The following is a 121,231-nucleotide window of genomic DNA, read 5'->3' as shown; positions in this document are numbered from 1 at the left end:
AGATCAAATTGGAGCAGTTCCTTTTTCTTGGTATATTATCAGGCTATCAAGGGGGGGGAAAAAGCCATTTTAAAAGGTGAAAAATAAATGAAAGGACAGAGCAAGCATCACAACCAGACATAGAAGGGATGTTAGAATTAAAAACAAGATGAGGTGTCACTTCAAACCTATCAGGATGGCTACTATTAAACAAAATGAAATAAAACAGAAAATAAGTGTTGGTAAGGATGCGGAGAAATTGGAAACCTTATGCATTGTTGGTGGGATTATAAAATGGTGTCACCACTATGAAAAATAGTGTGATGATTCCTCAAAAAACTAAAAATAGAATTACCATATGACCCAGTAATCCCCCTTCTAGGTATATATAAGAAAAAAAGAGAGAAAGAGAGAAAGAGAGAGAGAGAGAAAGAGAGAAGAAAGAAAGAAAGAAAGAAAGAAAGAAAGAAAGAAAGAAAGAAAGAAAGAAAGAAAGAAAGAAAGAGAGAGAGAGAGAGAAAAGGAAGGAAGGAAGGAAGGAAGGAAGAAAGAAAGAAAGAAAGAAAGAAAGAAAGAAAGAAAGAAAGAAAGAAAGAAAGAAAGAAAGAAAGAAGGAAAGAGAGAGAGAGAAAGAAAAGAGAAAGCAAGCAAGCAGGGTCTCTGCTACGGTTTGAATGTGCCCCCTCCAAATTTATGTTAAAACTATCTGCATTGCAGTGATATTAAGAGGTGAGGTCTTTGGGGAATGTTTGAGTTATGAGGGCTCCAGTCTCATAAATGGATTCGTGCCTTTTATAAGGGATGGAGGGAACTAGCTTTAGACCCTTTTGCTCTTCTGCCTTTTGCCATGTGAAGACACAACATTCATGCTTTTTGCATTTTTTCACTCCCTCCACCATGTGAGGATGCAGCAAGAATGCTTGCCAGACAGCAAGTGCCAGCACCTTGATCATGGACTTTCTAGCCTCCAGAACTGTAATAAATAAATTTCTATTCTTTATAAATTACCCAGTCTTGGTATTTTGTTATACCAGCACAAATGGACTAAACCAGTCTCAAGGAGATATTTTTACACCCATGTTCATAGCAGTACTAGTTACAGGAGCCAGAAAGTAGAAGCATGTCAAGTGTCCACTAGCAGGTGAGAGTCTAAGATGTGGTATATTCATACAGTGGAATATTATTCAGCCTTAAAAAGGAAGGAAATTCTGACACATGTTGCAACATGGATGAACCTTGAGAACGTTATGCCAAGTGAAATAAGCCAGTTATAAAAAAGACAGATAATGGGCTGGGTGCCGTGGCTCACGCCTGTAATCCCAGCACTTTGGGAGGCCGAGCTAGGCAGATCACCTGAGGTCAGGAGTTCGAGACCAGCCTGACTAACATGGTGAAACCCTGTCTCTACTAAAAATATGAAAATTAGCTGGGGGTAATGGTGGCACCTGTAATCCCAGCTACTTGGGAGGCTGAGGCAGGAGAATCCCTTGAACCCGGGAGGCAGAGTTTGCAATGAGCCTAGATTGCACCGCTGCACTCCAGCCTGGGCAACAGAGCGAGACTCCGTCTTGGAGAAAAAAAAAAAAAAAGACAATGTATGATTCCACTTACATGAAGTACCTAGAGAAGTCAAAGTCATAGAGAAAAAAAGTAAAATGGTGATTTCCAGGAGCTGAGAGGAGCAAGAAATGAGGGGTTATTGTTTAAAGGGTACACTGACTCAGTTTTGTAAGATGAAAAAAATTCTGAAGATCTGTATTATAACAATGCCAGTAACTTAACATTAGTGAACTCTACACTTAGGAATGGTTATGCTGGCACATTTTATGTTATATGTTTTTTTAACCATAGTAAAAAAATACACAAGAAAAGTTGTGTCCTTGGGGGAGCTCTAGTGTTCAGTGATGACAAATAAAAGAAGAGAAACATATTCTCTGAGAAGACTGAGAATGTAAGGACAGTGTTTTCAATGAAATATCTTCTCTTTCGCCATCCACAGAATTGGAAGATGATCAATCATATTGGAAGAGTGCAGTAAGACAATGAAGATGGGGGAGTGAGTGAAAGCCTCTGAGGATTAAAGACTGTGTGGCACCATCACTCCATTTATCTTCTACCTCATCTGTTATTTACCGCCTGTGTGCACCATAATTAGCCCACTGAAATTCAGAGTTACAAACAAAATGTTTCTTGCCAAATTTAAACAGTTAAAAAGTGCTTATTGATGCCTAAGAAAAATGTAAGCTATTAACAAGATTAGGCGTGATTTCTGAGTTAAGACAGATGTGTTCTAACCATAGAAGGAACTCACCGTTTGGCTGTGACTTTTCTATTTGTTTGGACTTCTCACTCATCAGAGTGCAGATGTACCAGTTAAGCTTCTTCTGTTTTAAGTCTCAGTTCTTCTTTTTTTCTGTTCCTATAGATTTTACATATAAATATATTTATAATGCATTTGCAGTGTAGTAACATAAACAGGTGTCTATTTTTGCTAGGAAATGAAAATTTTCCCTTGAACTGTGACTGTTTTTGTAATGCCAGAGAGCAACAACACAAATGTATATTGAAGGAAGAATGGATATGTGGTATATTTATTGTGCTTATTCTATGCTTCTTATTTGTACTGGAGTGTAGCTCTGGAAAACCTCCTATATTTGTTTTCTAGGGCTTACGTAATGAAATGCCACAGACTGGGTGGCTTAAATAAAAAATAATTTTTTTCAGAGTTCTAGAGTCTAGAAATCTGAGATCAGGGTGTTGGTGGAGTTAATTTCTTCTCTTTTTTCTTTCTTTCTTTTTTTTTTTTTTGACAGGGTCTTGCTCTGTTGCCCGTGCTGGAGTGCAGTTGCACAATCACAGCAACCTCTGCCTCATAGGTTCAAGTAACTCTGTCTCAGCCTCCCCAGTAGCTGGGACTATACAGGCATGCACCACCACGCCCGGCTAATTTTTCATTTTTAGTAGAGACGAGGTTTCACCGTATTGGCCAGGCTGGTCTCAAACTCCCAACCTCATATCTGCCCGCCTCAGCCTCCCAAAGTGCTGGGATTACAGGCGTGAGCCACGAGTTGATTTCTTTTAAGGCCTCTCTCTTTGGCTTATAGATGGTCATCTTCTCTGTCTTCACCTGGTCTTACCTCTGTAAGGATCTGTGTCTTAATCTCTTCGTATGAGAAGTCCAGTCATACTGGACTAGGGCTCACCTTTAATTTATTTACCTCTTTAAAGACTCCATCTTCTAAGGGCTAAGAGGTCAACATATGAATTCTGGGGCGAAGAGTAGGAACACAATTCAGCCCACAACACCTCCTAACAAATTTTCCACATTTAATCTAGGCGAATGGTTATATTTGTCCTCAAAAGATAATTTTGTGTGTGTGTGATTGGGCATTATAACTGAATTCACTGTTATTAATGTAAGAAAATCATACAGCAAAATATATGATTTTAAGTACCAACTGAACCTACTTGATCAAGACTTCAAATACAAACTCTTTCCAATAATAAATGTGCTTTCTATAACCTGTTCAATAATACATTATACCAGTATTCAGAACATTGTTAAAATCATGATGAAAAAAGATATTGTATGAAAGTTTTTGATGTTCAAGGTTCAGAAATTTCCACTGCAAACAAAATGAGGTCAGTTGCACAGGAAATATTTACCACAAAAGTCTCCACAGAAAGATATTTTTATAAGCTATCATCAATCAGCATGTCAGCTATCAGTGGAGCTATAAGCATGAGCCTGAAGTCCATTCACTAAGATGGGGATACATATTGTTAAAGCTCACTTTTGAAATCTAAGAATTGTGTTTATTTTTAGAATAGCACAGTTCTCTCATCATTTTTGTGTTATCAAATACAAATACAAAGTTATGGATGGGGGATAAAGTAGCTGCTGGAAGTCAAATTCTCAAAGTATAAAGTAACATGATCCCCTTATCATGAGATTCATGTGAGACTCCAATTCAGTCTTTCAGTTACTGCTCAGAAAGCATCTACTATGTTACACTCCACATTATTTGTTGGGAGGATTATACCAAAATGTTAAATATAAAATACAAATGCATAACAGAAACCTAGCAACAACAAATGTAAAATACAAGCTGTATCTTCAGAAAAAAAGGAAGTGGTAAATTTCGGCTGATTTTGCAAAGATGGTTGTGGTGCTCCAGATGGTGGTAAAGATAAGAGAGTTTCTCTGAAGCAAATAACATCCTAAAACAAGTGGTCAAGGATCTTGGAATTACACAAAGGTATGATTACCAGGAGGCTGGAACCATTCCAGACTATCTTAGAGCGCACATATCCATATCTTCCATTAAATTATTGAGGTTAGGAATCAGATTTATTCCACTATACATTCAGCATATCCTAAAACCATGGATGGTGCATGTACTGTATATTCAATGATGTTTTGATGTTTGCTAACTAGTCACAATTGAATTTGCAAACTTAAATATTTAACCACTTTGATAATCAGTATACTCTTCAATATTGATCTAAAAACTCCCTTTATCAGTAAGGACAGACTAAATTATGCTGCAAGTCTGGTTCCTTAGAGCTAAGAGTCATGTGAAATTTAAACATTTTGTTCACACTGCAGGTATCATGAAAGTATGTCATCGATATAAAGTGTTAAAACTTTTTCACATGTCTTAAAACCACTTCAGATATTCTCAGACAATGAAAAAGAGATGTGTTCTGAGTTGAGATGTTTATCTCATGGACAAGTAAGCAACAGATGCTTCTTAATGGTTAAATCTGGTCATGACTAATAACCCTCAAATTCCAAAATTTTTCCCCATGCTTCACATATATTGATAGTTAACTAGGCCAGGGCCTGGCACGGTTGGTCATGCCTATAATTCCAGCCCTTTGGGAGGCCGAGGTGGGCAGAATCACTTGAGGCCAGGAGTTGGCCAGGAGCCTGGCTAACATGGTGAAAACTTGTCTCTACTAAAATACAAAAATTAGCTGGGCATGGAGTGCATGTCTGTAATCCCAGCTACTCGGGAGGCTGAAGCAGGAGAATCACTTGAACCTGGGAGGCGGAAGTTGCAGTGAGACAAGCGAGCACCACTGCACAGCTTGGGTGACAGAGTGAGACTCCATTCAAGAAATAGAGAGAGAGAGAGAGAGAGAGAGAGAGAAGGAAGGAAGGAAGGAAGGAAGGAAGGAAGGAAGGAAGGAAGGAAGGAAGGAAGGAAGGAAGGAAGGAAGGAAGGAAAGAAAGAAAAGAAAGAAAGAAAGAAAGAAAGAAAGAGAAAGAAAGAAAGAGAGAAAGAAAGAAAGAGAGAAAGAAAGTTAACTAGGCCAGGTGCAGTGGCTAATGCTTATAATCCCAGCACTTTGAGAGGCCAAGGCAGGAGGATTGCTTGAGCCCAGGAGTTCAAAACTATTCTGGGCAACATAGCAAGACCCCATCTCTGTAAAGAAATAAAAAAAATTAGCCAGGTGCGGTGAAGTGTACCTGTAGCACATATCTGAATTAGGAGGATTGTTTGAGCCTGGGAGGTTGAGGCTTCAGTGAGCTGAGATTATACACTCAAGTCTGGATGACAGAGTGAGACCCTACCTATTTTTTTTTAAGAAAGTTAACTGAAGGCTCTACTTTGTATCTACCTGACTACAGGACCCAGAGCACACAAAAGATACCACTGGGAATCTTGTCTGCTCTGGTAGGGGGAAGAGAACTTGACAAATTACACTTTGGTTCTTAAAACTTCCAAAAGTAAAACATACTGACATTCAATTGACTGCAACTACTCATGGGGCCATACCTAAATTTAAGAAGGTAGAGAAGTGTAATCTTATCATGCTCTTGAAAAAAGGAAAATCGAAATGTATTTTTGAACACTTATGCTACTAACACTCTTGCAAAGCATTCCAGAATCCAGAGGAACATGCTACATTACTATTTCAGAATGTATGCTCAATGAATAGCATTTTTAACCACATAAATAATACAATCTGTGTGGTATTTAGGAAACAAATAAGATGAAGTGGATCTCTTTTCACATTGTCTTTGGTTTTAAAGGTCTGATCATTTTTAAGATTCTTAACATCTTGTCAACTAATTTCCAGAAATTTTGTGTCAACTTAATCTCATAACAATTATGAATAACAGTGCCAATTATTTTCTTCTCTAATTATTTTATTGTGGTTAAGAGCACAACATGAGGCTATCTTGTTAATATACTTTTAAGTACAATACAGTATTTTTGACTATAGGTACAATGTTGTATAGCAGATCTCTAGAGCTTATTCATCTTACTTGACTGTAGCTTTATGTACCTTCACTAGTAACTCATTTTCCTTCTCTACATTCCCTGGCAACCACCCTTACATGCTTTAATTCTATGAATTGGACTATTTTAGATACCTCATATAGGTGAAATAATGCAGCATTTGTCTTTCTGTGTCTGGCTTATTTCATTTCGCATAATATCCTACAGGTTCATCCAAGTCGTTCCATATTGCAGAATTTCCTGTTTGAAATAGTTGTCACAATTCATATCTATTCATACTGTGTATCTCTTAACTGTTAAATAATTACTTTAGTAGTATTATCTTTTAACTTTTGGGGTTGTTTTGAGACAGGATCTTGCTATGTTGCCCAGACTATTCCCTAACTTCTTGGCTCAAGTGATTCTCATGCCTCAGCCTCCAAGTAGCTGGGACTATAGGTGTGTGCAACTGTGCCTGGCTATTTTGCTTTTCCCTTTTATACCAGAGCTAAAAAGGATTTGCCCATCATCATGACAGTAATGCAGCATTCTGTGTTTGTCTATATATCTACCTTTACCAATTAGTTTCTTGCTTGCCTCTGCTATTGTGTTGCTCTTGAGTGTAATTTTGTTTCAACTTGAATAACTCACATTAGCATTTCTTATAAGGCAGGTATTGTAGTGATCATTTTTATGTCACCTGTATTTTTGAAGGACAGTTTTGTTGGGTATAGTGTTCTTCATTGGCAGTTTTTTTCTTTTAGCACTTTTGATTTATTATCCCACTTTTTTCTGCCCTCAAGGTTTGTGCTGAAAAATTTACTAATAGTCATATGAAGGTTCCCTTGCATTGACAAATCACTTTTCTCTTGCTGCTTTCAAAATTCTCTTTTTGTCTTTGATTTTTGACAATTTCACTATCATGTTTCTTGGTATGAATTTTGCAGGGGAGTCTTATTTGGTTTGTTGTTTGTTTGTTTATTTGTTTTTAGGCTTCTTGGATCTGGGTGTCCCCTTCCTTGCCCAGATTTGAGAAATTTTCAGCCAACATTTCTCTGAATAAGCTTTCTGGTCTTTTCTTTCCCTCTTCTTCTAAGACTCTGATAATGCTTATATTAGTTTGTCTTACATAACCCATAATTCCCTTAAGCTTTCTTCACCCCTTTTCACTCTGTTTTTTCTTTTTGCACTTCTGACTAAATTATTTTCAGTGGCCATTCTTAAAGTTCACTGGTCTTTTCTTTTTCTGGATCTAGTCTGCTCTTGAACTCCTCTACTAAATTTTTCAGTTCGGTTTTTGTGTTCTGCCATGATTTCTCTTTGGTAGTTTTTAAAATATTTTCTAAATCTTTCCTGAAATTCTTATTTCACTAATGTATTGTTCTCTTTACCTTGGTGAGCATCTTTGACTTTTAGTCTTGTCAGGTAAATCATATAACTGTTTCATTAGGGTTGGTCTCTGAAAATGTATCTCTTTTGAAACATCTTTGCCTGCATTTTTTCGTGATTCTCTGTATTGATGTCTGTGCATTAGACAAAGTAGGCATCTCTCCTAATCTTCACAGACTGGCTTTGTATAGGAAAGGACTCCCACAAATTAGCCCAGCCACATATTTTGGGGTCTTTACCAACTCTTCCCTCCCCAAAAATAAGGCATCTGGGGTTTTTGCCAACTTACTCTTTGCTGAGCTAGGGTTGGGGAAGAGCTATGGTGTCTACCAGGCCAAGCTACCACCTTCATTTTTTCCCAGGTGACTAATATACGCGGGACTCAGTAGAGTTCTAGGACTAGTGAGTCAGATGCTCATTTTTTGGGCAGCCCTGGAGAAACCGAGGTACTGGGTACGTCAATTAACTCTTTCTATTCCCGAAGGGAAGCTGATGGGAATTTTTCATCTACTTGCTGTGTGCTGAGCAGAGGGAAGGATCGATGGCATCTATCAGCCTAAGCCACCACCTTTGTTCTCCTGAAGGTGACTAGACTGTGCTGGAAACTTCAGAGTTCCAAGTATGGCAAGACAGAAGCCAGTCCTCTGGGGAACCCCCTCAGAAAAGTTGGAGTACTGGATGCACAAATCAGTCCCTTCTCTTCCCTAGGTGAAGCTGAGGGCTAGAGAGTTTCTTCCTATAATTATGTGGCACTGAGAAGAGTTTTAGGTCAGAGGTTATTTTGAATTTTGCTACTAACTTTGATGAGTGTGGTTTTGCATTCTCTCAAAGTGTAGTCACCTTTCAATTTGTTTCTGATTTCTCAAAAAGGAAATTTTTCCATGAATTGTTTCTTAATTACTTATTGGAAGAAGGAGGGTCCGGGACTTCTTACTCCACCATGTTGCCATTGTACCCCTCCATCACAGTGCTTTCCTTATCTGTCTTTTTTTTACTCCCAAATACTATATTTTTATTTATCTAATATTTGCTAAATATATGAAAATACCATTTACTTATTTTTTGCATTTTATCCTATGAAATTATGTAGTCATTTTTTGTTTCAGGTCAAATTCATACAGACTTTTGGTTTAAGTGTACTAAACCAGTTCAGAGCAAAAGAGTGATCATAGTGTTTGAGTTAGACCTACACAGGTGTGCTGGAATTTGTTCTGGGCTTAGAAAATGATACTCCAAAGATTGGCACTCTGGCATGCTGAGTACTTTGAAATGGAAAACATTGGAAGGGCCTCAGAAGCAAAGTTTCTCTTTGACCTTCTACTGTCCTCCTGTCTCTGACTCCCCTTTCTCCCCTAGGCATGCCATAGAAATGAGAATTCCTCTTTCTAAAAGCTAATTATAGAAACTAGAAATATTACTCTAAGTTTACTCTATTTTTCCATGTAATCTGTCCATAAAGAAATTATCTGCCCTCATTATCTAATAGTAGATTATTAGAGCCTCATTCTAGAATGGGTCTTGCCCTCTACTCAGGAGGAAGGAATGCTGCACACGGAAGCCAAGACTGGAATAAACAGGTCTTGTGGGGTTTCCCCCTCAGTCTGTGCCTTTAGATGACACTCTTTGGTCCAATCACGTTCTCCATAAAATCGAAGTACAAAAGTGGAGAGTTTTCCTCGAGTCTTTGGGTCTTCATTTCTGAAATTTCCCACATCATAGAAAACTTTGATTAAGTAAATGTGTTATGCTTTTCTCTTGTTAACCCGTCTTTTGTTATAAGAGTGTATCTATAACCCACATGATGGGTGACACAATGTACCACACCTTTCTGCCCCGACGAATTGTACCTGTCACTTAGTAGTTGCATCATATTTGGTCCTCCGCCTGTCAGTTTCCATGGACTCTAGAATCAGACTGCATGGATTCAGGTATGAGCTTTTCCACTTACATATTCTGTTATTTTGGACAAGATATTTAAACTCTCAAAATTTTTTTATTAATCAGAATAATCTGGAGATAACAGTGCTCTGTGGAGACTGACTGAGACAATATATGTTTCAGGGTTAACAGAGCTTCTGATTCCGCCACCGCACTCCAGCCTGGGTAGCAGAACGAGACCTTGTCTCTCCTGCCACCCCCTCTCCCCAAAAGAGAAAGAAAGAGCTTGGGCCCATTGTAGGGTAGTCCCTGGAAGGCTCAATATGTGTTGACTACACTGTCTACCTTGGACAGTGACTATAAAATGAAAACAATTTATATGTACAAAGTATAGTTGGCAAACTTCAGTCATTCAAAAAGTGTTATTTAAGTAATTTGTGAAGTAGGGTGGAAATTCATTATTCCAAAGGTAAGATTTTTGACCTGGAAGGGGTTCTTATTTTCAGTTTTGAACCGGAAGCACTGAAGCTCATCACAGGGCATAAGGTCTGGTCTGAGCTGTGGACAGTTTGATTTCTGTCTGTATGATGTAGAAGCAGGTAGTATAATAGACATATTATTCTGGCCACTAAAACTCCTACCTTCTCCTGAAACCTGCTCCCTGGAGACACCATCTATTGAATGCTTCCCTGAACCCCTAATTTCTTCCACCTACTTTTGAAGAGAATTTTCCTTTATCCACCTCCCAGCTGCACCAGAGGCAGGAAGCAAGTACCCAGAACAGCTAAGCATCTCTCCTCTCCTCTCACCTTCCTAAAACATCTTTCCAAATGGAGCCTTGCTCTGTCACCCAGGTTGGAGTGCAATGGCACAATCATGGCTCATTGCAACCTCTGCCTCCCAGGTTCAAGCAATTCTCCTACCTCAACCTCCCAAGTAGCTGGGATTACAGGCACCTGCCTCCACGCCTGGCTAATTTTTTTATTTTAGTAGAGATGGGGTTTCTACTGTGTTGGCCAGGGTGGCCTTGAATTCCTGACTTGAGGTGATCCACCTGCCTCAGCCCCCCACAGTGCTGGGATTATAGAAGTGAGCCACCGTGCCCAGCCTGAGTAGAGATTCTTAAATCTGTCCCAGGCCAGTGGTCTCAGACCCTTTTCAGGCCTGATTGTTGCATAGTCAAAGCTCCAGGGCATGGGGGTTGGGGAGGGTGATGAGACCCGAAAACATAAACCCCCTACTCCTGGGGGTGGGTTACCTCTTTGTGCTGTGCTGTACCCGCTTCCTTATCCTTTGCAAACATCTGCTTATCCCCTTACTCTCTCCTGTGCTGAGAGCTGACTCTCCTAAGGACTGTAGGAACTGTCGCTTTGACCACTCTAGCAGTGAACGTTTCTGTCTGTATGCCAGGACTGCAAGCTTTCTGGACCGTCCTGTAACTGCCCAGTGGGTTCTTCTTGCCAGCTGCCCAGATAGAGCTGATTTATCAAGACGGGAAAATAGCCATAAAGAAAGAGTTGTACACATGTAAACCTGGATAAACAGGAGAACATAGTTTTATTACTACTCAAATCAGCCTTCTCCTAAATTTGGAGGCTGGAGTTTTTCAAACACAGTTTTGAGAGGAGCAGGTGGCTAGGAAAAAGGTGTGGCTCATTGGTTGGAGATGCAATCCTAAGGTGTGGAAAATGGTTCTTGCGAGCACTGAGTTAGCTTCTGGGTGGGGCCACAGGACCACCTGGCGGGTATGGGTGGAGTCATCAGTCATCAGAAATGCAGAAACTCCAAAAGACATTTCAAAAGGCCAATCATAGGTTCTACCACAGTGATGTTATCTACAGGAGTAACTGGGGAAGTTGCCAATCTTGTGACCTCTGGAATAATGGACGGTAATCATTTATGTCTACACCTTGGCAGAATTCAGTTTCCTCTCATTCTCTTAGCCTGGTGGACTTTCATTAGCTTTACAAAGGCAGTTTAGTTTTGGGGGAAGGGCTACTATCATTTAAACTATAAACTAAATTTCTCCCCAAATTAGCTTGGCCCATACCCAGAAATGACCAAGGGCAGTTGGAGGTTAAAGGAAAGACGGAGTTGGTTAGGTCAGATCTCTTTCAGTGTCATAATTTTCTTAAAACCATTTTTACAAAATCACAGCTGACACAGTGTAAGAGATATGACTTAGCCAACTCTATTTTGCTTCTAACCTCCAAGCTGTCTTTGTTCATTCCCGGGTATAGGCTGAACCAACTTTAGGAGAAACTTAGTTCATAGTTTAAAACAAAGATGATAGCAGCCCTTTCCCAAAAGAAACCTCCTTCTTTCCTGGGGACTAGACTGCCTTTGTAGAACTAACAAATTAGCCACAAGGTTAGAAATTAGGGTTTAAGAGTCATGCAGCTGGGGGGCTACAAAAATCTCATCCTGCCCAACTAGCTCCTGGGGATAAAATCATTATTGTAAAACCTAAGACAAGTGCTTGAGATATTTTGCAGACCCTGCACTTGAAGGATCACCTGGAACCACCCAGATAGAAAAAATGGCTCATTTGATCTTGTGGCCTGCACTCAGGAAGTGACTCAGCACAAGAAGACAACTTCAACTCCTTGTGATTTTATCTCTGACCCAAATAATCAGCACTCCGGCTTACTGGTGAAGTGACATCACTGTCTTGGGTAAATACCCAAGATTTGTTGTCTCATGGCCATGAAAAACAGACACACCAGAGTGAGGCTAAAAGAAGTTTAATAGGCAAAAGAAAGAGTAGAGTTCTCTCTGCTGCAGAGAGAGGGGGTGCCGAAGAAATGGATTGCCACTTCAGTAGTGAAATGAGGAAGGTTTTATAGATGAGCTTGGGGGGGTAGTGTCTGATTTACATAGAGCAGGAAAGATTTGTCCGACCAGGTGTACCATTTACATAGTAAGAGAAAAACTGGTTAGGACTACGTGTGCATAGTGCGTGAAGAAGCTGGCCACCGCCTCCCTAATCTTTTATTTATTAACTTATTATTTTTTATTATTATTACACTTTAAGTTTTAGGGTACGTGTGCACAACGTGCAGGTTTGTTACAAATGTATATATCAGGCCTCTGAGCTGAAGCTAGGCCATCTCATCCCCTTTGACTTGCACATATACTTCCACATGGCCTGAAGTAACTGAAGAATCACAAAAGAAGTGAAAATGCCCTGCCCCTGCCTTAACTGATGACGTTCCACCACAAAAGAAGGGAAAATGGCCAGTCCTTGCCTTAAGTGATGACATTACCTTGTGAAATTCCCTTTTCTGGTTCATCCTGACTCAAAAAGCTCCCTCACTGAGCACCTTGAGACCCCCACTCCTGGCTGCCAGAGAACAACCCCCCTTTGACTGGAATTTTCCTTTACCTACCCAAATCCTATAAAACGGCCCCACCCTTATCTCCCTTCGTTGATTCTCTTTTCGGACTCGGCCCGCTGGCACCCAGGTGATTAAAAAGCTTTATTGCTCACACAAAGCCTGTTTGGTAGTCTCTTCACACGGACACACATGACAGTATACATGTGTCATGTAGGTGTGCTGCACCTGTTAACTCGTCATTTACATTTGGTATATCTCCTCATGCTATCCATTCCCCATACCCCTACCTCACCACAGGCCCCAGTGTGTGATGTTCCCCACCCTGTGTCCAAGTGTTCTCATTGTTCAATTCCCACCTATGAATGAGAACATGCAGAGTTTGGTTTTCCATCCTTGCGATAGTTTGCTCAAAATGATGGTTTCCAGCTTTATCCATGTCCCTACAAAGGACATGAACTCATCCTTTTTGTGGCTGTGTAGTATTCCATGGTGTATATGTGCCACATTTTCTTAATCCAGTCTATCATTAATGGACATTTGGGTTGGTTCCAAGTCTTTGCTATTGTGAATAGTGCCGCAATAAACATACGTGTCTCTATAGCAGCATGATTTATCATCCTTTGGATATATGCCCAGTAATGGGATGGCTGGGTCAAATGGTATTTCTAGTTCTAGATCCTTGAGGAATCACCACACTGTCTTCCACAATAGTTGAACTAGTTTACAGTCCCACTAACAGTGTAAAAGCATTCCTATTTCTCCACATCGTCTCCAGCACCTGTTGTTTCCTGACTTTTTAATGATCGCCATTCTAACTGGTGTGACGTGGTATCTCATTGTGGTTTTGATTTGCATTTCTCTGACACCCAGCAATGATGAGCATTTTTTCATGTGTCTGTTGGCTGCATGAATGTCTTCTTTTGCGAAGTGTCTGTTCATATCCTTTGCCCACTTTTGGATGGGGTTGTTTGATTTTTTCTTATAAATTTGTTTAAGTTCTTTGTAGATTCTGGATATTAGCCCCTTGTCAGACGGGTAGATTGTAAACATTTTCTCCCATTCTGTAGGTTGTCTGTTCACTCTGGTGGTAGTTCCTTTCGCCATGCAGAAGCTCTTTAGTTTAATTAGATCCCATTTGTCAATTTTGGCTTTTGTTGCCATTGCTTTTGGTGTTTTAGTCATGAAGTCCTTGCCCATGCCTATGTCCTGAATGGTATTGCCTAGGTTTTCTTCTAGGGTTTTTATGGTTTTAGGTCTAACACTTAAGTCTTTAATCCATCTTGAATTAATTTCTGCATAAGGTGTAAGGAAGGGATCCACTTTCAGCTTTCTACATATGGCTAGCCAGTTTTCCCAGCACCATTTATTAAATAGGGAATCCTTTCCCCATTTCTTGTTTCCATCAGGTTTGTCAAAGATCAGATGGTTGTAGATGTGTGGTATTATTTCTGAGGGCTCTGTACTGTTCCATTGGTCTATATCTCTGTTTTGGTACCAGTACCATGCTGTTTTGGTTACTGTAGCCTTGTAGTATAGTTTGAAGTCAGGTAGCATGATGCCTCCAGCTTTGTTCTTTTGGCTTAGGATTGTCTTGGCAATGAGGGTTCTTTTTTGGTTCCACATGAACTTTAAAGCAGTTATTTCCAATTCTGTGAAGAAAGTCATTGGTAGCTTGATGGGGATGGCATTGAATCTATAAATTACCTTGGGCAGTATGGCCATTTTCATGACATTGATTCTTCGAATCCATGAGCTTGGAATGTTCTTCCATTTGTTTGTGTCCTCTTTTATTTCATTGAGCAGTGTATTCTCATTCTCCTTGAAGAGGTCCTTTACATTCCTTGTAAGTTGGACTCCTAGGTATTTTATTCTCTTTGAAGCAATTGTGAATGGGAGTTCACTCATGATTTGGCTCTCTGTTTGTCTGTTATTGGTGTAGAGGAATGCTTGTGATTTTTGCACATTGATTTTGTATCCTGAGACTTTGCTGAAGTTGCTTATCAGCCTAAGAAGATTCTCAGCTGAGACGATGGGGTTTTCTAAATATACAATCATGTCATCTGCAAACCAATACAATTTGACTTCCTCTTTTCCTAATTGAATACCCTTTATTTCTTTCTCCTGCCTGATTGCCCTGGCCAGAACTTCCAACACTATGTTGAATAACAGTGGTGAGAGAAGGCATCCCTGTCTTGTGCCAGTTTTCAAAGGAAATGGCTTCCAGTTTTTGCCCATTCAGTATGATATTGGTTGTGGGTTTGTCATAAACAGCTCTTATTATTTTGAGATATGTACCATCAATACCTAGTTCATTGAGAGTTTTTAGCATGAAGAGCTGTTGAATTTTGTCAAAGGCCTTTTCTGCATCCATGGAGATAATCATGTGTTTTTTTGTCATTGGTTCTGTTTATGTGATGGATTGTGTTTATTGATTTGCATATGTTGAACCAGCGTTGCATCCCAGGGATGAAGCCTACTTGATCATAGTGGCTAAGCTTTTTGATGTGCTGCTGGATTCGGTTTGCCAGTATTTTATTGAGGATTTTTGCATCGATGTTCATCAAGGATATTGGTCTAAAATTCTCTTTTTTTGTTGTGTCTCTGCCAGGCTTTGGTATCAGGATGATGCTGGCCTTCTAAAATGAGTTAGGGAGGATTCCCTCTTTTTCTATTGATTGAAATAGTTTCAGAAGGAATGGTACCAGCTCCTATTTGGAACTCTGGTAGAATGTGGCTGTGAATCCGTCTGGTCCTGGACTTTTTTTCATTGGTAGACTATTAATTATTGCCTCAATTTCAGAGCCTGTTATTGGTCTATTCAGGGATTCAACTTCTTCCTGCTTTAGTCTTGGGAGGGTGTATATGTCCAGGAATTTATCCATTTCTTCTAGATTTTCTAGTTTATTTGCATAGAGGTGTTTATAGTATTCTCTTATGGTAATTTGTATTTCTGTTGGATCAGTGGTGATATTCCTTTTATCATTTTTTATTGCATCTATTTGATTCTTCTCTCTTTTCTTCTTTATTAGTCTTGCTAGCGGTCTATCAATTTTGCTGATCTTTTCAAAAAAAGAGCTCCTAGATTCATTGATTTTTTTAAGACATTTTGTGTCTCTGTCTCCTTCAACTGTGCTCTCATCTTAGTTATTTCTTGCCTTCTGCTAGCTTTTGAATGTGTTTGCTCTTGCTTCTCTGGTTCTTTCCATTGTGATGTTAGGGTGTCAATTTTAGATCTTTCCTGCTTTCTCTTGTGGGCATTTAGTGCATACATTTCCCTCTACACACTGCTTTGAATGTGTCCCAGAGATTCTGGTATGTTGTGTCTTTGTTCTCATTGGATTCAAAGAACATCTTTATTTCTGCCTTCATTTCATGATGTATCCAGTAGTCATTCAGGAGCAGGTTGTTCAGTTTCCATGTAGTTGAGTGGTTTTGAGTGAGTTTCTTAATCCTGAGTTCTAGTTTGATTGCACTGTGGTCTGAGAGGTAGTTTGTTATAATTTCTGATCTTTCACATTTGCTGAGGAATGCTTTACTTCCACCTACGTGGTCAATCTTGGAATAAGTGTGATGTGGTCTTGAGAAGAATGTATATTCTGTTGATTTGGGGTGGAGAGTTCTGTAGATGTCTATTAGGTCTCCTTGGTGCAGAGCTGAGTTCAATTCCTGGATGTCCTTGTTAACTTTCTGTCTCATTGATCTGTCTAATGTTGACAGCAGGGTGTTAAAGTCTCCCATTATTATTGTATGGGAGTCTAAGTCTCTTTTTAGGTCTCTAAGGGCTTGCTTTATGAATCTGGGTGCTCTTGTATTGGGTGCATATATATTTAGGATAGTTAACTCTTCTTGTTGAATTGATCCCTTTACCATTATATAATGGCCTTCTTTGTCTCTATTGATTTTTGCTGGTTTAAAGTCTGTTTTATCAGAGACTAGGAGTGCAAGCTCTGCTTTTTTTTGTTTTCCATTTGCTAGGTATATCTTCCTCCATCTCTTAATTTTGAGTCTATGTGTGTCTGCATGTGAGATGGGTCTCCTGAATACAGCACACTGATGGGCTTTGACACTTTGTTCAATTTGCCAGTCTGTGTCTTTTAATTGGAGGACTTAGCCCATTTACATTTAAGGTTAATATTGTTATGTGTGAATTTGTTCCTGTCATTATAATGTTAGCTGGTTATTTTGCTCATCAGCTGATGCAGTTTCTTCCTAGCATCAATGGTCTTTACAATTTGGCATGTTTTTGCAGTGACTGGTACCAGTTATTCCTTCCCATGTTTAGTGTTTCTTTCAGGAGCTCTTGTAAGGCAGGTCTGGTGGTGACAAAATGTCTCAGCATTTGTTTGTCTGTAGAGGATTTTATGTCTCCTTCACTTATGAAGCTTAATTTGGCTGGATATGAAATTCTGGGTTGATATGAAATTCTTTTCTTTAAAAATGTTGAATATTGGCCCCCACTCTCTTCTGGCTTGTAGAGTTTCTGCAGAGAGATTAGCTGTTAGTCTGATGGGCTTCCCTTTGTGGGTAACCCGACCTTTCTTTCTTGCTGCCCTTAACATTTTTTTCTTCATTTCAGCTTTGGTGAATCTGACAATTATGTGTCTTGGAGTTGCTCTTCTCAAGGAATATCTTTGTGGCATTCTCTGTATTGCCTGAATTTGAATGTTGGCCTGCCTTGCTAGGTTGGGGAAGTTCTCCTGGATAATATCCTGAAGAGTGTTTTCAAACTTGGTTCCATTCTCCCTGTCACTTTCAGGTACACCAATCAGACATAGATTTGGTCTTTTCACATAGTCCCACATTTCTTGGAGGCTTTGTTTATTTATTTGTACTCTTTTTTCTCTAAACTTCTCTTCTCACTTCATTTCATTCATTTGATCTTCAATCACTGATACTTTTTCTTCCACTTGATCAAATCAGCTACTGAAGCTTGTGCATGTGTCACGTAGTTCTCATGCCACAGTTTTCAGCTCCATCAGGTCATTTAAGGTCTTCTCCATGCTCTGTACTCTAGTTTGCCATTCATCTCATATTTTTTCAAGGTTTTTAGCTTCTTTTTTGATGGGTTTTTAAATCCTCCTTTAGCTCGGAGAAGTTTGTTATTACTGATTGCCTGAAGCCGTCTTCTCTCAACTTATCAAAGTCATTCTCCATCCAGCTTTGTTCCATTGCTGGCGAGGAGCTGCGTTCCTTTGGAGGAGAAGAGGCACTCTCATTTTTAGAATTTTCAGCTTTTCTGCTCTGGTTTCTCCCCATCTTTGTGGTTTTATCTATCTTTGGTCTTTGATGATAGTGACATACAGATGGGGTTTTGGTGTAGATGTCCTTTCAGTTTGTTAGTTTTCCTTCTAACATTCAGGACTCACAGCTGCAGGTCTGTTGGAGTTTGCTGGAGGTCCACTCCAGACCCTGTTTGCCTGGGTATCACCAGTGGAGGTTGCAGAACAGCAAATATTGCAGAACGGAAAATGTTGCTGCCTGATCCTTCCTCTGGAGGTTTCATCTCAGAGGGGCACCTGCCTGTATGAGGTGTCAGTTGGCCCCTTCTGGGAGGTGTCTCCCAGTTAGGCTACTTGGGGGTCAGGGACCCACGAGAGGAGGCAGTCGGTCTGTTCTCAGATCTCAAACTCCATGCTAGGAGAACCATTACTCTATCCAAAACTGTCAAACAGGGATGTTTTAGTCTACAGAAGTTTCTGCTGAATTTTCTTTAGCTATGCCGTGCCTCTAGAGGTGGAATCTACAGAGCCAGACAGGCCTCCTTGAGTTGCAGTGGGCTGCACCCAGTTCAAGATTCCCGGCAGCTTTGTTTACCTACTCAGGCCTCAGCAATGGAGGACTCCCCTCCCCCAGCACCCTCACTACCACCTTGCAGTTTGATCTCAGGCTGCTGCGCTAGCAGTGAGTGAGGCTCCGTGGGTGTGGGAACCTCTGAGCCAAGTGCGGGATATAATCTCCTGGTGTGCCATTTGCTAAGACTATTGGAAAAGTGCCATATTAAGGTGGGAGTGTCCCAATTTTCCAGGTACCATCTGTCACGGCTTCCCTTGGCTAGGAAAGGGAATTCTCTGATCCCTTATGCTTCCTTGGAGAGGCGATGCCCCACCCTGCTCCATGGGCTGCACCCACTGTCTGACAAGCCCCAGTGAGACGAACCCAGACCTCAGTTGGAAATGCAGATATCACCCTCTTCTGTGTCGCTCACACTGGGAGCTGTAGACTGGAGCTGTTCCTATTCAGCCATCTTGGAACCCAGTCCACCTAAGGTCTTGCTCTGAGGTTCTGTGCCTAAAAATCTTTGAAAGAGGTGAACGACCTCTTCAAGGAGAACTACAAAACACTGCTCAATGAAATAAAAGAGGACAAAAACAAATGGAAGAACATTCCATGCTCATGAATAGGAAAAATCAATATTGTGAAAATGGCCATACTGCCCAAGGTAATTTATAGATTCAATGCCATCCCCATCAAGCTACCAATGACTTTCTTCACAGAATTGGAAATAACTACCTTAAAGTTCATATTGAACTAAAAAAGAGCCCGCATTGCCAAGACAATCCTAAGCAAAAAGAACAAAGCAGGAGGCATCACACTACTTGACTTCAAACTATAATACAAGGCTACAGTAACCAAAACAGCATGGTACTGGTACCAAAACAGAGATATAGACCAATAGAACAGAACAGAGCCCTCAAAAATAATACCACACATCTACAACCATCTGATCTTTGACAAACCTGATGGAAACAAGAAATGGGGAAAGGATTCCCTATTTAATAAATGGTGCTGGGAAAACTGGCTAGCCATATGTAGAAAGCTGAAAGTGGATCCCTTCCTTACACCTTATGCAGAAATTAATTCAAGATGGATTAAAGACTTAAATGTTAGACCTAAAACCATAAAAGCCCTAGAAGAAAACCTAGGCAATACCATTCAGGACATAGGCATGGGCAAGGACTTCATGACTAAAACACCAAAAGCAATGGCAACAAAAGCCAAAATTGACAAATGGGATCTAATTAAACTAAAGAGCTTCTGCATGGCGAAAGGAACTACCACCAGAGTGAACAGACAACCTACAGAATGGGAGAAAATGTTTACAATCTACCCGTCTGACAAGGGGCTAATATCCAGAATCTACAAAGAACTTAAACAAATTTATAAGAAAAAATCAAACAACCCCATCCAAAAGTGGGCAAAGGATATGAACAGACACTTCGCAAAAGAAGACATTTATGCAGCCAACAGACACATGAAAAAATGCTCATCATCGCTGGGTGTCAGAGAAATGCAAATCAAAACCACAATGAGATACCATGTCACACCAGTTAGAATGGCGATCATTAAAAAGTCAGGAAACAACAGGTGCTGGAGACGATGTGGAGAAATAGGAATGCTTTTACACTGTTAGTGGGACTGTAAACTAGTTCAACTATTGTGGAAGACAGTGTGGTGATTCCTCAAGGATCTAGAACTAGAAATACCATTTGACCCAGCCATCCCATTACTGGGCATATATCCAAAGGATGATAAATCATGCTGCTATAGAGACACGTATGTTTATTGTGGTACTATTCACAATAGCAAAGACTTGGAACCAACCCAAATGTCCATTAATGATAGACTGGATTAAGAAAATGTGGCACATATACACATGGAATACTATGCAGCCATAAAAAAGGATGAGTTCATGTCCTTTGTAGGGACATGGATGAAGCTTGAAACCATCATTCTGAGCAAACTATCGCAATGACAGAAAACCAAACTCTGCATGTTCTCATTCATAGGTGGGAAGTGAACAATGAGAACACTTGGACACAGGGTGAAGAACACCACACAGTGGGGTCTGTCGTGGGGTGTGGGGAGGGGGGAGGGATAGCATTAAGAGATATACCTAATGTAAATGATGAGTAAACGGGTGCAGCACAGCAACATGGCACATGTATACATATGTAACAAACCTGTATGTTGTGCACAACGTACTTATTATACTTAAAATATAATAAAAAAAGAAAAAGGAAAAAAAAGTATACACATTCTATAATCACCTCGAAAGAAAAAGAAAATCTTTGAAAGAGATAAAAAAAAATTCCATATGCTCCACTTCCTACAATTCAGATGGTTTCCAAATACTTTTACTTATGTGAAAATGCTATCATATCCAACAGTGCCTTTAGCGCTAAGCTAACAGTAGGCTATTGATCTTTAGCACGTTGCTTTTTCTGTTGTGTTATTCATTGGGCTTTCTCACATTTATGTTCCCATTTCTCACATTTCACCACTTTCTTTGAAGCACAGATATTTCAGGAAGATTTTAGAGTCTTTGAATAGCATTATGGACTTTTTTACATTAATTTTTACTTTTACAAAATTGTGCTAAATATTATTTCTGTTAATTACTGAGTTTTGTGGGGGCCCCTTAAATTGGAACCCCAGGCTATGCCTCATCTGCTTCACTCTGGTACTGGCCCTGAGAGAGCAACAGAAAAAGAATGGTTATAAAAACAAGAACAAACGAGCCTCCCAGAATTTTGTCAAACAACAGGCCAGTTAATTAAGGAAAGTAGATATTACATAGCTAGGCATAATGAACATGCAGTGAGTGGATTGTCTCAGTAATTTGCGGAGAAAACCACCACCAAGAAGTGTAGGTGGGTGGGGACAAAAGAGAGACAACAAAGTACTGCAGGCAGAACGCTTCCTTTTGCTGATTTTACCTCACAGAATTGAGAGTTTTTTCTTATATGCAAGTTTAATGCCACCTTCCTCTGTCTGCAATGGACCAACAAATGATGTATGCTGAGTTAACCTTACCCAAGGACTCAGGCCCAGAAAGTTCTTCACCTTCATCTCTTCCTCGGGGTAAGTAGCTTTAATTTTCCTTTCGGCATTTGTATATCTTCCAGAATTAGATCTTCCTGTTATATTTATGGCTTTAAATCATTGCTTTAAAGATGAGCAGTGGTTTTATATTAATGTTTAATGGGTGTTGCATGGCTTGCCTGTAGATAATCACAACTTTGGACAAAAATTTTAAACCTCATACATTTCTTTTTCTCAATCCAGTTAGCATGAAAAGCAAACATCACCTGTCTTACTGAGCCTTGGTTAAAAGACTCTGAAGAAACAACACTTTAGGCTACATTGGGCACACTGCCTATGGGTTACCCCTGCTCCACAAGGAAGGAAAGAAAGAATAAATGAAAGAAAGAAAGAAAGAAAGAAAGAAAGAAAGAAAGAAAGAAAGAAAGAAAGAAAGAAAGAAAGAAAGAAAGAAAGAAAGAAAGAAAGAAAGGAAGGAAGGAAGGAAGAGAGAGAAAGAGGAGAGAGAAAGGAAGAGAGAGAGAAAGAGACAGAAAGAGGAGGAGGAAGGAAGGAAGGAAGGAAAGAAGGAAAAATATTTTACATGTGTGAACTAAGGAATATTTAAGACACACATTGCAAACTTGCTGTAATAACAACGTACGTTAGTCCAAATTCCTCTACAAAATATCAATACTATGATTAGGTCCCAGTGCATTTTCATCCATAATATTCCTTTCAGAATACAACGTGTAGGCCAGTTGCAGTGGCTCATGCCTGTAATCCCAGCACTTTGGTAGGCTGAGGTGGGTGGTTTGCTTGAGTCCAGGAGTTCAAGACCAGCCTGGGTAATGTGGCAAAACTTCATCTCTACAAACAATACAAAAAAAGAGCCAAGTGTGTGGCACACGCCTGTGGTCCTAGCTACTCAGGAGGCTGAGGTGAGAGGATTGATTGAGCCCAAGAGATCAAGGCTGCAGTGAGCTGTAATTGTGTCACTGTACTCCAGCCTGGGTGACACAGCGAGATTCTCTCTCTCTCTCTCTCCATATATATATAAAATACATATATCTTATATATATATTATATATAAATATATATATAAAGTATAGGCTTAATGAGTGACATACTTCACTCTCTCAAGAGAGGGGAAAACTTTCTGGAAAATAAAAATTCGAGATCAAAGATTTGAATATCATTACTATCTGATAGTTTCTAGTTTGAAAAGTATCACAGCTTAGAAAGAGACAAGCCACAAAATACTCAAGCATATCAGTAATGAACCTACTTACCATTTGTTGAAACTGGCACTTTCCTGTGTCTCTGAAGAGTTAGGATTCTGAGTGAAAGACGCGGGGAACACCAATGTGAGGTAATACGTGATGGATAGCATGGCCTGTGGATGGATGGGAAGAAACTAGAAACTGAGGCAGAAAATCAGTATGAAATTATTATGACACATAATTATTTTCTGATATCTAACTGGATTTACTGTCATCGATAATATTACAATTGTTTACCATTCTGATATTCATTCCATATCATGCCGAGTATTTGACTTGTGCTGTTTCAAGACTGTTTAAGTTTTAAACTATTGAATTCTCAAAGTTTTAAGTCAAGAAGAAAATCTTAGAGCTGTCAATTAAGTTTCACTATAATTTTCATATAACAGTAGAGAAAATTAGAGGATTCTAATAACTATAGGGAGGATTTGGTTGAGCAAGATTTTTTTTTAAAGAGTAAGTCTTTCTTTTCCTCTGTTCATATTCAGCAAAAGTTGGAAAATGGGCATTGTCAGAAAATGAATATAGAGATAGTGAGACTCTTCCCAAATGTTGCTATGATCCCAAAGGATGCGGAAATTTTTTTCTACTTGGATTGTAATAATTATCCTATAAAATGTCATTCTGAGAGTAAACCTGAAAGAAAAAACAAGAGTAGAATAAAGCCAGAGCAAAGTATGTGACTATAGAACACTAGTCTGATATTAAATAATTATAAAACCACTATTGGACTCTGGCTAAACTGTTGAGGCTGTGGTCACTCTGTAGCGTGGTGCTTGTATCTAAGGCAGTCAACAAAACCAGAAAGAGAGATGTGAGTGATAACTTATCTTGCTTATGGTCAAATGGCAAGGGTTTGGTCTGTTAACCAGCCTGGGCGACAGAGTGAAGACTCCGCCTCAAAAAAAAAAAAAAAAAAAGAAAAGTGGATAAGGTGTTTGCAAAAATGCCTCTAGAGTTTATTCATTCATTCAAAAATAAACTCATACTCTGTGCCAGGCATGCTGTGAATACAGCAGTGAACAAAATAGACAAAATTATTTTCCTTCATAGAGTTTATAGTAAAATGGAAGCATATTTGTGGAAGACAGTATGGCTATTCCTCAAGGATCTAGAGCTAGAAATATCATTTGATCCAGTGATCCCATTACTGGGTATATCTCCAAAGGATTATAAATCATGCTACTATAAAGACACATGCACAAGTATCTTTACTGTGGCAGCATTCGCAATAGCAAAGACTTGGAACCAACCCAAATGTCCATCATTGAGAGACTGGATTAAGAAAATGTGGCACATACACACCATGTAATACTATGCAGCCATAAAAAAGGATGAGTTCATGTCCTTTGCAGGGACATGGATGAAGCTGGAAACGATCATTCTGAGCAAACTATCACAAGGACAGAAAACCAAACACCACATGTTCTCACTCATAGGTGGGAATTGAACAATGAGAACACTTGGACACAGGAAGGGGAACATCACACACTGGGGCCTGTTGTGGAGTGGGGGGAGGGGGAAGGGATAACATTAGGAGAAATACCTAATGTAAATGATGAGTTAACGGGTGCAACAAACCAACATGGCACATGTATACATATGTAACAAACCTGCAGGTTGTGCACATGTACCCTAGAACTTAAAGTATAATAAAAAATAAAAATTAAAAAAAAAATGAAGGCACACAATCAATAAAATAAACAACTAAGTCAGTATAAAAGATGAGATGGTGTTAGTGTTATTGAGAAAAATTTGAAAATAGGATTTAGCTTTCGGGGAGGGTAGCATATCAAACAGAATAATCAAGGAAGGCCTCCCTGAGAAGATGACATTGAGTCAAAACCTGACAGAAGCGAGGGACAAAGACATAAGACCCTGAGAGAGGAGTCTTCTATGAAGGTGACCAACAAGTGCAAAAACCTCAAAATGAAAACATGCCTGTGATAATTGTAGGAGGTGTCTGCGTGCAGAGTGCGCATATGGAGGCCAGACGGTGTGAGGGCAAAATGTAAAACCACTACTGGACTCTGGCTAAACTGTTGAGGCTGTGGTCACTCTGTAGCATGGTGATTGTATCTAAGGCAGTCAACGAAACCAGAGAGAGAGATGTGAGTGATAACATCCAATAGAAGTGAGGGCCAGCTTAAGTAGGGACATATGAGCCATTCTACAGACTCAGATTTGCCTGATGAAAAGCCAGTGGAATGTTCAGAACAATGAAATCAGATGATTTCACATACTTTTTAAACTCAAATGGAGAACAGTCATAGGTAGGTATTTCCAGATAACTAACGTCTGCCTGACTTCTGTAGTGATTTATTGTAACTTCGTTAATTCTAATGTCATGTGGTGCCACAGAAACACAGTACAGGAGTACATTCCTCCCAGACACAGTACGCTCCACTCAACTCCTTACATTTTAGCATGAACGAATAAGTTTTTAAAAGTCACCAAGTTGCCTTTTACCTATAGTTAAGAAAAAAACCTTTTAGAAAAAAGAACTGCTGTTCATTGAACAGTTACCATGTGCCAGACACTGTGCCCAGCATTTAGAAGAATTGTTTCATATAATCCTCTCCAAAATATTATGACATAGATATTATTCCACAGTTCACAGATGAGGAAATGTGTGGGTTATGAAGGTTGAACGTATTTTCCAAAATAGCATGTTCACACTCAGATTTGCTAGATTGGAAAGACTGTTCTTAATCAATGTTAGTTAGACTTTAGTAATGAAAAATTACTAAATTAATGTTAGTAATAGAATTAGGCCGGGCACGGTGGCTCACGTCTGTAATCCCAGCACTTTCGAGACTAGCCTGACCAACATGGAGAAACCCCGTCTTTAATAATAAAAAAAAAAAAATACAAAATTAGCCGGGCCTGGTGGTGCATGCTTGTAATCCCAACTACTCGGGAGATTGAGGCAGGAGAATAGCTTGAACCCGGGAGGCGGAGGTTGCGGTGAGCCGAGATCGCGCCATTGCACTCCAGCCTGGGCAACAAGAGTGAAACTCCGTCTCAAAAATAAATAAATAAATAAATAAATAAATAAATAAATATATAAAAATTAATTAATTTAGCAATTAAAATAGTGGCTTTACAGAGCTTTCTCCACTTGACAAACAAACTTAGAGTTTCAAGGAAGAGAAGAGCGGGAGAAAGAGACAGAAAGATGAAATAATGTATGTCTATAAAACTGGAAGGAAAGCCATCCCAGTGCTGTCTTGGGCTCATTGACTGCATGTAGCCATTCTTGTATCACATAGCTCTCGTTAGAAGTTCTAGGCCAATATTACCAAGCTTGGTTTCCTCACATTCAGATGTATCCCTGGGGCCTTGGAGTCTCCTCTAGGTATCTACTCCTCCTTGCCCCCCTCCACTGATACAGCATGTCCTAAATAGTTCCAGATGATAATCCATATGTTACAACCCTGACTCCAATGTATTATGTTTCCTCCCATAATCTTCGATCACCTCTAATGCTACTAAATTCTATCTCCTCAGGGTCGTTTTAGAGAGAGCTAATTCACTTATATCAGTGTGAGCATCCAATGTGAGAGACTATCAGGTCTGCAAACGGACTGCATGACTTAATCCTCAAGGATAATGGACCATTAAAAGTAGAAATGGCTTCATGGCCATTCTGAAACATATAATGAGAATAAAGGATAATATTATAGTCTATCTGATGCTAAATTTTTTAACATGTAACTCATAGCAAGGAATCACTTACATGGAGTAATATTAGAAAAAATAAAAAAGAATAGATAATACAAACAAATCCATAGCTTCAGATAAATTAGAAAACCTTTACTTATAAAAGCTTCTGGCTCTAATAATAGAATTTATAAAGTAATTTATAATTATAATAGATCTAATATGTTAAAAACCAAATGAGAGCGGAGGGAGTCTTACAATTAAATCAGAGATATGGGAGCTATGTAGGCACAACTTCTAGCAGTGTAACTGAGGCGTATACTACCAGAATAATTCCTTATCAGAGTTGATTTAATTTTGTAAGCTATGTCCCCATGTTTCTCCAGAATATTTTTATAAGTAAGTCTCTCTTTATTATTTTTTCTATTAATTCATGTTTTCAAAGATATAGAGCAAAATATATTGAAAACGTTGTGATGAATTTATAACATTTCATCAATATAATCATAACTTCTGAAGAACATGGGAGACTCATTATATAGTAATTGAAATGATTACAGAGAAAAGCAGTTATCTGACACTGGGTTTAGACTATGCGATGTTGTAGACATAAGCGCATGTTATGTTATACTAGTGATAATATTGAAAATGGTATGCAGTCACAAAACCTTCTCCTTTGATGGCCATACATTTGACCCAACTTGGAGATGTTTGTTCTAGGCAACAGCAAAGCACAGGATTCCATGTCCAAAAACAGAATTTCTGTATATCACCGGCACCTAACATGGTGGTTGGCACAAAATAGAGCCTCAAAAAATATCTTGACTAAATGAAGGTCTTCCTTCTTGGACGAAATACTTTGACTTACTACCTACATTAAGATATGCACTTCATTTTTGTATAGCACTTGGTAATTTTCAAAACATCTTTCTACCTATCTCATTTGATTCTTATACCAATCCTTTGTATACACACATGCATAAGTGTTCGTATTTTATCAATAAGCAAACTCTGTTGGATCTGAGAACCCATCTTGCAGGACTCTTCTTTTAGAATGATGGATACAGGTTGTTCCCTGCCCCCATCCCCTAAGCTGAATCTAATTGTCCCTATGTTATCCCAAGTACATTTTTGTGCCAGATGTACTCCACTGAGTTAACTGAAGGTTTTTGGGTTTTTTTGTTTGTTTGTTTTTGTTTTTTTCTTTTTAACTTCTCAGATGTCTGTCACGGTTCACCTTGGCATCAATTTGCCCTGAAACTTAGCTGTGCTGGGATTATTCTCCTTGTCTTGGTTGTTACTGGGTTGAGTCTTTCAGGTAAGTGAGGCAACATCATTTGTTGCGTAATACTTACTCTACTTCCATCATGTATCTTAGAGCATCTCAACATAATTCGGCCACCCCAATCTTAGTGAAAGATCAATGAATAAAAAGTCATGAAACAATGCTTCTAACAGTCAGTCCATATCCACTTTGGATACCAGCCTTTCGTATTTGTGTTCCTAACTGCCCTGAGAGTCATCACGGGGTATTATATAGGTGGCCCAAGAACTTTTGAAAAAGATCACAATTGGGCCACAAAGATGATGACAAAGAAAAGAAAAATTTCCAGTTATTTATGGTTTATTATGTACCTACTAAAATTCCAGATTGCAGCAGATAATCTCTCCCTTGGAACAGGCACAATTAGACTCATTTTGAAGATGATAAAGTTCGGGTGAGACTGTAGGCAATTTAAGAGCTTAAGTAATGCTGTTAGATTGACTTATCTAGTAGACACAGGCAACCTAATGCCTGTGTGAGTCCACCTGTTTTGTTTTTTTCTTATTTGTTTCTGTATGCTTCCTGTAGGTGAGACCTTTTTTTTTTTTTTTACCACATTGCTAATACTTTTATCTTCTGTCCATATTCAAGCTTGTTGAGATTATTTAGTTTCCTGAAGTAACAAATGTAATATATCCACTCCACCGCACATTTCAGCATTTAATACTCTTAATTGTTTTTCGTTATGTACTAGTGGCATCCTTACTACAGAAACCATCAATAGGAAAATGCAGTGTGGACATTCAACAGAACAGGACTAAAACAACAGGTAATTGTGTGGATTGAATTTCCTAAGAATAACAATTAATATTTGTAGATTTCATGTGTTACCTTTGGTACAATTCATAACAATCCATATGTTAAGATATTCTTATCATTCTGCTTTTCTGAATTAGAAAACTGAGGCATAAAAGGATTCAACAACTTGCTGAGGGTCACATAAGCACCAAGTGAGGAGGCTGGGAATTATACGTACGTGGTCTGACTTCTGACCTAAAGTTTTAACCAGCAAAGCATGCTGCCTCATGAGAAGCCTCTGCTAGGATACTCCATTGTTGATACGAAAATATGTGAAATATTTGATTATCTTAGTGAGCTATTAAGTTTGGCCTGAAGATAATTGATAGAATTTAAACATAGAATGAATTCTTTACTATTTATTATATTTCCTCACCATGCAGCCACATTAGTCTTTCTCCAGCGTGTGTTAATAAAAAAAGGTGACTGTTGTTGAGTGACTGTAGTGGAGTATGATCTGTGTGCACATTCTCACAGAACGGAAGTTTTAAGAGAACCTGAAAGTCCCTCTGGAAAATTCTATCCAATAGATCACATTAAGTAGGTAAATACCTCATTCAACAATTAGAAATTTTCTTATACTTTTTTCTCCATGGTATTTCTCATTAATTTAGTGAAAATAATTACTTGCTATGCATTTTGTGCATCATTTAAAATCAGCACTTTTTACATGAGTTTTATATTGTTGCCTGTGTAGTGTGGAATAGGCACTGGTGATGAATTTAAGGAAACTGAGAAATAGAAATATTTCATCTGATTGGCTGAACTTAAACAAGTTATTCTGTCTCTCACTGTCTTAAAATGTAAGATGTGGCTGTTTAAATTATTCTGATGGTATTTTCCTATTTTGATATTTTATGATTCCATTTATGCTCAAGCTAACTGGTCACTAATTCCCAATTCTTGGTACCAGAATGAACAGTAGGTCTTGAAAAACCTCAACTTTATAACAAATTCATTTTTCTCACAGTGATAATAAAAAACTTTGAACATTTAGAATGATATGTGTGCGTGATTGGTTGTGGTGTGTCAGGGATAGGTTAGAAATATAACATTTATTTCTTATTTCCGTTTTTCACTTTAGAAAGACCAGATCTCTTAAACTGCCCAATATATTGGCAGCAAGTCCAAGAGAAATGCTTGCTATTTTCTCACACTGTCAGCCCTTGGAATAACAGTCTAGCTGATTGTTCCACCAAAGAATCCAGTTTGCTGCTTATTCAAGATAAGGATGAATTGGTAAATCATTAAATAAAATACCTTAATAAAACTTAACACTTTCTTTAAAGCATACCAATACGTCTGTGCATTAGCCCGGGGTTTTATGTAATGGAAGTGATGACTTTGACTTCACAATTTGAATGACTAAGTGGATATGTAAAAAAATAATTAAATATAAGGTGATGAATACAATAATAGAAATAAAAACACAGAAATATCACAAAGAAGGAATAATTAATGCTGACAAGGAGTTCGGAAAGACTTCAGAGATGAGGTGATGCTTGAACTAGGTTTTAGGGGATCAAACCAAGAATAGATAAGCAGATTTAATATCCTTCTGTTTCATTTATAGACACGCACACAGAACTTGATACATGACAAAGCAATTTCATTTTGGATTGGATTAAATTTTTCGTTATCAGAGAAGAACTGGAAGTGGATAAATGGCTCTTTTCTAAGTTCTAATGAGTGAGTATTAGATGAGCTAATTTTAATATTCAATTTATATCAGGTTTACACTGCAAAATGGTAACACTGAAGATTGAGTTTTGTAGTTTTAATTTGGTTTAAAAACTCTCCAGAGGTTCAGAATATGCTAAGAAGATGGATGATTTCAAAGTTGGTTGGAAAGTTCTATATATGAAAATATATCAGCTCTTTATAAGAAAATATATATTTATCTGCAATGGAGTTTTAGGGGACAGGAAATAGACTAACTTATTTGGAAGGGGCACATTAAATTAAAAATAGTGATTATCTGGAGACCACTGGCACACAGAATGTCTTACATTGTATTTTTCAAACTGTGGGAAAATATACATTAGCAGGTAATGAGACCAATTTAGTGGGTCACAGCTGGCATTAAAAGAAAAGAAAAAATAGTAAATATCAGAGTGTGGAACCCAGACACCCACGCTGTGACAAAAATTGCAGTATATTCGAACCACTGGTGTGAAAGGCAGAGGTACATTAGAGGATGTGATGAAAACAGGTATAAGCCACAAAAGAGCTATTTGCTGTTTTCTCTTCAGTGTTACGTGCTTTTATCTTGTGTAAGATGGTCAAAATTACCATCAACGTACTATGAGGGTTGATGCAACACAGGCAAATTTCATATTTTAGCAGAATTCGTGGATAATTTTGCAGAAAAGGGTAAGGTATTTTCTTCCCTCACAAGCAAAAATGTGTAGGCCTTCAACCACATTTCTGTAAAGAACTTTTAATGAGTTTTTCAAAACAGATAATATAAAGAGTTATATTTAATAAGTCTGTAAATGATTTAGTCAAATTGGCAGAATTTACATTTAAAATGTATTTTCCGTCACCCGAAAAACAAGAGGTTAAAATTTAAAACATAAGAGAATGTTTAAGTTTGTCTAAAGTATACTAATAATTTATTAAGTATGGAAAGTATTAAACACTGAAAGAAATGTTGGCTCAATCGGCAAGGTTTTAACATTATATGAGTCACATTCTAAAAAATTTCATAAAGTGTAAGATTTTAAGAAAAAATTTCATAAAGTGTAAGATTTAAGATGATTTAAAAATAAATGTTCTGGACTAGAATAAATTTATGAAAAGCCAAACATACACATTATATTTAAAAACAACTCTCTTGATTTTTATATTGCTTTCTGGGGGTTATTTTCTATATTTTATTTACAAATAAATGAAAGTATGTTTGCTATTAATTTATTCTTATCTTTTCAAACACGGTATTGGTGAATTAGCATTTATTAAATATAGTTTGTATGTGTTTCTTAACGGGGTCATAATGCAAAATGTTTATTTTATTGTGGTTCCCAGTAAAAAATAAAATTTGAAAACATTGAAATGTGAACATAAATATGTATAAAGTGGATGGAGTAAATTCAGTTGAACCTCTCATTTTATTCTGAGGAGAAAGATGATGCTTTAAGATAGGAGTGATCAGGTAAACCTGAAAGGTATCATGTTATAGCACCAATTAGACTCTGTTTTTATCTGCAAGGCAAGGAAAGAAAGGAAAGAATCATAGTATTTTTTACAGGATTGTTTTAGGGGCTACAGGAGACAATGTACAAGAGCTAGCCAGATGTCTCATCAAGGAAGGCCTGGAAAACCACTGAGGGCCTTTTGGAAAAGGAATTGTTGACTTGGCCAGATTGGCATTTAAAAAATTACCCTGATAATTTAAGAAAGAATTAAAAGGGTGGAAGAGATAAAATATAGGGAGCTTTTGCAATAGCCCAGTTGAAAGAAGTTCTTGGTTTGACTAGAAGGTTGGGCAGTAGGAAGAAATCAGACAAACAGCCCCAAGAGGCTACATGAAAAAAATGGAACAAAGGACTAAAGAAAAGCTGTAATGGAGCCCTGCACGCTGCCACCACCTCATCTGTTTGAGACAAATAGGAGAGTCTTGAACTCACATCATCTTTGCAACTCAACCCTAATACAGCCTGTCCCATTGTTTGAATTATATCGCCACCTCCTACCTGCAGTGAGCCATGGGACTCATGCTTGTTTGAAACTAATATTATATTGCTGCAGACACCCATTCACCTCTGTTTAGAATGAGAATGAAAGGAACCTCTGACTGCATAACCATGAACTGAGCCACTTTTTTTCACTGCTTTCAAATTCTATAGACTCTGAACATCCATCATGCCTCCAGATATTTATCATATTTACTGAGCATATATTTTTGAAGTATTGTCACATTTTCATATTTCATCTCCATACCTCCCCTAAATATTAGGTGGCTATAGCCTAAATATTTCAGAAAACTGTGGCTCAGTAAAGAATTTCAACGTGACCTGTTAGTAGAACAATAAAAAGATTGAATCCCCAGTTTCCAAAGTTTGTTTCTTTTTTAAATGTAATTGTGAAGTTTCTTGTTAGAGGGATTGTTCTCCAATGAAGATGAACTTGAAAGTTCCAGAGGTTTACATTAGCTCTATCTTAAAAGTTCATACCATTATATTTGTGACTGTGTACCTTCTTTGTTTAACAGTTTATCTTTCTACTGCTTCCTCAGAGTCCTAGGAAATAATGGCTAAGTGAGAATAGCTATGAGAAAATCCTAAGCACTAAGACAGACTTTTCTTTTCCTCTCCAGCTTAAAAATTACAGGTGATGCTAAAGAAAACAGCTGTGTTTACATCTCACAGACATCTGTGTATTCTGAGTACTGTAGTACAGAAATGAAATGGATCTGCCAAAAAGAACTAACACTTGTGAGAAATAAAGTGTCTCCTGACTCTTGGCTATGAATCCCATCTCAATTTATTTGCTTCCCATTACTGATCTCTGTACTTTTAACTGCACATACTATTGGTACTACCTAATGTACATTCAGTGGCACAAAGTGAACAAATTCTGAGAATTGTTCAACTGGTATGAATCTTACGGAAGTTCATGTTTATCATATTCATTCTACAAAATGAGGAAACAGAGACATAGAGAAAACATGTATCATTTTAAAGAAACAGTGATAGTCTATGGTGATGGAGTGAAGGATGTCCCTGAATATGCCAAATTGGTATATTGATTGTTTTGTGTTTAAAACAGTGGAGAAATTGCAGATTCAGAAAGGGAGAGCTGACCTGTCACTTCCCACATGTGGCAAGCCATAAAGATTCCTCTGGGAGGGCTACCCTAGTCACACAAGGGCAAGAAAATAGCTCTTACCGACAGAGACCTGGAATTGGATGCTGCAATGAACCTGAATAAAGATATTTAATAAACACTTATCTTTCGCCTATTTGACAGCCCCCCACAACTAATATATCTCCTAGTGACTCCTCTAGAAAATGGATTGCCCCCAGCCAGCTTTCCTTCGTCTTGTCATTTCTTTTCACATTTATCATTCTTGGTCTAAAAAGCGTAAAAGCATCTTGCTTAGGCCACTTCTTTGGATTTCACTCTCTTGTGAGTTCGTCATGTACATGCAAAATGAATAAAATGTGTATACTTTTATTTTGTTCATCTGCCTGGTGCCAATTTAGTTTCTAGATCCAATAGAAGAGCCCACTATGGGCTAAAAAGGGGCTTTGGAGGTGATCTCTGGCTCCCCTTCAATGGGAAGAACCCCCAGACCAGCTGAAGAGAATTAGATTCTAATCCTGATGTGTATGTGTGGCCTTCATTGATCCCTTCCATGTCATGGCTCATCTCCAGGAAAGTTTTAGTAAATAATTGCTAAATCCCTGTGCATCTATCATAGTCTATCATGTTTTAAACCACTACACAATTGAATTGTGGCAGAACATTGATTAAATTCCATTCTTTTAACTCTGACACCAGAAACCCATAATTAAAGGAGTTTGGGAAGGGACTTTAACTCTTCCTGCCATTCCATAGTTCTTCCCATTTTAATTTTATTATTACATCATTTTCTTCCATAACTTCTTCTACCCACGGCTCACACACACAAGCTATAGAAAATATGTAATTAAATCTTTAGTTATTCTGACGGAAAATAAGTTATACCTTTTAACTTTGAAGTTAAAGCTGAAAAACAGAAGTATTTACTATCATAGATCTCTTGAATGTCCACCTTTCTTAAAAATATGCCCAACTATCCATGGAAATCAAATAAATGAAAATGGTAAATGTATCTGATAAGACTCATCATAATAAAATTCTGCAAAATAGACATCTGCTTACCCTAATAATTCATCACCAAATTGAATTCTATAAATTCAAGTGCATATGACATGGCTAAAATAATGGCTCAATTCCTGTATCCCATGCATAAGGATTTATAATACTTGTTAACAATAACTTTTGAAGAGACCAAAAATCAAAGCAAAATTCATTTTGTGCCATTTACTTAGAAAATAGATTACTTAGGAAAACATTTTAGGAAAATGTGTCGTTACAAAATCATACACAATGAAAGTAAGGTTTGGAAGTATTCGATACTTTCGGGGAACGACACATAATGACACCAGTAGAGCAGAAATCCGATGAAAATTGTCCCATGATGGAAAATCCACATTCCCACCTTTTTGGAATGATGTTGATAGCAATCTTCTAAAGTGATTCAGGATAAGGCTATATCCACCCAGTTAGTCCAGAATTCACTCCAAACATTGACCTTTTCCTCCTTCTATAGTTGTTAGGTCTGAAATCAAGCAGCCTTAAAGCACACATCTGTAAGAAAATTTTGCAGAAAAATTAACCCCGAGAAGTTAGGTTATCTGTCACTGTAATGTGCTATTGCAAAATTAGATAATTAAATAAATTTACTATGTATTGGATATTATAATTCTGAGGTTATTCCTGAATCTCAAACTATGAAGTCAAAATTCCATGGGGAAAGCATGTCTAACCGTATTTTAGGCAGGTTAAAAAATATTAGGTTTAAGGGGAAAATTTTGTTTAGAGTATTTGAGTCAATGTTTATGACATAAACTGCAACTCCAAGGCATGGTGAAAATATGGTACTTAGTAAGGCATTCAAGATCTACTGTCTACCTATTATCAAAAAGATAAGAGATAGCAAGTGTTGGTGAGGGTGTGGAGAAAAGAAAAATCTTATATGCTATTGGAGGAGATAAAAATTGGTATGGCCATTATGGAAAAAAATAAGGAGTTTTCTCAAAAACTACAAATAGAATGTCATGCAATCCAGCAGTGCCACTTCTGGGTACATATCCAAGGGAAATTAAATCAACATCTCATAGAGATAACTGCACCCCATGTTTATTACAGCACTATTCACAATAGCCAAGATTCGGTATCATTCTAGGTGTCCATCAGTAGATGAATGAACAAAGAAAAGGTGGTATGCATTATATGCCTATATATACACACACACACATATACAGTGTATGTATATAACATAATGAAATAATTTGCAGCTACAAAAAAAAGAAGAAAATTCTGCCACTTACAGCAACATGAATAAATTTAGAGGGCATTATGCTAAGTGAAATGAGCCAGATGCACAAATACTATATGATTTCACTACATGTGGAATCTTAAAAAGTCCAACTCATAGAAGCAGAGCATAGACGAGGGGCTACCAGGGGCTGGACGGTTGGGGAAATGGGGGGATGTTAATCAAAAGGTATGAAATTTCATTCATAAGATGAATAAATTCTGGAGATCTAATGTACAATGTGTTGAGTATAGTTAATACACACTGTGTACTTGAAATTTGATAAAAGAGCAGATTTGAAGAACATATCACACTCACACATGCACATACACACACACAAATGATATGGTTGGTGATGGATGTGTTGACAGTGCTGATTGTCACATAATGTATATGTATATTAAATCATCACATCGTACACCTTAAATATATACCATTTTTGTCAATTAAGTATTTTAAAATTAAAAAGAAAAAAGATCTGCCATCTACGTTTCTGATGTTGCCTTCCACCATGTGCCTCTGTGAAGCCCTTGCTCCAGGCATACGGACAATTGTCCAAACAAAACTGAACTCCTTCGCTCCTTGCCTAGAAAAATCCTAGCAGTTGTCGAAGGCTTGAATCAAACTTTAATTCCTTTGATGAAATTTACCCCAAATATTTTTGCTCCTCATAATTTGTGATCTATTTCTTCTCACTTTTCCAAAATACGATTTAATTCTTTGCTGTGTTATAATTACTTGTTTTTATGTTTGTAAAGCTAGTTCCACATTTCTCATGGCTGGAGTTGGACAATCACCAAGGCAGAATAATTAAAGGGAAAAAAAAGATCATCTCTGACTTCATTTTAATATAGTGGCTAAGAAGTTACTTTTGGCAGAGTAACCTGTTTACGTTATGGTAGAAGGATCTCGAGGCAGGGCCAATGAGATTCCTTCTGTGTATTTTCTATGCTACATGCTTGAATTTGAAGTCTGTTTATCTCTGCTTTACCTCCCTGCCCCACTCATTCCACAGACTTCTTCAATACACACGGCATGGGTTAAAAAGTAGGCAGAGTAGAAAAACATTTCTGGTAGGAGAATTAAAAATTTAAATATTGTTAATGCATCCATCTAGTTTTTTTGTTGGTTTGTTTAACTAGTCTTTCCAATCCACTTATGTTTAGGCAGACACCAATCAATCCTTCCCTTCATAATGCAGAAATGGATAAGGAAAAGTAACTTTTGCCTTCCCTATCAAGCAGCTTGGAAAAGGGAAAATTCAAGAAATACAAATAAAAAAAAAATTCTAAAAGTAATTTTGGATTTTAAACACCTATAGAGTCATGAAGCAACTAACTTACCTTGGTCTGTGGAGATAGACTTTAATCTACTCCTTGGCGGCAATTCAAGTTTACTTCTGCAACTGTTTATGATGAGCTTCATCTGCTGCCTTAGAGGCTTATTTGTTCATTTTGTTTTGTTTTTGTTTTTGCATTTGATGATGCTCTTGTTTCCTTCCAACTGAGAAAAACAGAACAATTAAAAAACAGTTATTTACCAATCAGAACAAGTTTGTCAACTTTTCCCCTTCATAACATCTTACTTCCTTCACGGTAAATAAAACAGAATAATGTATTTATTTATTTTCTTATCTTGTTATTGTGGCTACTAGTACTACTATTATTAGGCCCTCTTCATGGGAATGTGAGCCTCAGGAGGGCAAGGACCTTCTTAGTATTGTGAACCAACAAATGGTTCTGTTACATAGTAGATGCTCGAAAATATTTCTTATGAACAAATAAATTATTATACAATCAATTTTCTGTATCACCTGGGCTCAGCAAGGTGGTTTTTCCAAAAGTACTATTTTTCAAATAATAAAGCAAGCACACAGAATAATTTTTCAACATTTACAAGGTAACCCGCTAATAGGGCTGGAACCCACGTCTGATTTCCCAGGTCTGGGAAGCCAATTGCACACTGTATCTTAACACAATCTACCAGGGCCCTTTCAAAATAAACACAGGGACACTGTAAAACTAGAGGGTACTTTTGATTTGTCCTTTGCACTAGAAAAGTTTTCAGTGTTCTACTTTAGGAAGCAAGTAACTGCTACACAAGTAAACACTTTCAGGCAAAAATAGTCGAACAGGCATAATCACTAGACATAATTCCAGTTTTGACTGAAATTGAACCCCAGATAGCTTGTTTTGCTCACAGGTTTATGTTCAGATATTTTTATTCCTCAGTAGTGATTTTCAGGCTCAAAACCCAAACAGTAATGTCCAATTATTATACTTTATTTCAATTTTTTTTGTGTGTGTTAAAATGAGGAGTACAGGATGACTTAAATCGTTGGTTAACTTACAGGTTAAGTGGTTTTGCCTAAATGGCAGTGGAGGAGTAGATTCCTGTATAGAATGCAACACCTCAATAACAATTATTTTTGGCTGCTTCTTCACTGTTGTATCCCAAGGACACAGAAAAATGCCTACCACATGGTAGGCACTCAGTGGCTATTGGATAAATGATGGTGTTAAAAAAGTATAAATTTTCCAAGTCAATTTAAACTCTCTAGGAAATTGTAGCCAGTTAATAGAACCATTTTTTCAGGAGACATTATAAGGAGTGAGAATGCCTTTGTCCACGTTGTTCTTCTGATTAAACATCCTTATTTTCCACTTTACCTGTTGAAAACTATGAATATTTTTAAGACTCAAATTATGTTTGTCTTCTATGAGGTTGCCCTGCAGTAAATACTATTTTCTATGAAATCTCACTGCAATTTCAATCTATGTCATACATTTAGTATTACGTATATTTTCTTTTTCTTTTTTGAAATGGAGTCTCTCTGTGTCACCAAGGATGGAGTGTAGTGGTGCCATCTTGGCTCACTGCAATCTGTACCTCCTGGTTTCAAGCAGTTCTCCTACCTCAGCCTCCCAAGTTGCTGGGATTACAGGCGTGCATCACCACGCCTGGGTAACTTTTTTGTATTTCTAGTAAAGATGGGATTTCACCATGTTGGCCAGGCTGGTCTCGAACTTCTGACCTCAGGTGATCCACCTGCCTCTACCTCTCAAAGTGTTGGGATTACAGGCATGAGCCACCAAGTCTGGCCTGTGTTACATATATTTTCAATTTTCTGTCTCAATTTCGTTATTATGCTAAGAAAAATGTAGGTCTTTGGGGCTTTTTTTTTTTTTCTTCACATTTAGTTGAAAATTTTCACACTACTTAGCACTTGCTTAGCACATAACTGAGTTGCTTCTGGTTTCTCTATATTCTTTCCTAAATTAGGATTTACTGCAGTTATCAGCTAAACACAGACAAAAACAACCCAAAGGAATACTTTCTAAGAAAAAAAAAATTAACCAATCAAATCAGAGCAAACGAATTACTTGAAATCATTGCAAATATAATTAACAGAATTCTAGAATGCTAAAATAGGGTTCTAATAGAATAAATACATAAAATTACAATTGCAGTTTGCTGCCTATGTCAGTTAGGATTTTCTATGTGACAAATTACTCCAAAGTTTAGTGGCTTAAAACAAAAGGCTTTAGTTTTGCTCTGGAGATTACAGGTTAGTTGAAACTTTCTACTGATCTGGTCTTTGCTCGTCTGATTTATTCTGGGCTCACTCATGCATCTAAGGGCAGCTGACTGGCCAGCTGAGGGCTGGCTGGTATAGGATAACGTCAGTTACATCTGGAACAGTTAGTTCACTGTCCACTTCGTTGCTAGATTCATGTGTTTCTAATTCTCCACCAGGTTAGCCCAGGCTGTTCACATGGTGGCTGGGCAGAGTTCAAAGAGGTAGAGGGGCCTTCGCTTGCAACTAAACACTATCACCCCCCACATCCTATTAGACAAATCAAGTCAAAAGGCCAGCTCAGATTCGAGGGGTGGGAGAAATAGACTTCTGGTCCTGATGAGAAGAGGTGTGAAGTCACATTACTCAGGGCGCAGGTGCAAGGGAGGTGTAGAGAAGCAGAACTCATGCTAATTTTTTACTCAAATGACATATAACCTTTAAAATTATTTCTTATTATACCAGACTTCACAAAGTATCAGTGGAGAAGTTTCTGATATTAATTGGGGTGTTGGTACTAGATAGCCTTGAAGGTGTTTTCCAACATTAGGATTCAACAATTCTATGATTTCACCCACAAAAACTAGAAGGGATGAAGGAGGGAAATTTCAATCAATAAAATACATGGCTGAAATTCTGTGAATCAGGAGATTTTCCAGAAAAATGTTGTTTGAAGTTGGATTAGAGTGAATCCTTCCTGCTGCTTTTGTTATGAGGTAAGTTGTTGAATCATGTAATGTGACAATGGCTGTGCAAACAGCAACTAAAATTTTGGATAGGATGTAAACAGCTAATTGCAACACAGACAACTCCCAGCACAATTGTTTTAGTCCTTGGAATAGATCACAAAGCCAGGGACCCAGAACTAAACCCAGACCATTAAAACATCCCAATATATTGCTGGGTCTGTTTCAAAGAGCTGGATGGCTTTTTCTTTTAGCTTAGTCATGGCTATTTACTTGACTGTATTTAAGAGGTGCAGAAAGAACCATTTTGCTATAGCGTAAGCACTTGCTTTGGGATTCCTTAAAAGGGAATCAAGGACTATACCAAACTTGGCTGATGGATTTTAAATGGTTTGTTGAGTCTTCAGAGCAGAAGTGATGTTCACATAAGAAACCGTATCTTAGAAGAGCACAGCCCCATTGGTAATATAAGTAGCCTTCATTTGAACAGAAGTGAATCAATCATTGGTACCTTAAGTTGCTCAGATTTTCTAAGCAGAGCGAAATAATTTCTGCAAAGCAGGCTGGAGTGTTTCTGAAAGAACAGAAGACTACTATAGTAATGATAGCCTTGAAATTAGTACCTGCGTCTGATGAGCTATGTCTAGCTAATGAGGATATAATGACCTCAATGGAAGCATTTCATTGAGTAGGGTTAAGAGCCAGTTTTTACAAGATTAAAGGTTGGAGTTAATAATGTAAGGGTAATTTAAGTACAGACAAGACCTCTGAAAGATAATTGACCTTCTGAAATATTTAAGTAATGTTTGTCAATTTTTTTAAATATTATTTTCCAAAGCGCCTTTTTAGCTATTTTGTTTCTAATTGCCATACCCAAGAAATTTTAGTACCATACAGATGCATACCTGTTCACATACCATGTGTAGAACCATGATTATACATAAAAAGGATAAGATGTTTTTAATTCATAAGAACAGATTTTTGCCTCCATGGGGGTGATACCACTCCTGTTGAGAATGCATGTTTTAAAGAGACAGCTGTTAAATCCATAACAGCAGGGTTGGATGGAGGATGACAGAGCCAACAATCAGTTAATTCAAAGTGATAGAAATGGTCTGAAGAAAATGCACAAGAGAATTTTGTTTCTCTTTGAGCAACCGAAGACCACAGGTGCCCAAAGTAAAAAGATGGAGAGGAAGCATGTTGAGAAATTGGTCTCTGGTCAATATGGTATGCTACAGTACAACAGTAGGCAAGGTTAAAGAAGAGTGAACAAAAAGGAATAGGATGAAGAAGAATCACAAAACTGATTTTGTTTGTTCAAAAAAATCAAAAAAATTGATGGCAGTTTTCTACTCCCTAGAGCTTTCTGATTTTAGAAGACAGTTAAGAATCCTCAACTGAAAGTCTCCTAATTCAACAGACTCTCAGCAATTAAAAGAAGATGATATATAGTGGTCAAAAGAAAATGATGTCTGTCTTTTTAAGAAACATGAATCCAAGGATCAACTTCTTGGAATTTTGCTGCTGTGCTGGTTGTTACCATACCTGGTAAGGTCCTTTCCGTAGAAGGGTAAGGGTGGATTTTTTTATGAGGTTCCTTTAAGAAGACTACATTTCCATGTTCCAGGTCATGAGTAGTTATGTTAGAAATGATTTTTGTTCCTGTTTAATGATAAGACTGGTGATATCTAGTCGTATCTATTTACCATAGGGAAGTATCCTAAATTCCTGGGGTGGCCTGGTATTAAGCCCTAAGAAAGAATCTATGTATGTCATCAAGGCTTATGGCAATATCTTAGGCTTTGGAAGTTCTAAAGTCTCTGAGCGCGTTGCCAAGTTTTGGTTTTGAATTACCTTTGTTATCTCTACTCTATAAAGATTGCAATCTATAAAGATTGCAGATAGGAACAAGGAAGTTTTTGAGTAGAAAGTAAAGCCTCCCCAAGGTATTTAATAACATTCTCAGTGAAAGGTAGTCCTCAAAATAAGCAATGGCAGAGCATACTACAACGTGCCAACATTGTGTAAATGTTGATCTTTGTTTTTTTTCACCTGGGAGGCTCAGATGAGGACAATGAACTCAGTTATATGAACCATTGTAAATTCCAAGAGAGTCTCATGTTCCAAGATTGAATTTGAATCTGTAATTGGATAGCCTGCTTGATAATTTCGAGTTTTTGTTTTTAAATGCAAACCATTATAAAACAAAATTAAATCAAGATTACTCAAAGAAATCTACATTAAGCCTATGTAAAGCCTAGAAAATATTTTCCTACAGATTAAATCATTGAGAGGTTGTTTTTTTTTTTTTTCTTTAGCAGAGGAAGGAGTTCTGGAGTCGGCATATTACAGTGATGGATACTGATAGGTGAAGACGAGAGACATAGTATGGGAACTTTAACTGCAAGTTCATTGATTTATTTCATAAGGTATAAGAAGAGTGCCCCAACCGGGCACAGTGGCTCACACCTGTAATCCCAGCACTTTGGGAGGCCGAGGCGGGTGGATCATCTGAAGTCAGGAGTTCGAGACCAGCTTGGCCAACATGGCGAAACTCCATCTCTACTAAAAATACAAAAAAAAAAAAAAAAAAAAAAAAAAAAATTAGCCAGGCTTGGTGGCAGGAGCCTGTAATCCCAGCTACTGGGGAGGCTGAGGGAGGAGAATCACTTGAACCCAGGAGGTGGAGGTTGCAGTGAGCCGAGATTGCATCATTGCACTCCAGCGTGGGTGACAGGAATGACTCCGTCTCAAAAAAAAAAAAAAAAAAAAGAATGCCACTAATTGACAAGAGTTTATAAATCTAGGCTCTAGAAAGCAAAATATTTTGTAAACAGTTATGCCAGTCTCTGCTTAAATATGAGTATGCTTCTTTAATTTGAAAAGTAAACAATCATTGAAACATGTTTACAAAGGAACAGATATGTTACTTGGGGGCCTTTCCAAGAAACCTGAAAAATTGATTATACATAAAAAGACTTCACAACCATTCGATTCTTTCTAATTTGGGGCGTAAATTTCAAAAAGGCAAAATTGAGTATGGTCAAAAGAAACAAGATATAAACACAATATCACCAGCAGGGGCAAAGATTAGCAGGAACTTTTAACATTCCCAAAGACAAGTTGTTTGTTAAAATACATCAAGAGCAAAGTTATCTGAAGAGATTGCTAGAAAAAAAAATGAGTATCTGTTATCTGAACACAACAAATTTGCTCATTTTACAGAAAAAAAGGACAAATCTAATTTTACTAATGTGTACTATTTATGTGAAAATTTCCAGTAAAGAATTTAACATGTTTCTATGCATGCATTTTCACATAGAAAGATATATATGCAAATAGATGGTAAATTTACCTAAAGCCTTAAGAAGACAATAATTAACTGGTAAGTATGTTAAACAGAGCAATGTCCATATGATATTGAATTTGCTATCCTAATAAAGTATTAAGATGTCCTTAATTAACAGATACTAATTAGTATCCTGCATATGTATTCATGTTTCTCTGTAAATAATGAACCAAAAATGTTCAATCATTTATATTAATTCCCAGGTTCAACCATGCTGATAATTCCTTATATAAATTTTCCTGTTAGATTGCTGGTATGATTTCCATCTTCTAAATGGATCCTGACCAATACAAATACCAAATTAGTTTCATTACTCATTCAGCATGCCTGCATTTGGCAGTGCCAATATATATTCTCAGGATTTGAATGGAAAAAATATACTATATTACTGAGTTTACTCAATATTCAAACATAATCAAAACCTACAAACCCCAAACCTATTTGAACAATTCAAATGAAATATACATGTCTTCAGGCTAAACTTTGCACTCCCACTTCAAATCAAGTGTAAACTGAATTTTAACACAATACACAAGCTGGACATCTTCAACATTGCTTTGTTTAATTCTCCAGGGATTATCTAGATAATTATCATCAATATCTACAAAATATAATAATACTTAACCTAACCCCCTACAAACAAATAATCTTCTGAATAGAGTCTAAAAATTTACCTACATAGATATGGTTTCTTACCTTTAAATTCTTGATAACATAGCAACAGTTTTCGTGGTGGGCACTGATGTGGGCAGACCTGCAATATCACAAAATAAATAGCCCTCATTCTTTACTCTCTCAGGACAGAGCTGTGGTTGTGATATCTTGGAAGACTCAGAAATCACAGAATGCAAGGTTATTTTTACGTCCTTTCTCACATTAGTATTAAGTGATTTGTGCCGAAGAGCAAGTTTTCATGAACTGATTAGTTCATCTATTTATTATCATCATGTTAATACCAAATATTTACAATCGAGAAGATGCATATTGGGCACTCAGTGGGTTTCAAGGCATGGCCACAGTTAGGTACAAAAATGCATAACATAGTTCTTGCCCACTCATTATCTGTAATCTATTTCAATACAAATAGCTTATGAGAAAAAAATGTTGAAATACAGTTTTCTTTTCATACCCCAAAGAACCCCTTTCTATTTGCAACCTGAGTTCAACCATGTGCATAGACTATTTCTTTCCTTTGTTTTTGTTTTTTTTTTTAACTTTTATTTTAGGTTTGGGGTTCATGTGCAGGTTTGTTATATAAGTAAACTCGTGTCACAGGGTTTTATTGCAGAGATTATTTCATCACCCAGATTCTAAGTCTGGTACTCAATAGTTGTTTTTCCTGTTCCTCTTCTTCCTCCCAACCTCTACCCTTAAAGAGGCTCCAGTGTCTATTGTTCCCTTTGTGTCCATGAGTTCTCATCATTTAGCTCCCACTTACAGGTGAGAACATGCAGTATTTGGTTTTCTGCTTCTGCCTTAGTTCGCTAAGGATAATGGCCTCCTGTTCCATCCATATTCTTACAAAGACACGAGCTCATTCTTCCTTATGGCTGCATAGTATTCCAGGGTGTATATGTACCACATTTTATTTACCCCATCTGTCATTAATGGAAATTTAGGTTAATTTCATGTCTGTGCTGTTGTAAATAGTGCTGCAATGAACGTTCGTGTGTATGTGTCTTTATAGTAGAAGGATTTATATTCCTCTGGGAATATACCCAGTAATGAGATTGCTGGCTCGAATGGTAGCTCTGTTTTTAGTTCTTAGAGGAAACGTCATACTGCTTTCCACAATGGTTGAACTATCTTACATTCCTGCCAACAGTGTATAAGTGTTCCCTTTTCTCTGCAATCTCACCAGCATCTGTTATTTTTTGACTTTTTAATAATAGACTCTTATTTTCATTAAATTCTAAGAAGCCAGAACTGGTAATGAATCCAGAGACTAATTTAACTATTGGCAACTAACTCAACTGAGGAAAACAGGCTTGAGAAGTAAAGTAATATATGAGAATCACAGTGGTATTGAAAATATCAGAATTAGAATAAAATATCTGAATATTAGGGTAAACTACATTACATATACAACCTAAGAAACCAATATTCTTAGTGGTTAAGAAGTACAGTCCCAGCCGGGTGCGGTGGCTCACGCCTGTAATCTCAGCACTTTGGGAGGCTGACACCGGCAGATCACCAGGTCAGGAGATCGAGACCATCCTGGCTGACACGATGAAACCCTGTCTGTACTAAAAATACAAAAAAATTAGCCCGGCTTGGTGGTGGACGCCTGTAGTCCCAGCTACTCGGGAGGCTGAGGGAGGAGAATGGCGTGAACCCGGAAGGCAGAGCTTGCAGTGAGCCGAGATCGCGCCACTGCACTCCAGCCTGGGCAATGAGCGAGACTCCGTCTCAAAAAAAAAAAAAAAAAAGAGGAAGTACAATCCCTGAAGCCAGCCTGATGAGTTCTTATCCTGAATCTGCCACTTATTAGCTACCTAACCTTGAACAACTTAACTAATCCCTCTACGCCTCAGTGTCCTCATTTGTAAAATAGGTATAGTAGCAATATCAATTACCACTTAGGACTGATAGTGAGCTTCAACTGAGGTTCACATGTAAAGCACTTAGAAGTGTCTGGAACATGGTACGTGTTCAGTAAGTAATGACTTTAATTATTATAGAACTTTGCTTTAGAAAACGTCTTGAAAGACGTCTTTCCCAACCTTTTATCACAGTCAGCGATTTAAAAAAAAAAATCCCCCACAGGTAAATTATCAGCCTCTATATAAGCACATACAATAATGAGGCATTTTGATTACAGAACTGCTCTGCGATAAATGAGAGTTTTAACATACAAATTGAAAGTACTCACTTTTCAATGTATATCTTCAACCAAAAATTTAGAGCAACCTTTCTCAACCGTTATATGAGAAAATTACTTAATTGTTTAACTCTACAGAGAATGTTTCGAGAGACCATTTGATGCATACCTGGTACCATTCAGGATACATAGGAGAGAATGGTACTATTTATGCATCAGTAAATGTAATGTTAATTCGTTACATTCAGTGGCTGTATTGGAGATTTAGAAATATTTCTGTTACAGAACTCTGGATGATAAGGGCTAATTTAGAGTTCCTAGCTTGTTTTTCTTTTCCTTAATTTTCCTAGAACTTTTAGAAGTGGTCAGCCTGGTATCGTTCTATAGCAGTGGAAATTTGTGATCCCTAAATGCTTACTGTCAATGGGCACTTTGTCAATGGTGAACAGGAGATTATTTGATTATCTTTTTCACCAGTGTGTGATAGGGACTGCTGAATTTTCATGCCTTAATATTTATATAATTTTCACTGGAGTCCCCTTCAGTTAGGCAGACACCCATCCCTAAGGTCTCCCTCCCGTCTTTCTCAAAGATATTCTGCCTCATTACCAAAGCACACGAGCTCCTGGAAAGAGAAATATCTAAATATTCTATACATTATTGAATATTACCTCACTAATAACATCTGAGGTGAGAGGCAAAGATTATGACTATCAGGAATAACCAGAATTTGGGGCCAAATTGTCTTCATTGCAGGCCTAACAGAGACTGGATTCATCTTCTGGTTATTTATTCATTTTCCAAATACGTAGGTATAATGAGGCGGAATATCTTTGAGAAAGATAGGAGGGAGACATTAGGGCTGGATGTCTGCCTAACTGAAGTGGACTCCAATGAAAATTACATAAATATTAAGGCATGAAAATTCAGCAGTCCCTATCACACACTGGTGAAAAAGATATGACATGTCTAGCAGTGATCAGAATTCTCACTGTGGCTCCCCGATGTGTGGAATAAACACATTGGAGTGGATGTGACAAGGTTCTGCCTATCTTATCCTCAATGAACTAGAAGTTGCCATTGTACTCACACTTCCCTTAAAATAAACTCTTCCACGGCCTCCCCATTTCACTCGCTTCTGATTCCCAGGCTCAGAACAGTGCGTCTCATTGGTCAAGCCTGTCATTTACCTGCCCTCTGGATTCAAGGTAATCTGGGAATGGAGTCTTTTAACTTCTTTATTGGAAGTGAAACACATATATTGGGAAATTACCAAAGTAAATGACAAGTCTACAAATGGCCTGAGGTAAAGACGTACACTATTTCATAAGCCTTAACAAATGTATGGCAAGATGATCGGGGATTTAGAACAAGACATTTTCAGGGACGGATTCCAAGGAAGTTGAAGAATGAATTATATGAAAGGGCTTGTTTCTGTCTCTTCTAGAGATATGTCTGGGAACCAAGGTATAGATTGGTAGTGGCTTTTGCAAAATACTTGTTTTCCATCCTCAGGCATAGGAGCTTTTTTCGTTTAGACGCTTTAGGATCCAGGAAAGAAGTATATTTTCATTAACATGCTTAAGAATAGTTCCACTGAATTGGAAACTGAGACTGTTATCTGGCCATTTGGAAATTCCCACGTCCAGGCCTCTGGGATAACACAGCCAAACTCTTAAGAAAGAATACATTTATGGATATACTTTGGGGACAGGAGGATGAAGGCAACTAAATGGATCTCATGGAGCCTCGCCACGTCCCACAATGCAGTCTTTACATTTAACAGGAGGATGTTACCCTCCTACCCCGTTCAAGTAGGACCATCAATGGATCAGATTCCTCAATTTGTGAAATTAAGACCACACAATTGGTAAAGAATCTTAATGATCTATGGGCTTCACTTCAAGCAAAAATAAATAAATAAATATAAATAAATAAATAAATAAATAAATAAATAAATAGGAATAAAAAGATCCTAGTAACTTTTTAATAAATTCCTTTACTCCTTAAGTTAGGAGGAGAGACCTGACTGATACCTTTCATCTCTAAATGTAGATAGCTTTGATAATTTATTTCAAGCAGGATCAGACTTTTTTTTTCACTTGTATCAGTTGGTCTTGTACAGATTTATAGATTTTTATATTTAAAGAACAATATATTCTATGTAAACAACATGGATTTAGATATAGAAATTCTGCTTGGCTCTTCTAAGATTATTTCTTTGAGCTTCTCACATACCTAATCTCCAGATAAGAAGGATCTAATAAAAATGAATGTCACAAATATGAGGGCCCTTCATCGCATAACTTTCGTAACACTCAATAATTCATCCAATCAATTCTGATTAGGTTTGAAGTTCTGATTTCACTCTGATAAGAATGGATTTGCAATTTACAATTCCAGCAGAAAGAACAACCTGGAGCTAATTATCTCTAAGAATGACAGCATTACATACCAAGCCTGTGAGTCTTCAAGGCATAACTAGTTCACAAAACATCTTTAATTTGTTTAACATACAAGTACTTTATTGATGCACCAGCACTCTTCACTATCAAAATATTGAAGCAAAAGGTAGCCCTATCTTCATATAAAATACAATTCATTATGGATCTTGAGAATAAAAATCTATCCTAAAACAATTGTTAAATGAACTTATGACAGCTTGTGTGTGTTTATTTGTGTAAACTCAATATAACATTTTGGCAAAATGTGTATTGAACTATCCATCCTAAACATAATCAAATAGGGCTATTTTCTTCTTGAGATTACTTCTGCAACGTGTTAGCAAAACTATAGCAGAGATGGCCAGCTTTATTAGTACACCAAAAAATAGACCTAGCAGAATAAACTTTTGGCCTGAATTCCTCATAGTATGTATTTAAATATTTAAACTAGAACTTGTCACTTCTAGATGTAATTCTTCCAAGGGTTCATATTTTTTTGACTTGGGCTGGGAAGAGATAGAATTAAATAAGCAAGGAAAATTTTAGTAAGTTTTGTGAACGCGTAATTCAATTTGATTGGAACAACAATTATTAAGCTAACACTTTACTTAGACATCTATACTCTGATTAGAGAATGTGAATTGCAGCAATAATGCAAGAAAATTATATGACTATAATAACAAGGGGCACAATGGCTTAAAATTTTAAGCTAATACAGGCTGTGATCATGTCATATACATTTTTGTGCCTGGAGCATTTGGATCAGTCCTTGGAACACATCTGACACTCTACAAGTATTTTTAAATTTCATTTAATCTGAAAAGAACGAAGAAGGAATGAGTTCTGGTGTTATATTGCACAGTAGGGTGACAATAGTTTACAGTAAGATTTAGTAAATTACAAGATAGCTAGATGAGAGGTTTTTGAATGTCTTCACCATTAAAAAAAAAAAAAGATTAATGAATGAAGTACTGGTAACATTGCTCCAATATGATCATTACACTATATATATAGATATGTGTGTGTGTGTGTGTGTGTGTGTGTGTGTATGTGTATTGAAACATCAAATTGCACCCCCCCCTTGGTTTTTATTTTTGGGGTAAAGTCTCACTCTGTCACCCAGGCTGGAGTGCGGTGGTATGATCTCAGTTCACTGCAACCTTCACCTCCCACGTTGAAGCAATTCTTCTGCCTCAGCCTCCCAAGTAGCTGGGATTACAGGCACACACCACATACCCAACTAATTTTTGTATTTTTAATAGAGATGGGATTTCACAATATTGCCCAGGCTGATCTTGAAATCCTGGGCTCAAGTGATCTGCCCACCTTGGCCTCCCAATGTGCTAGGATTACAAGCGTGAACCACTGCGCCTGGCCAGATTGTATCCTTTAAGTATGTACAATTACAATGCTTTTAAAAAAAGAAAAAAGAATAAAGGCAGTACAAGTTCTTATAACCAAAACACAGTGTATAATCCCCTAAGATTTAAAGACATTAGGGTTCTTAGGCTCTCACAGGCTTTACCAAAAGCTACTTGTTTGTTTCCTAAGAGAAAATATTGGCCTAAAATAACAGGATTTATGTTTTAAATCCAAATGCCTTGTGAAAGTATGTAAAGCTTAGGGGGAAATTACATTTGGACTTTTTGTTTAAGTCACTCATGATCACATGTCAAACATCTTTAAGAGAAACTTGCAGAGAATCAGCTGACTCTAAAAGTATTAATATATAATATAAATATAATATAAAATAATTATATAAGCACTATGTAGCTTTAAGGTAAAAATAGCATTGTAGCTATTGATTTCATAATTGATGAGAATCTAACTGGCTCAGCTTGGCCAATATTTGATATGGATATGAACTACAGTTGACCCCTGAACAACATGGATTTGAACTTCATGAGTCCACTTATACTGGATTTTCTTCCATCTCTGCCCCTCCTGAGACAGCAAGACCCTCCCTCTCCTCTTCCTCCTCTTCCTCAGCCTGCTCAATGTGAAGAAAACAAGGACAAAAACCTTTATGATGACCACTTCCACTCTGGTTTACCTTTAGTGTGATAATACAGTACATAACATACAAAATAGGTGTTAATTGACTGTTTATGTTTTTGGCAAGGCTTCCAGTCAACAAGAGTAGTTAAGATTAGGGGGAGTCAAAAGTTACATGTGGATTTTCAGCTGTGCAGGGGTCCATGCTCTTTGGACCCCACATTGTTCCAGGGTCAACTATATATGTCAATGAGGCCCAAAACAAATTTGCATCTTTGGGGCCCATCTTTCCCCTGAACTCCAGACTAATTTTTCCAATTGCCTACTCGAGTTTGCTACATGATGTCTGAAAAAAATTTATATTTTCTATATATATATATTGTATGTAGAGTGGAACTCTTAATTATCCGCTCATTAATGCTCCATCTCAGAAATTCGTATTAATTATTTATTCAGTACCATTAGCAAAAACAAAGGATTAATTTTTTACTCCTCCCTTTCCTTTATCCTTCATAGCAAATCCAGGTGACTTCACTTTCGTAACATGTTCCAAATACTGTCTATTCAATCTCCCCAGGCACCATCTCAGTACAAAGTTACCATAGCCTTTCATGTATATCTCTTCCAGAGCCTCATTTAGTGGTTTCTCTGCTTCCATTTTTTAGTTCTCAAAAACCTATTTTCTTTTTTTTTGGCAGAATTTCCCTGTGTTGCCCAGGCTATAATACACTGGTGTGATCTTGGCTCACTTCAACTTCCTTCATTCAAGAGATTCTCATGCCTCAACCTCCCGAGTAGCTAGGATTACAGGCATGCACCACCACACCTGGCTAATTTTTGCATTTTTAGTAGAGATGGGGTTTCATGTTGGCCAGGTTGGTCTCAAACTTCTGACCTCAGGTGATCTGCCTGCCTTGGCCTCCCAAAGTGCGGGGATTACAGTCTTGAGCCACAGCACCCGACCCCAAAACCTATTTTCATCAAAGGATATAGGAATAAAGTAATACAAAAAGTTAAATCTGATTTATAGTTATTCATTGAATGACTGTCTCTTCAGTTCTAACATAATATAACAACTCATTTATTGAAATGTATCTATTAACTACCATATCTTATGTAGTAGCAGTTCCCAACCTTTTTGGAATCAGAGATTGGTTTCATGGAAGACAATTTTTCCATGGACCTGGGTGGGGGTGGTTTCAGGATGATTCAAGCACATTTAATTTATTGTGCACTTTATTTCTAGTATTAATACATTGTCATAGATAATGAAATAATTCTACAACTCACCATAATGTAGAATCAGTGGGAGCTGTGAGCTTGTTTTCTTACAACTAGACTATCCCACCTGGGGGTGATGGGAGACAGTGACAGATCATCAGGCATTAGATTTTCATATGGAGCATGCAAACTAGATTCTTTTCATGCACAGTTCACAATAGGATTTGCACTCCTATGAGAATCTGATGCCACTGCTGATCTGACAGGAGGCAGAACTCAGGTAGTAATGCAAGTGGTGGGAAGCAACTGTAAATACAGATGAAGTTTCCCTGGCTTGCCAGCCACTCACCTCCTGCTGTTCCACCCAGTTTCTAACAGACCGTGGACCATTATGTGTCCATGGTCCAGGGGTTAGGAACTCCTGTTATATAGTAATAGGCAGTGAAAATACTAGCAAATAACATAATTTTTTGTTCTCTGCCCTCATTGAGTTCACATTTGAGTAGAGAAGACAAATATTGAATCAGCAATACAATGCAGTATGTAGGAGAAAGGGGAAAAAGAAAGATGCCACATGAAATAAAAAATGTTTCAGTAGGGAAGGATTACACTGCCATTCAGATTCAGTGTGACAAAATATTTACAGCATATGTCACTTAGGGATTTCCTAGGAAATGAGGAATAAAAACATCTTAATCATAGATCACAGCATAGTTAAAAATCTTGTGGTGAGAAAGCCCTTGATATTTGAGGGTTGGAAGAAGTCACTAGGTCTGAAGTGGGACAAAGTTTTATTTATTTATTTTTTTATCTTTTGGAGACAGGATCTGTCTCTGATGCACAGGCTGGGGTGCAGTGATACAATCTCAGCTCACTGAAACCTCTGCCTCCCTGGTTCAAGCAATTCTTGTGCCTCAGCCTCCCGAGTAGCTGTGATTACAGGCATGTGCCTCCACACCCAGTTAATTTTTTGGTTTTTTAGTAAAGACGGGATTTCACTATGGTGGCCAGGCTGGTCTTGAACTCCTGGCCTCAAGTGATCCACCTGCTGCAGCCTCCCTAAGTGCTGGGATTACAGGTGTGAGCCACTGCACCCAGCCTGAAGTGGGGCAAAGTTTTTTTTAAACCATTTGGTTTTGTTACAGAGTTTCTTGAGTTCAGACTTTTTTTTTTTTTTTTTTTTTTTTTTTTTTTTTTGAGACGGAGTCTCGCTGTGTCTCCCAGGCTGGAGTGCAGTGACGTGATCTCGGCTCACTGCAAGCTCCGCCTCCCAGGTTCACGCCATTCTCCCACCTCAGCCTCCCAAGTAGCTGAGACTACAGGCACCCGCCACCACACCCGGCTAGTTTTTTTTGTTTTTTTTTGTTTTTTTGTATTTTTAGTAGAGATGGGGTTTCACCATGTTAGCCAGGATAGTCTCGATCTCCTGACCTCGTGATCCACCCGCCTCGGCCTCCCAAAGTGCTGGGATTACAGGCTTGAGCCACCGCGCCCGGCCGAGTTCAGACTTTTTAAATTGTATATTAGGGTTTGAAACATGAAAGAAAGTTATAAATAGAAAATTTGTATTGCTAGAAAGCTGTGTAAATGAAATCCTTACGAAGAAAGAGCGCCAGTTCTCCACAACACCAAAAGGATCCACTTTGCTTACTTAGAATCTTATTTCTTCACTACTGGGCCATGAGTACAAATAAGAGCATATTACTCTTGGTCAGGGCTATCTTAAATAATAAAGATTTTATGAGAAAAAAAAAAAAGGTGCTCCATTTCTTTTTTTTCTTTCTTTCTTTGAACTTCCTCTCTTCTTTATAATACTTTAAGATATAACTGGTCAATAGACAAAAGGAAATACACACAGTTCACATCTTTAGAAGGCTTTTAACAAAGATGTTAGTGTTAGATGAATTCTAAAATGTATTCTAATCCCCAATAACTCCTTTCATAGTTACACAATCTTTAGTTCACAAAAGAAATGCCTGGCCTTTATAAGAGCTCAGTAGCACTTGAATTTTTTGTTTTGTTTTGTTTTTTTGAATCCTAGAGGAAGGAGTAGATGTAGAAGCATTTCTCCAAGTTTGTGTTGGACTAAATTAAGCAAATATTGTTTTAGTAATTTACACAATGCCAGATCAATTAGGCAGAGTCCAGTTCATAGAAAAACATTTATGTTCCTTCCTTCTTCCTGGAACAATGCAAATCATTGCCCTGGCAACAAGCAAATGACCATTTGCTTTTCTAACAATTGATCCTGTCTCTGGCTTGGAAGTTCGAATAATCTAACCATAGAAATAGGCTGTATAAGCTTAGACGGAATCATAGAGATTGCACAATGTATAATCATAGAGATTGTACAATGGCCACATTCTACAAAAGCAGAAATGAGGCAGGTCAAAGACTTTTACTTTGCTTCTTTGCTTAAATTCAATTCTCATCTCGTCCTAACATTTACTGAACGTTTACTATGTGCCAAGCACTGTTCTAAGCACTTTGTCTTCAGTAACTCATTTAATCCTTATGAGAACCCTATAAAGTTGGCATTATTATTTTTCTCATTTTATAGATGAACAAATTCGATTCCCAAGAGATGTCAACATGCTCAACGTCAATCAGTTTGTCAGTAAAAAAGCCTAGATTTGAACCCTGTCAGACTTCAGAGTCTACACTTTAAATACAATATATTCCATCTCTCTAATACTTTATATCTAGCAGTGTTACCCAATCAATGTATTCAAATAGTAAAACTGTACAGAAATTTTTTTACTATTATATGAATATAGTAGTCATGTTTTACATCTCTTATTCTTTACTATTAATAATATAATTTAAACTATATTATATTTATTTAATCTAGTATAATAAAATTGTATTTTTCCGTTTAGACAATGGTGAATTGCTTTTGCATGTCTGTTCTCATCATTGACCTTTTTATGAAATGTAGCAAGCAGTTCAACACTAAATTCACTTAATATAGTATACCTCAAAAATAAGCAACAAATGCTTATTTGCAAATCAAATACTACCAAACCTTTTTCCTTTTCTGATCAGTAAATATCAATAAATCTTAATTTACAAATGAATAATGCATTTTTTTCCTGAGACACGAACAAAACCCCAGCCTCTTCCTTTTCTTTGCTTTTTGGGATAAGGATTCCCAGACTCTTATACATAGAACACACCCAGTAAATGTGATGAGTTAATCAATAAGTGGAAAGGAAAAATCTATGCCCATAACTAGAATCTGAATTTCCTCTTTCATAATTATAATCTGGAGAATTTTCTCCCTAAATGAAAGTGGAATATATGTGTAAGAAACTGTCATTCTTTGAAGGTAATATTATTGTGTAGCTGGAAAATTCAAAAGGATACTTTGAAATGTTTGTACACAGATAATGATATATGAAATGAATATTCAGACTTTGAATGGACAAGGGGAACTAAAGCAAAAGTACAACTTACTCTTCTGGCTATGTATGAATAATAATGTTCCTTTTTCTCTGACTCAGGAGGCTCATGTCTTTTGTCAGAATTCATGAAACCCACAGGCTAACTTATTAGCTTGCAAGTAGGATAAACATCTTAGATTCTTCATAGTTCTTGACAGTTTGGAGGGATGAAGATGGATGGGTTGCCAACAGAAGCATGGGTTTCCAAAAGAGAAAGGACCGGAGTTCCCATGGATGGGGTTAGGGAATGTGAGAAGACTTCCAGGCATCTGATGGGAAGTGTTCTCACCCAAGTAGTAAGCGGATGGGGAGGAACAAAGGTCCTTTACTCTTCTATCCTGGAGGCTGAGAGGCAAGTTACCTGAATGAAGCATTAATTGTTGCATAATTCTCCTCCAGGCAGTTGAGGATACAGAAGTAGGCAGTATCCAGCCTTACAGGCCCTCATAGGTCAAGCCTCAGTTCTGTTTTCTTCTCCTGCAACCTTCATTGACTTCTACAATACAGGTCACACTTCCTTACCTTCATCCTGCAAGGGTTCAACATTTGATGTTTCTTTACACATAACTAGCACTCTAACCCAAACAAGCTTAGAAGACAACCATGGATATCTTTTACAAAGAAAAACAGAGAGCAAAGAAAAAAATTGACTTTACAAAAGTAATTCACAAAACTCCTGACTAAAATAAATAATAAAATATGTAACTTTCCCACTGTCCCTTTCTAATTTTCCCTTCCTATCTTCCCTTCCAATTATTCCTTTCCTTGTTGCTTCCTGGGATGGAGGTGTCAGGATCTATGTGTGGAGGGTGAGCCATATATGAAGCCCAATAGGGGGAAAGGACCGAGAAAACCTGCTTTTGGAGACCAACGAATTAAAGATATTCCTGTTGTCAAGACGGTAGGTCTGTAAAACTACAGGGCAAGTCTTTCTAGAGGAACATCACTGTCTCGTTTCCTGTTTTATGACTGTAGTTAGTGACTTTAAACCATATCAAAAGCCATATGCGGCAGAGTTAGTTGTCACTTAATCCAATGCACTCCTCGTTTGCTCCCTTGTCTCTGTCTAAATTTGCATGAGAAAATTTACATGAAAGTACCCAGTAGAGTCTAGCATGTAATAAAATGTTCACTACATGTTGCTTTCTTATTTTTGCTTCTAAATCTTTTGTTTGTCAAATATTTTCTCCAAGTATAAACCCATCACTGAGTTTAATAAGGTATATTAAACAATTCACCAAACATTCCCCCCAAAAGGAAAAAGAGGACTCTTACATGCTGAAGAGATGCTGATTGAATTGACAGATGTAAAACAGCATTTTTGTTCTAGATTTTCTAAAAAATTTAATTAGCTAATTTGAATAAATATTATTAGTAAGGAGCTTTCTTTAACCCAGTTCCTAGTCAAAAAGTTGTTTCCGTCACTCCATACCTAAAACATTTAAATAGATTCCAGCTGCCGTTTGGACACAGAACAAAATGACCTTATAATTTGGCACCTCAATTTTCTTGTTATCTCAAGTCTCACTGCATCCTACCCTGTCTTTTGGTATTCTAGCCACTTGGGCTACTCTAAATCCTTGTACTTGACAAACAGGCTCTGTCTTACTTACAAGTTGTGGCATAATTTTTACCTTCATCAGGGACTGTCTCAGTCTGTTTTGTGCTGCTACAACAGAAGGCCTACGACTGAGTAAATTTACAGAACTGAGTAAAGGAACAGAACTTTACTGACTTGCATTTCTGGAAGTTGGGAAGTAAAAGATCCAAGGGATGGCATCAGGCAAGGGTCTTCTTGCTGTGTCATGTCATGGCAGAAGAGCAAAGAGTGGATGAGAGAGAGCAAGACATCAGACATGCAGCATCAAGCCCTTTTATAATTGACGTTGATCAATTGATGAGGTTGAAGCTCATGATCTAAACACCTCCCATTAGACTCCATGTCCCAAAACTGTAGCATCAGGGGCTTAAGTTTCCAACACATGCATGCTCCTTGGGGAACACATTCAAACCACAGCAGGTACCAACTATTTTTTCTAACAACAGATATATCTTTCCATTATAAATGTATACCTTTTTTTCACATGAGATATCATACTTTTTTTCTTCTTCCTTTTTAATAGATTTAGAGGGTACAAGTACAGTGTTTTTACATGGATATATTGCATAGTGGTAAAGTCTGGGATTTTAGTACAACCATCACCCAAATAGTGTACACTGTCCCCATTAAGTGATTTCTCATCCTTCATTCCCTTCTAAACCTCCACCCTTTCTAAGTCTCCAGCGTCTATTATTCTACTCTCTGTGTCTATCTGTACATATTATTTAGTTCTCACTTATGAGTGAGAACATACGGTGTTTGATTTTCTGTTTCTGAGTTATTCCACTTAAGACAATGACCTCCAGTTACATCTAAAAGGCAGCCTTTTCTTCTGCAGGTCCAAGGTAGGCACCACTCTTACAGGTTTCTCCTGCACCTAATACTGCTCCTCTCAGGGCACTTGTCACATTGTACAAGACCAGTTTTTTTGTTTTGTTTTTTTGTTTTTTTTTTTTTTGAGACGGAGTCTCGCTCTGCCGCCCAGGCTGGAGTGCAGTGGCCGGATCTCGGCTCACTGCAAGCTCCGCCTCCCGGGTTCACGCCATTCTCCTGCCTCAGCCTCCGGAGTAGCTGGGGCTACAGGGGCCCGCCACCTCGCCCAGCTAGTTTTTTGTATTTTTTAGTAGAGACGAGATTTCACCGTGTTAGCCAGGATGGTCTCCATCTCCTGGCCTCAAGTGATCCACCGGCCTCGCCCTCCCAAAGTGCTGGGATTACAGGCGTGAGCCACCGCGCCCGGCCACAAGACCAGTTTTTAAAATGTCTCTCCCATTTGGTTGTAAAACCTCTAAGAGTGGGAGTCATGTATGTTTGTTATTTAATTGTTGAATTCCCAGTACCTTTTTCTATGCTTGGAACATAGTAAATATTCAGTAATTATTTTGCAAACTTTATCCTGTATTTTATTTCACTGTCCAGTTCACTGCCTTTTCTAGCAACACTTTACAGACATTGACAAGACTCCAAAGAAAAGGCGGAAATGATGAACTCTCGTGTGTCATGCACAGTTAGCAACTTGGTAATCTACCTGGAGCTATCCTTAAAAACTCTGATTGTAGAGTAGTAATTGTGCCAAATTATTGAATTATGTCATATCTTGTTCCATGAGTGTCATAATAACAATTCAACTTAATAGGCTTGATATTTACTATTGGAGGCACGTCAGAGTCAGAAGGAAATCTGGACTACCTTAGGGCAAATAGGATGTGACAAAGGACTTTTGTAAATACTATTCTGGCTAGAATAATATAACCTATTTCCATTAAATGTGTCATTACTGTATCACTATGATACTAGAAAGCGATAGAATGACTGATGTGTAAAATTCTGTGAAATATGTAATGAGAGTCATATATAAACAATATTTTAAGTATCACCACAGTAATCCTGGTGAGCTAGGTGTCCAGGCCAGAAACATTACTCAAGGTAGTTTGAAGATTGCCCAGAATTACAGTGCACTAGGTCAGACCTACTTAGCTAACGTTGGTTTACTTTATTTTACTGTTTCTTTATAGCAAGAAAGGGAAAAAAGATACAAAGAAAATAAAGATACGACTTCCCAGTCCCTCTCCTTTTCTTCAAAGAAGTGCTATTTTAATTGGTTTTATCATTCCAGGAATTAATGATTGAAGGAGGAAGAGTTCCACCAGTTCAGAGGAACCCAGAATGCAAGGTTAGCTAAGTTTTCTCTCCTTTTATTATAAGGAGGAAAGAAAAAATATCTTATTTTCAAGCCTAACTAACATCCAGTATCTAAATTCAAATTTTTCTGTGGCTCTACAGTTTCATAATCCAACTTCTGTGTTTTCTTTACTGCTGATTTATCTAGCTTATTTGAGTTAAAGTCCTGGTTATGAAATACAACATCAGATTAAGGTCTCTGATTTTTAGATAAAAATAAATGTAGTCCAGGCATGGAGGCTCACATGTGTAATCCCAGCACTTTGGGAAGCCAACGCAAAAGGATTGCTTGGGCCAGGAATTTGAGACCAGCTTGGGCAAGATGGAAGAACCCTGTCTCTAAAAAAAAAAAAAAAAAAAAACCAAGGTTAGCCAGGCATGATGGTGCATTCTTGTGGATCAAGCTGCTCAAGAGGCTGAAGTGGGAAGATTTTCAAGTGGCACCCCTTTTGTGGAACCACGTTTAATCCTACCCTCCTCAAGGTGGATTTCCTAAATTGTCTGTTTCTCTATTGTCTTACATGAGCTGGAATGGGTTTTTTTGTGTGTTTTTCTCACTAAGCATATCATTATATGCTTGAGGAAAAGAAATCATATATCATTTTCTTAGTTTCTATTCAGTCGCAACACCTAAAATACATACTGATAAATATTTCTTGAGTCAATGAATAAGTCTCCACATTGAATGCATAATATTATCACAGCTGTTTTGCTAAGGCCATGTTTCTCCAAGTAAGGTAGCAAAATTTTCAGAGAGAGAGTGGTTTTAGTAGTGAATTTCATAATTATAAATGCTATGTTTTTAAATCATTATTTGGCATTCTTCCACCACCTCATCTATACACCACCTCCAGCTTTTACTATGTTCTCTAGTAAAGAAAAGAGTTGTAGGATTAAAGATGTCTGATGAGATCAGGCAAGTTCAGGGTGTGAGAATCTCATCCAGTATGTTCCACATCTAGTGAAAGTCAACCTCAAAGTCTTCAAGAGTAGGCATAGAATACACCTTACAATGGTGCCTTTGGGTATTTATGAATTTTCTATACTGGCCTTTATATTTTTCTGAGCATCATGATAAGTAGGGTCACTAGCTAAAGTAAAGAAAGTACAAGGGAGTGTTATGTAGCTGAGATGAGATGAGACAAATGAAATGAGATGAATGAGTTAAGATGAATCTGAGAAAAAGATCATTTTTCCACATTTGTCACCTACTAGAGTTTTTGTTTGTTTGTTTGCACCAAACAGCTTCTTTTTAAATATTCAGATATCTCCTGAGATTTTTAATCCTCATTGTAATAGTCCATTCTCACATGGCTATAAAGACATACCTGTGACTGGTTAATTTATAAAGAAAAGAGGATTAATTGACTCATGGTTCTAAGGCTGGGGAGGCCTAAGAGAAACTTACAGTCATGGTGGAAGGGGAAAGGGAAGCAGGCATGTCTTACATGCCCAAAGGAGGAAGAGAGCAAAGAGGAAGGTGCTATACACTTTTAAACAACCAGGTCTCATGAGAACTCACTCACTATCATGAGAACAGCAAAGGAGAAATCCATCCCCCAGCAAGGGGTATGGACATAAATTCAAACGGTATGACTCATATACATTATTTTTATTTATTTTCCTGATTAAAAAAAAAAATATGCTAACACAATTCTCTCTTGTGTCGTAGATTTAAACTGAAGACCAAAACTTTTAAGTAATTTGCTCAAGGTCACTGAGCTAGGCACTGGTGCATTATGGGTATGAAACAAAGTCTTCATTTTTCAAGTCCAGAGTTCTCGTGTTTAATTATCAGTGGTTCTTAAGCATTTATTAACAGTGAAACCATTTCCCCCTGAATCCAATCTTATGTAACCTCAATATATATAACTGATAAAGGTTGCATTTCATTAACACAAAAAAATAATTAAAGATGTTTCAACTATCATAATGGTGGTAGCATTTAGTAAGACTCTGTTTGACATTTGTCTGTTTATTTACATGTCTGACAGTCTGTTTGCTTGGGTAGTGTGATATCATTCAGGATTAGAAGACTCTTAGGCAAATGAAACGATAAAAACTGATCCTAAATGACCTTGGATAAAATTATATCTTTGACACTGTTGAAATTTGCAGAGCTGAAAAAATATGACTCTGCAAACCCAGTCACATCATACATGCCTGGCTCTTCACTATCCACTTGCCTCTCCCCCATTACTTTTTTGATCACTCATCCACAGGTGGGTGTTGTAACTAGAAATTTCTTGGCAACTATGACAATCAATCTTTGATGCTAGAGATAAACATCTGACCTCAAGAGGAACCATTTCACTTGTCAAGCAGTTTATTTCTTTATGAGGAAAAAGTGATTTCCCTTTCAATGGATTGCAATATCAAGAATGGAACAGTTTTATTTGTATTCCAGCATAAATAACTGCCTACACATTACTGGACTTGGACAATACTTTTATTTGTAGTGTTGGTGAAAACACGTCATAAAGGTGAACCAGGAGTTCAAGATGTTCTCAAGAACTGAAATAGATTCTATATTTTTGATGCTTAAAATGTACTATGACTAATTGTGCAGCCAGGGAAATCAACAAAATGGTTTTATGTTGTTTAAAAATTTGTAAAGAATATAATTTCAAAGCAACTTTTCAAGGCATTGTCTTACATTCAACTCAGTGGCACTAAGGAAATTAACTAACATTGCCCCATGCGTGTAGATATCATTCAGCTCAAGTAGCAGAGTAGTCAGATCTTCACCAGTCTTTCCTATAATTGGCTACCTTCTTTCCCATTATAAATGGTTTCCCTGTGTAATTTTATCAATGTCCTTAATATTAAATATTATCTATATATCACAATAATTCCCAAATCTGTAGCTAAATCTCTCTTTTCCAGAGTGTGAATTTATTTCAACCCTCAACTTGATATCACCTCTTTGTTGTACAGCAGTACCTCATACTTAATATATATCAAACTTTAATCATCACTTCATTTACATATTTGTTTTGTCTTTCCTGTCTCGTCTAACTTGAACACCATTCACCATTGGTGGCAACCCACCCTCTCCCTCTTCTTCAACCCCATACCATCAACCCCATACCAAACAACCCGAAGTTCTGAGGATTGGAATGAAAATATGTCTTTTGAAGAGATGTTGCCTTTGTAAAGGACTTACCTCTGTAAGCTAGGATAATCTTTGAGCAAATTTTTGTTTTTAAGTCAGTATCTCACTCTATTTCCCAGGTTGGAGTATAGTGGCATGATCATGGCTCACTGCAGCCTTGATCTCCTGGGTTCAAGGGATTCTCTTGCGTCAGTTTGCTGAGTAGCTGGGAGTACAGGCACTGTACCACCATGCTCAGCTAACTTTTTGTAACTTTAGTAGAGACAAGTTTTTGTTATGTTGCCCAAGCTGGTCTTGAACTCCTAGACCTAAACAATCCTCCCACTGAAATCTCCTGAGAGAAAGGAGACACTCAGTTGGTGTCATGCTATCTTCATTGAGTCTTGTTTGGAAAGCTGAGTCTCCTATAAGAATAATGGCTTTTCCTTTTTCAAAATTTGTAAGTTAACATTTTGGCTAAATGAATGACTTCTGGTAACTTAAGATTCTATTTTGTAATATACAGTATTTTAAACCTTTGGTACTTAAGAAACCTTTCAAAATCAAGCTCTAAGTTAAAATAAAGAAAAAAGTTAAGTACCCTGAAGTCCAAAAGACATATTTGACTGATTTAATGTATTAAAATCATGCAGGAAACATTGTCAAATATAAAATGGTGTTTAACTTTCTTTAGGTTATATTCATATAAATTTGTTATTAGCATGTATTGCAAAATTGCATAAAATTCCTGTAATTCTGATATGCTTCAGTATATGTCATCAATAATAATTATAATTGTTGTTTTGAATTACTGTGTTCTGAAGAAGTAACAAATTTCCTTGTCAATTGTATCTTTAACTGTTTTGATGAAAACGTTTTTGTCATCCACAGTCAATTGTTGTCTTCTTTTAGTCCTCTTGAGAAGATGGTTTTATAATCAGCTATAAAACTTTGACAGGTGCTCTTGAACGCAAGTTTCTAATAACTTTGGAGATTATGACATTAAGATAAAGGAAAAAGCTTTTAGAACCCTCATGGAGAGTTGAAGTGTTCATGAATATCAAACAGAAGTTAACTGCATGAACTAAATTAATAAAAGTTTAATCTTTTTAACTTTGCTTAAAATGCTGCTGATCCTTTGCTTTGTTTTTCAGAGTCAAGGAAACTTCTTTTAAGCTATTACAGATTGTAGCAATTGAGTAACATATACTCCTATGAACAAAATTTGGAGCATATGTGTTTATCGCTACCTGATTTCTCCAGAATTTAAAAACTATTTGAAAGTATTCTTAATTTATGGCAATATAGGTATTTGCATAAGTGCAATCAGAATCTGTTTTCTTTTGTAACAGGGAACAATTGGAAAAACTGGTTATTTTACCAAGGCTTTACCTGGAATGGCATGCTTTCCTTTAAGGAATTAAACCTGACTTATAAAGCCAATAAAAACTGTTGGTAAAACTTGCCTCATACTTTGCCCACACAGTCCCTGTACTGCGTTTCTCACCTGTGGTAAGTAAAAATTGTCACTTTCTGACAGGACCAGAAGCCCCAAGTCATCTAGGGATGTTGAGAGGAGAGGAATTTTCCCAACTCACAGATATTTGAGAGTACAAACCCACGGCTGGGCTTGGCTTTAAAAAGATTCCTGTGGAACAGAGCTTCATCAAAGTCAACTTAAAAATATCTATGTAAAAAAAAGTTATTCTTGCTGTGCTTTATACAAATAATCAGACCATTTATAATAAAATTAAAGCTTATTTTGCAAACAAATCAGTTGTATCATGATTTGTTTTTAAAATAAATAAGGACTGGAGAGAGAAAAATTATATTCCAAAAACTATAGTTTTTGCTAGTTGTTTTTGAGTTTTTATTTTTATTTTTCTTCAATTTAGACTAAATCATAAATTTTTTATGGATTTTAAGTCCCCAGACTAATGCTTTCAAATCTTTCCTTTAAAACTGGAAATTGCACTCTTTATCCTAAAACTCGTTATTTACCTTATAGTACACTGTCTGTTTAAATGCTGCACTAAAACAATAAATAAAAGTACTATCACATTTGTCATAAAAGCCTTGGAATCCCAGCCTGGCCTGCATGAGTACTCAGACAGCTCAGACAGCAGCAATGCAGTTCCACTCCTCACACCTTAGGGTCAACTGCCTCCCGCACTATGCCCCCTGTCAGCAGGAGGAAGCCAGAGTAATTGACAGTCTTTTCCCATCTTCATAGCCTACACCTTAAGAATATGATGCTATGAAACCCAAAGGGAGAGGCTGAAACTGCCTTTGCAAAATTGTAACTGAGGAAACTGTGACAGTGAAAGAAATCAAAACTAACTGACTCCATCTTGCTTCTAACTTTTAAGATGTCCTTGTTTATTCCTGGGCATAGACTGAACTAACCTTGGGAAGGAATTCAGTTCATGGTTTGACTCTGAAACAAAATTAATAACAGCCCTTTCCTGAAAAGACCTCCTTCTGGCCAAGAGCCAGTCTGCCTTTTCAGGACTAACAAATTAACTATGAGATTAGAAATCACAGTTTAGAGACATTCAGCCTCTGGCTCCAAGAGTCTGAACCTCCCTAAATTGCTCCTGGGGATGACATCATTATTGTAAAACCTAGGATCAGTGCTTGGGATATTTTGCAGACCCTGCACTCGATGGATCAGTTGACACCACACAGACCAATAATCCGGCTCAACCAGTTCTGCCATCCCACCCAAGAACAGAAGACAGAAAGAAAACCTCACTTCAACCCCCTATGGTTCCAACTTCCACCGCCTATGATTCCATCTCCAACCTGACCAATCAGCACTTCCCACTTCCCAAATCCCTACCCACCAAATTATCTTTAAAAACTCAGATCCTCAAATGCTCAGGGAGACTGATTTGAGTCATAATAAAAGTTCGGTCTCCCACACAACTGGCTGTGCCTGAATTACTTTCTCCATTTCAATCCCCCTGTCTTGATAAAGCAGCTTTGTCCAGGCAGCGGGCAAGGTGAACCCACTGGGTGATTACAACCTCAGCCTCCTAAAGTGCTGGGATTACAGATATGAGCCACTGAGCCCTGCAGCAAATTCTATTTTTTAATGTTTTTACTTTATTTATTTATTTATTCATTCATTTTTTTGAGACAGGTTCTCACTCTGTTACCCAGGCTGGAGTGCGGTGACACTATCATGGCGCTACCGCAGCCTTGACACCCTGGGCTCAAGCGATCCTCCCACCTCAGCCTTCTGAGTAGCTGAGACTATAGGCTCATGCACCACACCTGGCTAATTTTTCTTTTTTTTTTTTTGGCAGTATTGGGTTTTTGCCATGTTGCCCAGGCTGGTCTCAGACTCCTAGCTCAAGCAATCTGCCCACCTCAGCCTCCCAAAGTGCTGGGATTACAGGCATGAGCCACCATGCCCATAAGCATATGCTTATGTGGTTTTCCTACCATTATTCTACTCTCACTCTTTTTTGTTCTCTGTGGAGTATAAGAATAATATCCACTGTTCTTCACTATAACATTCAAACTCGTAAGCACAAGTAAAAGACCTTTCACAAGGTAACCACAACTCTTCCAATAGGCTCATTGAATGAATGTTACTTCATACCACACTCTTTTCTTCAGCAAAACTGAAACTGCTATTATTTTCAAAACACACAATATTTGATTATAATTCTACAATGTTCTTTAAAGATATTACTTCAGTAACCATTTCTTCAGTTTCTACTCTACCTAGAAAATTTCTAATCAAGTTAATATTTCCAATTCTAATATTATCTCCTTATTAATTTCTTTCCAACTTTCTAATTTATAATTTTAATGAGATTCTATAAAGCACTGCTCATAGTTCCAATTGTAGATTATTCTTAGTATCACTTGACATTGCAATGTATAATTACACATCCCACTGAGTGGATGGTGAACTATTCTTGGGAAAGAAATGGTCTTATTCATCTGTTTGTCACCAGGATGAGGTCTAATACTTAGTCCTTCTCAACAGGCATTCCCATGACACTTTATAATTGTCTCCTCTGTAACACTTATCATGATTATAATGAGATAATTAACTGTGCAATTAATTAACCTCTGTATTTCCTGATAGGATAACTCCAACAACTTACCTTCACCTTTTCATGCCCGCCATCTACCATAATGCTGGCAGATAGTAGGTATTCAGTAAAACAAACTAAATAAATGAGTAAATAGAGGTATTACTACAGAAGTGAACACCAATAACCTAAATAGTATTGAATCTGTCAAGTGATGATGATGTAGTATCTGTTTTCCATATCTCTTTGCTCAGCAGAAACTTACTATATAAAGACATAGCGCATCAATTCATGTCTTTTTATATTCTTGTATTTGAAGATGTCCTTTGATCTTGTTTAATCTATGTTTGTTAAAAGAAATTTTTCCCAGCCACTTATGTCTGGGTGACCCTATGGAAATCAATGACTTTTTCTGATACTGTATTTTTCTTGTCTATAAAGTGAGGGTAAATAAATTCCAAATTGTGTTTTCTGACGATTAAATGAGATACTATAAATACCAGCACATGGCACACAGACTGCTACATATTAAATACTCAGCAAATGCTCCACTTCCGTATTTCCTCCCTTCCTTCATCCTCACTCTCCCTTTATTCCTCCCCCTCCTGTCCTACTTCTCTGCTTTCCTCTCTTCCTTCCCTCTTTCTTTCTTTCCTTCCTCCTTGCTGTTTTTTCTTCCTTTCTTACCTTCTCTAATAAGGGGTAAATTTTTTTTAGAGAATCTTCTTATTCATCTTGTTATCCCTAGAGCCTAGCATTATTGCTGATACATAAGAAGCACTCAATAGATACTCTTGGAACCATATCTGAATTTTCTGAGATAAGAGTCCATTAACCTGAAGACCATGTTAATCGGGTAAAATTATTTAGGAGTATTCTATATTTGAAGAGAGAGCTATCATGAAAACATGCTAGGTCCCAAGATAATTATTTATCCCAAGATAATTAAAATAACATTTTATCTTATTTTTTTCCTATATTTCTGTTAGCAGTAAATTGCCTTATTAAATTTAAGATCAATAAACTCATTTATTTAGCATAAAAATTTTACATTTGAAAAATAAAAATACTTTAGAGAAATTTTATTACTTTAGACTTACCAGCCTTAGGGATGAAGAATTGGTTGCTTTGATTTATAAACAATTTACCTTGTTGTTCTATTTGTCTTGAATGCTGGTGAGTTTTAGTTGTTTTGGAAGCTAGTGACTCACTTTACTTAATAAGCATGTAGAGAGGAGTGTGAAGAGTGGCTCTAATAATAATCTAATGTGCTATCAGAGCAAAGGATTTGGTCAAAAATGAAGACTAACAATTTGATATTGCAATGGAAAGAAAAAAAGAAAATATTCCAATTGCTGGCAGGGCTGGCCGGCAATTGAAGACTGACTTCGGTAACAGAGATTTTCAGAGAGTTGGGGTCCTATGCAGGTTAGAGAAAAGGCACACATAAACAAAATCCTAAGTGGGGATGGGTAAGAGAGCAATGTCTCAACTCTACTGAGAGAATAAGATGGTCAGAATTTTTATGACTACAATTCTGTGTTAGAACATGAAATATGGTCAACAAGGGGCCCCTGTTCTCACCTTCCCGAGACTTCATGGTTACCTGCATTTAGTGCCATCACAGCTCCTCAATTTTTAGGTTCTAATTGGTTTTGTTGTTCTTTACTTTGTGTTTGCTGTTTCAGGCCTATTTCCAAAAGATCAAATCCAGTTTCTGTCTTTTCTTACCCAATGTAACCTTCTTTAAGCCATATGCATTAACTCCATCAATACTTAAAGTGAGAGGAATGTTTTTAAGAAAAAAAAAGGGAAAGACAATACAAATGGGAGAATTAACGCACTAAAGATGTTATCAAGGGTTTCCTAGTTTCCTTGGTATGGTTCATGTGCTTTGTAAAAAATGTTTTGCAATCAAAATAATGGTAAAGAATTTATTTTCTTCTTTTTTTTTTTTGCCAAGAAATGTGTGTGTGTGTGTGTGTGTGTGTGTGTGTGTGTGTGTGTGTGTGTGCTTCACCTTTTCTTTCATTTTTTTCTCATTATATTGAGGGTAGAAAAGGACATTGAACATTGTAAGAAGACCTCACTAAGATAGTCACATTAAATGTTAAACACAGATCAACATTTTTAATGCTGAATTTTGTATTATGAAATTATAAAAGAGTCACTTAACAGTTTCAATTATCTGTAAAATAAGCTTTTGTTGAATATCTGTTTGGTTTGTATTAATGTTTTGGCAAAACCAGTAATGCTACTTCTCTCAGAAGCCTGGAAAATTTATGTTTTGGGAATTGGTGTGGTAACAGCTCTTTGGAGAGGTATTTTTCTTCTAACTGCTAATTCCTAGGTAGTAATGCTTTTGATACTGCGGTCAACCCTGTGAGTGTGATGCTGAAATAAACTAATGAACCCCCGTCACACAACTATTTTCTTTGTTCTTCTCTTTCTTCCTGTACAACTTGTGCTGCTGATTCTAAAAACAGAGCAGGGTCCAGTGAACTTAAGCAGGAAGTTGCATATAAAGTGACACCTTTCGGAGAAGTAACAGGAGAGGTGATCTAAATGTGATTGGTGGATTCCATGGTACTTGCTCCAAAAAGTAATTGGTCTTCCATTGTGTATGACTATAAAAGCAACAATATACAGAGAGAGGTAGAGCAGAAGGAAGTAAGGAAAGTGGAGAGTTGAGGTAGCTAATTTCTAATGAGAGTGAGAAAGGGACCGTGAGAAAATTTCTCTTGAAATCTTTATTACTCAGGCATCTGGATAAAATGGTGGCTACTTTTCTCCTGAGCACCTTTTTGCTTCATTTTACTGCTGCTGTGGCTTCAGAACCGTAAGGAAATATTGCACTATGTATAGCAAAGTACTAACAAAATGACCTCATGAAATATGTTTCATGTTAAAATGTAAATTACATTTTTACCATTTCACCTTCTGAGACTGAGTGCTGGTTTGTTTGTTCTATAAATTTTGAGCAAATATAAAGACAATTGACCTCTTTTTCTTAAGATACTTCTCTGTGCCTAAGTTTACTGTAATACCATCTGTGAAAAAGGTACATATTTCAGGGATATTTCAGTAAGGTAAAGATGCTTTCTGTGGATGTTCTCCATTTCTCCTACATGTGTTTACAGTGTCAGTTACTTTCTTTGCATAGGCAATATATCCTATGGGTCTCATCTGTGATTCAGAGTGATTCTGCAGGAAAAGCTTGTCTCCACCTCTTAAAACTTAATGAATCTGTATCCTTGAGTGTCGTCTTAGAATATGATGGATCCAATACCACTATTTTTGACCAGTTTGTGGAAGAAGATAACTTCTATGCTTGTGCAGATTTCAAGGTCAGGCATTGAATTTGACATTTCAGGACTTCAGATGGAAAGATGAAATTATTTTTTAAAAATTATTTTTAGAGTGGTAACAAATCTTGGTTGGGGATGAATTGTAAAAGGTAGGAAAGAAAATTGGATAATACCTGGAAGTCAAGAAATAAAGAAAATTTTCACATGCAACAAAACTTGGGAAATACTGCCATACTTCTATCATAAAAAGATGTAATGAGGTAACAGTAAAAACTTTTTTTAGATAGTAAAATTGTTCCACAATTTGAGGAAAGAGAATGTAAGCAAAGAAGAGAAGGGTTGGGACTCAGGGCAACAAAAACCATAAACAAAAGGCAAGAAGATATAAGAAAAAAGTTTCTTAGAAAGTGTCCTCACGCTAAATAAAGGAATTATAACAGGGAATCACTGTCTCTCATTAGGAAAACGTAGGTTTACAAGTCTCTCTTATTGTAAGAAACCAAATTAAGACATTGTTCACCATCTTAACATCCAAAAATAATTTCTTCATTCTCTGCTCTTCCACATAAAAAGGTCTCTCAGAAGTCATCTGAACAGTTGGCTTTTATTACCTTGCTGGCTAAGGGAGATACTCATCAAATCTCTGAGAGAAGATCTGTAGCAGTCATTTCAGAGGAGAAGGCAACCTTTATACAGACAGATAAACCCATCTATAAATCAGGAGAGAATGGTAAGTAAATATTTGTGTTTCCTTAGTATCATTGGCTTCAGAAATGCATTCACCAAATTAAGAGCAATTCAAACTTGAATTTTACTCTTAAATTGATTCTTAACATCATGGAATTGTGAATTTCTGGAATTCTTATTGGTTGCCTGGGTCAGTTATGAAAGAGTACCCTCCAACATCAGTAATTGAATGCTTTGCTTCATAAAATTTTCAATACCATTTTCAGTGTTTACAAATTCTAGCGATAGGCCTATATAATGTAATGGCTACAACTGTAGGATTTGGAGGACAATTGTTTGGTTTGAATCTTTGCTCCATAACTTACCGATTGGGCAAGATAATTAATTCTCTATTTAAGGCTCAGTTATTTCACCTGCAAAATGGAAATAAAAGTGTTTCACTTGTAGAAATATTGTTAGAGTAAAATAAGATAGTCAATGTAAAATAGTGCCTAACATTCAGTAAAGACCCCTAACTAATATTATTATCACTATTATTCATACTAGTAGAAGTAATAATGAATCTGATAACCTAGGTAAAGCCCTTCTAGTTTCTTTATTGTTGTTGTAAGTAGAAGGTAGCAGAAAGAACACCAAATCAAGATTCAGAGGGTTTAGTTTTGGTCTTGGATCTGTTAGTAAATAATTGGCTTTTGCAAAGTAAATTCTGTTATTTAGGACTTAGTTTTCTCATTCGTAAAATTAAAGAGTTGGAAGAAAGCATCTCTACGTTTAATTCTGGTTATTATTATATATCATTTATTGAAAATAAATAGAACTAAACTCAGAATTCTTATAGTGAGATTTTTGCTAAATTATATTTTCTCTTTTGGACTCACTAAAATGCTATGATGAAAATTATGTATACAAAGTTGGCTAAGATAGTTTTTCTAGAATTCTGCTAAAATTAATGTTTGCTAGCATCAATACATTTTTTCAGGAAAATTATGTTTATCTCCTGCCGTATGTATTTCACATTTATCCTTCTGTGACTAATTCTGTCACCAATGCTGAAGATCTCTCTATGGGCTATAAGGGCAAAAGTTCCCAGCAGTAGTAGCTGCTAGTGTCAGCCTTGGTCACAGCAGAGCATCCTGAAGAGAGGAATTATCAACGTGCAATAAGAGATCTTTCCCAATGAAACCCCAATCTGAAAGAGTCAAGTCAGAGCCAGGGGAGAAGGGAGCGTAGTATTCCATGATTGCAAGGCAATTAATTTCTCTGTTTACAAGCAATCATACCTGGAGGGAAAATAACAATAACAACAAAAAATGATCCCCCGCTCTCTCTCTCTCTCTATCTCTTTTAGTTCAGTTTCGCATTGTGACCCTGGATACCAAGTTCAAGGCTGTTGAAGATTTGGTGAGTTCAATAATTTCTAGTGGTACAATTAGACAAATCCATTGCTACATAAACCTTCTTCAGGAAGCTTTCCACATGTGTGGAAATGAGGCTCCAACGTAGGGTACTTTATGGGTATAGCTTCAATGCTAACCTCACATTTAAATGGAAAACTTTCATTTGTGGTGAGTTGATGTATATTTTTTAGGCCTTTTCATTATGTAAAGTAAACATAGGTTGTATGGAACCTGCTTTCTCCTTCCCAGAAGATGTTTGGGATTTATTTCGCATTTGTGATTTTCTTGGCATCTTTAGCCATAGAAACGTTGCCCTCCGGGGAAGTAAAGCCTAGGTTTTGATACTTAAATTAAGACATATTTAGAGCTTTGCAATGCAATATTTGGCAAAAAATAATGTGCTATTACAATATTAATCTGTATTGTTTTTTCCTCTTTCAGTATCCTTTAATCACAGTTCAGGTAAGATACCTGCTTTTTACATTCATTCTTTTAAAATATTTAGATAAAGGTGATTTGTTTTGGTTTTTATAATTCATAATTAGAAATTAAGATGACTAAAATAAGGGGAAGTGAAAGCCTTTATGTGCATACACAATGTAAGGCATCAGATGAAGGTCTAAATCAAGTACTGCTGCTTTTGGTGTAAGCCGTGTGGCAAATGCATTATCTTGGTTTTTATGGAGAATAAAGCATTGAGATTTTTCTAAGCGATGTCCTTGCCTGAAATTGCTTAATTTTGGCTGCTGGCCATTCTCAATCTTAATTTAGCCACTTCTTGTTTTAAGGAAATAGAAAACACAAACATCTAAAAATTCTGAAATATGCTAGAAGGTGATATTATTATAAAACTGACTCTGTTTTCAGAAAATAATTAAGGGAGGCTCTTCCTAACTGTTCTAGTCTCTAGAATAGCGGGGTCTTCAAACTTATTTGAAGTCGTATGCTTATCAGTAAAAAATTGTATCAACCAACTCCAACACATGTATTTTAATCTGTTACACACAATGTGCAACAGTATTGCTAGCTATGTCTGAAGATGGGTACACTGAGATCCAGGCTCAGCACTAGCAATTATGTATGTAAATATGTGCATCAAATAGTCTTTGTATAATTTAGATGGCTTTGACTTTGTTACAGAGGTGTATCCTACACTAAGCTCATCCTTATAGTAGAAAAATTATCATGTCAGTCATTTTCATGTTGTCTGCATTATCAGTAATCTATAAATAGTATTTCCATCACATCCTGATTCAGCTAACATTGCATTCCATTGAAAGTAACAGAAAGCTTAACTAAAGTTGACTTAAACGAGTAAAGATTCTTTGTTTTCACAAACCACTAAGTCTGAGTGTAGACACTTAGCAACAACACAGTGCTGCCAAGGATCCAGGCTTTTTCTGCTTAACCTCTCTGCTACCCTCAATGTATTGCCAACTAGGCCTGATTCTTTTAGAGAGAATTTCTAACCAGTGACTTCCTCTTACACTTAATCAACCAACATTTTGTCACTTGTACAACTCTAACTGAAAGGAAGTCTGAGATATTAATTCAGCCTTAAGATTTGTTTTGTTTTGTTTTGAGTCAAGGTCTTGCTCTGTTGTGTAGAATGGAGTGCAATGATGTGGACACGGCTCACTGCGGTCTCAATTTCCTGAGCTCAAGCAATCCTCCTGCCTCAACCTGTTGTATAGCTGGGACCAGAGCTACACAGGAAAACAAAAATAGCCACCATGCTTTACTAATTTTTAATTTTTAATTTTTTTGTAGAGACATGTTCTCACTTTGTTGCCCGGGCTGGTCATGTACTCCTGGGCTCAAGCAATCCTCCAACCTCAGCCTCCCAAACTGCTGGGAACATAGATATGAACCACTGTGCCTGGCCTAGCTTTTTAGACTTTACAGTAGAGGAAAGAAAAAAAAATTGTAGTGAGTAGTGAAGTACATTTTTGTCTTTTTATGGAGATCTTTTTAGTCAGGATTTCTTTAATCACAGCTGAATGTTATCAATAAATTTATTTTCTTTTTCCCCCTAGAAAATATACATTGTTTCTAGAATTTATTAATAAGTTAATAAATTTATTTATATTGGCATCATCAATCCTTTCTTGTCATACAACTTCCACTTAGCAGCTCAAGCATGCAAAGTGTGCAATTCATGACCAACTTATGTAGAGACTAAATAAAAACCCGTGGCAATTTTTATAAGCATTTGTTAGCATGTGTTTCTTTGTGACCCTTTTGGTGTGAGTTCATCGCTGTGGACAGCACCACTCTGAAGCAAGCAAAATAAGTTTCTAATTCTTTAACTATGGAACTTTAACTATGGAACTGTTAGCCATTTTGGGTTTAAGTGAGATATACGTTAAGATTGGAACTGAATGCATTGAGGAAGTTATGCTGCTTCTACAATTTGAGATAATTAGTGCAATAAAATGATCACATTTTCTTTACTTCCAACAACTATAGAAACGATCCAAAATATCTCAGCAAAGGGTAATGCTCTCATGCAAACTCTGATTGTTTTTTTTTTTTTTCATTATTTTCTAGGATCCTCAAAACAATCGGATTTTTCAATGGCAAAATGTGACTTCTTTCCGAAATATTACCCAACTCTCATTCCAATTGATTTCGGAACCAATATTTGGAGATTACTGGATTGTTGTGAAAAAAAACTCAGGGAAGACAGTGACACACCAATTTGCTGTTAAAAGATATGGTAACCAGTTGCTATTTGTAGTTGTCCTATGTAGATGAAGGGTTTAAAGGATGGAACAAAACAACATTTATGTTACACTTAGGCAGGAGTAGGTGAAGCTTGATCTGATTTTCTTTATCTCCCTGATCTCCCTTCCTTGACCTGGTTGGCTTCGTCATCAGTACTTTGCTGCTCCTCATTCCTTCCCCAGTATCCTTATTCTGATTCCTGCCTTCTTTTTCCCCCTAGAAAAATACACATTTTTTCCTAGAATCCCCACAGTCTTCTAGGAGAGATCTAAGAGATTGCAATAGAAACAAAATGTGAGGCTGGGTATGGTGGCTCACGCCTGTAATCCCAGCACTTTGAGAGACTGAGGCGGGTGGATCATGAGGTCAGGAGTTCGGGACCAGCCTGGCCAACATGATGAAATCCAGTCTCTACTAAAAATATAAAAATTAGCCTAGCATGGTCATGCATGCCTGTAATCCCAGCTACTCAAGAGGCTGAGGCAGGAGAATGAGAATGGCTTGAACCCTGTAGGCAGAGGTTGCAGTGAGCCGAGATTGCACCACTGCACTCCAGCCTGGGCAACAGAGTGAGACTCCGTCCCAAACAAGCAAAAAGAAACAAAATGTGAAATTCTGAGGATAGGGAAAAGAAAAGAAAGAGGAAGAATTAATCATTAGTGAGACACCACCATGTAGAATGGTGCCACACAATTTGGGGCAAATGATACATAGCTCGTACAGATGGAGGGTACAAGGAATCATAGTAAGCTATAAGACTGCAATTTCCTGTGATTGTGCAGGCTAAAGTATATTTCTCTTTGTTTCCAGTGTTGCCCAAGTTTGAAGTTACGGTCAGTGCACCACAAATAGTAACTATTTCAGATGATGAATTCCAAGTGGATGTTTGTGCTAAGTAAGTATTTATTCAGGGGATTTACCTTCACAAGAAAACAAAGCTCAGAGAGAATGAGATGTGAGATTAACCATGAAACTTTAATTATTTATATGCTTACATTAATGTCATTAGAGAAGCAATGAATCCTCATTATAGAATATTTGAAAAAATATAGAGAAAAATACAAGACATTACCTATTATTAATTTGACCAACTGCCATTAACATTGTAATGTCACTAACATTGTAAGTTTCCTCTAATTTTAATGAATATTTTCCATGACTGCAATCATACTTTTCTATTTATTATAATAAGAAAACATGTCTTCATATTATGCCAATCTTTTCATTAATTCCAATTTTCTGTTGCACAAACATATTTATATGTGACTGTATCAAATTTAATTATTTTATTATATAATATGTTGCCTGTTTCATTTTGTTTTCCTGGTAATTAATAATTTTGCAGTATATGTCTTTGTGTATAACATATAATAGGTAGCTTTTGAATTAAAAATTCTTAAGAAAGATTTCCAGAAAAGGAATTACCAAGACAAAATCTGTAACATTCTTTTAGTCTTCTGATTGCCATACTCCTCACTAAACATGTTGTGCCAATGTAGAATTCTAGCAGCTGGTATGACATTGTCTCATTGAATCTTCACTATCATGGCATATTTTCATTAAAATAAGAATATGAGCTATTGAAATGGCAAAGTGAAGATAAGGCATCATATCAATTTAATCTGAATTATTTGAATTATCTTAATGTAAAAAAATACATGATTTCAGAAATTTGTATTTTGTTTTTGGAAAATTATTTTTAATTTTTTCCCCTTTTTTAATGCCTTTTCTCAAATTTCTAATAATAATTTATAAACAATTGGCCAGGCACGGTGGCTCACGCCTGTAATTCCAGCACTTTGGGAGGCCAAGGTGGGGGGGATCACCCGAGGTCAGGAGTTCGAGACCAGCCTGGCCAACATAGTGAAACCCCATCTCTACTAAAAATACAAAAAATTAGATGGGCGTGATGGCAGGCGCCTGTAATCCCAGCTACTCGGGAGGCTGAGGCAGGAGAATTGCTTGCACCCAGGAGGCGGAGGTTGCAGTGAGCCGAGATCGTGCCGCCTCACTCCAGCCTGGGCAACTGAGTGAAACGCCGTCTCAGAAAAAACAAACAAACAAACACACAAACAAAACAGCTAACATTTTTGAATGTCAACTAGTTTTTAAGCTTTGCGTATATTATTACCACAGTGCTATGAGATAGGAGCTATTGTCATCTCTATTTTATGAAGAAAGATAATAAGATACAGAGAATTAAAATAACTTACCAACAGTAATGGAGCTTGTTGATGGCAGAACTAGGATTTAGACCTAGGTTGCTCAGTTTCAAAACTACACTCCTAATCAATAACTGTCATATACTTTATAAAAACGGTTAACAATATTAATATTTGTCATATTTGTTAAACACTTTATTTAACTTATGAGGTGAAGATTACTTGCCTTTGAGTATTTTCAGCAGTCTATTAAAGATACATTGGTTAAAGGGCTGTCTAATGAACGTGCAAGGGTGGTTCTTAAGATGCCTTTGATGCCCCAGAGAATCTTGAATCTTGGAAATCAGTTTTCAGCAGCATTTCAAATCTTGTTTTGACTTTAGGAAACGATTATAAATTTTTTTCTGGGTTTTAATGAAGAGTAGTTGAAAATACCAGAATTTAATATACGTAATAGATGAGAGAGTGTAGATCGTTGATGTTGAAAATGATGAGGTGTTAAATATAAGCTGGAAGAAATCCAGAGTCCTAAACTGGTTTCGCTAGAAAGGCCATACACAAAGCCAGAGCTTTCAACGGCATTAACATCTCATTTATTTATCTGCACAATAGTATACTAAAAAAAACTACAACACATTGGGAGAGAAAAAAATGTTTCTCAAGCCTGGCCTTTGGAAAAAACTTGCAAACCTGATTTCTTGAAATTTCTTTAATATTGTATTCTGGATAGAGTCACATTAAGGAGTAAATCAGTATCAGCAATAATAATACCCTGCCAAGAGGCCAGGCAGCTAGACTGCAGCTGTGCTTGCTACAAAGTTATTTCTGGGCAGATTGTGAGAGCACTGCTTCTAGAAGGTTCACACCAAATTGGTTCATCTCAAATTGTATGATACTGTGTCTGTGTTTCTTTAGTCCTTTCTGGGATTTAGCTTAGAAGGGCTAGAGAAAACAAGAAAAAATTGGATTAGTTTAGCAAACCATCTCAGAGATGACTTAGGCTTTTGAGAGGGAAGAAAATTTACCTATAGGCAAAGAGATTTTAACACACTGCATTAGCATTCACAGAAAGCTTTTCAAATCACAAACAAAGGGAGAATGTTTATTATGTCCTGTTTTAAACATTTAAGCTACCTGTCTTATGGGCATATGTTAGCTTACAGATAACACTGCAGTAAGAGTTTTATTTTATAAATAAAAGACATTAAGTAGAAATAAGAAGAAATGTTCAGAAATAAGAAGAAATACGTGTGGCCAGATCTAAGTCTGGCCTTTATATAATCATGAAACCTGACACATGAGTTTATTAATGTGAATTGACCCAGAATCTCAGAAGTGTTAGGAATGTTTAAATAGAAAGAGAAAAAGGTGAGTGGAAAGAAAAGGGCACAGGCCACGGAGTGAGGCAGATCTGAGTCCGAATTTTAGTTTCATCAATTACAATGTGGAGAAGTAAGTTACTTGACCTCATTTTACAAATCAGGGTCACTGGGAAAAATAAATGATATATATCAGTGTCCAACAATTAGAAAAAAGTATTCTAATCTGTGAAAATAATATTCACTTTTATTATATGCTAGTTTTACACTTGTTATCTATTAACAAAATGAAAAACTCCAATTAACTAGATTTGCCTTTGGCTGAACCTTTACAAATCTTGTGTTGTAGTTTTGTGTTTTAGGAGAAAATGAGATACTCAAACCCACCCCATAAGGTATTATATTTTTGGTCAAAGCATAACCAGTTCATGCCAAGCCCCACAGCCTTTATATTTATTGAGTGATAAATAAAAACTCATGCTTAAAATACTGATGTGGAAATATTTCAAGATCCTGAATCATCCAAGTTTGATATACATATATATTTTTCTGATAGAAGGGAAAGTGCTATAATGTTATGATGTTTCTATCAGATTAAAATATATTTTTAAAAAACTCAGTTTAAGCATTAAATCATATTCAATGAGACTTTAGATTATTTTAGATTCTGCCTTACCCTGAATTCGATTTTTTAAAAAGCAGCCAAATCCTCCTAAGAGATCAAATGCCCAGTTTAACCTGAATTCTGTGGGGAACCTAAAGCCTCACCAGTAGGTGAGAATTCCTAATTCAATTTGGTTAGACTGGGTTACTCATAGTTTAGAGACTTCCTACATAATTTCTGAAGAAGATCATAAAATATGGCTATGGTATTGGTTGTCTGTAATCATAACTACACCTTCCCCTATTAGGTACACCTTTGGCCAACCTGTGCAAGGGAAAACCCAAATCCGGGTGTGCAGAGAGTATTTTTCTTCAAGCAATTGTGAGAAAAACGACAATGAAATATGTGAGCAATTTATTGCACAGGTAAAGACCACAATCTTTACTCCAAAACAAAAGTTCTCACTCATTTTTCATTCTTATTCTTTCTTTGATTTCATTTATAAGAGGGGCTTCACAATACTGTTTTCATTTTATTGATCATGGAGTTTGCAGCTAAATAAAGTGAAGAAAGAGAAGAAAATACAGGGCTTAAAGTAGTCTTTTATTCCACAGGCCACGTAAATTGTTATCCACCTCTAGATTCATGGGATTTTTAGAATCCGAAAGATATCATGGGCTTTGTTGTTTTATATACTGCCTAGGTAGCCTCCCTGATTTTCCTTTGGAGAATTGTTAATCATTTTTTAAGTGAGTCTGTGATATTACTCTCCATGCCACCTGGATTTTTTTTTTTAATGGAAACAGCTTATTTGCAATCAGCTGCAATTCAGAGTACCCCCACTATATTACTTTAGACTTGCAGTTCATATCCAAAGTCATCATTTGCTCTCTCTATCTGCAGCATCCTAACCTTTAAGTGAACAACTCTTCCTATCTCTTCCAAACTGTCTTTTGACTCCCCGAAGTGAAGCCTGTGTGTGCCACATCGTTCATATTTTAAGTCCAATTGTCCTAAAGTTACTCATCAAATTTAGTGAACATCCTCTAGGTAAATATCAATAATTGACAAACACAAGCAGGATCCTACCTTTATATAGGAAATGCAGGCAAAGAAAAGTAGGGTGGGATTTTTCCACGTCAGCAGTACATGCTTCCATTGGGTGGTTCTGATAGAGTTCAGTCAACCGTTTTACACAGTGATGGGTGTTCCCTCAGCTAATGGTTTATTTTTTTCCCCCATGTGAAAAACATATCAATAAATAATCTGGTAGAGGCTAGGAGCAGTGGCTCACACCTCTAATCTGAGCATTTCGGAAGGCTGAGGCGGGAGGATCATTTGACTCCAGGAGATCAAAACCAGCCTGGGCAACTTAGTGAGCGCCTTCTCTACAAAAATGAGCCAGGCATAGTGGTGTACCTCTGTGGTCCCAGCTACAGGGAGACTGAGGCAAGAGAATCAGTGGAGCCCAGGAGGTCAAGGCTGCAATAAATTGTGTTTGCACCACTATACTCCAGCCTGGGCAACAGAGCAAGACCTGCCTCAAAAACAAACAAACAAACAAAAAAGATTCTGTCTGGTGGAACTATCTTTATATATGAGAGGTTTTATTTATTTGAAATAAATTTCTTAGAGTGAGTTTCCTGAGTCAAAGGAAATACAGATAATGTTCACAGACAGATAGTTTTAATTTTAATAACTATTAGCATATTGCTCTCCTAAAAGTTTTTAGGCATTCAAATTCCTGTCAGAAATATATGAGAATACTATATTTTCCAAATTACTTTCAGCAATATATTTAGAATTTTTAAAAGTTTTTGTCATTTTGATAGACACAAATTTAGCTTGTTTTAACTTGTGTTATCTAATTTCTATTTAGTTTGAGCAACTTTTCATATTTTTGTTATCAATTTGGATTTGAGAACTCTTTTTTTTTTTTGAGACGGAGTCTCGCTCTGTCGCCCAGGCTGGAGTGCAGTCTGGTCTGATCGCCCTGGCGCGATCTCAGCTCACTGCAAGCTCCGCCTCCGGGGTTCCCGCCATTCTCCTGCCTCAGCCTCCCGAGTAGCTGGGACTACAGGCGCCCGCCACCTCGCCCGGCTAGTTTTTTGTACTTTTTAGTAGAGACGGGGTTTCACCGTGTTAGCCAGGATGGTCTCGATCTCCTGACCTCGTGATCCACCCGTCTTGGCCTCCCAAAGTGCTGGGATTGCAGGCTTGAGCCACCGCGCCTGGCCTGAGAACTCTTAATTACCTATATTTTTCTGTTCATGTGAAATGGAAACTTTCATTGTAAGTACTGCCTTCCATCCTCCAAGCATTTTTTTTTTTCGAGCCTGTTATTTAAACAGCCAACTCATTTACTTTGTCCTATTTTTGACATACCCACCTTCCTTACGTTCCTGGGTTTCCAGTCTTAGAAAAAAAATCTCACCGGCCCCTGTGTTGTACATGTGGCTATCTAAGTATGCTCTTAAGATTGTTTACAATTTTTTAATAGACATAAAGTTCATTTCCAATGATGTTCTAAAATGGGAATTTTTCTTCCAGATGTGGGCTGTGTTGTGTTAGCACCTATCTCCCGATTTTGTTCTCTCTCACTCTTTGTTCTAAATCATGCCCACAAAAGTTTCACCTATTTTATTGGTTCTTATTTTTACTATTTTCTTTCTTATATTATTTTGTGTTCCTAAATAATTTATTTTCTCTTTCATCTTATTAATTCTTTTTTTTAATATTTGTAGTTGATTTTTTGGGGGTTTAAAAAATATGTTAGCTGTTTCTTTTAGTAATAAGCACATTCAATGTTTTACATTTCTTCTTAACTACAGCTGAACACCGTTGATTTTGATGCAAAGCATTTTTTCATTACTCTAATATCTTGGTTCTTATGGTTTACTTTATATTTTCTCTTTGATTCAAGGATTCCTGAAAAAAAGCTTTTCTCTTATTTTCAAAATAATTAAGGTTCTTCTGGTCACTTTCTATTCTTTCATTTTAATTTGACTATATTATAATTAGACAAAGTAAAATTGCTTTTGTTGTTGATGTCGTAGCTGTTAATTTAAAATTGAGAAGCACATACTCTGGAGCCAGAGCAGCTACTTAGCTCCACCATCTTTTAGCTGTGAGGTCTTGGACCGGTTACATGATGTACCTATTTTAGTTTATTCATCTATATAATAAGATAATAACAGTACCTAGCTCATGTGATAGTTTTGAATATCAAATAAACTGATATATCCTTATAACATTTTAAATCTGGAATTAGTAAACACTGTGTTGTAAAATGTAACTAAATTTATATTTCTCTAATTATTGACATTACTGATGATAGATTAACTATAAATTTTTTTGTTATTTTAAATAAGCAATTTGCCTTAAAAAGTGTTTTGTTGTTACACATTTGCTGAGTGCTTCTGTTCCATCTGTTTTAGTGCCTTTCTCCATGATTATAATTTCTTCCTCTTAAAACGCTGTGAACCAAAAGTATCTGAGACAGATTTCAATCAATTTAGAAAGCTTATTTTGCCAAGGTTAAGGATGTGCCCATGACAGCCTCAAGAGGTCCTACCAACATGTGCCCAAGGTGGTTGGGGTACAGCTTGCTTTTATGCATTTCAGGGAGAGGTGAGACATCAACAAATACCTGTAAGATGTACGTTGGTTCGGTCCGGAAAGGCAGGACAATCCAAAGCAAGGAGGCTTCCAGGTCATAGGTAGATAAGAGACCAACAGTTGTATGAAGAATAAGTCTTTGAGGCCAGGTGCAGTGGTTCACGGTTGTAAACCCAGAACTTTGGGAGGCCGAGGCGAGCGAATCACGTGAGGTCAGGAGATCGAGACCAGCCTGACCAACATGGAGAAACCCCATCTCTACTAAAAACACAAAAATTGGGCCGGGCGCGGTGGCTCACGCCTGTAATCCCAGCACTTTGGAGGCCGTAGACGGAAGGATCAGGAGGTCAGGAGATCGAGATCATCCTGGCTAACACAGTGAAACCCTGTCTATACTAAAAAATACAAAAAACTAGCCAGGCGTGGTGGCGGGCGCCTGTAGTCCCAGCTACTCGGGGCTGAGGCAGGAGAATGGCGGGAACCCGGGAGGCGGAGCTTGCAGTGAGCTGAGATCGCGCCACTGCTCTCCAGCCTGGGCAACAGAGCGAGAATCTGTCTCAAAAATAATAATAATAATACAATTAAAAAATAAATAAATTAGCCGGGCATGGTGGCAGGTGCCTGTAATGCTAGCTACTTGGGAGACTGATGCAGGAGAATCGCTTGAACCTGGGAGGCAGAGGTTGCAGTGAGCCAAGATTGCGCTATTGCACCTCAGCCCGAGTGACAGAGCAAGACTATCTCCAAAAAAAAAAAAAAAAAAAAAGGAGAGAGAGAGAGTAGATCTTTGTCTTTGATCAGCCTTTCACTGAATACACAATTTACATGTGAAAGGAGGATAGAGGAACTGTCACTTATGCCTTAGTCTGGCTCAGTAAATCTGCATTTTTACCTAAACTATTGGGCAGAGGAAGCAATCGGATACATCAGATACGCATTTGTCTCAGGTAAGCAGAGATGACTTTGACTTCTGTCCTTTGTCCCACGCCTGTGAAGATAAGCTATGAATTTATATTGCCAGGGTGAATTTCCAAAGAACTCTTTTAGGGAAATGTGTTTTAGGGAAAAATCGTGAGGGAGGAATCTAGTTTTTAACTTTGTAGCTACCTTATTTGGGAATAAAATGGGAGACAGATTTGCCCAGGAGTTCCTAGCTCCCCCCATTCCCTTTGACTTAGTGATGCTGGGGGGTCCTGAGATTTACTTTCCTTTCACAATACCATTCAGCTTCCTTTCCATCCTTTAACCTTTTCCCATCTACAATGTTTCCAGGAGAATTTCCTTGAAATCTGTAAAATACAGATTACCTCCTTACCTTATTTAAAATGCTGATGTAAATATTCGCTCCTCCTTCCCCTCCTTTAATTCTTTGGCCATTTCAACAAGTTTATGAGGTAGAGCCATGGCATGGGATGGGGATTGTTAATATATTTGTGCAAAAACCCTATTTTTAAAAGACACTTAAAAAAACCCTCTTAGATCCCTAACATTTTAATTATACCTTCTCTTTATTTTTCAGTTGGAAAATGGTTGTGTTTCTCAAATTGTAAATACAAAAGTCTTCCAACTCTACCGTTCTGGATTATTCATGACATTTCACGTTGCGGTAATTGTTACAGAATTTGGAACAGGTAATGACTGTATTTTTGGATGACCTGAGGATATATGGCAACTTACTGGGAGAAGCTTGTTGAGTTAGCACTAAGTACAAATTCAGATTATTTCTAATTTAATACAACTGGGAATAGTTGCAAGTGCAAAAATTATTACTGAAAAATTTACAAGATTGCTCATAGTGAGTGTTCAATAAGTATCTGTTAAAAGAATGAAAGAAGAGACCGGGCGTGGTAGCTCACACCTGTAATCCCAGCACTTTGGGAGGCCGAGGCAGGTGGATCACCTGAGGTCAGGAGTTCAAAATCAGCCTGGCCAGCGTGGTGAAACCCCGTCTCTACAAAAATACAAAAACTTAGCCGAGCATGATGGCGAGTGCCTGTAATCCCAGCTACTCGGGAGGCTGAGGCAGGAGAGAATCACTTGAACCCAGGAGGCAGAGACTGCAGTGAGCTGAGATCACGCCATTGCACTTCAGCCTTCAGCCTGGGTGACAGAGCAAGACTTAGTCGAAAGAAAAGAAAAGAAAAGAAAAGAAAAGAAAAGAAAAGAAAAGAAAAGAAAAGAAAAGAAAAGAAAAGAAAAGAAAAGAAAAGAAAGGAAAGGAAAAGAAAGAGAAAAGGAAGGAAGGAAGGAAGGAAGGAAGGAAGGAAAGAAGAAGGAAGGGGAAAGAAAAGAAAGGGAAGGAAGGAAGGAAGGAAAGAAGAAAGGAAGGAAGGGGAAAGAAAAGAAAGGGAAGAAAGGAAGGAAGGAAGAAAGAAATTATTTCATTTGGAGTGGGAAAATCAGATGTAACTACTAATTATTTCTTGTTATTTAAAAAGGAATTGTGATTATGCCATTGTAAAGTGCTCTATATATGCATACTTGATCAATATCTTGATGCTGTTCACACTGGGCAAACTGGTCACGTTTATATTGCTGTGGATGGTAGCTTAGTTAGACATGTTCCACTCTGCTGTGTTCATCATTCCTTACAGGTGTGCAGATCGGTGAGGAGACCTCAGTGTTTATCACTCAGTTGCTGGGAACTGTAAACTTTGAGAACATGGATACTTTCTACAGAAGAGGGATTTCTTATTTTGGAACTGTAGGTTTTACTAAAGAATGCATGCTTCCATTTCATTTTCTTGGATCATAGATTGCCCTTTGAAAATTTCTGGTCACTTTTTTCCTACTTTTATAATATATTTTAAGCATTACTATGTCTGAGGTGCTAGAAAATGTCCTAATGGAAAGAAGCAAAATAAATAACATTACACTTGTTTCCATACTTTATATTATGTATCTATATATTTAATAGAGCATCTTTCTGTCTGTTTGAATTTAGGAAAATGACAAGGGATCACATTTATGAGTAGAAAACTATTTCTCTATACAAATGTAAACATTTTGTGTTTTAAGTCATATTAATTATTCTTTTCTTGTACAGCTTAAATTTTCGGGTCCCAATAATGTACCTATGGTGAACAAGTTGTTGCAACTGGAGCTGAATGATGAATTTATAGGAAATTACACTACAGATGAGAATGGCGAAGCTCAATTTTCCATTGACACTTCAGACATATTTGACCCAGAGTTCAACCTAAAAGTAAGACATCAAAGAACAGAAGACCGTTAGACATCCCGCAGAGGATTTGGGCATCAGAAATGTTAAACATTAGGAATATCTTAAAAGATAACTTGTATATAGAACATATTTTAAAGAAAATTTAAAATGTAGCTTATTTTATATAATTTGCTTGTTCACTAAATAATATATGAGAATACTTGTTCAAGAGGATAAGAAGCTAAAAGTCTATTAACGATTGTTATAAATTTGCTAACAACTAATATTTTCCTCTAGGAAACAAGAAGTAGTTCATGAGGATGATTTGACTTTCTTCCTCAGATCATTTCACGCATAGATAGGGGAGATCCTATGCTTTCTCTTTATTTTCTGCTGCTTAAACAGAATTTCGCAGTTAAACAATTTGTCAGTGTTCACATGAAGCTGAAGGAAACAGAACTGAAGGACAGTTCTGTGGCTTCAATTAAGGAGTAAAAAACACAATTCACGATCAGTCTAATGAAATATTTACACAATCTTTCATGGTCACGTTTTGTATACAAAGAGCAGAGTGCTGTTATTATTTTGATTCCAATAACTTCACATTAAAATGTCAGCCACAAGCTGAGATTCCTCCCTACTCTGGAGACTTGAGAAGCCTCCATTCTCAGTAACACCTGTCTTCGGATGTCATGATACCAAGACCCTTCACTTTCTTTTGTCATCTCAGGCCACATATGTTCGACCTAAGGGCTGCTATCTTCCCAGCTGGTTGACGCCTCAGTACTCGGATGCCAGCTTCTTAGTCTCACGCTTTTACTCCCGAACCAACAGCTTCCTGAAGATTGTTCCTGAACCAAAGCAGCTTGAATGTAATCAGCAGAAGGTTGTTACTGTGCTTTACTCCCTAAACAGTGAAGCATATGAGGATGGTTCCAATGTAAAGTTCTTCTATTTGGTGAGTCTCAGTCAGTGGGTTCCTGGAATCCTGTTCAATTGTACTTCTGCTTAGCCCCACACAGCTTAGGAAGCAAGCATCAGTCATCCCATGGTGACCAGAGTAAGGGGAGCCTTCTCACTTTGCTGGTGAATACTGTTCCATCCATTAACAACAAACACATAAAATGATCTAAGGCAATTTAAATTTCCCGAAGGTTGAAGAACTTGCTGTTCAGCATCTGCTTGTTTAAGCATTCAAATGTAACTCATAACAAGTATGTATGACCCTCTGTAATAGTAAAATATTGGGCAGATGCCAGAAAGCAAGGTGGAAAACTTATTTTGATAAGCAGCAAACGGACTTCGTTCTCTTGGTTCTGTCCATTTTGTCTTTCTAAGGAGGAGCCGCCAACCTTTTTTGGCACCGGCGCCTGGCTTCATGGAAGACAATTTTTCCACAGATGGGGTGGGGATGGGGGGATGGCTTCAGCATGATTCAAGCATATTACATTTATTGTTCACTTTCTTTCTATTATTATTACATACTCATCATAGTGTGGAATCAGTAAGAACCCTGTGTTTGTTTTCCTGCAGCTAGATGGTCCTGTCTGGTGGTGATGGGAGACAGTGACAGGTTATCAGGCATTAGATTCTCTTAAGCAGCACACAACCTAGATCCCTCACATGTGCAGTTCACAGCAGGGCTTGTGCTCCTATGAGAATCTAGTACCACGGCTGATCTGACAGGAGCTCAGGTGGTAATGCTTGCTCACCACACTGCTCACCTCCTGCTGCGTGGCCCAGTACCTAACGGGCCATGGACAGGCACCTACCAGTACACAGCCTCGGGACTGGGGACTTCTGCTCTAAAGTTTGTTGAAGAGTGAAAAGACAAAGACCCGGAAATTAAGACATTAACTTGAATCCCCCACCCTCTCCTAGTAAGCATGCAAGTTAGTGCATCTTGGACAGATCGGTTGAACTATTTAACCCTTGGCTTCCTCAGGTGTACAGTGTAATTGGAGATTATAAGACTTACCTCTGAGGGTAAGTGTTCTGTGTCAGGCACTGTTATAAGGATTGCATATGTGTTAACTCATCTAATTAGCATTATAGGTATCTCCATTTTACAGATAAAGGAACAGAGGCAAACAGGTAAAACGTCATGCCTTAAGTCACAAAGTTAATGAGCAGGTGAAGGTGTATTTGAAACCAGACAGCCCTGACAATTTCAGAGCTTTATGTGCCACTTTGCACAGTGCATTGCACATAGTTCACAAAGTTTCCAGTACATAATAGAACCTCAATCAATTTTAGTCCTTTTCTCTGCTCTTTTCCAACTTATGCAAAGTCTATTTTGAATATTTGCTTGCAGAAACTACCCTATCTTATGGAACAGAATTACCGTTAAGTAATAAATTACCTAATCACAATGTGAGAATATGATGACATTAGATGATATATTGCATGTTATGTTTTCTTTGTTCTGCACAGATGATGGTGAAAGGAGCTATCTTACTCAGTGGACAAAAGGAAATCAGAAACAAAGGTATATATAATATATTCATTTTAAACTACGTACTCTAACTTCATTTTGTTCTTGTTAAGGAAATATAGACATTATATATATGGGAATTATATATATTAAGAAAATACATTTATATGTAGTCAAACTTATATGTGTGTGTGTATATATATGTGTGTGTGTATATATATGTGTGTGTGTGTATATATATATAGTGAAAAGAAGTTAGAATGAGCACTTATTTCAATTTGTGGATGAAGGGAATAGTTAGCACAGCCTGAGGTAAGCTACTAAATGTCTTGATGAAGGACAAAATTTCTTTTAAAATTTCCTTCTTTAATTTTTATTGGCAGGTCATTGAGTACATTAGAAAAGTGGTGTACAAAATCCCAGTGTTGTTATTATCATCTAAATTATGCAGTCTTCTTTATTTGTATATGTACTTCCTATTATTTGATTTATTTGTCTTGAAAACAGGGCCAAATTTACCCCTTCTGTCCATGAGCCATTCTTTTTTATCTAAGTGTACCAGTGATCCAGGAAACTCTCGGCATTTTATCTGTTCGTCTCCTATTTACACAGCCTGGAATGGAAACTTCTCATTCCCAATCAGCATCAGTGCTGATCTGGCTCCTGTGGCTGTCCTGTTTGTCTACACCCTTCACCCCAGTGGGGAAATTGTGGCTGACAGTGTCAGATTCCAGATTGACAAGTGCTTTAAACACAAGGTGATGTTTCTCCTATTTCTGGCCTGAAAAGTGGGAACAGTTTGCTCCCTGCTGTCTTCTCTTCTGACTACTATCACCGTCAAGTGGGAAACTCACACTCAGTGCTGGCATAATTGAATTCTTAGGGGATGCGAGAATCACCAAACACCATACATGATCCTTGGCAGCAGTGCCAATCCTGAGACGGCAGCAGGGTGGTGAAGGGGGACTTCTGCAAGGAGAGCTGAGGGTGAGAGTGGGCAGGGGAAATACAGTACAGAAATCTCTAAGGATTTATTCAGGAGAGATTAAATGTATTCAGATCATCTTTACATAAAATGGTCTCTACTCTCATTTCTTTTTTTCCCTCCACTTTAGGTTAACATAAAGTTCTCTAAAGAGCAGGGCCTACCTGGCTCCAATGCTAGCCTCTATCTTCAAGCAGCCCCTGACTCATTCTGTGCCCTCCGGGCTGTGGATAGGAGCGTCCTTCTACTGAAATCGGAGCAACAGCTGTCAGCTGAAAGTGTAAGTTCTCTACTTCCTTGTTTTTCATGTTTCTCTGGCCTCCCAGAAGTTTTAGCCTTCAGGTGATGTTTTGAACATCTTGAAAATATTGAATGTTTTCTTCCTTTGTTCCTTCATGGATTATATACTTATTTTTCTTGGCTACCCTAAGAACATGCTTATAACAGTAGAGAATTTGATAGATAATTATAACAGTTTAGGAATTTTACAACTGTGATTTTTTAAAATCGTAGGTGTAATCATAGATGTGGAAACCTGGAATAAAATGAAATCTCTGTGTTCAAGGATCTGCTTGGATTCAGTGTAAAGTTATTTTCTATAAATGCATCTTTTATTTTCGTAAATATTTCCAGACCTGGAATTCCAGAAGTTCACATCAAATTTATTTCGGCTAACAATTGTTGGATATTTTCTGTTTATTTCCAACACAATTACATATAAATAACTATTGAAATTTATGATCATGTTTAAATCTAATTTAATAATTTAATTTTTTCTGATTAATATTATACCTGGATAATATAGAAAATAAGCAAAGTATACAAAGACATAAAGAAGGAAATTTTAAAAATCATTTATAGTCCTAACACTTAGGCATCTTTATAGTTTTGCTGTAATTTTAAAAAATCTCTTTTCTGAAGGCATATATATTTTACAAACTTGAGATCTCACCAAAAAATACAATTCTGTATTTCGTTTTCAACATTCTATAGTAAGTCCAGTTTTAAATATAAAATTATAGAATCAGTAATAATAACTGAATAACTGTGAATCATGATAGAAACCATATATTTTTCTCAATGCAAAACATAAATACATGTAAGTTTTCTATTACAGGGAGCAAAAATACTTTTAGTTAGAAGCTTTCAGGATCTGAGGAGGCATCAAACAAATAAAGGATCAATTTTTCTATAAATATGGAATATGGTCGTGTGCTGTGCTCACGCCTGTAATCCCAGCACTTTGGGAGGCCAAGGTGGGCAGATTGTTTGAGCTCACGAGGTCGAGACCAGCCTGCACAACATGATGAGACTCTGTCTCTCCCAAAAATATGAAAAACAAGCAGGGCACAGTGGTGTGCACCTGTGATCTCAGAAACTTGAGAGATTGACATGGGAGGATAGCTTGAGCCCTGGCAGGGACAGAGGTTGCAGTGAGCCAAGATCGTGCCACTACACTCCATCCTGGGTGACAAAACAAGACCCTATCTCAAAGAAAAAAAGGTATATATATATATATATATATATATATAGACACACACACACACACACACACACACACACACACACACACACACACGCACACACACACTTTTTTTTTACCTTGAGAGTTTCATGGATTCAGAGTAAATAGCTTCTGCTCATTCTTCCTACAGTTGGAGGTGGAAATATCTTAGGAAAACTGTCTCAAGGAAAGATCATCAAGGGACCTCAAAAAGAAAATTCTAGAGGCATTCTCAGGGGTCTCAGAATATATCAGAACCAAAAGAGGTTGCCCTTCTTTATTATTGATAGCTATATCAATAGTATAAATCAAGTGAAGTTCTATAAATGAGTGAATTCCAATTTATATTCTATACGTTTATGTTATTTTTTTATATTATGTAAGCTTAGCTTTTAGTTTTAAATAATTTTTTAAAGTGCAAGAATAGCACAGAGAACTCCCATATACCATTGACCTGATTCACCAGTTTGTGAACATTTTGCCATACTTTATTTCTCTTTCTCACTCTCTCCACCCCTACACACACATACACACACACACACACAGTTTATGGCATTTCAATTTTTTCTGAATCATTTGAGACTAGGTTACATACATCAGTCTATTGTGAAAGGAAAATACAAACAACTCAAGACCCCAATTCACAATGCTAAAAGGACAAAAAATAAGGCTGAAAACTGAGTCATGGAAATTGTTTTTCTTTTGTTCCTAAGCAGATAGCTAATTTACTTCCTTGTTAGATTAGTTAGTGGTTTACCTATTTTGCCGAGTTTTCCAAAAACATGTAATTTTAATGTATTAATGTGATGTCATATGATATGAGGTTTTTTGCTACTCCACCACATTAATTTCTGTTTTTATCTTTATTATTTCCTTACTGGTGCTTTATTTTGTTGTTATTTTTAGCTTTTTCACTTAGAAATTTGCTTCATTTTCATTAATTTATTTTATTGGGTTTGGTGTTTTTAAGCCTTTAAGTTTTTCCATGATTCCTGCTTTTGAAGTATCTCATAGATCCTGATATGTAGCAATCGCACCATTTTTATTTTTCAGAAATTCTGTAATTTCTGTTTGTATTAACCCTTTCACTGAAAATTTGCTTACTGGAGTATTTTATAATTTTCAAGTAAAAAGGAATTTATGTTAGAGTTTTCTTTTAAATTTCAAGTTCTATATCTTCATGGTCAGCAATATTTCCACTGATATATTTTTGTGCCCAAATATATAATGAGGTTTTGCGAATATATCTCATGTGTTGAGAAGACAGTTTGTTTTCCATCCACGAGGTTGGATTATTTTGATCCTTTGTATTCTTACTTATTTTGTAAAATTTATTTAACCTTCTTCTGCTGAGTGATATGTTAAAATACCCTACTAATAGCACTCTGTTTCTTCTTGCATCTTCTGTAGTTTCTGCACAGGTAATCATAACTGTTATGGCTTTATTATGAATTGTAGCTTTTAGCAGTAAGTATTCTTTTCTGTCTTGTTTGATGTCTTTTGGCCTTACTTCTACTATTTCCAGTAACAGGAGGATTGCAGCCTTTGCATTCTTATTATTTTCCTTTACCTGCCCTTTGGATTTCACATTTTGAAATACACACTCCACTTGTCTTTTGTATCAAGTACAGCATTGGGTTTTGTTTTAAATATACATATCTTTGTCTTTTAAAGGAGAATAAAGTCTATTCACTCTATTGATATGATTTATGTGTTAGGCCTCAGCTCTATCATACTATTTTTCTTATGATTCTATATTTTATTTAAAACTACTTTATTTCTTTAGCTTTTTTGTTTGTTTGTTTTTTGTTATCTTGCTTGAAGCTTCTTTGAGTATTCAGGCAAGGTTGAATTTTTATTATAGTGGCTATTTTTATATTTACATATTTTATAACATCACAATCTCATTTTTTTCTTGCTTAACCTTAATATCTAGTCCATTATTTTAAATCTTTGAGTCTTAACTGCCACCTACACAACAGTCAGTAATCTCTAGTTTCCACTTTTCTCTCCCTCTTCTCTCATTTGATTGTTGTATCTTTCCTTTTTTGTCAGGATATATAATGTTTACATTCTTTATTGTTTCTCTTATTCATCAAGTTTTACTAATTTCCTGAGTCACCTTTTGGTTACATAAAGCTCATTCTCCAGGAGGCTGGGGTGAGAAGATTGCTTGAGCCTGGGAGATCGAGGCTGCTGTGAGCCATTATTGTACCACTGCACTTCAGCCTGGGCAAGGGAATGAGACCCTGTCTCAAAAATAAATAAATAAAATTTTTTTAAACATGAATTCTCTACTAAAGTCCTCAGGATATTACATAAGTATAGAATTCTCTGACATTTTCATATTCAAAATTATTTTTTCTAAAGCCTTAATAAATGAAGGACAGGTATTTGTATATTAAATCTTTGGTTTATACATTTTAAAATTTCTTTGAAATGCTACCCTATTATTGACTTGCTTTGAAAATGGTTTTAATAGTGCTGACATTAGTTTAATTCATTTTCCATTGTGGGCTACTTTATCTTTATGTCTGAAGGCCTTGAATGTTTTTCCCGCTTATACTTTAGTCTAATAGTTTCAGTAAGAATGTATTATTCTGTAGAAGTTTTGCCAGATACGCAGTGGACTCATGCAATATGTAAACTCAAATCTTTTTTATTTTCCGATATTTCTCCTGAATTATAATTGTAAATATTAGTCTTTCCCTTTTCTTTTGTTCTAAAAAAATCTCTGTACATTTGTTGGATCTTCCTTGCCTGCTTTCCAATTCAATCACTTTGTCTGTGACCTGTTTTAATTCATTCTCCCCCAGTTTTATTCTTTGGTTTTTCATCTACGCTGCCTTTAAAGTTTTCTCTTAACTGTTTTATCTTGATGTCCTTATACTTTAGGGTTTATTTATGATATAATTTTGTCTAGTTTTTCTGAGTTCAATAAAGCCTCATTTTATTTCTTCTTGATTTTTTTTTCCATTTCTATCTTCTCTTAATTGAGTTTCTGACTCATGCTGCCTTTTAAATACCCCAAATACATGCTTGAGAATATTTCACTTATGTTAAATTATTTTGGTATGGCTTTTCTTCGTTTACTTATTTATTTACTTAGGGACTTTAGTGGAGAAGTTTCATTAGCTGAACTGTTTTGGTTTACATTTCCTATTTTCTCTTACAGCAGCTTTGTATGGAGTTGATTTTTTCTAGTTCTTGATATTTTGTGCAGAGTGTTCATAGGTGAAGAGTGCCCTTTCTTTTTTTTAGTAAAATGCATTATTTAAAAAATGTTGGTGATGGAAATGAGGGTGAAGGGAGTTATTTTATCCTATGACATCCTTTCCTTCTTTAAATGCCCTGTCTCCAAGGGTCTGCACACCTCTTCTTGTGATCTGATTATTTCCCATTAGTCATGTTTTTTGGAAGCTTCCACTACCAGGCCCATTCATTCCAAGCCCTTTCCCTGTGTGCAGTACTGGGAACTGTTGAGTCTGAAAACTATGATTTGTATTTTTTTTAAAAATTTATTTATTATTATTATACTTTAAGTTGTAGGGTACATGTGCATAACGTGCAGGCTTGTTACATATGTATACTTGTGCCATGTTGGTGTGCTGCACCCATCAACTCGTCATTTACATCAGGTATAACTCCCAATGCAATCCCTCCCCCCTTCCCCCTCCCCACGACAGGCCCCGGTGTGTGATGTTCCCCTTCCTGAGTCCAAGTGATCTCATTGTTCAGTTCCCACCTATGAGTGAGAACATGCGGTGTTTGGTTTTCTGTTCTTGTGATAGTTTGCTAAGAATGATGGTTTCCAGCTGCATCCATGTCCCTACAAAGGACACAAACTCATCCTTTTTTATGGCTGCATAGTATTCCATGGTGTATATGTGCCACATTTTCTTAATCCAATCTGTCACTGATGGACATTTGGGTTGATTCCAAGTCTTTACTATTGTGAATAGTGCTGCAATAAACATACGTGTGCATGTGTCTTTATAGCAGCATAATTTATAATCCTTTGGGTATATACCCAGTAATGGGATGGCTGGGTCATATGGTACATCTAGTTCTAGATCCTTGAGGAATCGCCATACTGTTTTCCATAATGGTTGAACTAGTTTACAATCCCACCAACAGTGTAAAAGTGTTCCTATTTCTCCACATCCTCTCCAGCACCTGTTGTTTCCTGACTTTTTAATGATCGCCATTCTAACTGGTGTGAGATGGTATCTCATTGTGGTTTTGATTTGCATTTCTCTGATGGCCAGTGATGATGAGCATTTTTTCATGTGTCTGTTGGCTGTATGAATGTCTTCTTTTGAGAAATGTCTGTTCATATCCTTTGCCCACTTTTTGATGGGGTTGTTTGTTTTTTTCTTGTAAATTTGTTTGAGTACTTTGTAGGTTCTGGATATTAGCCCTTTGTCAGATGAGTAGATTGCAAAAATTTTCTCCCATTCTGTAGGTTGCCTGTTCACTCTGATGGTAGTTTCTTTTGCTGTGCAGAAGCTCTTTAGTTTAATTAGATCCCATTTGTCAATTCGAAAATTAATTCAAGATGGATTAGAGACTTAAATGTTAGACCTAATACCATAAAAATCCTAGAGGAAAACCTAGGTATTACCATTCAGGACATAGGCATGGGCAAAGACTTCATGTCTAAAACACCAAAAGCAACAGCAGCAAAAGCCAAAATTGACAAATGGGATCTAATTAAACTAAAGAGCTTCTGCACAGCAAAAGAAACTACCATCAGAGTGATTTGTATTTTTAACAATGCTAGACTTTCTTTTACTTGGCGTTGACTTGGTGCATGTTTCTTCTCATTTTTCCATGCCTTTCTGCTTTTTCTCTGCAGTCTCTTAAGCCTTCCCTCTGCAACAGCAGTAGAAGCTCTCTTGGAATTTGATGTTTGTTTCTCTACTAAGGAATAATTTGAAGATCATGGCATTCTCTGTATCGCAGTAATGTTAAAGATATTCGTCATGAGTATCATTACTTGTTCTCTTTGTTGATTTTATGTTTTGTTTGGAAGATTAAGTAAGAAGATTTAAAATCAGCCAGCTAATATTATTCTCCAGACTTAGAAGTTCTAGCATTATAATTGATTGTCTGTACAATGGGCCTTGGGTTAATCAATAATCAGGCATTGCTTTCTTATATTCTCTCTTAAATCCTGTGCCTAAGCTGAGAAATTCTGTGAACATGGTATCGGTGGCCTAAAACAAAACTGGTTTGCTCTTTTGAAAGGAAGAGCTTAAGTGAAAATACTGGATTAAATATGATGCATGCTCTTAAAGAAAAGAACAAGAATAAATGGTATAGTACACAATTTGCCAATTTTGTAATTGTAAAAGAAGTGCTTAAAATTATTGGGAAATGTTTTTTCTCATAGGTATATAACAAGGTTCCAAGTATAGAGCTGTATGGTTATTTCTACCGTGGCCTCAATCTTGATGATGGCAAGGAAGACCCTTGCATTCCTCAGAGAGAGATGTTCTACAATGGTTTATATTACATGCCTGTAAGCAACTATGGGGATGGAGACATCTATAATATTGTCATGGTAAGATCACTAAGGAATTTGGAAAATATTTCATCTCAATTTTTAGTATTCATAATGCATATTGATGTTTTCTTAATTATATAGTTTTCTGCCTATACTTTGAGATTTGTGTCTGTAATCTGCCAATAGAGTACAGAGAAAGTGTCTTATAAAAAGGAGATGTTAATTTTGTTGATTTTTAAATTTTCTGCTGAAAATAAATCATGTAGCTACAATTACAAAACCTCATTTAAAGAAAAAGACAGCCTCTAATTAATACAATAAATCTTATGCAAAGATAGTCAAATCAAGAGGCTAAGAGAGTGTGGACTCCAGATATCCCTAGGCCGTTAATGAAATATGCTGAGACTTCCATGAAAGAATCTTTATAATTAATGTCACAAGTGTATAAGAAAAGGGGCGTTGAATCAGACAGACTTTATCAAGTTCCAGCTCTTCAATTTACTGAGTGTGCCGTGTGTGTGTGTGTGTGTGTGTGTGTGTGTGTGTGTGTGATGTTAATTAGGGTAATGATAGTGCTGATCTCATCAGTATTTTTCACTTAGGATGAAATGGAGAATAATGGAAAATACTTAGAAAAATGCTAGCACATAATAAGTGCTAGATAAATCATAGTAATTACCATTTTTTCTCTAAAATAGGGCTTTTCCATAAGTCAGATAGAGGTAAGTTGACTTGCAACTTCTCAGGCCTTTGTTAAGACAGAAAATATGGATACTGACCATCCATTTATCTTTACAATATAAATAACAGGCCTTTTATAGTTCTTGCATGAAAAGAATGAACAATATTTTTGTTGTTTGTTTCTTTAAAGAACATGGGTCTGAAAGTCTTTACCAATCTCCATTACCGAAAACCAGAAGTATGCGTGATGGAGAGAGGGCGTTCACTCTCTAAGCCGCTTTTTGTAGGAACAGAAAATTATGGTCTGATGCTTAGTGCTCCATCTAGAATTGCATGTAGGTAATCTTAAATTTTTTGTTGGGGGAAGACCAAAGCGGTTTGTGGAATTTAGTGTATTTGAGATAAACTATACAATTTTGGAATTTTATATGTGAATTATGCCATGTTTTTGGCTACAATTAGACATCCTATAGTTGGATAAAGCAGAATAAGACAGACTAGAAATGCTTTTGGCTCTAACAAGAAATTAGCTTCAGAGGTGAGATGTAATTTACTTTTATTGATAAAATACAATGTCAGAAATACAATCATGCTTCACTTAGTGATGGAGAATTTGTTCTGAAAAATGCATTGTTAGGTGATATTGCTGTGTGAACATCATACAGTGTACTTAGACAAGCCTAGATGCTGTAGCCTACAACACACCTAGGCTATATGTTACAGTCTAGTTTTCCTAGGCTACAAACCTCCACAGCATGTGGCTATACTGAATACTGTAGGTAGTTGTAACACAGTGGTAACTATTTATGTATCTAAACATTGCTAAACATGGAAAAGGCACAGTGAAAATGTGGTATACAAGATAAAAAAAAGTTGTAATTTTATATACGGCACTTCCCATGAATGGAGCTTGCAAGGTTAAAAGTTACTCTGAGTGAGTCAGGGTACAAATATATTTTCTTTCTTTACATCCTTATTCTATAAGCTTTTTCCTATTTTTCAATTTTTGTAACTTTTATACTTCTTTGTTAAAAACGAAAACGCAAACACACACATTAGTCTAGGCCTATACAAGGTCAGGATCATCAATATCACTGTCTTCTACCTCCACATCTTGTACCACTTAAAGGGTCTTCAGAGGTAATAACACACATGAAGTTGTCCTATCCTGTGACAGCAATGCCTTCTTCTGTAACACCTCCTGAAGTACCTGCCTGAAGCTGTTTTGCAGTTACTTTTTTTTTGATAAGGAAAAAGAGTACATTCTAAACAGTAAACAGTGTAGTATACTGTTTACTGTAAGCACAAAAACCAGTAACATAGTCATTTATTATCATTATCAAGTATTATGCACTATACAGAATTTCTCTGCTATATTTTTATAGGACTGGCAGTGCAGTAGGTTTGTTTATACCAGCATCATCACAAACCCATGACCAATGCATTGCACTACAATGTTATGATGGCTTTGATGACAATAGGTGGTAGGGATTTTTCAGCTCCATTATAATCTTACAGGACCACTGCAGTCTAAGTGGTCTGTCATTGATCACAGTGTCATTATGTGGTAACTGACTGTGTATAGGAACAGGCAATGTATCGTGATACACAAAAACAGTCATAGTAAGTGACTGTGATACAGGAAAGTGAGGTGTTTTATGGGGACCTTACACCCTGATAATATATAGACCGTAATTTGCAGAGTCCAAGGTGTGAATAAGGTACTTCTTCCTTTTTTTTTTAGCTGGTGAACTCAGAGAGGAGAATGCTGACTATGTAGAACAGGCTATAATTCAAACAGTAAGAACGAACTTCCCAGAGACATGGATATGGGACCTTGTCAGTGTCGAGTGAGTTTTAACCATTTTTTCTCCTATGTGTCTTTATTTCTATTTTCTTTTTCTTTCTTCACTTTTATTCCTGGGTATATAAAACAGTATCGTATTTGTAAAATATATATCATCGATTTGCATGCACTGATCACACATTTTATTTTTTCTCTAGCATTGTTTTCCCTTCACCAAGAGTTTCTCTTCTATTTATTTTATGCAGACAGATTTAAGCTGCCCCAATTAAAAAACATAATGTGGGCCGGGCGTGGTGGCTCAGGTCTGTAATCCCAGCACTTTGGGAGGCTGAGGCAGGTGGATCACCTGAGGTCAGGAGTTTGAAACCAGCCCGGTTGACATGGTGAAACCCCGTCTCTACTAAAAATACAAAAAAATAGCTGGGTGTGGTGGTGGGCACCTATAATCCCAGCTACTCGGGAGGCTGAGGCAGAAGAATTGCTTGAACCCGGGAGGCAGAGGTTGCAGTGAGCTGAGATCGCGCCACTGCACTCCCACCTGGGTGACAGAGAGAGACTCTGTCTCAAAAAAAAACAAAAAACAAAAAACAAAAACCATAATGTGGTGTTTAAAGAAACATGACCTTTCTACACTCAAATTTTATAAAAATCCAGCTCTCATTATTTTTATCTAATGCCCCATCCAAACAATATAACTCACTTTTGAGCTTCAGTCAATACTTTTCTGCTTGCTTCGCACTTAATTTTAAGTTCTTGGTTCAGACAAAGAATGTGTTTTACCGATAACCTCTTCTTCCAGTTCCTCAGGCTCTGCCAATCTTTCATTCCTCATTCCTGATACGATAACCCAATGGGAGGCAAGTGGCTTTTGTGTGAATGGCGACGTTGGATTTGGTGTTTCCTCTACAACCACTCTAGAAGTCTCCCAACCTTTCTTTGTTGAAATTGCCTCACCCTTTTCGGTTGTTCAAAATGAACAATTTGATTTGATTGTCAATGTCTTCAACTACCTGGATACATGTGTAGAGGTGAGTTGTTCTCTTTGATCTGGAGGCAAAAATTTAACAAAGCTAAAATATTTCTTAATATTTCCATATTCTCTTTATTCTCAAATGCAAAATGCTACTATAAAGGTATGAGACTTAGGTCCATATTCTTCAAACAAATATAATTGCTTTCATTCACAGTGATGGTTTAAACAGTGTATTGAGCACGGCGTTTCATAGTGATGTGTGTTCCAGTGCTATCCTCATTGCCATGATTGTTTTCCTAGATTTCTGTTCAAGTGGAGGAGTCTCAGAATTATGAAGCAAATATTAACACCCTGAAAATCAATGGCAGTGAGATTATCCAAACTGGAGGGAGGAAAACAAATGTCTGGACTATTATACCTAAGAAATTGGGTAAGCAGCTATCTGTCTACACCAGTCGCTCATGGAAAACCAGCCCATATTAATTGTATCCATTTATTTTCCTTAAATTGTCTATACAAACATGATTTTCTCTTTTACATTTTTAAAATTCTTTTTTTTTTTTTTTGAGACGGAGTCTGGCTCTGTCGCCCAGGCTGGAGTGCAGTGGCCGGATCTCAGCTCACTGCGAGCTCCGCCTCCCGGGTTTAGCCCTTCTCCTGCCTCAGCCTCCCGAGTAGCTGGGACTACAGGCGCCCACCACCTCGCCCGGCTAGTTTTTTGTATTTTTTAGTAGAGACGGGTTTTCACCGTGTTAGCCAGGATGGTCTCGATCTCCTGACCTCGTGATCCACCTGTCTCGGCCTCCCAAAGTGCTGGGATTACAGGCTTGAGCCACCGCACCCGGCCTACATTTTTAAAATTCTTGTTGTAAATTCTCCACTAGAAATTCTAATCTATAGTAATCTAATTTCTGGTTGTTAATGTTGTGTAGCGCAAAACCACCATTCATTTTTACAAGAGCATAATGCAATTAAAATACAGTATAAATGCTAACTTGCATGACCTATCATGGACTATATGTTTGGAATACGCCATATCCCAAATAAAGGCCATGTTGTCATTGATGCCACCTTAATTCTTTGACTTCTCACTGGCTCCTTGGCCTACCATCATGAACCCAGGCCACCTTCACAAAACTTGCTGCTCCATCACAGTGATCAATTAGGTAATTGTCAGGTTTGTAAATTTACTACATGTGCCACGGGGATACCAAAATCACTAAATGATTGGAATGAGATCAAAAACTGAGAATATTTAGTGCCTATGCTATCTGCAAGATGGAAAAATAAACTTGTCTCCTATTGAAATATTGAAAATACATGGAATGGAAAAAGTTTAAAACTCTAGTAAACAAGTAAGGCTAGATGTGATATGTGTGATACTTTTAATCACTACTTTTAAAAAATAGTTATTCAAATTGTCTTTATTTAATGTCCTATATTTGTTGTATTATTTTAACAGCAAATAATACATCGATGAGATTATTTTAGTTCAGTTGTGATGCTGTTCTCAGACTATTTTTCTATTAGATTTGAAGTTTCTCAGTATTTCTACCGCACAAGATCTTCAAAATCCTACCTTGGCAATTGAGAGAGAATTCTGTACCAACTTGTATAGTTTTATGACATTAAGTTGAAGACACAGTGTTAAGAGTGAAATAACAAGCTTTCTGAGACAGAGAAACAAATCAAACACACCAAAAAATAAGAACAATATTTTGGTTGTATATATTGATGTATAGTCATGTAAATAATAATAACTTTAAAGAATGATTATTTTCAATCCTCTAATTTTTACAAGCAAGGAAACTGGAGATCAGCTCTAATTATGTAATGTGAAATCAGGAAGTTTAAAGACAATGAATTCCTTGCTAGGACAGTATTTTAATCCCAGTGCCTGTCTACTACATAATATTTTACTATTTTTGTTTGTTTGATCTTGGGAAAAGTTAGGAGCCCTAATCAGCTGACATTATTTGCCTATATTGTCATAAGTAATCTTTATAAACAATCAATATCAAGGAATTGACTCAGATGACTTTGTAGAATGTTACTTTTCCTAAAATTTCTTAAGTTTTAATTAAGTAAATTTATCATTTACTTAATATAAGGAATCATGAAAATCAAGGAACAGGTGAAATGGAAGATACCACATAGTATCGAGGAAGGAGAAGAAACAAGTTATTTTGTTCTAAGCATCAAATTAACGATAGAATTTGGTTCATCCAATTCAAGACATGGTTCACAGACTCTAGTCATTTCTCATTATAGAAGGGACCAATGATCAATTTAATTTATATTTTGGAATGTCTTCCAGGTAAAGTGAATATCACTGTAGTTGCTGAGTCCAAACAAAGCAGTGCTTGTCCAAATAAAGGAATGGAGCAGCAAAAGCTGAACTGGAAAGACACTGTGGTCAAAAGCTTCTTGGTAGAGGTATGGATATGCAAACTCTCAAGCTTTTCCTGAAAAGAAACAGACATCTAAGAGGCTCTGTCTTAAAAGACATTCTCCTTGAAGAGACTTAGTTGACAACATTTACTTTTGACACAAGACATGCCATTTTAAATGAATTAAAACAGCATAAAGTTCATCCTTTCTTTAATTAATACCTCACCCAGGATAGTAAAGCTTAACACTTGAAACAGACTTGACAATTTTTTGTTTGTTTCTGAGTCAAGATGTTTCCTGTACACCTATTTCTCTTCCTTCTGCTTTTCCGATTCTCATATTCAAGAGACAAATCTACTTGTCTTACACTCCCATGCAGTTCCCGTCATCCTCAACAAGAATCAGCACTTGTCAGAGGAACACTATTGATTTGCCTCTCGGCACATCCCTGTTCCACAAAGCAATTTTAGTTGTTTACTGGAGATGCTATATAGGATCAGAGGAGCTGAGAGTGTCCCACAATGACATCAAGGTTATGCCTGTCCAAGCTACAGAACGCAGAAGCTAAAATGGGTGCTGGTGACGTCCCATGCCTTCCAGATATGAACAGAAGGGGACCATGAGTTGGATCTTCTCTCAGGGATAAACTTGCACCAGCCATGCTTAAGTGAGCTGGTGCTTAATCACTTTTCCATCATGGACAGAGGACTTAAACTCATTCTTCCGTGCTTGTTTGTGTTACTCTTTGACAGCCTGAAGGTATTGAAAAGGAAAGGACCCAGAGTTTCCTTATCTGTACAGAAGGTAAGAGGATCTTTTAGGAAGTCAAATTAGTCCTAAATAAAATTCACCAGAAGAATCAGTTTATGTCCTCTCCTTCCACATGAGTCCATGTGCCCTGTGATTTCACGTTAAATATCTCATGGAGGATTCTCGTGTTTCATGCTTTATCTTGATGATATAATTTTAGCCATCGAGAAGCATCTTCAGAAGGTGGTTTTTACTTCACTTTTTGACATTAGTCTGCCCCAACCTATTTTTTTTTCATCATGTGTATTCTTAGCTCCTCTTATGATATGGTTGGCACACAATATTGGACAATGGGACATCAGGATTGAGGCCCAATAGCACATAATATAATCTTTGCTTTTGTACTCTTAGGATAAAATAACCCGTAGATATGTTACTGCCCCTGCCCCTCAGTCTCTGGTTTTATGGCCATGAGGAGTATTATTTTACCCGGTTGATGCTGATCTGATTATACTCACTCATCAGAGCCTTCAAGCTTTACCTTTTGCGTGTGTTGTTTTATGTGTTACAGTCAGTATAGTTTTTACATTTTTTTTTCATACATAAATAGTTCAGGGACTAAACCAGTGAAGAATGGGGGCCACGATCTAATGCACAGATTTATATGCCATTTTCTGAATGTGCTGTTATCCTAAACTAGGTCAGAACTCCAATTTCATCTCCTCTAATAAACAACTTGTAAAATAAAAATAAGTAATGGAATCTTACTTCCAATACGTGTATCCCCCAAATCTGCTGATATAAAGAAGCCATCACATTTTTTTAAATCAATATTTTCATTCCAGGTGCCAGAGCCTCCAAGCAGGGAGTTTTGGACTTGCCAAATGATGTAGTAGAAGGTTCAGCCAGAGGCTTTTTCACAGTTGTGGGTAAGTTGATTAAATGTTTTGTTTCACAATGATTTGAAAATCTTGGTTGAGGTGGTCTTAAAAAAATCCTTAAAATAACAGAATAGAGAGATTTTCCTAAGCTATCAATTGGAGGGAATTATTGTTCAGATCACCCTCTATGTTTCCTGACAGGATCTGAAGGGATTACAGTACCGTTTCCAGACCTATATTCTCAGGAAACCCTAGCTTGTGTAGATGGTAACTAGCGTTCAGAAAGCAAGAGGTTCTTTATAATCATTAATCTGAAATATGAAATTCACCTCTTGGAGAATCAGAATTAACTTTGCCTGTTAATGATGTTGGGAGTTTTCTCAGTACAAGGAGAATTTTTTGTTGTTGCTACAAAAGGCAAATTTCTTTGTCTGTTATTAACATGAACATCTCTTGGAAGGGATGGATTATACTTTGTAATTCATAGGATTGGTTTATTTTAAAAAGAAAAAAAAACTAGCAAATGAGCAAACATATTCTCCTAACTTTCTCCTCTCTCTGGTAATGAGATTTTCAGAAATATTTTCCATAGCACTTTAACTTCACCCTTCAGGGCTATCTCCTCTTTCAAATTGCTTCATAAAACTTTCTTTGTTTCCACCATTTAGACTCAATTTTAAATGTTACCTATTCCACTAGGCCTCTTTTGTCTATAGTTATTAATGCTGAGATGGCAACTATAAACAATACAGCTTTCTACTTTTCCTGTTTTTAGGGGATATTCTAGGACTTGCTATGCAGAATCTGGTTGTTCTGCAAACGCCCTATGGAAGTGGAGAGCAGAATGCTGCCCTGCTGGCATCTGATACTTACGTTCTTGACTACCTGAAATCTACTGAGCAACTGACAGAGGAAGTTCAATCTAAGGCTTTCTTTCTCTTGTCTAACGGTGAGAAGATTTAAGTAATTTCTGCCCATAATTGTTGAAATCAATTGTTACTCATACAAAGATGTCATAAGCTGTTTTTTTGCAGTAGTCTGGTGCAAGAAAAGTGAACCTGAACCTGGGAACTCTCAGTCCTAGCTCTGTTTTCTGTTTGACTTCAAAATCTGTGTGGTCATCATTTGCAGCTGCAGAGTTTTAAGCTATGCACTTAATTTTTTTTAATGCCTGGTATTTTGCAAGCTACCTTGTTTGTTGTTGTGATTGCTGTTGTTTTTGTTAAGAGTTGTTGTCAGTGGTTCATCTATCAGTGTCTGTATTTGTGTGCTCAGCTGTGGTCTGTTGCAATGAAGTGATTGGTTTTGTATACAGAAAGAGGGCCAATGTTGTAAAATGTGAGGCTAAGGAAAAGTCCAAGAGCATAAAATAATCTTCTTTAGTTTTTCTTCTCAGAAAGATAACACTGAATTAAAAGGACCTTAGGGGAAATATACTGAATAATTAGTAGGTACCAATGATGAGGCAATTACTGAGCCAGACATATCCATCTGTAGTAGCTTGTCATCAAAATCCTATAAAGTAAGAGTTATGTTTTCTCCCTTGTGAATACAGAAACTGAATTTTAGAAGTTCAAATGGAAATGATCATCCTAGTGATTTATGTCTGTCTAACACCAAAACCTCGGGCTTGCACTGCACTATTCTTTCTCTTCTGACTTTCTTAGGTTAAAAAATAATTTCCTACAATGTTCTATTTTAGGTTATCAAAGGCAGTTATCTTTCAAGAACTCTGATGGTTCATATAGTGTGTTTTGGCAGCAGAATCAGAAAGGAAGCATATGGTGAGACATAAAAATTTTATTTTATATAATATAGAAATTACCTGAGGAGGGCTTGCAAGGAGGTGAAGGAGGATAGAGTTCAGTGGGGATTTAGAAGCAAAGTGGGTTTCAAAGTCAATTTACGGAGGAGAAATAGATAAAACTAAAGATTTAGTGATTCCGATTCTAATACAACAATATACCTTCAGTCTCGTGATGATTTACTCAGCAGTCTGATCCTCTCATGACAGCCCGCACACAGGCACAGCTGGCTAACTCCACCGAAGAGGGCGTGTCTTACTCTATGTTTCTCAGAGTCCCCTGTAGATTCAGGAAAGTGAAATTAGAAGAACCCAAAATGCCTAATTACATCAGTTCTCCCTCCATGTATAGGTAATCTAATGGGCTACACAGCAAGACCTTTGGGTGCAAACATGCTGAAAATCACCTACTCTAATTTCCACTTATTGCTAGTCATAATATTTTCCTGACCCAAAGGAAAGAGCCACTATCAATAAAGATGGTTTACAGCAGATGAGTTGAATGCATCCCTTACCCAAAGAGAACGATGGTGATGAACATGTGGAATTGCTAACATCGCCATTTCCTCTTTATCTAACTTTTGCTTTGGTGATTTGTACTACAGGCTCAGTGCTCTTACTTATCAGACATTGGAGAGAATGAAAAATTATGTATTCATTGATGAAAATGTTCAAAAACAGACCTTAATCTGGCTTTCAAGCCAGCAGAAAACAAACGGCTGCTTTAAGAATGATGGCCAGCTTTTCAACCATGCCTGGGAGGTGAGAGAGGAGCAGCACCAGGCTTTCCTTGCTCCTGGGCGTTGCCTGCCTTGCCCTGCCTCTGGCTTTCCTGATCTGGAATATGAATATTCTTCCTGTGAATATGAAGCCTTCTGAGCCACTGCAGTCCTGGGCCTGTGGTGGGTTGGTCAGCAGCACCATTCCAGCTGTGTGCATGTTTAACCACAGCCTGGATGTGACTGCTTCTGAGTCTCTTGTCTGCCTTACTCAGCCTCTAGTCCTTCCCGGGTCTCAGTCCTCTTCAGAAAGTAAACTAGCAATAGAAGGGAGGAGAGAGAAAGGGAACCTAGAAAAGAAACTTTCATAAATTTGGAGACAGTCAATGTATAAAGGGAGGGGGCTGTGAGTATATGAGGAAGGAAAGTTTATTCCTGTCCATGGATGGCAAGAAAGTTCCGGGGAGAGCATCTAGTAGTTCACATTGTTTCAATGAAGCAAGTTTTTCTAAGATCCTCTCAAGGAAAAATTCAAAGGCCAAGCTTGCCCCAGGGCCAAAGTACAAATGAGGTGAATTATATCCTTGGCAGAATCCAACCGTTTTCCTGTCCATATTTAGGTAAATCCCTCCCTTCCAACTTCCTTTCTTTGCAGATAGCTGTCCACCTCCAGCCCATCTTCTGTCTCCTTTCCTGTCCTATTTTTCCCTCTGGATGCTCAAAATCTCCTATCATGGCATTTTAGCGTGCTCCAATGGCCCCTGAAATACGCTGAGCTTTTCTTCAGCATCCTTCCTCTTAATCATCACTCCTGTTCTTGAAATACAGAATGCATATCTAATCCATGTCAAAATATGAATGAAAACAGACACTCGATGATATTTAATTTGCATGCAAATTGTATTCAAATTGTTTTGTGGTATTTTTAATTTATTCCAAACTTATTCCTTACAACAGGGGGGCCCTGAAGGAGAAGAGCTCTTGCTCCTCGGTAGAAAAATCAAAAACTTTCCCACGTTCTCTTCTAAAACCTCTTCACATCCCATCTTTCTTCTTATTGGATTCATTACTGGCGAATCATTGCTGATTACTGCTTCAGTTTGTCTGATCTTCCCCAGTATTTTCTCATTAATTAAATATCTGTGTGTGGGGGGGTGAGTGGGTGGGTGTGTTATGAGTTGAGAGAAATAAAAATGCAAGGGAAAAATAAAAGCTTACACTGCAGAGGAATGGTGATACCACTCGCTGTAATTTACATGTACTGTGAGTCCTCGTGCCTCATGTTATTGCCTGCCATATGCTGTTATTTGCGTCTTAAACACTTGGTTTCTCAGAAATATTTCTTTTCTGAAGAAGGGAGGGGTTGTCCTTTGCTTAAATAGATAAAACGGAAAGCTTGTACAAGATCAGTAGATCCCAAATGCCATTCTGAATGCCATTTCCATCAGAATCACTAGAGCGCCCATTAAAATGCATTTCGCTGTCTTATTTCCGAGTTTTTTGAATCAGAGTCTCTGTGTAGATTCTGGTTGATGTAAGTATCCCAGGGGACTTTTATGCACAGTTAGTTTGCAAACCACATGATTTAAAATGAGTTTCTCATTTTACACTGTAACAATCTGAGACTTGACTCTGCTGACCTTCTAGTGTGCTTTTCCAGGAATCTTCACAGCAACTTTCTGCTTCACCTCATTAGAAATTCTTTGTTGACTTTCTTCAGATTTATACCGAGTGGAGACAAATAGAGTCCTGTGAATTCCTTAAAATGTATGCTTAACACCAGGCTGCATAAATACGATTATATATGTTATTTAATACACATGAAATTAATTGTTATAATAATAACAACTTAATAATTATGATTTAATTATTGCATAGAATCTGAATGATTCTTGCTCAGATAGTATGACTATTAACCATCTAATTTAAAAACTACGCATGTTCGGGTGTTTTTATGAATAATGGTATTTGTTCCAGTATTTTTAACCTACCTAGTTTTACTTCAAAAGAATACTTGTTATTTTGTGCTCTGCTGTCCCGAATGACTCATTGTTCCTTTGTTTTCAGGGTGGAGATGAAGAGGACATTTCACTCACTGCATATGTTGTTGGGATGTTCTTTGAAGCCGGGCTCAATTTCACTGTATGGATCCCCATCATCTTCTGATTTCAGTCAGCTGAATGCACATTAAATAGACTGTAGAGTCAGAGTCACTTGAGATTCTAAGACTGGATGAAACCCCGAGATAACATTTAGTTTATTACCACCCTTTAAATTCATGCTGTTCAAACTGTTTTTTATTCATAGACAGCTTTGAAAAACAGGATTGAGTTTCTCTCTAGGGAGAATACACATATGCACACAAAAACGACTTATTCACACAATTGCAGGCATTCACATCTCTCCTGAAGTTCAGCCATGAATTTCAGTTTGAGAACCTCTGCTCTAAGTAAAGCCATAGCCTAGTATTCTGTTTCTCTCTCAACAGTGAGTAAACATTTTCAACTCCAGTGTGGCTCACCCTCGCCACCTCCCAATCCATAGGTTAGATTTCCAAAATCTATTCCTGAACTAAGATGCTAGGAATTGTCAGGGTCATTAGTATACCTTGAAAATTATCTTCAGAAATGTAAGCCTCTATTTTAGGCGTTAGAAAAAAAAAAAAAAACTCTTGGGCCTATGATAAATTTGGATGCTTTGCCACATAGAAGACATTCATAACTAAAATATCACTGATCAGATATAAAAACTGCCATTTTCTTACTAAATTTTATTGGGCCAGACATGGTGGTTCATGTCTATAATCCAAGCACTTTGGGAGGCTGAGGCAGGTGGATTACCTGAGGTCAGAAGTTCAAGACCAGCCTGGCCAACATGGTGAAACCCTGTCTCTACTAAAAATACAAAAATTAGCTGGGCTTGGTGGTACATGCCTGTGATCCCAGCTACTTGGGGGACGGAGGCAGGAGAATTGCTTGAACCTGGGAGGTGGAGGTTGCAGTGAGCTGAGATCATGCCACTGCACTCCAGACTGGGTAACAGAGCGAGACCCTAGCTCAAAAAAAAAAAATTATTGCTTAGGTCCTAATAATGATATTATGAATTTATTTTAATGATATTTTTGAAGGATAAAATATATGTGTATATGTAAATGGATTTGTATATAAAATATACTTTGAGGATATATTATATATATTATAAACAATGATTAGTTTAAATGTTCAGCAAGCTCATGGAATGTTCGGTTATCAGTTTACAATATATGATTCTACTTCCTGACCAACAGTTTCCTGCTCTACGAAGCGCACTCTTTTGCCTTGAAGAGGCATTGGACAGTGGTGTCACTAATGGCTACAATCATGCAATTCTAGCTTACACTTTTGCCTTAGCTGGAGAAGAGCAGAAAGTGGAATCTTTACTCCAGACCCTGGATCAATCTGCCACAAAAATAAGTAAGCGTTATTATTCATTGTTGCTAGTGGGGGTGATCTTGGAGCACAGCGAGGAAGCGTTCTAAGCAGTCACATAGGAGCTCCCTCTTCGCCAGTGTGTTTCTATTTCTCTTATGGAATTTATCAGTGGCCTTTATACCTTTCAAGAACACTGCATATTCTAGACTTTCCTCTTTTGCTTTATGCTAGCTTCCTCTCAAATGAGTGATGTGAGGGGAGTCAAGCCTGGTGACCAAGCCATAGACTATCATAACTACTGGGGAAGCTTAATCACCTGCTACTTAGAAAGTTGCTATTTAAGGCTGTAGCAATTTGCTATAGCTGTCATCAAATACCACGTACTGGATGACTTCAGCAACAAAAGTTTATTTTCTCACGCTTCTGGAGGCTAGAAGTCTAAGTTCAAGGTGTTGGAAGTGTGGTTTCTTCACCTGCAGGTGACCACATTCTCCCTTCATCTTCACAAGATTTTTTGTGTGTGCACAGCCCTGCTCTCCCTTTTGTGTGTCCAAAATTTTTCTTCTCATAAGGGCACCAGTCAGATTGGACTGTGGCCTGTAAGCTTCATTTTAACTTAGTCACTTCTTTTAAAAGTCTTATCTCCAAATACAGCCACATTTTGAGGTACTCGGAGTTGGGGTTTCAACATATAAATGTGAGGGGAGCAATTCAGCACAAACAGAGGTCGGGAATGGAATTTGCATCCTTCTTTATGTGTAACCCATGACTTTTATACAGACTATGTGAAAATTCTTCCTTTTTCTCAGATAATGTCATCTACTGGGAAAGAGAAAGGAAACCCAAGACAGAAGAATTTCCATCCTTTATTCCCTGGGCACCTTCTGCTGAGACTGAGAAGACTTGCTATGTGCTGTTGGCTGTCGTTTCCCGGAAAACTCCTGACCTCACCTATGCCAGCAAGATTGTGCAGTGGCTTGCCCAACAGATGGATTCCCATGGAGGCTTTTCTTCTACCCAGGTAATTCATGTAGGCCTGATATTAATAGCAGTATGTTTAGTGCAGAAGCTGTAACTCTATGACGAGTGAGATATTAATAGTAAAGATATCACAACAAATCCTTTCTGAGAAGAAGAATCGTGGATATTATTAATCCTATTTTATTTCCTCAACAATTATTTGTTGACCAGTTATTGTGTATCAAGCACTCTACTAGGAAGCCTCTAAGTAGAAGCGAATGAAATGAGGCCCCCTATTCCAGGAACTTATCACCATTTGTAACTTCATTCACACAGCAAACACAGAATAAGTCTAAAGGATATTTTTGTCATAAGCACCACTCTTGGTGGTACATTAGACACCTGATGATACTATGTTCAAATTATATATGGACCAAAAAGAAAGTTTTCTCTCTAGTTCTGTGGGCTATACACTGGGAAAAGCAAATGAAAGGAAGGAAAACAGGAGAAATGGGGGGTATGAGAAACAATGACATGTTTTTCCTTACTTGGAAACAAATTGAAAATGCAAAAAAAACAAAACAAAACAAAACAAAAAACCAGTTTTATTTCCACGAGAAAAATCTGCATTTCTCTTTGTATTTGGTCTTAGTTTCTGAGTCAAACCATATACGAATGCATTTCCGAAGATCTTTTCCTGATTCTGACCTCCCTTCTTTGAAGAGGAGCAGAAAAAAAAAGAATTATCCATGGCAGCCACAGGGGCCGCTGACTTATGTAATGCCTTAACTTTTAGAAAAGCTTTGACACCATTTTTAACCAAAGAGACTATCTTTTATGAAAAATTTTTAGAAAGTAAAAACACAATTAAGATTTGTTGAAGAAAACTAATTTAAGTGGAAACAATTTGCACAAGCAAGTATATTTTCCTACCATTCAGGATATTGCTTCTTGGTGTTTTGCTGACCTGTTTTAGGAACACTTCTAAGGATTGATATGAAGTCCGTGGTCAAATGATGACCAATATTGTGTCATAACTGAGCTTGGATCGTTGCTTGTGCTGTTCTGTGCAGGAAACTCCAGTTTGTCTTCTTGCCATAACCCGTTACATGAAGTTAACCTTCTCTAAGGATCAAAACACCGTTACCTTTAGCCGTGAAGGATCCAGTGAGATTTTCCAGGTTAACAGTGATAACCGCCTACTGGTCCAACGTTCAGAACTAACAAAGGCACCTGGAGAATACACAGTAGATGTGGAAGGACACGGCTGTACATTTATCCAGGTAACAGAAATCTGTCTGAGAGGGTGATGAGTGTTTGCCAGTAAAAGAGTCAGACTGTCTGTTCAGTTCTACGTGAAGTGTTATCTGACCGTTTTGTGTATTTACACTATCAATAGCCGAAAATGCAAGTTATTTTATGAAAAGGTACTCAGTTGTCGAAGTTTCTTGAGGATTATTGCTATTAGAAAGTATTCTGTCTTCATTAAATTACATTATTCTGAAAACTAAAGAATTTAACCCGATTCCCTGAAGATAAAGATGTAAACTACATTAATAATAGAAATAAGCAATAGGTTCTTTCTTTTTAAAAATGTTTTATTTTTAATTTTTGTGGGTGCATAGTAGGTGTAAATATTTATGGGGTACATGATACAGGCATACAATGTGTAAGAATCACATCAGGGCAAGTGGGGTATGCATCATCTCAAGCATTTATCCTTTGTGTTAGAAATGATGGAAGTATACTCTTAGTTATCTTAAAATGTAAAATTACATTACTACTGACTGTAGTCAGCCTGTATAATTCTTAATACAGGATGAGTTTTCTTATAATTTGCTATCCTTTCTAGGCCACCCTTAAGTACAATGTTCTCCTACCTAAGAAGGCATCTGGATTTTCTCTTTCCTTGGAAATAGTAAAGAACTCTTCGGATATCTTCCAGACTATTTTTGACCTCACAGTGACCCTCAAGTAAGTGTCATATCTTGATAGTAACTCCCATGTGGGCAAGATGGTAAAATATTTAAAAAGTTTGAGCAGTAGTGAAATCACAAAATATAAATCATGGTAATATGATGAGTTCTCATGTTGGTGGTGACAATTCTACAGCACAGTCACTTTTTAGCCCTCTGTCCGGACACCACAATTTAGTACATCTTCAGCTAAATCAGAGCTAAAATGAGGCAAGTATAACATGCAGTCTATGTGAGCGTGATTTGAAAGCTTTCGCTGCACTGATATTCCATGACACTTTCTATTCTGTTGTATGGAAGTACTCCTAGTTTTGAAAAACAGAGATTCTATATTTCTTTCTCAAGACAAGCATGCATGATCATATAGTAGCAAGCCCACAAATGTTTATTTTATAACTGTAAAGAGTAAAATTTTAGATTTTTACTTTCAGAATAGAAAAACAAAATGATCCTCTTGATTTCAAGCATGATTTATAGATGCTAAAGGATGTTAGCCTTAGTTAATATGTGGAAAGCATTGAGTGAAATTAGTTTGGCAGATATTCTTTAGAATTTCTAAATAAAAATCTCTTGAGCACCAGGGCTAAGAACTCAATGACCTGGGGAACCCTTTTTTTTTTTTTTTTTTTTTGAGACAGAGTCTCACTTTGTCACCCAGGCTGCAGTGCAGTGGCACAGTGGCAAAATCTCAGCTCACTGCAACTTCCACCTCCTGGGTTCAAGGGATTCTTACGGCTCAGCCTCCCGAGTAGCTGGGATTACCAGTGTGCACCACCACATCTGGCTAATTTTTCTATTTTTAGTAGAGTCAGGGTTTTGCCATGTTGCCCAGGCTGGTCTTGAACTCTGACCCTCAAGTGATCCACCCATCTTGGCCTCCAAAAGTGCTGGGATTACAGGCGTGAGCAACCATGCCCTGATGAACTATGGAACTCTTAACTTCATACCCCAATAGTCTTACCCAGAAGCAGGAAACTGAGCTAGAAGATCTCTTGGATACATGTCTACTCCATAATTCTGCTAATATACCACCTTGTAAGCAAAGATGTCCTCTAAGTGTTATGCAAATCCAACATTAACCTAAGCATATGTAATATAGATTTAGAAGCTTTGTTTACCAGTTCAAACTTTGAGACTGCAGGTAAGCTTAAGACCAGGATTTGGGGGAGATTTCGTGTCAGATAATTCATTATTTGCTCCAATTTCTGTTGCTATGTATCATTTCTTTCATTATCATTCTGATCATGCCTATTCACAGATGCTTGAAAATGACTTTCTTCAAATTTTCTCTTCGGCTTTTACCTGTCCTCCAGACTTCTAGCCAATTAGTATTTATCCACCTGGCACTCTCATTATGAGATAAGTCACTTTTTAAAATTGATATCTAAACTAGTGTTTTCTTAAAATTTTCAGATATACTGGAATTCACAATAAATCCAGTATTGTGGTTACAGATGTAAAAATGCTATCAGGATTTACTCCAGCCATGTCATCCATTGAAGAGGTAAATAATAGAAGCCTAATCTGTCAGCACAAAGACAGCTACATAGAGTATAAAGATAAAATAAATACTTGTTTAGCAGTTGTTTAGCAAAACAAAACTATAGAATTCTTCTTCAACATTCACCTTTATATTTTTACGCTAACACTGGAGAGCTGGTGTATTTAATTCGTACAAATTAGCAGTCAGTATTTCCCATGGTTCATCATATATTTTTCTTTAGTTGCTACCTGTGCTTATGAAAACATCATGGCACCAAGGAATGTTCCATAAAACAGAACCTGACACGGAAAAGCGTGGACATTCAGTTCTGCAGTGGTGCTGCCATTTGTTCTAATATCTATTCTCTATCCTTCCTTAACAATTTCTTCAAAGCTTGAAAACAAGGGCCAAGTGATGAAGACTGAAGTCAAGAACGGCCATGTTCTTTTCTATTTGGAAAATGTAAGTTTAGCAATAATTTTTTTCTTTGAAGTTTTCTTTTTTCCTTCCAAGGACGATTGGATGCTTCCACTTCTTATAGATATGATAGGATTTGTAAAAGGAAAAAACTAAGCGACATTAAGGATGACCAGTGTTCTATCCCACTGATCATCTTCTCCTTTCTAGTTCTAAGGCTATTTCATAAATGCCCTGGCTACGTGACTAGATAGCTTTCCTCTCCCTATCAAACACAGTCTGGTCACAGAGTAGATGTGTAATTATTTTATAATTTGACTAAACTCTCACAAAGTTTGCCATAATTTTTAAATTTACAATTGTGTATTGAAGGTGTGTGGTGTGATGTTTTGATATAGTGAGCTGATTGTTATCTAGCGTGACTATATGTGAAATAGCTGAGTAAAACATCCCTCTTCTTTTTTCATGATGAAGTACTTAAGATCTACTCCCTTAGGGAATATTATATATACAGTATAGCATTGTCAACTGTAGGCTACTGCTGTATCTGAGATTTGTAGAATGTATTCATTCTGCACAGCTGAAGCTTTCTATCCTTTGACCAGCATCTCCCCATTTTCCCATTCCTGATAACTACCATTCTACTCTCTGCATCTATGAATTCAACTTTAGATTTAACTTACAGGTGAGATCCTGCAGTGTTTTCTGTGTGTTTCTGGTTTATTTCACTCCATATAGTTTCCTCCAAGTTTTCAATGTTGTTGCAAATGGCAGAAATTCTTTTTATTTAAGGCTGAATAATTTGTGTATATATATATATATATATGCGCTTCAGTTTCACTATCTATTCATCTGTTTCGAACATTTAGGTTGATTCCTTCTGTTGGCTATCATAATGAAAGAATGAGCATGGGACTGCAGCTGTCTCTTCAAGATATTAATCTCATTTTCTTTGGATGCATACCCAGAAATGGGATTGCTGGATCATAGGATAGTTCTATTTTTATTTTTCTCAGGAAAAGCCAAACTGTGGCTTGCAGTTTAGAGACGTCTTTTCTATGTGTATCGTTACCACTCACATAAATGCCTACATTCCTCTAAGACTTCCAGCTAAATTCCTCTCACCTCAATGTAAGCAAAGGAACTGAAAATTTTATATGATTTAAGGTTAACAACTCCTTATTTTGCCAATATGTAAGTGAATCATACCCTAGATCTATTTAATTACATAGATCATAAACTTCTGGGGATAATTTTCTCAGTGATTATCTTTTCTCAGACTTGCTACAATGTAATTATAATTTGTGTCATTACAGGTTTTTGGTACAACCCACAGTTTCACTTTTTCTGTTGAGCAGAGCAACCTTGTGTTCAACATTCAGCCAGCCCCGGTCATGGTCTACGATTATTATGAAAAAGGTAGGCAAGCAACAGCCATGCCCTAAGGCTATTGAACATGGTATTTATATCTAACATTCCCGAGCTACTAAACTTCCCAAAATCAACCTCTGTCTTCACAGAGTAAGCAATAGATGGCATTACTTTGTATACTGGTTTCTTTCTTCCATGATGCATCTTCTGACTGAACCCATTTTCCAGTTACCAGAGTTTTTCAACACCAGAATCCTTTCAATATAATCTGACAGGGCTCCACTTGAACTTGAAATACAAGCCACATGAAGCTTCCAGGTCTTTTTGTTGTTGTCATTGTTGTTCATGCTAAGACTGACCGTTCTAAGCTACCTCTAAGGACTTTGACTTAAAAAGGGGAGTGGGGAATATTCTGAAATGCTATTTTAAAAATTTGATAGATTCATTTCTAAAACGATTACTAAGATGTCGTAGAGACCATACAACTGTTCCCTGGAAAATTGGTGCTATTTGGTTTTTGTTGAATGCTGTGTGAAGTTTGTCGAGTATTTGAATTCTGTCTCTGACATTTACTAATAGAATGTATTTCATCAAGTGTCTTAAATATTATTAGCTTATTTCTGGATGTATAAAATGGGAAAGTAATTGTCTCTATTTCAAAATTATTGGAAAGATTAGATTGAATGTGCTTATATAATCTACTTAATAAAAATACATGTTCCCTTTATTTTTTCAGAAGAATATGCCCTTGCTTTTTACAACATCGACAGTAGTTCAGTTTCCAAGTGAGACAAAGCAATTACTGGAAGAGGTAAAGAAATTTTATTACATCATAAACCATTGAAAACACATCTAATAAGAAAATGAAAACCTAAATAAGATAGGACAATGGTTGAAGAAAGACAAGTGTTTGGTACTTCATTAGAGTTGTGTAACTGTGTACTACATGAGTATTCTGATAGTCGTTAAGATTGTATTAATTTCTTTAAAAATAGCTTTACAGAATTCACAGCTATATATGTACCTTTTATAAATCTCTCATTTTTGTTTTGTAAGTTGACAGGTCAGTAAAAATTTAGGCACATATATTTGTACATATGCATGTATATGTATGATACATGTCTATGTGCCTATATATGCATGTTTTTATATCTAAATATTTATATATACATACAAACATGTGTTTGTTGTTTAAACAATGTTTTAAATCCCAGGTGGAAAACCATTTCTTTTAACAAACTGATTCTTCTGTATCAAACCTGGAAAAATTTCATGAACCATCTGGCATCCTGAACAGTCTGCAATCTGCTCTGGCTTCTTATCAGGTTTTATTTCCTTGTCATCCCATTAAATGTTGTCATTTTGCAACTGAGTCTATGACTTTTTTTTTCTTCCAGTACTTTATTCACAGTTTTAATCCTAGAAAACGCAGGGGTTTTTTTGACAGCAACTTGAATAATTTGCTGTATTGTTGTCAACTCTAAATTCGAATGTTTAGACATTATGGAATACAGAGTTAGAATTCTTCCATATCCAAAGAGAGTGAGAGAGAAAGAAGTTGGGGGAGAGAAAGAAGCAGATTAAGTGAAAGTTGAAATGGACTCCATGTTAATTCAAGGAAACAAAAACAAACACACACAACATAGACTCAAATGTATCTTCCGAGATCAAATCTGCCTCCTTAGGCCTAATCCAACGTTGCCCATTCCGTTGGAGCAAAGGCATTGCTTATGCAGAGGTTAGGCCAGCACATCCTTTGCTTGCGTCCTTACTCACTAGGTAAACACACCCCTTACACTCCAGATGTGGCCAGTCGTCACCCCCGAGGGATACTGGTCAGGCACTCAGGGATGGTTTTGAAACAACTGTGGCCTGCCTCAGACCACCCCACGCAGTGGGCTCAGCAAATTTCCAAAGTGCAGAGACAGCACTGCAAAGGCAGAGTGTGCCAGGATGGGCCCTGGACATACACTGTACAATCCATCTCAGATGAGGTGTTGGGAGCAAGTTGGCGTGACCCAGCCCACAGGCACTGCTCCTCACACCCCCACCTGGGTGGGAGCCATCACAGGCTAGCATCCCCTTGTCCTGCCCCTATCCTGGTTTTCTGGCTGGCTTTGCAGATCAAAGGGCATCCTTCCACTTGGACCAATCCTGGGGGAGACATCTCTCAGAAGACAGTCCTAGAACATGGAATATGACCTTGTTTGGAAATAGGGTCTTTGCAGATGTTACCAAAGGAAGAGGAGCTCACAGTGGATTAGAGTGGGCCCCACCTAGTCTAATGATTCCTGTCCTTAAGAGAACACAGACCCACACACACACACACACACACACACACACACACACAAGAATGTGCCTGTGAAAATGGAGGCAGAGCTTAGAGTGAAGTGTCTACAAGGCACGGGACGTGGACAGTTGCCAGAAACCAGCAGAAGCCAAGAGTGAGTCATGGAGTTGATCTGCCTCACAGCCTCTAGCAGGAACTCGTCCTGCCACTACCTTGACTTTGCATTTCTAGCCTTCGCAACTGATGGAATAAACTCCCATTGTTTAAAACCAGTCAGGTGTGGCATGTTTTTATGTGAGCCCTGGGAACCCAATACACTGACTTCCAAGGGCCTCATCCCACTGACTTCAAAGCAGGCCTGGATCTGTGCGTTGTCTCACTTCTGGGAGCTCCCATGAGCCTGCAGAGAGATTGCAGGATCTTCCTGAACATTGCCTGAAGAGGAAAGAGGGACTCAGAGGATTGCCCCGATATCGCCCCTCCCTTCTCCTAAATTCTGCTGGGCTCTCCCAATGCCCCAGGGAGACATCCCTGCTAACTTCTGCCCTGCAAGTTGACCCTGACATTTTCAAGTGTCACTGCCTCTGTGAACTTGAATGGATTGCTCTGTTCTTTGCACAAGAGTAGAAACATCTGCCTGGGGTGCAGCTTGTCCCAATGGCTGGGACTTCCCTGACACACAGCTCCCCATATCTGCTGTGGAGCGGTCTCACTGACATCTGGGCAAGCAACTGGAAGAAGCTTCAGCCCCAGTTCTAAAGGTTCACAGTGACTGGCAGCTGGGATTGAGACAGACCCACCTTCTGTAGGTGGACTTTGGTGCTGGCCCCGGTTGTCCTTTTATAGTCACTACCTTTGGAAAGGGTGCAATTTTCACCCTCCTGCCCTGCCAGTGTGGCAGGGTATTTTTTATTCTTTGTATTCAGTTGTTTCTTGGTGTTTCTTGGTGAACAGAATGGAAGATATGCCTTTTCCTAAGCATGGCTGTGGCACAAGAGGCTTTCCGAAGCAGCTGCTCAGGTGGCTCAGCCTGAACCAGGACGGGTTGAGAGGGAGCATCTTCCTGAGCCCTCAGTATGTCATCCACAATGGACGGGACAGGCTCTGGGGAGTTGTTCTTCACCCCTTCCAGAGCTGAAACCAGAATGAGACTACCTGTCTCTCTAAAAAATAAAAAAAAAAAAATTATCTGGGCTTGGCAGCATGCACCTGTAGTCCTAGCTACTTGGGAGGCTGAGGCAGGAGGATTGTTTGTGTGTGCCCAGGAGTTTGAGGATACAATGAGCCATGATCGCACTTAAGCCTGGGTGACAGAGAAAGAACCTGTCTCAAAAAAAAAAAAAAAAAAAAGAAGAAGAAATAAAAGAAAAAGAAATCACCTTGTTTGTGAATACAATTTCTTTCTTTCTAATCTTACTACTTTTATTTTATGTCATTTTCGTGCCTTATTGTTTTGGCTAGGACTTCCAATACCATGTTGAATAGGAGTGATGAGAGTAAACATCCTTGCCTCATTCTCAATCTTATGGAGAAGGCAATAAGTTTTTCATCACTAAGTAAGATGTTTGCTGTAGGCTTTTTGAAGGTGTCACACATCAGGTTAAGAAGCTTGCTTCTATTCTTAGTTTGCAGAAAATCTATAATAGGAAAATATGTTGAATTCTGTAAAAGTTTTTTCTATATCAATTGATGTGATCATGTTGATTTTCTTGTTAGATTATTACTATGGCAGATTACATTGATTGATCTTCAAGTATTGAAGCAGTCTTGCATTCCCAGGAAAAACCCACTTGGTTATGGTGTATTCCAAGGACTACATAAACACACACACAAACACACACACACACACTCCAGAAGTAACACAAGTTCAAAATACAAAACTCAATTTAATTTGCATATACTAACAATAACTAACAGAAAATCGACATTTTAAAATAATTGCATTTGTACTATCTCTGAAAAAAAATGAAATGATTAAGTCTCTATAAGATCTGTATGCTGAAAGTGTACAAAATCCTGTAAACAAAATCACAGAAGACCTGAATCAATGAAGAAATATATGGATTCATGGATTGAAATACTCAATATAGTAAAGATTTCAATTCTTCCCAAATTGATCTACACTTTTAATACATCTCCATCAAAATCCCACCAAAGGATATGTTGTATATCAGGCGATCTGATTTTTAAAAAATGCAAAGATTAAAAGGTAGAAAAAAGAATGACATTGGAAAAGTGATGCTACACAATTTTAAAGTTCTGCTCCAATTCTAAAGTAGTCAAGACAGTGTGATTCCAGCAAAGGGATAGACACAGAGATCAATGGGACAGACTGTGTCCAGGAATAGATCCGCACAGACATGGAAAATTGATTTCTAACAAAGCTGCAAAGACAACTCAACAGAGAAAGGACAATCTTTCAACAAATGCTACTGAAACAACTCAACTTTCATACGCAAAAAATTGAACCTCAACCTAAAGCTCCTATTTTACATAAACATTAATTGAAATGGAGCGCAGATTTAAATAAAAAGTGTTTAACACTATGAAACTTTTAGAAGAAACCGTAGAAGAAATATTCAAGACTAAGTTGTCAGACATGACACTAAAATAACAATTCATAGAAGAAAATACTGATAAAATGAACTTCCTCAATATTTAGGACTTTTGCTCTGTGAAGGATCTTATTAAGAGGACAAAAAGACATGCTACAGGCTGAGTGAAAACGTATAGCACAAACCATATAGTGGACAAAAGACTTGTATGTAGAATCTATGAAGAACCTTGAAAATTCATCACTTTTTGAAAAAAAAAATTCCTATGAAAAAGTGGGCAAAAGACATGAAAAGACATTTTGTCAAAGAAAGAACATGAACAGCAAAGAAGCACAAGTGAATATGATCAGCATCAGTAACCATTAGAGAAATGCAAATTAAAACAATGAAGTATCACTATGTCTGTTAGAATGGATAAGGTCAATGATGACACCAAATGCCGGCAAGATTGCTTAGAAACCAGACAACCCACACATCACTGGCGTCACTTGAACAAGGTATAGCCACTCTGGAAAAGAGTTGGGCAGTTTCTTATAAAACCAAAGGTACACGTCCTATGTGACTCAGCAATTTCACTCTTCAGGATTTAACTGGAAGAATGAAAACAGGTTCACAAAAACCTGTACGTGAATGTTCTTAAAAGTTTTATTCAAAATAGCCTCAAACTGGAAACCACCCAAATATCTTTCAATGGTGAAAGACTCAACAAATTCTACCATATCCATATAAGAGAATACTACCCAGGAATAAAAAGCAAGGAATTATTGACACAGGCAACAACTTGGAAGTTTTGTTAGAGCATGAAACTTGGTGAAAAAAGCCAAACTTTTGTTGAAGATTGGGTTTTGGCTTTTGTTGAAGAAAGAAAAAAACTTTCTCTTATGAAAAAAGCCAATCTTCTAAAAGGTTTTACACTTATAAGATTCCATGTATAAAACATTCTCCTGTTGTGGGATAATTTAGGAATCAGAGAGACCGAGGAGTTGAGGAGGATATTTATTATTTAGGTTCACCGGTCCAGCTGGATTAACATCCAAAGGACTGAGCCCCGAACGAAGAGTCAAGTTACCTTTTAAGCATTTTGTGGGGCGGGGGGAGATCTGTGC

At 37.2% G+C, this 121,231-nt stretch overlaps 2 protein-coding genes across 3 annotated transcripts; both read left to right on the top strand.

The window, feature by feature from the left end:
- The first annotated feature begins 21,517 nt into the window (after window positions 1-21,517).
- On the top strand, window positions 21,518-33,874 carry KLRB1 (killer cell lectin like receptor B1). 2 transcript variants are annotated; one of them, XM_050746826.1, is made up of 6 exons: window positions 21,518-21,679; window positions 27,785-27,883; window positions 28,584-28,658; window positions 29,772-29,926; window positions 30,261-30,376; window positions 33,006-33,874. In XM_050746826.1, exons 1-6 carry the CDS (start codon window positions 21,595-21,597, stop codon window positions 33,157-33,159), a joined length of 684 nt encoding a protein of 227 aa, XP_050602783.1. In that variant the 5' UTR covers window positions 21,518-21,594; the 3' UTR covers window positions 33,160-33,874. The 2 variants fall into 2 exon arrangements, with proteins under 2 accessions (XP_050602783.1, XP_050602784.1); XM_050746827.1 differs by lacking the exon at window positions 27,785-27,883 and having other exon boundaries at window positions 21,534-21,679.
- A 35,037-nt stretch (window positions 33,875-68,911) lies between these two features.
- On the top strand, window positions 68,912-116,645 carry LOC126930038 (ovostatin homolog 2-like). The gene is made up of 36 exons (XM_050746638.1): window positions 68,912-69,079; window positions 69,404-69,587; window positions 70,122-70,278; window positions 71,584-71,636; window positions 72,074-72,094; window positions 74,183-74,351; window positions 75,170-75,254; window positions 78,752-78,869; window positions 83,582-83,693; window positions 84,657-84,766; window positions 85,109-85,267; window positions 85,956-86,183; window positions 87,659-87,713; window positions 88,272-88,417; window positions 88,775-88,924; window positions 95,544-95,714; window positions 96,529-96,673; window positions 98,083-98,188; window positions 98,945-99,173; window positions 99,419-99,548; window positions 101,436-101,554; window positions 102,262-102,313; window positions 103,105-103,188; window positions 103,916-104,089; window positions 104,843-104,924; window positions 105,550-105,706; window positions 107,731-107,805; window positions 108,950-109,115; window positions 109,883-110,094; window positions 111,107-111,316; window positions 111,886-112,007; window positions 113,423-113,513; window positions 113,886-113,954; window positions 115,226-115,328; window positions 116,017-116,091; window positions 116,495-116,645. Exons 1-35 carry the CDS (start codon window positions 69,015-69,017, stop codon window positions 116,067-116,069), a joined length of 4,362 nt encoding a protein of 1,453 aa, XP_050602595.1. The 5' UTR covers window positions 68,912-69,014; the 3' UTR covers window positions 116,070-116,091; window positions 116,495-116,645.
- Window positions 116,646-121,231: the final 4,586 nt, after the last annotated feature.

Source organism: Macaca thibetana, chromosome 11 (genome assembly GCF_024542745.1).
Source record: "Macaca thibetana thibetana isolate TM-01 chromosome 11, ASM2454274v1, whole genome shotgun sequence".
In the NCBI taxonomy this organism is placed as follows: Eukaryota; Metazoa; Chordata; class Mammalia; order Primates; family Cercopithecidae; genus Macaca; species Macaca thibetana.
The sequence above is the reverse complement of the archived record's forward strand: the minus strand, read 5'-3'. Positions and strand labels throughout refer to the sequence as shown.

Bases quoted from the DNA above. Each gene is read 5' to 3' on its own strand.
- LOC126930038 (XM_050746638.1), top strand. From the start codon at position 69,015: ATGGTGGCTACTTTTCTCCTGAGCACCTTTTTGCTTCATTTTACTGCT. The intron at 86,184-87,658 runs GTGAGTCTCAGT...TGTTCTGCACAG, and splicing joins ATGTAAAGTTCTTCTATTTG to ATGATGGTGAAAGGAGCTAT. The intron at 102,314-103,104 runs GTAAGAGGATCT...TTTTCATTCCAG, and splicing joins TTTCCTTATCTGTACAGAAG to GTGCCAGAGCCTCCAAGCAG.
- KLRB1 (XM_050746826.1), top strand. From the start codon at position 21,595: ATGGACCAACAAATGATGTATGCTGAGTTAACCTTACCCAAGGACTCA. The intron at 21,680-27,784 runs GTAAGTAGCTTT...TTAACTTCTCAG, and splicing joins ACCTTCATCTCTTCCTCGGG to ATGTCTGTCACGGTTCACCT. The intron at 30,377-33,005 runs GTGAGTATTAGA...TTTCCTCTCCAG, and splicing joins TCTTTTCTAAGTTCTAATGA to CTTAAAAATTACAGGTGATG.